The sequence below is a fragment of the Coregonus clupeaformis genome, chromosome 30 (genome assembly GCF_020615455.1).
Source record: "Coregonus clupeaformis isolate EN_2021a chromosome 30, ASM2061545v1, whole genome shotgun sequence".
Lineage (NCBI taxonomy): Eukaryota > Metazoa > Chordata > Actinopteri > Salmoniformes > Salmonidae > Coregonus > Coregonus clupeaformis.
The window spans coordinates 44,822,203-44,966,381 of record NC_059221.1 but is presented as its reverse complement, the minus strand read 5'-3'; the positions used below and the strand labels follow the sequence as shown (position 1 = coordinate 44,966,381).

Genomic DNA, 144,179 nt, shown 5'->3' with positions numbered 1-144,179 from the left:
AATTTTGGTGCGCGTTGAAAGGAGTCATGAGTGCATTCAGGTGCGTGTGCCACGGCAAATTTACTTCACAATAGGCATTCAGTTCAGAACAACCCAGGGTATGACGCCATGTTATCTTGTAACTGTAAATCAAACATAGTGATTATAAATGATGACACTATATGACATGAGTTTTATGATATGGAAATCAGTGGAGGCTCCTCAGAGGAGGAGGTGGAGGACGATCCTACTCCGTGAATTTCATAAAAATAAAAATGGTGAAACAGTTATCCTTTTTAGATAAAACTATCATAAATATATTAACATTACCAAACAACACACTGTTTTGGAATGAAGGTCTACAGTAGCCTCAACAGCACCCTCTAGGGTAGCACCATGGTGTAGCCGGAGGACAGCTATTTTCCATCCTCTGGGTACATTGACTTCAATACAAAATGTAGGCTCATGGTTCTCACCCCCTTCCATAGACTTACACAGTAATTATGACGACTTCCGGAGGACATCCTCCAACCTATCAGAGCTCTTGCAGCATGAACTGACAAGTACACCCAATCAAAGGATCAGATAATGAATCTAGTACTGAAAGCATAATCTGCAGCTAGCTAGCACTGCAGTGCATAAAATGTGGTGAGTAGTTGACTCAAAGAGAGAGAAAGACAATAGATGAACAGTTTTGAACAAATTCATTTCTTAAAAAATTAAGGAGAAGCAGCAGAGAGAGAGAGCTAGCTATAGGCTTATTTCGTTAAATGTTTTAAACTTTCTCATACTTAGCTAGCTAATGCAGCTAGCTAATTTAGCCTACTCAAACACCCGGCTCAAACAGAGATTAATGCTATTTATGTTAGCTAGCTGGCTAAGAATATCCAACACTGGAACTCTTCCAAGTCAAGGTAAGCTTTCGGTTTATAATTTATTGCCACTTGGGCCCGCCGGTGTAACTGCTAAACTGCTTGCTGTACACTGTACTGCGTGATTGTAGCAGGTTTACTAACACGTTAGTTCTAGTAGCTATGTTGACTATGATGTTAGCTAATATGGTGACAACGATGTAGGCTGTGTGTAGCGGTTAGCGGTTATGGTATAAAGGTTTGGCTTGGAGAGGTTTTTTCGCCTGGTTACATTTACATTTTAGTCATTTAGCAGACGCTCTTATCCAGAGCGACTTACAGTTAGTGAGTGCATACATTTTTCATACTGGTTACAGACAGCTGTTGTGTTGTGCACTGAAGTCCCCAAGCAAAGGGAAAAGGTGAGAGGAGGAGTGCCCGTAGATGCGAGAAGGAATTATACAACGAGCAAAATTATCATGCTGTTTGTATATGGCTTCTATGAAAGTGAACTGTGTTTGCGTGTGATCAGGGGTGTATTCATTCTGCCGATTCTGTTGCTTCTGTTTCTTATACGGAACGAAACGGGGATAGACCTACTTGAATTTGTACAATAGAAACTCTCGTTTTGGTTGCAAAACAGTTTGGACTTAACAACACTATAAACAAGGCATGTCCTACAGGCCCTAGTTTTGTCGCACCTGGACTACTGTTCAGTCGTGTGGTCAGGTGCCACAAAGAGGGACTTAGGAAAATGACAATTGGCTCAGAACAGGGCAGCACTGCTGGCCCTTAAACGTACACGGAGAGCTAACATTAATAGTATGCATATCAATCTCTCATGGCTCAAAGTGGAGGAGAGATTGACTTCATCACTACTTGTTTTTGTAAGACGTGTTGACAAACTGAATGCACCGAGCTGTCTGTTTAAACTACTAAACTACTACAAGACATGCCACCAGAGGTCTCTTCACAATCCACAAGTCCAGAACAGACTATGGGAGGTGCACAGTACTACATAGAGCCATGACTACATGGAACTGATGTAAGTGCCTTAATGTGTTTGGACCCCAGGAAGAGTAATGGCGATCGCTAATAAATACAAATACAAATTATTACACCCTAGATCAGCTAGATGCAGGCAAGAGTGTCCAAGACGGTATTGAATGTGTCATCTTGATTACTCCAATTTGTCTCTCAACCTGTGCACCTACGTTAGTACCAGTCAAAAGTTTGGACACACCTACTCATTCAAGGGTTTTTCATTATTTTTTACTATTTTCTACATTGTAGAATAATAGTGAAGACATCCAAACTATGAAATAACACATATGGAATCATCTAGTAACCAAAAAAGTGTTAAACAGATCAAAATATATTTTAGATTCTTCAAAGTAGCCACCCTTTGCCTTGATGACAGCTTTGCACACTCTTGGCATTCTCTCAACCAGCTTCATGATATTTGTGCAGGGTTGAAGATTGTGGACTCAAGAGAACTTCAATCATCAGGGTACGTTGATACTTTTGTTTCTAACCCATTCATTTCCAACCCTTAATGTTATCATTAACAATTCAAAATTAGTAACCATTATTTCTTATTTTACATAAAGGATTGTGACCAAAGGGACCCCTGTTGGTTACATCTTGGTAGTGCAGGCCATGTCCTAGTAGAGAAGGAGAAAGTGTCAGAACATAAGATAAGAATGAATTAATTGCCAGGTATGCCTAGAAACAATCATAAGAAAGCAGCTCATTTTGGAGGACAGTTCCAACACCATCCAAATGGCCTTGAGGGTCTGGTCTACTCACCAGAGCACACTCGTAGATGGTCCCTTGCAGCCGCAGGCTGTGTAGCACAGCGTCGTGGACCGTAGTGAACAGACGGCTCTTAGGGATGGACTCAGAGAAAAAGCCTGCTCTGGATAACTGCTCCACCACACATACTGGAGGAAAGACAAACCAGGTTACACAATACACACGTAAACCACACACACACACACACACAAAGACGACACAAGCTAAGGCCAGAGAGACCAGCATGAATTAGCACAGACACTCACCTTGGCATCCAGCTAAATAGATGTCAATGTCAATCTCTCTATAGTCTCGGAATATCTGCAATAAAGAGAGATATTGAGTGAGAGAGAAGGAAAGAGAGAGAGAGAGAGAAAGGTGAAAGGTCAAATAAGAAGGCTGTTTTTCTACGGGACTGTTTGTGCTGCACCAGTTTGGATTTATCTTGTTTTTCTGTTCTCTTTCTCTCCACCTCTCTCTCTCTCTCTCTCTCTCTCTCTCTCTCTCTCTCTCTCTCTCTCTCTCTCTCTCTCTCACTCTCACTCTCACTCTCACTCTCACTCTCACTCTCACTCTCACTCTCTCTCTTTCTCTCTCTCTCCACATCTCTATAAGTGCCTCTTCCCCAACATACAAAACAATCTAATTTAGGCCTGCCTACTCACAGAACACAAGACCTTTGTTTGTTTCAAGCACAAGGCCACTCAGGAGTACGACAGCGAACAATGTGACATAAGGAGACTGGATACAAAGAAACTACAAATAACACATTTCTGAAAACATCATTACCCTCTCCCTCCTTTTTTCTCCTTCTCGATCTCCCTTTCTCTCTCACTGTCTTCTCTCCATCCCCTCTGTGATCAACCCTCCCTCTCTGTCGTTCCTCCTTCCATCCCCATCCTTCAAAAACACACATACACTCCTCCCACACACACAAATACACACATACACTCCTCCCACACACACAAATACACACATACACTCCTCCCACACACACAAATACACACATACACTCCTCCCACACACACAAATACACACATACACTCCTCCCACACACAAATACACACATACACTCCTCCCTCACACACAAATACACACATACACTCCTCCCACACACACAAATACACACATACACTCCTCCCACACACACAAATACACACATACACTCCTCCCACACACACAAATACACACATACTCTCTTCCCACACACACAAATACACACACACACAAACATACGTTATTCAGCGTCATCACAGTGACGGTGTCTACAAAGCTGGCTGTGGAGAGATCCAGGATGATGGTATGTGTGTCGTTGTCGGAGCTCCTCCCCCTCTCCCCTTCTCCTCCGGTATTGGACATCTGGGTTATGGCATCATCGCCACGACTACCAGTCTCATAGCCCGGGTCCAACCCGGTCCCTTGCTGCTCGTAGGCCCAGTTCACCTTAGATTGACAGAGAGACAGTATGTTACTCTGCTCTGGTGTGAATGGAGGTTTTGCTGACTGTATGCTTTACTTGAGTCCAGAGTGTTTCGTGTAGTATTGTAGTACATCACGCTACAGACCTGTCCATTGGTGGGTCTGTCAGTCAGGGCGACGTCTGTCCTGTTTCCCTTCTCTACATCCACCTTGTCCTCTGGGTGGACTGTACCATTGTGTAGGTGTCCATTCACGCCTTTCTTGGAAGGGAAGGGGAGAGACATCCATTGAAATAAGGTCACTTGATAACATCTTAGTGTAAAACCATTTTTGTGTACAGTATGTGTGTGTGTGACGTACTGTATGTGAAGTGTGTGTGTGTGACGTACTGTATGTGAAGTGTGTGTGTGTGTGACGTACTGTATGTGACGTGGGTGTGTGTGACGTACTGTATGTGACGTGTGTGTGTGACGTACTGTATGTGACGTGTGTGTGTGACGTACTGTATGTGACGTGTGTGTGTGTGTGACGTACTGTATGTGAAGTGTGTGTGTGTGTGACGTACTGTATGTGACGTGGGTGTGTGTGACGTACTGTATGTGACGTGTGTGTGTGACGTACTGTATGTGACGTGTGTGTGTGTGTGACGTACTGTATGTGACGTGTGTGTGTGTGTGACGTACTGTATGTGACGTGTGTGTGTGTGACGTACTGTATGTGACGTGTGTGTGTGTGTGACGTACTGTATGTGACGTGTGTGTGGGAGTGGGCTCACTCACAGCCAAGGGAGTGGGCTCACTCACAATTTTGCCTAAGAACACAGCCATGAATAAAGAATGGTACCAACACATCCTCCGAGAGCAACTTCTCCCAACCATCCAAGAACAGTTTGGTGACGACCAATGCCTTTTCCAGCATGATGGAGCACCTTGCCATAAGGCAAAAGTGATAACTAAGTGGCTCGGGGAACAAAACATCGACATTTTGGGTCCATGGCCAGGAAACTCCCCAGACCTTAATCCCATTGAGAACTTGTGGTCGATCCTCAAGAGGCGGGTGGACAAACAAAAACCCACAAACTCCAAGCATTGATTATGCAAGAATGGGCTGCCATCAGTCAGGATATGGACCAGAAGTTAATTGACAGCATGTCAGGGGCGGATTGCAGAGGTCTTGAAAAAGATGTGATGTACTGTATGTGATGTGTGTGATGTACTGTATGTAACGTGTATGATGTACTGTATGTAACGTGTATGATGTACTGTATGTGATGTGTGTGATGTACTGAATGTAACGTGTATGATGTACTTACTGTATGTAACGTGTATGATGTACTGTATGCGACGTGTGTGATGTACTGTATGTAACGTGTATGATGTACTGTATGTGACGTGTGTGATGTACTGTATGTAACGTGTATGATGTACTGTATGTGACGTGTGTGATGTACTGTATGTAACGTGTATGATGTACTGTATGTGACGTGTATGATGTACTGTATGTAACGTGTATGATGTACTATATGTAACGTGTATGATGTACTGTATGTGATGTGTGTGATGTACTGAATGTAACGTGTATGATGTACTTACTGTATGTAACGTGTATGATGTACTGTATGTGACGTGTGTGATGTACTGTATGTAACGTGTATGATGTACTGTATGTGACGTGTGTGATGTACTGTATGTAACGTGTATGATGTACTGTATGTGACGTGTATGATGTACTGTATGTGACGTGTGTGATGTACTGTATGTAACGTGTATGATGTACTGTATGTGACGTGTATGATGTACTGTATGTAACGTGTATGATGTACTGTATGTGACGTGTGTGATGTACTGTATGTAACGTGTATGATGTACTGTATGTGACGTGTATGATGTACTGTATGTGACGTGTGTGATGTACTGTATGTAACGTGTATGATGTACTGTATGTAACGTGTATGATGTACTGTATGTGACGTGTGTGATGTACTGTATGTAACGTGTATGATGTACTGTATGTAACGTGTATGATGTACTGTATGTAACGTGTATGATGTACTGTATGTAACGTGTATGATGTACTGTATGTGACGTGTGTGATGTACTGTATGTAACGTGTATGATGTACTGTATGTAACGTGTATGATGTACTGTATGTGACGTGTGTGATGTACTGTATGTGTCGTGTGTCATACCTGTTTCTTTGCCTCCTTTTCAGCTTTCTTTTCTTCTTTATTTTCTTTCCTCTTTTGTTTAGCATCTCTTTTCTTATTTTGTGTCAGCAGCTTCCCAATGTCAATTCCTGTCTGTGTGGGGAAATGAAAGAGAGCGATTGAGAGAGTGAATAAGAGAGAGTGAACATTTCAGAGAAAAAGGGCAGATTGAGAGAAAGACACACACTACCTTCTCCTGCAGTGCGTCCAGGTATAACTCAGCGTTGGTATAGTACACCGTGGTGGAAGAACGGAAGATAGTGATACCTGGGATCTCTTTTGCCTGCGGGACAAACCAACACACAAACGAGGGGGGGGAGGGGTTCAATAGACAGTCATCTAAAAGCTGCTTTAAACCCCATTGTTCACTAACCCACTCCCCCCTTAGTACATATTGAGCTCCTCCATCTCACCTCTTCATATGTGTCTGTGTCCAGGTAGAGCTCAGTCCCAGGAACCTGCCCCAGGATAGAGTACCGTGGCCTGGGAGAGAAAGATAAAGGGATGTTATGCACTTTGAGAAGAAAGAGGGACACAGTACAGTAACTTTAGAAGGTAAATCTCTCTCCCTTCTACAACAAACACACACACACACACACACACACACACACAGACTCACAGCTGTGTTCTGAAGATGACAGTGAGCAGAGAGAAGGCGATGGATGCAGCCAGGCCCAGGTCCAGGTTCAGCAGGATGGTACACGCCAGCGTTACCAACCACACCAGCTAGGGGGCAACAGAGACACATGTGATCAATAGGGGTGAATACCCAGGAACCAGGGGCCTCATTTATAAACGGTGCTTTTGCACAAAATATGCCCCAACACATGCATGAGCCATTTTTCACGCAAAAGTTGACATTTATAAAAACTGAATTGACATGAGAATGTGCTTATCATCCCGCAAACTTCAGACCATGCGTAAGCACAGTTTCTAGTGGTTGAAGTATTACAAGAAGGCAAAAGTAGCCTAGTAGCCTTGTGAAAGTGGGGAATATACACGGAGTGTACAAAACATTAGGATATAATATTGAGTTGCACCCCCCACGCAGATATTTAGTGTTAAATTTACGCAAAAAGGTTATAAATGAGGCCCCAGGGGTCTCATGTTAGGATGCAGGTCTTAGGTTATAGATATGAAGTGTATAGATGTTATGTGTTGCTCTCACCAGGTCGACTTTGTTGCTCTTCCAGAGTGCAGGAATGTCTAGGTACTGCTTAAATATGCCTTTCAGGTTTACAAACACTATGCAGGACAGGACAGCCTATGGGACACACACACACACACACACACTCATCAGATCAGATCAGTGGCGTGGTGTTGTGTGTGTGTGTTTGGTGGTGGGGGGGAGATAGATACCTTGGGTAGCTCCTCAAACAGTGTCCCCAGTTGCAGAACGGTGATCAGCACAATCACTGAAGAAACCACCCCGGCAACCTGACACAATACACAAACACACATCAGTGAGTGTGTATTTAGTCCCGTGTAGCTCAGTTGGTAGAGCATGGCGCTTGCAAAGGCAGGGTTGTGGGTTCGATTCCCACGGGGGACCAGTATGAAAAAAGAAAAATGTATGCACTCTGGATAAGAGCGTCTTGCTAAATGACAAAAATGTAAATGTATGCCTGCAGAAATATTAGCAGGTGGACATACTGTGTGTGTGTGTTACCTGTGTTTTGCCCCCAGTGCTCTCCTGAATGAGGCTACGGGACATAGAAGAGGTGACAGAGTAGCATTGGAAGAATCCTCCCACTGTGTTACTGAGACCCAGAGCCACCAGCTCCTAGAGAGAGAGAGCGTGAGAGGGGGGAGATGAGAGGTATGCAGAAGCCAGAGAATGCACTAATGACCATCCTTTGACCACCACAAGTAAATAAGTCCTAGTGCATATTCAGACTATACTAAGTCACAACTGCTCCACAGCCCACTGTTGTATTGTTAACTGCTACTGGTGTAGTTCTCATCCATACAGATGTAGGATCTTAATTTGATCACTCTTTTGTTGATGAGAATTTTCGTGCACAACAGGAAATGCAAACTTGTAGTGTATTAAAGGTTTAAAAAGCTTCTAAAGTTTGTAATTTCCTATTTAAAATTTCAGACGTGATTTGCCCTAATGTAAAATGTATTAACTCCTACAAAAAATATCCATGAATTATACTCTGCATAATAATTCAAATGTCCTGTTGCTGCAGGATTATTTTCCTGCTGTAGCAAACTGGCTTAAACTAAGATCCTACATCTGTACTTGACTGAGCAGAGCGTGTCGGCCATTAAACATTCAGGACCAGAGAGCTGTCTCTCTCCTTCAGAGCAGAACAACCTCAAGCATGCACCTGCCTACCTGCATAACTGTGTGTGTCTGCATGTGTGTGTGTGTGTGTGTGTGTGTGTGTGCGCCTGCGTGTCCCACCTGGTTGCTGTCCACCTTGTAGCCGTGTTTGAGGCCAAAGGTTTTGCCCAGGGAGATGTTGATGGCATAACCCACTATGGCCACAGCAAACGCATCACCAACCACCGTACCCCACAGACTGACGTCAGGTAGACTGGGAGACTTCAGCCTAGGGATGGAGAGGAAGGGGGGAGGGGGGACGTAAAGGAGTGAGGAGTGGGAATACAGAGGGAGGAGACAGGAGAGGGAGGAGTCAGGAGAGAGGAGTGGGAGGACAGGGGGAGGAGACAGGAGAGAGAGGAGAGGAGGAGAGGGAGAGAGGAAAGAGGAGAGGAGGAGACAGGAGAGGGAGGAGAGAGGAAAGGAAGAGGGAGAGAGGAGAGGAGGAGAGGGAGAGAGGAGAGGAGGAGAGAGGAGGAGACAGGAGAGGGAGGAGAGAGGAGAGGAGGAGAGGGAGAGAGAGAGGAGAGGAGGAGAGAGGAGAGGAGGAGAGAGGAGGGGACAGGAGAGGGAGGAGAGGAGGAGAAAGAGGAGAGGAGGAGAGGGGGAGAGGGAGGAGACAGGAGGGAGAGGAGGAGAGGAGGAGAGGGAGGTGACAGGAGAGAGAGGAGAGGAGGAGAGGGAGGAGAGAGGAGGGAGGAGTGAGGATAGGGAGAGAGGAGAGGGAGAGAGGGGGAGAGGGAGGAGACAGGAGAGGGAGGAGAGAGGAGAGGAGAGAGAGGAGGAGAGAGGAGGAGACAGGAGAGGGAGGAGAGAGAAGAGGAGAGAGAGGAGAGGGGGAGAGGAGGAGACAAGAGAGGGAGGAGAGAGAAGAGGAGAGAGAGGAGAGGGGGAGAGGAGGAGACAGGAGAGGGAGGAGAGGAGGAGAGAGGAGAGGGGGAGAGGGGGAGAGAGAGGAGACAGGAGAGGGAGGAGACAGGAGAGAGAGGAGAGGAGGAGGGAGGAGAGAGGAGAGGGAAAGAGGAAGGAGGCAGGAGAGGGAGGAGAGAGGAGAGGGAGAGAGGAGAGAGGAGAGGGAGAGAGGGAGGAGACAGGAGAGGGAGGAGAGAGAGGAGAGGGAGGAGAGAGGAGAGGGGGGAGAAGAGGAGAGAGGGAGGAGAGAAGGAGAGAGGAGAGAGGGAGAGGGAGGAGAGGGTGAGAGGGAGGAGTAGGAGAGAGAGGAGAGGGAGGAGAGAGGAGAGGTGGAGAGAGGAGAGAGGAGAGGAGGAGACAGGAGGGGGAGAGAGGAAAGGAGGACAGGGAGAGAGGAGAGAGGAGGAGACAGGAGAGGGAGGAGAGGGAGAAGAGGGAGAGAGGAGAGGAGGAGACAGGAGAGGGAGGAGAGAGGAGAGGAGAGGGAGAGCGGAGAGAGGAGAGGAGGAGACAGGAGAGGGAGGAGAGAGGAGAGCAGAGGAGGAGAGGGAGAGGGGAGAGGCAGAGAGGAGAGGGGGGAGACAGGAGAGGGAGGAGAGAGGAGAGGAGAGAGAGTAGAGAGGAGTGGAGGAGAGAGGAGGAGACAGGAGAGAGGATGAGAGAGAGGAGAGCAGGAGAGGGGGAGAGAGGAGGAGACAGGAGAGGGAGGAGAGGAGGAGAGGGAGGAGAGGTGGAGAGGGAGGAGACAGGAGAGGGAGGAGACAGGAGAGAGAGGAGAGGGAGGAGACAGGAGAGAGGAGAGGGAGAGAGGAGAGGGAGAGAGGAGAGAGGAGAGGGAGAGGGGGGAGCGGGAAGGGGGAGCGGGAGGAGAGAGAGGAGAGGGAGGAGAGGAGGAGAGAGGAGAGAGGGAGAGGGAGGAGAGGGTAGAGGGAGGAGAGGGTGAGAGGGAGGAGTAGGAGAGAGAGGAGAGGGAGGAGATAGGAGAGGGGGAGAGAGGAGCGGGAGAGAGGAGCGGGAGAGAGGAGAGAGAGGAGAGGAGGAGAGAGGAGAGAGGGAGAGGGAGGAGAGGGTAGAGGGAGGAGAGGGTGAGAGGGAGGAGAGAGGAGAGGGGGAGAGTGTGGAGACAGGAGAGGGAGGAGAGAGGAGAGGGGGAGAGGGTGGAGAGAGGAGAGGGGGAGGGAGGAGAGAGGAGAGAGGAGAGGGGGAGGGAGGTATATAGGGGATTGATGTGGGTCAAGGACAGCGATGTTGTCAACACTGTAAAAATGTATCTCCTCCATTACTGCCACTGTCCAGACCCCTTCCTCCATCATCTCCAACAGATCCACTTGATTCCTGCCGCTGCTTGTCCGCTAGGTCCTTCAACAGTGGTAACAAGTGTCGTAACAAATGTACACAACCTCAATGACCCATATACATTTAATAATTTTCTAGAGTTAATCATTAAGATGCCAAGGACCAAATATTTGACATTAGAGGTCATACAGTACAGGTGCCTGGTCTTCCAAACACTGGCTGTGTAAACACTGACAAGGGTGCTGTGTAAACACTGACAAGGGTGCTGCCTTTTGAGGCAGGACGGTAAAAAGGTGCCTTCATTCGGGTGATTTTGAAGTCAGCATCTAAAGATTATGTATAGATAATTATTTGAGGGTATTTAATTCCATAACAATTCACAGGTAATGTGATAATGACTCAAATTAACCTAAATGATAGATGGTAAACCAAGTGATAAAGTACCTGTAGGCTACTTTATGTTTTGAAATGTGAAAGAATGAAATGATCAATTTAAAGTAAACCTGTGACAACTTGATCAAGCTTATGAATGAAGGTGACCTGCCTACAAAAGCTGCCCTGGAGCAATAGAAGAAACAGCTGCTTGGCTTTGGTCTTTGGCAGTCCAGCAGTCTGAAAACCATGCAAAATCAGCTAATACATGTCCAAGACTAACCAATAAAATGTCCCTAAGTGTCCCCAAAAGGCTAGGGTATGGATGTGGGTGGGTACACAGACCCATGAGCCACTGCGTCCCCTCATGATGAGTTCAGCCCCCATCCCCATCAAAGTTGCCCATCCCTGCTCTAGGATGACTCCTTCTCAAGGAGCTAAAGGACCTTCAGAAAGTATTCATACCCCTTGACTTATTTCACATTATGTTGTGCTACAGCATGAATTCAAAATGTATTAAATTGATTTTTTTTATCTCACCCATCTACACACAATACCCCATAATGACAAAGAGAAAACATGTTTTTAGAGATTTTAGAGTTTTTCCCCACAAAAGGGCTTTATTACAGACAGAAATACTCCTCATGAAACATGGCACCAACAATTTACATATTGCGTTTATATTTTTGTTAACTGTACATAAGTATTCACACACCTGAGTCAATACTTTGTAGAAGCACCTTTGGCATTGATTACAGCTGTGAGTAACATTTGCCCATTATTCTTAAAAAATTATTCAATGCTCTGTCAAATTGGTTGTTGATCATTGCTAGACAACCATTTTCAGGTCTTGCCATAGATTTTCAAGTAGATTTAAGTCAAAACTGTAACTCGGCATCTCACTGACCTTAGAAACCCCCTACACACACACACACACACACACACACACACACACACACACACACACACACACACACACACACACACACACACAAACAAACTGTACATTATGTTATCACCCTCTGATACATTCGGTCCTTGCCCCCCTTGCTTTGTTCTGGGTGTAACCTTGACCAGGAGAGCACTCTGCCTCAACAGACCAGGCCCCAGTCAACAACCTATGGCTACTGACTCACACACACACACACACACACATAAACACTCACCCTCTGGGGATCTCTCCAACCACAGCCACGTCGTATTGGCTGTTCAGGTTGCCGTAGTAGGAGATGAGTGTCGCTGCTATGATCTGTAACACACGCACACACACACACACACACACACACACACACACACACACACACACACACACACACACACACACACACACACACACACACACACACACACTATACACACACACACACACACACACACACGCACACACACACACACACATAGGTTACCATGCTCACAACAACAAAGCATCCACCGTTGTACACATGTGTAGGAACTTGTATGCATGTGTGTAATTGTGAGTAAATCATTATCGCAGACCCTGTGTGGGTTTGGAATTCAAGCGGAAAGACAGGCCAATCATTTAACAGAGCTCATCACTTGAGCACATTTTATTGGATGAATGAGAAACCAAGCACTACCATTAACTGGGGGCACACACACACACACTAACTGGGCAGAATATTAACCCTTTGAGATATACAAAGAGCTTCCAACTGATTCTAATTGATGAAAAACACAATAACACAAACAAAAACATCTGGATTGTTAAACTGAGAATAGAATTAACTTCCTCTCAAAATGTTTAACAGGTCCAGAAGACAGCAGCAGCTCTGGGTTACACTACGCTCCTTATAGATATCAGCCATGGTGACAGCCTGCCCTCTAGTGACATTCATTAGCACACATATGTTCAAGGGACCAAAACAGAGAGAGATAATTGAGAGGATGATGGAAAATACTTGTATATGTAATGTTGTCTCCACTTTTAATGATCTAATAAACTAAATCAATCAATCAATGATTGTGTGACTAATGAACAGACAGATACAGAGAGGGGTTAGGTATAAAGGACTTACCACTATGAGTTCTATGGGAATAGGCAGAGGTAGTTTCTTCTCATAACAGGAGTTGAGTTCTTTGACCACTATGAGGACCACCAAGGCCACGAGACTAACCACCAGGGCCCCAATGTTAGTCTCTGGCAGATGTCTACAGATGTCTATTAGGATCTAGAGAGAGAGATGAGAGAGAGAGATGAGAGAGCGAGATGAGAGAGAGAGAGATATGAGAGAGAGATATGAAAGAGAGATATGAGAGAGAGATATGAGAGAGAGAGAGAGAGAGAGAGAGAGAGAGAGAGAGAGAGAGATATATGAAAGAGAGATATGAAAGAGAGATATGAGAGAGAGAGAGAGATGAGAGAGAGAGAGAGAGAGAGAGAGAGAGAGAGAGAGAGAGAGAGAGAGAGAGAGAGAGAGAGAGAGATGGACAGTCAGACTGTTACTGCCTGCATGTGTCTGTGTGTCTTTGCGCATGAGTGTGTGGATGTGGATGTGTTGTGTGTACTCACATAGACCTGAGACAGTGGTCCAGAGAAGCGTGCAGGGTGGATACCAAAGATGTATTTGAGTTGTGAGACGACGACGTGTGTAGCTGCTCCTGTTGTGTAGCCACGTACCAGGGGCTCCGACAGGTACGTCACCACGAAACCAAACCGCACTATGCCCAGCAGGACCTGAAAGAGCCCACTTAGTACTGTGGTGCTGGCTGCTATCTGTACTCTGTAGGCGTCGCGGGCTGCCACATCTAGAACTGCTGTCCCGTTGGTTCCATTCAGGAACGTGAAGTCACTGTCTGGCGCCAGCTTCTCTGTCACACTGCCTATCATGATGCTGATCACAGCAAACGTGCCTGAGGAAAAACACACACACATCACACACACACACAACATCACCTTAGTGAAACTCATTATTCCTTTGACCTATGATATTAAAAACATTCATTCTCTAAAGTCTTTCCCCCTCCTCTCTCTGTCTCCCCCTCTCTCTCTGTCTCACACTCTCGCTCTGTCTCCCCCTCTCTTTCTGTCTCCCCCTCTCTCTCTGTCTCCCGCTCTCTCTCTGTCTCCTCCTCTCTCTCTGTCTCCCCCTCTCTCTGTCTCCCCCTCTCTCTCTGTCTCCCCCTCTCTCTCTGTCTCCTCCTCTCTCTCTGTCTCCCCCTCTCTCTCTGTCTCCCCCTCTCTCTCTGTCTCCTCCTCTCTCTCTGTCTCCCCCTCTCTCTCTGTCTCCCCCTCTCTCTCTGTCTCCTTCTTATCTCTCTGTCTCCTCCTCTCTCTCTGTCTCCCCCTCTCTCTCTGTCTCCCCCTCTCTCTCTGTCTCCTTCTTATCTCTCTGTCTCCTCCTCTCTCTCTGTCTCCCCCTCTCTCTCTGTCTCCTCCTCTCTCTCTGTCTCCCCCTCTCTCTCTGTCTCCCCCTCTCTCTGTGTCTCCTCCTCTCTCTCTGTCTCCTCCTCTCTCCACTCCGTCTTACCTATGGAGATGTGTCTGGAGGTGCCAAGAATGCAGTAGACCAGTACAGGGTAGAAGGAGGTGTAGAGACCATACACTGGAGGCACAGAGGCCAGGAGAGCATAGGCCATACCTATGCAAACGTTACAGGAAAGTCTTCACAGTCTTCACAAAATAGACAGCTATCATGTAACTTTTAGGAATTTAACAGCCCAAAGAGATTAAACATTGAGATCGATTTGTGTAAATCAGGCTTTTCCATACCTCAAGCATCGGCATCAATCAATCAAATGTATTTAGAAAGTCATTTTTACATCAGCAGGAGATTTGGGAGATTTGCATGTGAGTTACACGTGTTGCCGATTTCAAGTTAGGATCGGGCCCTGTGATCGGGCCTTGTGATTGGACCCTGTGATCGGGCCCTGTGATCGAACCCTGTTATCGAACCCTGTTATTGGACCCTGTGATTGGACCCTGTGATTGGGCCCTGTGATTGGACCCTGTGATTGGGCCCTGTGATTGGACCCTGTGATTGGACCCTGTGATTGGGCCCTGTGATTGGACCCTGTGATTGAACCCTGTGATTGGGCCCTGTATGTGTGTTTGGTCCAACAGTAGATGTGGTACAGACCCTGAGGCAGGTGCATGATGCCAACGCTGATGCCAGAGATGAGGTCTCCCAGGCCGTTGTCTCTCACTGAGTAACGGGGCAGCCATGACAGGACAGGCAGAGTGCTCAGCACAGAGCGCTTCAGCTTGGGCACGGAACACCTGACACCAGGAGGGGAGGGGTGGATCATGGAGAGGTGGAAAAAAGAGTAATACAATTTTGTTATCCATTTGTGACAACTGAAATGTGTCTGCTGAGTTTAGCAGTTGTGCTTCCACACAGTTGGTGGATAGGGCATGGGTAGGCAACTCTGCTCCTGGAGCGCCACAGTGTGTGCAGGGTCTTGTTCTAGCCCAGCTCTAACAGTCTTAAAGCTAGGCTGGAACAAAAACCTGCACACACCGTGGCCCTTCAGGACCGGGGCTTACAGAGAAACCAACTATCTGTACGGTCCTGTTTAGCCACCCAGTAAAAACAAAAGGGGTGTAATCTGTGTTTGGAGCGTTCATCTTTTTATTTTTTTATTTTTATTTCACCTTTATTTAACCAGGTAAGCCAGTTGAGAACAGGTTCTCATTTACAACTGCGACCTGGCAGATCTGGATTATGTAGCTAAAGCGTTCTTGGCTTTGTCTTGTATTTTTTATGAGGTTAGTATTTGGTGGCGGTGCTGTGTCATACTCTGTGATAGGTTTATATTTGGTGGCAGTGCAGTGTCTGTGATAGGTTAATATTTGGTGATAGTGATGTCATACTCTGTGATAGGTTTATATTTGGTGGCAGTGCAGTGTCTGTGATAGGTTAATATTTGGTGGTAGTGATGTCATACTCTGTGATAGGTTAATATTTGGTGGCAGTGCAGTGTCATACTCTGTGATAGTGTTCAGCATTGCCACCAAATATTCACCTATGTTTCAGTTTCAAGAGGCCATCAGGGCTCAGGTCCAGAGGAAGGTGAACTTTTCTCTTCAAGCCTGAATATGTCACACGGCCTGGACCAAACTGTCTGCCTTTTATAACCCAGATAAAAGACTACAGTTTACTATAGAATACTACAGTACTTACTATATAATGATATAGTATTCTGTTACTATAGAATTATATAGTATTCTGTAGTAAACTAGTATACTGTAGAATACTATACTGCACACTGTCATATCCCTTGATCGTGTAGTGCTAACTATATACTTGTGTAGTATACTGTAGAATACTATATTAAATACTACAGTATTTTCTGCAAAAAACACTGTAGTAAATACTACAGTAATGTCTGCAAAAACACAGTTTTTTTTTTTACTATAGTGAACTATAGCCACCCATGAGTGAGAAACCTACATATAAACCTATATAGACCATATATTGTGCTCCCCTATAGGTTATAGAAAAGAGAAGAAGTGTTTAACTATCTGTTTAGACTCCAGTTCTACCTTCCTTCAGTTTATGGAAAATTTGCTCTTAGTGTGTCTTCTATGTCAAAGATAATAAAACTAAAAACACTAGTAAATACTAGAGTAATATCCACAAAAACACTACAGTAATTACTATAGTATATGCTACAGTATTTATACTATAATAAACTGTACTACAGTATACTAGTCAGTGAACACTACATTAAAGTCTGCAAAAACACTACAGTGAATACTATAGTATACTACAGTCATGTCCTCAAAAACACTACAGTGAATACTATAGTATACTACAGTCATGTCCTCAAAAACACTACAGTGAATACTATAGTATACTACAGTCATGTCCTCAAAAACACTACAGTGAATACTACAGTATACTTCCGCAAAAACACTGAAGTGAATACTATAGTATATAAATATAGTAATACTACAGTATTTAGACCATAGTATACTGTAGTATTTTGTTCATATGGGCAGCTGTCCTGTCCTGCCTTCTCTCTCTCTGTCCCTCTATCTGTTCCCTTCTTTCTCTCTCTCTCTCTGACCGTCTATCTGTTCCCTTCTTTCTCTCTCTCTCTCTGACCCTCTATCTGTTCCCTTCTTTCTCTCTCTCTCTCTCTGTCCCTCTCATTAACCTTCTCTCTTATCCTCTATCTCTGTTTATTGTTTTCTCTCTAATATTCTCCTTCTCTGTCCGGCACAGACTGTCCCTCTCTCGCTCGTTCATGCTGCTCCTCTCTTCCCTCTCTTTCCTCTCCCTGCGTCAGTGGGATTGCATAATGAAAGATCATCCATTGCAACCATATAAAGAAGCATATCACACATTCAAACACACACACACTCACGCTCATCTACTGTGCCGTACTCAACTGTCCTCAAATAACCTGGGCAGTAAATTGTAAACTGACATAAACACAGACACAGATCCAAAATAGCTTTTGTCAATGCATGTTATTCATTTGCAGAATTAGTCAGCAAATAGTGAAACTGATGCATGTTTCTGCTCCCAACGTGCTCTATCCTCCACCCCCCCCTCTCCCTCCTCCTCTCCCTCCTCCTCTCCCCTCATCCTCCCCCTCCTCCTCTCCCCCCCCCCTCCTCTCCCCTCCCCTCCTCCTCCCCCCTCTCCCCTCCTCCCCCTCCCTCCTCCCCCTCTCCCATCCCTCCTGCTCTGCTCCCGCTCCTTCTCTTTTACCATATCTTACCTGATGGAATCTTTCACCCTCTCCTTCAGGGGAGGTCTGGTGGAGTGTGTCCGTCTTCGGGCCACCTGGTCAAGGCAAAGTTCATCCAAAACATCCCTCTCCACGTAAAACTTCCCAGCTCTCTGTTCCTCAACCCCCATGGCTGTCTGTCTGTCTGTCTTCCAACACTGACTGTCTTTGTGTTGATTGCTTTGTGTCTCTCTTCTCTCTCTGTCTTTTCTTTCTGTCTCTGTCTATCTGTCTGTCCTTCTAGACTGAAACACTGTGCAGGTCTCTCCAAAACATTTCTCACAAAAAACACTGTTGGTCCAAAAAGAGAAAAACCTCTTGGTCCAAAACAACAGATGTCTGCCAATTACCAACAACTGTCCAACACCCTGATGAGAGTTACAAAAGCATGAAACAAGAAGCTACTCTAAGTCCCACGCTCCTGGCTGTGTCTCAGTTTGTATCCAGTTTGTATCCAGTTTGGCAGAGTGTGGGAGTGATAGTCTTCTCCTGCCCTTATGAGGGAACACCTCACACCCCCACCCCACCCACTAGTGTGTGGTGTAACTTTACAATTCTTTGGGTTCCAAAAGTCCTCACAAGGATAGTAAAACAAGGACAATTCTGACAAGTGGTGACATTTCGCCGGCCCCCAAAAGGAAAAAGGCTATTTTAGGCTTAGTGGTTAGGGTTAGAATTAGGTTTGGGTTAGAATTAGGGTTAGGTGTTAGGTTTAGGGTTAGAATTAGGTTTGGGTTAGAATTAGGGTTAGGGGTTAGGTTTAGGGTTAGAATTAGGTTTGGGTTAGAATTAGGGTTAGGGGTTAGGTTTAGGGTTAGAATTAGGTTTGGGTTAGAATTAGGGTTAGGGGTTAGGTTTAGGGTTAGGAGTTAGGGTTAGGTTTAGTGTTAGGGTTAGGGGTTAAGGTTAGGGTTAAGGTTAGGTTTAGGTTAAGGGTTAGGGAAAATAGGACTTTGAATGGGAATAAATGTTTTGGTCCCCACTTGGATAGTAAAACCAAAGTGTCTGTGTGTATGTGTCTGTGTGTATGTGTCTGTGTGTATGTGTCTGTGTGTATGTGTCTGTGTGTATGTGTCTGTGTATGTGTATATATGTATGTTCGTCAGTGAAAGTACAGTGAAAGTGTTTACTCAGGCCAGTCACCCAGCTGTACTTTTTCCCTAGGTCAATCATCATGGGTTGAGTAGGCATCTCTTCCTCCTCATACACACATACACAAACTCACACACACACACACGTGTAATTCCAAGTGCCATCCTTCAAGGTTCTTTGTAGTTTTAAATTGTTTTTACTAAATAGTTATTAACTGTAAAAATTATTTTATCCATCAATCAATCAATCAAGTCTCTTCCCTCACACCCACAAAACACACTTGTAATCTAATTTAGTAGGAACAGTATTTGTATATTTGGATCCCCATTAGCTTTTGTAGAAGTGGCAGCTACTCTTCCTGGGGTCCACAAAAAACACAAACCATGACAAGTAACAAAACACTGATACACTGATAGACAAGGACAGTCACACACATTTGAAATACAACAATATACAAACAATTCAACAACAAAACATTACACAAACAATACAACTAAAAAATAATGTGTGTGTGTATCCCCTCACAGTCCCCAGTTTGTTTTTTAATACGTTTTTTTTAAAGGTAATTTTGCTGTTTGCTTGAGTAATTTGAGATGGAAGGGAGTTCTAAGTGATCATGGCTCTGTATAAAATGGTGCATTGCAGTGAATTCATTTTGGACTTAGCATTGCCATATACCATAGGTTTTATTGGTAGTGATTGTCTTGTTTTGCCTTAGACAGACTGAAGTCCAGATTAGAAGGAAGATGTTCTTCTGTGACTTCACACCTATTTCCAGAGAGTTTCCTATCCTACTGCGCAACACACGCATCATCCTAACTCACAACCTCTGATCAAAATAAATACAATTTTTTCGATCGGCTGTGAAATACCTCTCGGGTCAGTTTAAATATGTGTGTGTTCGTCGTTAATGTTTACAAAAGTAAGCTGGCAAACTCGTTGATACCACCTTATCAAGTACCCCTTCCAAACGTGCTATTGGAGTGTATTTGCATCTGGATTTGACCGGAATGCTTTGTTTGTTTAACCTCTATTGAACGTATAGACGGAAGTGTTCCTTTGAGGTCTTTGCTAGGGCATGTAGTCTGAGTGTTACTGAGTGTTTCTATGGGTAACAGAGGTTACCTTAGTGACGGATGGAAGAGTGGGAACACTCCTTGCCCAGATATGAATGAACTAGTTACAGCCAGTGGTGGAACAGCATTAGACCACCACTGCATGTTTTTCTTTCATCCTCCATTCTGCTTTATTCTATCCATAGACAGTTGTGTGCACACACACACACACACACATTTTAAATACTTTATTTGAATCCACCAATCAAATTTACAAAAAAAAGGATCCAAACATTTCAAAGGTCCCTGTATGCATGGCACTCAAGGGTACAGAAAGCACCTCCTCCCAACAGCTAGGCTGCCCACGACAGCTGAAACAGAGCAGTCCCTAGCCAATTGCTTTGCCCTACTTTTTGTTAGGCCCACAATCTGGAGGCCACGCACTGCAAGCCTGTGTACGTTGGCCGAGACTGACGAATATCAGCGCCACCAGCTTGCACCTCCACCCGAGGCTGTCCAAGCGTGCCACGAGGGGCTGGTATTTAAGCAGCTTCTCGGCAAAGGCCTGCTCCATGTAGCCATCAAATGAGCAACCCACTTCCAAAATGAGCACCTCCCCATGGCCTCCCCCACAACAACAATATCTGGCGTATTTGGCACACAGGAAAACACATCATCATCAACATCAAACCAGCTTCCCCTTACACAAGAATGTTTATGCATGTGTGCTGTTGGTGAGACTACTTGTCTCACCTCGCTGGCTATCAGGTCAACAAGGCGGTCATGTCTAGCAATGTACAAATCCTTGTATGAACAGCAGCCATTCACAACATGGGCAATGGACTCAATTACATTTGACTCATGTAGAATACAAAATGGGTCATGGTTTACAGGGTATTTTGTTGGTAGAACATGCAGCCTCGCCTTAACAGTAAAGGTGAGAATGTCCTCACCAACGGCAGTATTCTGGTACATGAAATGGGAGACTGTCACGGTTTCTGCCGAGGCTGCTCCTTCTCCTTGTTCGGGCAGGCTTCGGCGGTCGTCATCCCCGGAGTACTAGCTGCCACCGTTCGTTGTTTCTGTGTTTGTTTGGTTTGGTCTGTTTTGGTACACCTGTTTCTCATTTTGTCTTGATTATGTGTCCTTTAAGTTCTCGTTGTTTCTGTCTTGTGGTTGTGTGTAGTTGTTCCTGGTCAGCAGGTGCTTCCAGTCAGTTTGTGCTCTATTCTGTTTTAGATAGAGAGTCCGCACTTGTTGTGCGTGTTTTGCATTTATACGTTGTGTGCGTTATTTTTCTCGTGCCTCCGGCTCTTTTTGTAGCCGTTCATTCTGTGGACTTTACTAAAGTATTTTTGGACTAGCATCTGTGTCCTGCATCTGATTCCTACACCACTCTGACAGAGACAGAGTGGACAGCACAGTCCAGAGCAGAGAGTTTCCCCTGCAGCCTCAGGCCAGTCCAGTTTTGCAGTAGCTGCATCCGTCTGATACCAAGGAGTGTTGTCCTGGATGTAGGATGAGATGTTCCATCATGGGTGACAGAAGCCTCCACAACAACACCGCGATCTGCCACAACTACATCAGAGGCAGTCACTTACTCAGTTTGCATATCAGTCCGTGTCCACCTGAGCTCCACTCCAGTCCGGTTGCACAGGTCGTTGAGGTCTGGCCAGTCTGACCAGACTCCAAAGCCCACAGCAGGAGTGTCCAATTTTCCATTGGCCTTCCTCCTGAAGCCCAGGAAGTTGTCCTCAGTGTCCCTGGCCAGTGGAACCTTCCTCCTCCGTAGGTCCAGAAGAAGGGAGGCTCTGGCTAACTCCTTAACTGTCACATTGTCACTGTTGAGCATGTTCAACAGGTGAGTCAGACTGGTAGCAGTGTAAATCCACTCAATATTCGGGACACCTAAACCCCCTATTTCGCTCAGGAAGACAACGTCACGTGTGGTGTGTGTGTTTAAGCATAGCCACTTTCTCACCACTTGAACAATTTTGTTATTCATTTCCCTCAGAACCTTCTGTGGGATATGCACATTTTCAAACAGATGTTGAATCTTTGCTAGGGCCACCTCTCTCACAGCTTCTAGCTTCATGACCACAGGCAGAGGGGAAATGTCAATCATATCAAGCCTGGTTGAATACTCACAGACAAGCTTCTCAACTTGCTCCCCCCACTCACTAGCAACATTAAACTTATGTCCACGATAACTATATCTTTCGTGACGAGAGTAAACTCTGATTGGTTTATTCATTAGTGTAAATGTTGGGGGCTTGTCAGTGTTAGACTTGTACCAGCGGTTGCCTCCGCTGCGTCTTTCATAGAACACTGCACATTTTGTATCTTTCACTTCCAGCCCAGACCATTTCAAAAAGTAATCTGTGCGAGAGAGCATGTCTTTGATAACATGCTCCTCTCTGGAGTCATCAGCACACCCCTGTCCTGGGTTCGGTGACTGCACATGGGCTGGGGCACACTGGCATTGCCATTTCAGCCACTGGTTGATGGCTAGGATGAAGTTAACAGCACTCCATCGGCAGCCGGTTTTTATGCCAACCATGAGTGGGATTGGCTCAGTCAGCTGCTTCACACAAATAACTTTTGAGCCTTTGCACACATCAGAGCCTTTGCACACATCAGATATAATGTCCACATAAGGCTGAGGCAGTTGTATTTCCTCATGTCATTGATCATTACACCATGTGAGAAAGTACCAAAGGCATCTCTAAAGTCCAAAAACACAGTGTCACACACACACACACACACACACACTTGGTGTTCATCATGTATCGTTAGTCTTCAGGCTGACCTGACCTGACCCCTGGCCCTGCGTTGGGGCCTCAGTGTTCCTCAGTGCGTTGGCCTCACATTTCCACGTGTGTGTGTGTGCGTGTGTGTGTGACAATACGTTAATGTGTGCCAGCACATTTGGTTTCCAAATTAATCTGCCTCGAGTCATGTCCTTTCAGACCAAAGGTAGGTTTTCATTCTATCAGTGAATATATTAGCTAAATACTGTATCTACACTAGAATTAAAATGGAATTTTAACAGCCTACCACTTTGAAGATGCAAAATATTTTTTCTTGTGAAACAAACAAGAAATAAGACAAAAAAACAGAACTTGAGCGTGCTTATTTTTTTCTTTAAGCAATGGCTTTATTCTGGCCACTCTTCCGTAAAGCCCAGCTCTGTGGAGTGTACGGCTTAAAGTGGTCCTATGTACAGATACTCCAATCTCCGCTGTGGAGCTTTGCAGCTCCTTCAGGGTTATCTTTGGTCTCTTTGTTGTCTGTCTGATTAATGCCCTCCTTGCCTGGTCTGTGAGTTTTGGTGGGCAGCCCTCTCTTGGCAGGTTTGTTGTGGTGGCATATTCTTTCCATTTTTTAATAATGGATTTAATGGTGCTCCAACATTTAAATGTTTCCCCTTAAACCACTAGAGTGTTGCTTTAGCAGTATGCTTAGGGTCATTGTCCTGCTGGAAGGTGAACCTCCGTCCCAGTCTCACATCTCTGGAAGACTGAAACAGGTTTCCCTCAAGAATTTCCCTGTATTTAGTGCCCTCCATCATTCCTTCAATTCTGACCAGTTTCCCAGTCCCTGCCGATGAAAAACATCCCCACAGCATGATTGTAGTATCTGAACATGTATAGCTTTGGCTGAGGTTTTCATATTGTTGGTTAAATGAACTCTACTTTACTTTGCTGAAACATCTGGAAAGTATTACTATAGGGGCCCCCTAAGACAGAGGACATTGGGATATATGGAGGCCAGGGATTGGTCTATTCAAAACACGCCATCTTATGTTACATAGGATATATACCATGTTTGAACAAAGGGACGAGGAGAGTGATCATATTTGAGATTGGGTTTGTTGCTCTCCAGATTCTGCAGAAGTCTGTAAATTGATGCTGAAATCTTTTGATATAATAAACCTTTATAATCAAAGAACAGTGTCAGCGGATTCCTTGTCAACACAGCATCTCAGCATCGTTGTTCGGCCACCACATGATGCTGCCACCACCATGCTTCACTGTGGGGATGGTGTTCTTGGGGTGATTAGAGGTGTTGGGTTTGCGCCAGACATAGCGTTTTCCTTGATGGCCAAAAAGCTCAATTTTAGTCTCATCTGGCCAGAGTACCTTCTTCCATATGTTTGGGGAGTCTCCCACATGCCTTTTGGCGAACACCAAACTTGTTTGCTTATTTTTTTCTTTAAGCAATGGCTTTATTCTGGCCACTCTTCTGTAAAGCCCAGCTCTGTGGAGTGTACGGCTTAAAGTGGTCCTATGTACAGATACTCCAATCTCCGCTGTGGAGCTTTGCAGCTCCTTCAGGGTTATCTTTGGTCTCTTTGTTGTCTGTCTGATTAATGTCCTCCTTGCCTGGTCCGTGAGTTTTGGTGGGCGGCCCTCTCTTGGCAGGTTTGTTGTGGTGGCATATTCTTTCAATTTTTTAATAATGGATTTAATGGTGCTCCGTGGGATGTTCAAAGTTTCTGATATTTTTTTATAACCCAACCCTGATCTGTACTTCTCCACAACTTTGTCCCTGACCTGTTTGGAGAGCTCCTTGGTCTTCATGGTGCCGCTTGCTTGGTGGTGCCCCTTGCTTAGTGGTGTTGCAGACTCTGGGGCCTTTCCGAACAGGTGTATATATACTGAGATCATGTGACAGATCATGTGACACTTAGATTGCACACAGGTGGACTTTATTTAACTAAATATGTGACTTCTGAAGGTAATTGGTTGCACCAGATCTTATTTAGGGGCTTCATAGCAAAGGGGGTGAATACATATGCACACACCACTTTTCCGTTATTTATTTTTTGAAGCAAGTTTATTTTTTTCATTTCACTTCACCAGTTTGGACTATTTAAATTACAGGTTGTAATGCAACAAAATAGGAAAAACACCAAGGGGGATGAATACTTTTGCAAGGCACTGTATATCTAGGCACAAAATACAATTCAGCTGGTTCATGTCCATTCAAACGAAATGTGTGAATAATTGAATAGGGGTTAGAAAATAAGGGAAGCTCCACCTATGTGTGTTATCAAACCTATAGCTAGAGCCCAGAGTTGTTCCTAGTTTTTCCTGGTCACATGATCAAGAAACACTCTTGTCCCTAATCCAGTGGTTCCCAAACTGTGGGGTGCAGGGGGGGCGCAGAGACGTAGGGGGAGATGAACAAACACAAAACAAAAGGAACTCAGTCGGGCTTTCAACTTATTCTTGAAAGTTGTAATAGTAGAATGCAAAAGGTGCAATTTCGAAATTGAGTAGTGCATCAACAGTTTTCCTCTGGTTATGTCAGTCATTGCTTACCTATTTATTAGGTATTAGGTATTGATCAATAGCCCATGTCAGCTAACGTTTTTTAGCTAGGTTTTTTAGCCCATTGATTTTGTTGAGCTGTTATCACTAAGATATCACATGAACACACATATAAGCCATGGCTAAATGTGTAGAAATTAGCTTTAAAACTGCAACCTGAGTACCCCTGTTCAAGTACTGTATGAAGGTAAAAACATCAGCTACAATATGAACAAAGGACGTAAAGGATATAGGCTTGGGTATAACATTTTACACACACACACACACTCACACTCACACTCACACTCACACTCACACTCACACTCACACTCACACTCACACTCACACTCACACTCACACTCACACTCACACACTCACACTCACACTCACACTCACACACACACACACACACACACACACACACACACACACACACACACTCACACACACACTCACACACACACACACACACACACACACACACACACACACACACACACACTCACACACACACTCACACACACACTCACACAAACACACACACACAAACACACTCACACACACACACACACACTGCCATTCCCTCTGCGCTACTAGGGATGTACTGTAGTTGAGCGTAGGCAACTGTAAGTACCTACCATGCAAGTCGTTATTTGAGAATTTTTTAACATGTCCACTGATGTTTGTATTGTGGTGTCATCTGTACTGTCAGAAAGTTTGTCCCGTGGGATAACTATGTAAAAGCACATAAACACGGGTGTATGTTGGTATACATTTCACTGTACATTTAGCTTTTTCATGGTTTTCTAATACACAGATGGAGAGGGGCTGGTCTGAAAGCACCAATGAAAAACGTTTATTACAGAGCATGACTGAGTATGTAACGGTGCCTTGCAGACATTGTAGGGCAATCACAAATACAGCACAGTTATATACAATAAAATATACAGCACCCTATTCAGACAGCAATGCTTTTTCAACACTGTATTATGTAATACTCTCGGCTGAACACCAAGAACAAAATAACTGAACTTGACAACTGATTTACAAGGAACAATATCACTGAAGAAATGAGATGCATAAACTGAAATTACACTAAGACCGAAGCTCGTAAAATGCCATAAAGAGAATTAGGAATTTTCAGAAGTCATCTTTTTATTGTTTTGGCAGCTGATGCCAGCACAAAGGTTTATGGGGCTAGCAGTCATGTCACATCATGAAACATTGAAAACATCCTTATAAAACTGTCACATCTACTCCCACTCCTCCCCTCCGGCGTTCGACGTCACCGGTTTACTAACCAGCGGTCCTGGTAACCATCATTGCCGCACACCTGGACTCCATTACCTCACTCATTACCTCCCCTTTATCTGGCACTCCCTTAGGTTCTTTCTCCAGGCAGTATTGTTTCTGTGTTTCATGTCAAGACGCTCCTCCTATGTTGTATCGTTCCATGTTCTTTATTTTTTTATTTTTTTATTTTTTTTGGGGGGGGATGGATCAGCTTAATATTGCAGATAGATTGTATCTTCTATCAATGTAATTGTCTGCATCACTTCCAATCCCCCATGTTTTTTTTTGTTTTTTTTTAAATATATATACTCCCCTTTATTACTTTTCAACCCCAACATCCTTTCCCTACTTGGAGTAAATTAGTGAACAACAATGCCCAGGCCTCTACTTCCGGTCTATAATTACTATCTACACCTTATGGACAGAGTTAATTTTACAATAATTCTATTATATATAATGTATATATATATATTTTTTTATTTTTTTTTGCTCCTGAACTTCTTCTACTCTCAACGTCTCCGATCATTTTCATGATGTCCATCCGGTTTGCTTCTATATGCCATATCTTTCTAACTGTGCTCTTTCCCAAAAGCTCCCAACATACAACCTATATACTTATTATGGACACAGTATGCTTACATTATTAGATATCTTTGTTATTATTTGTTGTTATTTGTTATTAGTCCCATCCTTCAACTCTATTCAATACCTCCCATCTATCTCTTAACACCATCCATATAGGATTTCTATTTGCCATATATATTTCAACCGTACTGTGATGTTTTACAAAAGTTCTGAACCTTTCTATTCTCATTGCTTCTACAGATTGTGAATTAAAAATAAACATTTTTGCTAAAAGTATTATTATATTATTGATTGATTGACTATGACTTTTCAGATCACCCAGTAATGCTATCTGCAAGGTTAGTTCCAGGTAAATATCGTTCCATGTTCTTTGTTATATTAAACTTACCACCTGCACCTGCTTCTCGACTCCCAGTTACAGAATACTGCCTCACAAAATGGAAGCATCAGGTAATCAGAACATCTCCCAGAAGGTCGACGAGCAGGGATACCTACTTCGTCAACACCACGACCAGCTGGCGCAACTGGGGACGGCTATGGAAGAGGCTCTTCACAGTGTTCAACGTCTCAAACATACCCGAGAGGCGTTGCCTTCAACTAGCGAAGGATACTCTACCACCAGTTCATGGCTCTGTTCAGAGGTATCTTCCATCATCCACCGGAGGGCAGAGTGGGGGGTGAGCACCTACTCCAACTACGGCAGGAGGACCAGACTGCTGCCGAGTACTCGCTCACCTTCCAGACAGTAGCAGCATCCAGCGGATTGAATGAGCCGCCGCTTCATACGCTATTCAGAAGAGGACTGCGCGAGGAGGTCCAGATGGAACTGGCCTGTCCAGACGACAACCTCTCCTTGGATGCACTCATCGCGTTGGCCCTCCGTCTGGATAACCTTCTTGATGAGCATCGGCACTCTCATCGCTTCTCTCCCTCCCTCAGTGAACACTTTGGATCAGAGCCTGAACCCATGGAGGTAGGGGTCACATGTCTCCCCGCGGCAGAGCGACGCAGACGGAGACAGCTGGGGCTCTGTCTCTATTGTGGTCAAGGAGGGCACCAGCTCCAGCAGTGTCCGGTACGTCCCAACTCGGGATCCACGAGAGCAGAGGGACGGTCATGTGATCTTCCACCTCCTGGGGCAGGTGTGACTATCCCCTCTTCATCACTTTCTGTCAAACCCTTTTTGGTGTCGATCACACTAGTTGACTGTCCCTCATGTACTGTTTCTACAGTGTTAGTGGATTCTGGTGCCGCAGGGAACTTTATTGACCAGACCCTTGCCTCCTCTTTTAACATCACCTCATACCCGCTCTCCTCTCCTTTCCCGGTTTAAGCCCTCAATAATCGGCCATTAGGTTCCGGCACCATCACACACATCACCAAACACCTCACCCTCACCGTGGAGTCACTGCCAGGACCGGCAGGGAGAGTGGGCCTGATTCCTTCCATGGGCAGAGTACGCCCAGAATTTGTTACATCACTCCTCCACCGGGCTGACTCCCTTCCAGTGTGTTCTGAGTTTTCAGCCGGCCCTGGCTCCGTGGACCCCGGTCCAAAAACAGTCAAATGTGACGTGTAAGACACAGGGTTGTACGGAAGTCCAGAGAGGACATATGAATAAAAAAACGATTATCTTGTTATGTCGAGATCACAACTTATTTATCTCATGATCACGAGATAAACTCTATAAATAGGAGTGAACGTATTGATGATAGATTGATAGTATGGCTGAGGCGGCAGAGCCCACGGTGGATCAGCACATCCGCTTTTATTTTGATAAGTGATTAACCCAGGCAGAAATTGCATTACATCTGTCAGTTATAAATGGCTTCCAGTTTTGGCTCCAATGCCATCAAATTTGAAAGACATGTAAAAGTGTGGTTGCACTACTATTTTAAATGGATTGAATGTGGAATGTTCAGTGCAAGAAAAGTTAACATTGAGGTCTGTGGTTGCAGACTACCAATTAAAGTTTACCAGACTACCCATAAATATTTATTTTAATCTCTTTAATAGTTTTAACAGGGTGGTTGGCCTGTCAATAGCAGCAAAAACACAGTCACAAACAACAAGTAGTACAGAAAAATTTAACTGGTAAAACAGCTAAAGTGAATCACGTTGAGGTTTCTAAATACTACAACATTTCATGAAGGCTGCAGTCTATTTGTCATTAGGGCTAAATGTTGTGGTGCTGAAGGACAGCTCCGCCATTCATCCAGTTATAAAAAATAATCTCACTGACTAGACCAGCGTTTCCCAAACTCGGTCATGGGGACCCCAAGGGGTGCATGTTTTGGTTGTTTCCCTAGCACTACACAGCTGATGCAAATAATCATAAAGCTTGAATATGAGTTCATTATTTGAATAAGCTGTGTGGTACTAGGGCAAAAACCAAAACGTGCACCCCTTGGAGTCCCCAGGACCGAGTTTGGGAAACGCTGGACTAGACACATATAGTTTGTTTGGAATTTGCAATTCCTCAGTTTGCCATTGTCAGTTTGCCATTGTTTGCCTTTTATTGCTGGAGCTTTGATAAGAAGGCCCCGGCCTGTACACTAGCACATGGTTACTTAACAGATCTTACTGCCTCTGGTGCACTGTGACACTGCTGTCAATCTATCCTCAATACGGCCATTCCTGTGGGCGGCAGGTAGTAGGTCACTGGTTCGAATTCCTGAGCTGACTAGGTGAAAATAAAATCTGGCAATGTGCCCTTGAGCAAGGCACTTAACCTTAATTGCTCCTGTAAGTCGCTCTGGATAATAGCGTCTGCTAAATGACTAAAATGTATAGAGTTTATCTTGTGGGCTCGACGAAACAACTTTTGTTATGTCATGATCATGAGATAAATATGTTGTGATCTCGACATAACAAGGGAATAATTTTTTTATTAATATGTCCTCTATGGACTTCCGTAGGGTTGTGTCTCATGAAGATAAACATAATGTGAAATGCTACATCTTTTATGATCATACAGTAGTATGCCAATCTCCTTCAACTGTACACTATTTCATTCTGACCTATTTGGTTCCAATAACATTTCTTGTTTGTATGTCAAATAATACACCAAATTGGAGAAATGTTTCAAATGACATTTTAACAGTACCACTAAGTACTGTGAATACCAAATATTATCAAAACGTTTAGTATATTTCGATACTGGGTTGCGCCAGAGCCATAGAATGTTTGATTGTTGCAGTTTCTGTTGATTATGACCTAAACTTGTTTATTGAAACCAGGAAATCCCAGTAGATGATGCATCTAGTTTTCAAGGGAGGCAATCATATATTCAAATATTTTTTGGAATGTATTCAATGTATTCAATGTTGATTGAAACCAGGAAGTCCCATTTAGATCTCTTGGACTTCAGTGTAAACCATGCATCAGAGTCAATGGGAGAAGTGCACAGATCTTCAGTTAGCATTCAGCCCTGACTGAACTACAGCAGAGGCACATGGCTCCCTTGCACTGATCTATTTAAAACCTGTTTACACACACACATACACACACACATACACACATACAAACAGACATACAGCAACCAAACAGTATTAAGGACAGACACAGCGACGGCCATTGACAGAGGCACAACTCCATTCTCCATTAGTTAAGGATACAATGCGACTGACATGACTACAGTCCTGAAAGAGAAGCACCGAGCCCTGGAGAGGTTGTCCTGCAGACTGCTGGTACAGCAGCTCTTATCAGAGTAAACTAATGTCATGGTATTGCTACTCAATCTAACTCTACTGCTACAGCTCAATGTCTGCCGTGTGGGGCGTACAAGGAGCATGTCTGCCCCGGTGTAGTGTTACACACACCGTTGTGTCTATTTCTGATGTCCCCACTCTCTCTTCTCTCTCTCTCTCTCTCTCTCTCTCTCTTCTCTCTCTCTCTCTCTTTCTCTCCCCTCTCTCCAGGTTTAACAGAGCCATCTTGACCCTCCAGGGTGAGAGATGGACCCCCAGGTGATGGTGCCTGGTCAGGCTGAACATGGACTTCTTCTGCTGGGGCAGCTGGAGAGGATGTGGGGTGCCAGGGAACTAACTGACGTGGTTCTCCTGGCCGAGGGCATTCCCTTCCCCTGCCACCGGGTGGTGCTATCCGCCTTCAGCCCTTACTTCCAGGTAAGATAATTGTGCTTGTTTCAATGAACCCCAAATAAATATTTACAATTTTACCATGGTGTTTACCATACTTCTGTCATCCCGACCCTGTTGTCCCTCCAGGCCATGTTTACCTGTGGTCTGAGGGAGACCCGTGGAGGTGAGGTGCCTCTCAGGGACACTCCTGCCCAGAGCCTGGAGCTGCTCCTGGGGTACATGTACCGCGCCCAGCTGCCTCTCTCCCATGACAACACTCAGGGAGTGGCCGCTGCTGCCTTCCTGCTGCACATAGACGGGGCATTCAGGTGGGTTCAGGTGGCTACTGTTAGCCATGACACGACTAACACAATCACTACATTATGGTCACTATTACAGGTTGTGCCAGAGCTACATGTTGGACAGCATGGATACTTCCAACTGTGTAGGACTGTACCACTGGGCCAGAGACCTGGGGGCCGCTGACCTGGCAGATCTCGCCCTGAGATACTTGTGTCGTCACTTTGCCCAGGTAGGACCGTATCATTCAGTATAATCTAAGATTTCTGCCCAACCGCCACAGTCATGGCTATTTCCTCTTCTCACCACAACAGAGCAGTAGTTTCCTGCATCTGTCTACAGAGCTGTCTGACATATAAACATTTATTACACGTATTACCTCCACTCTCCCTCCTCTCTCTTACAACGTCATCTCTTTGTATCACCTCTCTTCTCTTTCTCTCTCTACCCTCCTCCCCTCTCCTTCTCTCTCCAGGTGTGTCAGGAAGAGGAGGTGTTGGAGTTGGATGCCCAGAGTCTGGGGGGTCTGCTGGGTTCAGACGACCTGAATGTGACCCAGGAGGAGAGCGTCCTGGAACTGGTGCTGCGCTGGGTGGAGAAGCGCAGGGGAGATGAGCAGAGTGAGGCCCAGGCCGTGGAGCTCCTCAGGCGGGTACGACTGGAGCTGATAGACCCCAACTTCCTCAGGAGGGCCAGGAGGAGAAACCCGGTGCGGATGGAAAGAGAAAGAGGAGAGGATGGAGAGAAGGAGATTTTAAAGCTACGTCCATCCTACTAATTGTAAGTCTATGGTTTCAGGTATTACTCCGGGATGCGGAATGCTTCGGGATGATCGACGCGGCTCTCCAGACTTCCTATCTCTCTGTGGCGGCTGCCCCCCCTCGCCCCACCCTGCGTTACGGGATGGAGACCACAGACCTGCTCCTCTGCCTGGGGGGGACTGATGAAGGGGGCGTCCCAGCCCGCCGCGGGGGTCAGGCTGACCTCAGCTTCTGCTTCGCCCCCCAGGCCAGAAGGACGTACTACATCCCCTCTCCAGTGAAGGGGACAGGGACGATCACGGCAGGGGCGGTGACACGGGACAACAGCATAGTGGTGGCTGTAGAAGAGGAGGACGAACACAGGACCAAGAGGCTGGGGATGTACAGGTGTGTGTGTGTGTGTGTGCGTGTGTGTGTGTGTGTGTGTGTGTGTGTGTGTGTGTGTGTGTGTATAATACATACCTGTCCTCTGTCGTCTGCCCAGGTATGATCAATCTTGTGAGGGCAGCTGGGAGGAGCTATGCTGGGTGGGGTACAGGGACATGTATGTCCTGGCGGTGCTTGGCGATGCCCTCTACCTGCTGGGGGGACAGATGAAGGTCAGGAACCATTACGTCATCACCAACAGTGTTGAGAGGTGGTCGCTGAGAAGGGGCGGGTCCTGGCTGAGCTTCGCCCCTCTGCCTCTCCCATTGGCCTGTCACTGTGTGGTCAGCCTCAAGGACCACCTTTACGTGCTGGGGGGCTGGACGCCACAGGTGAGCAGGGATGTCAGTCAATAAACCAATCAATCACATATAGGTTATGTGATGCTTTTACAAATGCAATTGTTACAAAGTGCAACTTGGGAAAAACTCTCATCCTCCTCCCTTCTCACCCTCAACCTCTCTCTCCCCCCACTCCAGTCGGACCGTCCAGACGATGAGCCAGACAGGCTGAGTCGCCGTGTGTTCCAGTTTGACCCAGGCAAGGACCGGTGGATAGAGTGTGAGAACATGAGGTACTCACGCTACCGCTGTGGGGTCGCTACACTCAATGGAGAGATCTACATCCTAGGTTAGACCAGTGTTTTGTCTTTCTTTTTCTCACTTCATCCAGATGGAGGCATGAGGGCCAAAACAGTTGGAACATATACTGAACCAAAATATAAACGCAACATACTGAGTTACAGTTCATATATGGAAATCAGTCAATTGAAATAAATAAATTAGGCCCTAAACTATGGACTTCACATGACTGGGAATACAGATATGCATCTGTTGGTCACAGATACCTTAAAAAAAAGTAGGGGAGTGGATCAGAAAACCAGTTAGTATCTGGTGTGACCACCATTTGCCTCATGCAGCGTGACACATCACCTTTACATAGAGTTGATCAGGCTGTTGATTGTGGCCTGTGGAATGTTGTCCCACTCCTCTTCAATGGCTGTCGTACATGTCAATCCAGAGCATCCCAAACATGCTCAATGGGTGACATGTCTGGTGAGTATGCAGGCCATGGAAGAAGCGGGACATTTTTATCTTCCAGTAGTTGTGTACAGATCCTTGCGACAATGGGCCGTGCATTATCATGCTGAAACATGAGGTGATTGCGGCGAATGAATGACACTACAATGGGCCTCAGGACCTTGTCACGGTATCTCTGTGCATTCAAATTGCCATCAATAAAATGCAATTGTGTTTGTTGTCTGTAGCTTATGCCTGCCCATACCATAACCCCACCGCTACCATATGGCACTCTGTTCACAACGTTGGCATCAACAAACCGCTCACCCACACAACACCATACATGTGGTCTGCGGTTGTGAGGCCGGTTGGACATAGTACCAAATTCTCTAAAACTGCACATTTTAGAGTGGCCTTTTATTGTCCCCAGCACAAGGTGCACCTGTGTAAGGATCAGGCTGTTTAATCAACTTCTTGATATGCCACACCTGTCAGGTGGATGTATTATCTTGGCAAAGGAGAAATGCTCACTAACAGAGATGTAAACAAATTTGTGGACAAAATTTGAGAGAAATAAGCTTTTTCTGCGTATGGATCAATGTCTGGGATCTTGTATTGCAGCTCATGAAACATGGGACCAACACTTTAGATGTTGCGTTTATATTTATTTTCAGTGTATATGTGTGTTCTCCAGGGGGTATAGGGTGTGAGGGGGAGGACCAGGGCCAATCTCGTCGCTGCCTGAGCTCAGTGGAGATCTACAACACAGAAGAAGATACCTGGAGATCAGGGCCAACCCTCCCCACCGCTCTCCTCTCTCTACGAACCAACGCCTCCAACATTGGGGAGGTGGAGGGCAAGCTGTACCTCTGTGGCTACTACAAGGGGGCAGGTGAGAACTGAACACATCTATACTGATCAATCAATAAATGAATCAATCAATTATCAATCATATTTTGACAGGTCGCCATGAGATCATCACCAAGGAGATCTTAGAGCTGGATCCCAAGGACAACGTGTGGACGGTGGTGGAGCGTCGAGCAGCCATGCATGACAGCTACGACGTCTGTCTGGTGGCCAACCTCAACCCCCGTGATCTCTCAACCCTGACCTCTGACCCTTGATGGATACAGGACAAAAATGGCCTATTCAGAGGACGAGAAAACACAGAGACAATATTGCACAAAGAGGGACTCATGTTGCTATAGGCCTACCCTATAACTTTGTTTCATCATCAAGACATGATAGCCTATTAACTTATAAGTACTGTATGTGGTATCCCTCAGAAGAAAGGATAAGGTATGGAAATCAATTGCTTTGTAAACTCACACTCTGTAAGGACAGCCTAAGCTACAGACCAGGGGTATTCAACTCTTACCCTATGAGGTCCGGAGACTGCTGGTTTTCTGTTCTACCTGATCATTCATTGGTGTCCCAGGTCTAAATCAGTCATTGATTAGAGAGGAACAATGAAAAAATGCAGTGGAACTGGCTTCCAGGTCCACAGTTGAGTTTGAGGGCTATAGACTACTAGCCTATCACGCAGACTCCACTGTCTGCATGTTGTTATGCCTTTACTAACATCTGAACTCTGTATTTCAATAAAATACGAATTAAGACATTCAGAACTTCCAAATATTTCATTTCTGGTCTGTAGGCCTATTTCTTTCCTTCCACAATACATCTTCACAGCTTAAACATTTGCTGGATCTTTAATTGATGTCCATCTCAAGCATTTATTTTTCTGTGCACACTCTCTGGGGAACGGAAAACAAACAAGTCTGATTGAACGCGTCATTCCTCAAGGATGTGTCCCGACCTACTAGAACGTTGTTTACGTGCCAAGCATTCCTTCTCCTTCTCCTACTGTTCGGCATTGTCAAAAATAGGTCGGCGTGTGACGCTGCTTGTTGCTATGACAGCTGGCATCGGTATGGGCTGGGGCGGATCCACCAACCCAATGGGACCATGTGGTTCTCACTGCTGATGCTGATTTGTTGTGTTTTGTTTTCAGATAGAGGCAGGAGGAGAGAGAGAGCGAGTATGAACAGCAGCATTAGAACGGGATGCGAGACCAATGGAATAGATGTTGAAGAAAGAATGGCTGGCACGTGCTGAAGTCTGCTGTTTCCCTAATAGCCTGAGGTCTGGGGTTATTAACCGAATACCCCTTTGAGATTTAATTTCCTGTAGCATAATGAATAATTGACAGTAGCCTGGTGTTTTGTTGCCTGGGCAATTTGAGGCGTCCTTTATTTTTTTATAGGCATAGAGAAAAATAACCAATCCCGCGTCAGTTTATAAAATCTTTCGGTAGCCAAGTAGGCAACTAGTTGCGACAGGTGCGCACTGCGCGAGACCAGGATGGGCAGGCGGGAAATTCGCGGAGACCACCATAGCAGCAGCAGCGTGATGAGCACTGAAGACCGGAGAGAGAACCTGCAGGACACTGTAGATACTGAAACCGGCGATGATGGCTCCGAGACCTCAAGTCTTGACAGCCGTCATCTCCTCAGCGGGGACAAGCTCCCCCGCCACACCGGGGATAGTGGCTCTATGGCCGCCCGGCATCAGCTGGCAGGCCTGGTGGAAGTGAAGAAGCACCAACATAAACACAACTTGAAGCACCGCTACGAGGTAATGGAGACGCTGGGGAAAGGCACCTACGGGAAAGTGAGGAGGGCGGTGGAGAGAACGACCAGGAAGACAGTAAGTGTTGTGTTTTTTTGTGTGAAATATGTCTCTGCCCATCTCGATTATATTCTGTCCTCACTTTCCATGTGTTAGCCTTTTATGTCGTATTATAACCTACATGTTCACTTTACAGACATTAGGCCAACTCATCATTGCAACCAACTGTTTCTGAATGTGTGCTGCCTTCTATGTTAGGGCCACCAAGGCAAAATATGGATCTGCTATTGACATTTTGTTTGTTCCCTGTATTGTGCGTTTTCTATATCAGTCGAACAAAGGGACCCCCAGATAATGTGTGTGTGTGGTATGTGTGTGTGCTCTTGACCTTGGCTGTGCCTGGAAGTCTCAGATAGCTGTCCTTCAGTTATGTTTTGGTTCTTATCAGAAATGTGTGTGTGTTATTAATTATTAATGTGTGATAGAGGACAGATTGGACAGGGAAGGTCTAATGAATATATGCATACTTGTGTGTGTGTGCCTGCCATCTGTAGTGGATGAGCTCATACCCGCTGCTATGCCAGGGATCAGGGGCCGCCTGGGGGCCTAGGCCACCTTCTAGGTATCTGACCCATTGCCCTTGATCCCTCACACACTTTCACTGGCATGCACCCACCCACACACAGACACCCAAAGACAGGAGGGCAAGCAGCCTAGTGGTTAAATTGTTGGGACAGTAACTGAAAGGTTGCTTGTTTGAATCCCTGAGCTGTCAAGGTGGAAAAATCTGCCATTCTGCCCTTGAGCAAGGTAGTTAACCCCCACAACTATTCCCCGGACTTCGATTAAGGCAGCCCCGTGTTAAATGTGGAAGACACATTTCGGTTGAATGCATTCAGTTGTGTAACTGACTAGGTTTTCCCATCCACACACAGACCAAATGTAACAGACATAGTTCCATTCTAGGTCTAATGTATGAAGGATTGGTTATTTTAAAGGGAATACAAACGATATGACATGCACACATTATTATTATTTGCAATATGGCTATTGGCTATCTATTACTGTACCTGAGAAAAAAGAATACATTATGCTGAGAGAGAGAGAAAGAGAGAGATTATGCTGAGCGAGAGAGAGAGAGAGCGAAAGAGAGTGAGAGAGAGGGTTTTGTGAGTAATGTTTACTGTACATTTTTATTGTTTATTTCACTTTTGTTTATTATCTATTTCACTTGCTTTGGCAATGTAAACATATGTTTCCCATGCCAATAAAGCCCCTTGAATTGAATAGATAGATAGATAGATAGATAGATAGATAGAGAGAGAGAGAGAGAGAGAGAGAGAGAGAGAGAGAGAGAGAGAGAGAGAGAGAGAGAGAGAGAGAGAGAGAGAGAGAGAGAGAGAGAGAGAGAGAGAGGGAGAGAGAGAGAGAGAGAGAGAGAGAGAGAGAGAGAGAGAGAGAGAGAGAGAGAGAGAGAGAGAGAGAGAGAGAGAGAGAGAGAGAGACTATTGTTTTGTTCTGTTTTGTTTTAATGGTTTTGTTGCCTGTAGGTCAGGACTTAATCATTCAGTCTACTGTGAGCTGAAGACAAAGAGATAGATACCCCTAACCCCTAACCCCTTTCTGATTTTTAGTAAACAAACATGGTATTATAGAGATAATCTGATTGAATATCAGATTAGGAGACTAGGACTATCCCAATCCTGTCACTGTCTGCTACTGTACTGTACTGTACTGTACTGTACAACCAGTCCCTCATTCCTACATTTACTGGAGAGAGGTAGATAGAGCATGAAAGAGAGAGAGATGAGAGGGAGAGAGAGAGGGAGTTGTAAACCACACTATCTACCAAGAGAGTTTTCATCTATATTCTTCGTAGCTGTCTATTTACCACCACAAATCGATGCTGGCACTAAGACTGCACTCAATGAACTGTATACGGCCATAAGCAAACAGGAAAACTCTCATCCAGAGGCTGCACTCCTAGTGGCCGGGGACTTTAATGAAGGGAAACTTAAATCAGTTTTACCTAATTTCTACCAGCATGTTAAATGTGCAACCAGAGGGAAAAAAACTCTAGACCACCTTTACTCTACACACAGAGATGCGTACAAAGCTCTCCCTCACCCTCCATTTGGAAAATCTGACCATAATTCTATCCTCCTGATTCCTGCTTACAAGCAAAAACTAAAGCAGGAAGCACCAGTGACTCAGTCAATAAAAAAGTGGTCAGATGAAGCAGATGCTAAGCTACAGGACTGTTTTGCTAGCACAGACTGGAATATGTTCCGGGATTCTTCCGATGGCATTGAGGAGTACACCACATCAGTCACTGGCTTCATCAATAAGTGCATTGATGACGTTGACCCCACAGTGACTGTACGTACATACCCCAACCAGAAGCCATGGATTACAGGCAACATCCGCACTGAGCTAAAGGATAGAGCTGCCGCTTTCAAGGAGCGGTACTCTAATCCGGAAGCTTATAAGAAATCCCGCTATGCCCTCCAACGAACCATCAAACAGGCAAAGCGTCAATACAGGACTAAGATCGTATTGTACTACACCGGCTCCGACGCTCGTCGGATGTGGCAGGGCTTGCAAACTATTACAGACTACAAAGGGAAGCATAGCCGTGAGCTGCCCAGTGACGCAAGCCTACCAGACGAGCTAAATTACTTCTATGCTCGCTACTGAGGGTAGTGTGTACGGCCCAGTACATCACTGGGGCCAAGCTTCCTGCCATCCAGGACCTCTATACCAGGCGGTGTCAGAGGAAGGCCCTAAAAATTGTCAAAGACTCCAGCCACCCTAATCATAGACTGTTCTCTCTGCTACCGCATGGCAAGCGGTACCGGAGCGCCAAGTCTAAGTCCAAGAGGCTTCTAAACAGCTTCTACCCCCAAGCCATAATCTTTAAAAAAAAAAAATTTATACTTTTTTTATCCAAAGCGACTTACAGTCATGTGTGCATACATTTTTACATATGGGTGGTCCCGGGGATCGAACCCACTACCCTGGCGTTACAAGCGCCATGCTCTACCAATTGAGCTACAGAGGACCATAAGACTCCTGAACAGCAAATCATGGCTACCCGGACTATTTGCATTGCCCCCCACCCCTCTTTTACGCTGCTGCTACTCTCTGTTTATTATCTATGCATAGTCACTTTAATAACTCTACCTACATGTACATATTATCCCAATTACCTCGACTAACCGGTGCCCCCGCACATTGACTCGGTACCGGTACCCCCTGTATATAGCCTCGCTATTGTTATTTTTACTGCTGCTCTTTAATTATTTGTTACTTTATTTCGTATAATTTTATATTGTATTGTTTTGTGATTTTTTTGTTGGTATACTTTCGTAAAACTGCATTGTTGGTTAAGGGCTTGTAAGTAAGCATTTCACTGTAAGGTCTACACCAGTTGTATTCGTCGCATGTGACAAATAAAATGTGATTTGATTTGATTTGAGATGGGGGTAGAATTCCTTGAGCCAGTGGCCAGTGCATACTGAGAATTCTTTGAGACAAACTGACCATCAGGAGCTGTTGTCTGAGTCTATGGAAAAGGAGGGAATATAGAGGGCCGGGGCATTGACTCCAGATTAGGGTCGGAACATTTTGGCATCCTTACAGACGGCCTGCTAATGGAGACAAGAGTCTGGGAGGGAGGGAGAGAGCGAGAGATGGAGGGAGGGAGGGAGGGAGGGAGGCTGGGGTATATCAGTACAGTAAGCTGTGCTGAAGGTCACTTTCACTGACTGAATGTGGGACTGAATGTGTACTAAATCCATCATTGGACAGATTATAAGAGGGCAGTGGAACTCCCTCTTATGTCAGATAAGCCTCTGCCACCCAGCAAGTACACTACTTTTATATTTGTACTATATGTACACTGTATGTATTCTTCCCACCTCGGCCCACTGCTCACATTCACTATGGAAAAGAACACCCACTTAACCCTGTGTTACAAGTGACCACTTACATTTCCTGTGCATAGAGTTAATATTGACATTGAGAATCAGTTCCAGCCACACCTCACTCACTCACTCACTCACTCACTCACTCACTCACTCACTCACTCACTCACTCACTCACTCACTCACCCACCCTAGTCATTGTCCTTTTAGGAATGCTGTGTGTTCCTGTAGGTGTCAAGAGAACAATATCCAGTGCTCCCAGTTCTCCTTCCGTTAACCCCATGCCCCACTCTCCCCCGCTCCCTCATGCTCACCCCATGCTCTCCACTGCCCCATCTCACACCCCTTTTCCGCCCTCAACCTCCAATACTCTTACCCTGTAAGCCTTCTCACCAAATGCTAGCCCTCCCTCCCCTCCTCCCTTCACCCCCTCCACTGCCCCCTTCTCCCCCACCATCCTTCACCCCCCTCCACTGCCCCTCCACTGCCCCTTTTCCCCCCACCATCCTTCACCCCCCTCCACTGCCCCCTTCTCCCCACCATCCTTCACTGCCCTTCACAGCCCCCTTCTCCCCCACCATTCTTCAACCGCTCCTCTGCCCCCTTTGCACCCACCACCCTTCACCCTTCTCCTCTGCCCCCTTCCCCCCCACCATCCTTCAACCCCCTCCTCTCTCCCCTTCTCCCCCCACCATCCTTCAACCCCCTCCTCTCTCCCCTTCTCCCCCACCATCCTTCAACCCCCCTCCTCTGCCCCCTTCTCCCCCACCATCCTTCAACCCCCTCCTCTCTCCCCTTCTCCCCCACCATCCTTCAACCCCCTCCTCTGCCTTTCTCCCCCACCATACTTCAACCCCCTCCACTGCCCCCTTCTCCCCCACCATCCTTTACCCCCTCCACTGCCCCCTTCTCCCCCGCCCCCCTTCTCCCCACCATCCTTTACCCCCTCCACTGCCCCCTTCTCCCCCGCCCCCTTCTCCCCACCATCCTTTACCCCCTCCACTGCCCCCTTCTCCCCCACCATCCTTCACCCCCTCCACTGCCCCCCTTCTCCCCCACCATCCTTCACCCCCTCCACTGCCCCCTTGTCCCCCACCATCCTTCACCCCCCTCCACTGCCCCCTTGTCCCCCACCATCCTTCACCCCCCCTTCACTGCCTCCTTCTCCCCCACCATCCTTCACCCCCCTCCACTGCCCCCTTCTCCCCCACCATCCTTCACTGCCCTCCACTGCCACCTTCTCCCTCACCATCCTTCACTGCCCTCCACAGCCCCCTTCTCCCCCACCAACCTTCACCCCATCCTCTGCCCCCTTCTCCCCCACCATCCTTCAACCCCATCCTCTGCCCCCTTCTCCCCCACTAGGTACAGTGCCTTGCAAAAGTATTCATCCCCCTTGGTGTTTTTCCTATTTTGTTGCATTACAACCTGTCATTTAAATGGAATTTGAATGGACATACACAGAATAATCCAAATTGGTGAAGTGAAATGAAAAAAATAACTTGTTTCAAATAAACAACGGAAAAGTGGTGCGTGCATATGTATTCACCCCCTTTGCTATGAAGCCCCTAAATAATATCTGGTGCAACCAATTACCTTCAGAAGTCACATAATTAGTTAAATAAAGTCCACCTGTGTGCAATCTAAGTGTCACATGATCTGTCACATGATCTGTATATATACGCCTGTTCTGAAAGGCCCCAGAGTCTGCAACACTACTAAGCAAGGGGCACCACCAAGCAAGCGGCACCATGAAGACCAAGGAGCTCTCCAAACAGGTCAGGGACAAAGTTGTGGAGAAGTACAGATCAGGGTTGGGTTATAAAAAAATATCAGAAACGTTGAACATCCCACGGGGCACCATTAAATCCATTATTAAAAAATGGAAAGAATATGGCACCACAACAAACCTGCCAAGAGAGGGCCGCCCACCAAAACTCACGGACCAGGCAAGGAGGGCATTAATCAGAGAGGCAACAAAGAGACCAAAGATAACCCTGAAGGAGCTGCAAAGCTCCAAGCGGAGATTGGAGTATCTGTCCATAGGACCACTTTAAGCCGTACACTCCACAGAGCTGGGCTTTACGGAAGAGTGGCCAGAAGTAATACCCGTTATTCATGCTCCTCCCGGATCAGCCTTTAGTATTTTACACAAACAAATGACTTAAATGATATGAACGATCCACATATTTTTAGAGGTCATTCAGATACTTGGACTAATAGTGCCATGAATACAGGCATGCTCACACACACAGACAATCCCCTGCATGATCAGATGAGACGTGGAGTCTGTAGGGAAGGTCAGTGGTGTGGTTACATCACTGTTCTCTCTAGTGGGACTTTACCCTGCTAGCACGTCCACACAGTTTACAAGACATGGATCTCTGGTGGCTGATCAAGCAAGCATGAGTATCTAAGTCAGGGAGTCCCAGGAGTGTGTGTGGATATGTGTGTGTTGTGTAAATGTGGTGGCCCAGAGAGCGTGTGAATACCATCTTCTGATGTCCCAGAGTTCTTTCCGGCAGCTGAGAATTCTAGAACTGTGACCCAACTGGAAGAACTGTGGTCCTCTGAGAGATAGAGCGCTAGCTTTGAGAACCCTAATGGTTGCTATAATGCCACAGGGTTGAATAACTCTTACGTATCAGGTTGAAGCCTCACACAAAACATTTTTGGGTGTGAGAGTAAGTGAACAGTGTGTGAACACTGCAGCTGCCTGCCTGCAGCCTCTGACTGCTCTCACCATCCATCCCTAAACCCCAAGTATCACCTCTTGTCACGATCGCTTATAGACGGGACGGACCAAGGCGCAGCGTGATATGCATACATGTTTATTTATATTGAATAAACACCACGACAAAACAACAAAATGAAACGTGAAGTCCAAGGCAGCACAACACAACATACCTTACACGGAACAAGATCCCACAACTAACAGGTGCCAAAAGGCTGCCTAAGTATGGTCCCCAATCAGAGACAACGAGCAACAGCTGCCTCTGATTGGGAACCACACAGGCCAACATAGATCTACACATTCTAGATCTTAAACATAGAACATCGACATAGCAAACACAACACAGAAAATACACACCCTGACTCAACAAATACAAGTCCTCAGAGTCAGGGCGTGACACCTCTACCCAGGGACTTTATGTGTGTGTGTGTGTGTTTGGAAACTCGTGAATTGTGTGATTGTCAGTGTTTGCCTGTCTTCCTTAACGAGGCGATTAAGCATGAGAGAGATAAGGGAGAGTGAATGAATTAAGTGTTGGCCCGGGTGGCTGGAGTGGTGAGGATTTAACTATTGAGGAATCTGTTGTTGCTGGGACCAAACCCTGGACGGACAAACAACAGGGACAAATAAAGCATCACCATAGTTACGCCTGGCTCATGGTAAGGCTGGAAATTTCCAGGGACCTCACGATACGATATAACGATACTTAGGTGCCGATACGATATGTATTGTGATTCTCACGATTCTATATGTATTGCGATTCGATACTGTGATTATAATATCCAGATATGTAACTGTATAGATTTGTTCACCCATCACTAGCTCACAGTACCTGATCTTTAGCCTACTCTATAGACCAGATAGAAGAAAGACTACTCTATAGACCAGAAGATACTGGACTTAGCTTGTGTTTTCCAGAGACAAGAGGGTGCCAACATTACCCAGTGACACTGTGTGCATTGATTTATAAGCATCATCATATTGACTATGGTTGACTATAAATGAACTTTGTTTGTGCAGATGTGCGTAACCTAGCAAGGCCCAGCATTGTATCGTTTGTGTGTGTGTGTGCCTGTGCCGTTAACATTCTTAGGTGTGTGTGGTGTGTTTTTAGCTCGGAGGTGTGTGTAATCGTAATGAAGTCTAACGCTGTGTGTGTGTCTGGTGTTGTGTGTTCTCAGGTGGCCATCAAGTCGATTCGTAAGGAGAGCATCACTGATGATACGGACAGAGTTCATATCCAGAGAGAGATAGAAATCACCTCAGCCCTCAAACACCCCAACATCATACGCTTTCACGAGGGTAAGAATACACACACACACACACACTGACAGGAAAACACACATATGTACACACACACACACACACACATTGTAACCCTTCTCTGTGCTCTCCCTGTCCCGTGTAGTGTTTGAGAGTCGTGATAAGATAGTGATAGTGATGGAATACGCCAGCAGAGGGGAGCTGTATGACTACGTCCATGAGAGGAGGAGACTGGTGGAGACAGAGGCCAGAGACATCTTCAGACAAATCACCTCCGCCGTGCACTACTGCCACAAGGTAAACACGCACACACATGCTTCACAGGCTCACACAGAAATGCATGAGCGTTCGCACACAATCATTGTATTTTAATGAGCATAATTATTTGCTAATGAATGTGATGAATCCTAGATCCTGCTGCCGTTTCTCTTTTCAGTAGTGATGGTGGGAAAACTTTATACAGTTACAGTGCCTTCAGAAAGTATTCACACCCCTTGACTTTTTCCACATTTTGTTGTTACAAAGTAGGATTAAAATGGATTTCACTGTCATTTTTTGTCAACGATCTACACAAAATACTCTGTAATGTCAAAGTCTAAGATTTTTGTTATTTTATTTTTTATAATGTAAAATAAAACACTAATACAGTTGAAGTCGGAAGTTTACATACGCCTTAGCCAAATACATTTAAACTCAGTTTTTCACAATGCCTGACATTTAATCCTAGTAAAAATTCCCTGTCTTAGGTCAGTTAGGATCACCACTTTATTTTAAGAATGTGAAATGTCAGAATAATAGTAGAGAGAATGATTTATTCCAGCTTTTATTTATTTCATCACATTCCCAGTGTGTCAGAAGTTTACATACACTCAATTAGTATTTGGTAGCATTGCCTTTAAATTGTTTAACTTAGGTCAAACGTTTCAGGTATCCTTCCACAAGCTCCCACAATAAGTTGGGTGAATTTTGCCCCATTCTTCCTGACAGAGCTGGTGTAACTGAGTCAGGTTTGTAGGCCTCCTTGCTCGCACACACTTTTTCAGTTCTGCCCACAAATTGTTCATAGCATTGAGGTCATGGCTTTGTGATGGCCTCTCCAATACCTTGACTTTGTTGTTCTTAAGCCATTTTGCCACAACTTTGGAAGTATGCTTGGGGTCATTGTCCATTTGGAAGACCCATTTGCGACCAAGCTTTAACTTCCTGACTGATGTCTTGGGATGTTGCTTCAATATAACCACATAATTTTCAATTTTTCCAAAATGCCATCTATTTTGTGAAGTGCACCAGTCCCTCCTGCAGCAAAGCACCCCCACAGCATGATGCTGCCACCCTCGTGCTTCACGGTTGGGATGGTGTTCTTCGGCTTGCAAGAACCCCCTTTTTCCTCCAAACTTAACTATGGCCAAACAGTTCTATTTTTGTTTCATCAGACCAGAGGACATTTCTCCAAAAGGTACAATATTTGTCCCCATGTGCAGTTGCAAACCGTAGTCTGGCTTTTTTATGCCGGTTTTGGAGCAGTGGCTTCTTCCTTGCTGAGCGGCCTTTCAGATTATGTCGATATAGGACTCGTTTTACTGTGGATATAGATACTTTTGTACCTGTTTCCTCCAGCATCTTCACAAGGTCCTTTGCTGTTGTTCTGGGATTGATTTGCGCTTTTCGCACCAAAGTACGTTCATCTCTAGGAGACAGAATGCGTCTCCTTCCTGAGTGGTATGACAGCTGCGTGGTCCCATGGTGTTTATACTTGTTTACTATTGTTTGTACAGATGAACGTGGTACCTTCAGGCATTTGGAAATTGCTCCCAAGGATGAACCAGACTTGTGGAGGTCTACAATTTTTTTACTGTGGTCTTGGCTGATTTCTTTTGATTTTCCCATAATGTCAAACAAAGAGGCACTGAGTGAAGGTAGGCCTTGAAATACATCCACAGGTACACCTCCAATTGACTCAAATTATGTCAATTAGCCTATCAGAAGCTTCTAAAGCCATGACATCATTTTCTGGAATTTTCCAAGCTGTTTATAGGCACAGTCAACTTAGTGTATGTAAACTTCTGACCCACTGGTATTGTGATACAGTGAAATAATCTGTCTGTCAACAATTGTTGGAAAAATTACTTGTGTCATGCACAAAGTAGATGTCCTAACCGACATGCCAAAACTATAGTTTGTTAACAAGAAATGTGTGGAGTGGTTGAAAAACGAGTTTTAATGACATCCGACTTCAACTGTATATCTTGATTAGCTAAGTATTCAACCCCCTGAGTCAATACATGTTAGAATCACCTTTCGCAGTGATAACAGCTGTTTCTTTCTGGGTAAGTCTCTAAGAGCTTTGCACACCTGGACTATTCTTTTTCAAATTCTTCAAGCTCTGTCAAGTTGGTTGTTAAGACAGCCATTTTCAAGTCTTGCCATAGACCTTCAAGACAATTTAAGTCAAAACTGTAACTAGGCCACTCAGGAACATTCAATGTCGTCTTGATAAGCAACTCCAGTGTATTTGGCCTTGTGTTTTAGGTTATTGTCCTGCTGAAAGGTGAATTTGTCTCCCAGTGTCTGTTGAAAAGCAGACTGAACCAGGTGTTCCTCTAGGATTTTGCCTGTGCATAGCTCTATTCCATTTCTTTTTATCCTAAAAAACTCCTTAGTCCTTGCCGATGACAAGCATACCTATAACATGATGCACCCACCACCATGCTTGAAAATATGAAGAGTGGTACTCAGTGATGTGTTGTGTCGGTTTTGCCCCAAACATAGCGCTTTCTAGTCAGGACAAAAAGTACATTATTTTCCATATATTTTGCAGTATTACTTCAGTGCCTTATTGCAAACAGAATGCATGTTTTGGAATATTTGTATTATGTACAGTGGGGAAAAAAAGTATTTAGTCAGCCACCAATTGTGCAAGTTCTCCCACTTAAAAAGATGAGAGAGGCCTGTAATTTTCATCATAGGTACACGTCAACTATGACAGACAAAATTAGAAGAAAAAAATCCAGAAAATCACATTGTAGGATTTTTTATGAATTGATTTGCAAATTATGGTGGAAAATAAGTATTTGGTCAATAACAAAAGTTTCTCAATACTTTGTTATATACCCTTTGTTGGCAATGACACAGATCAAACGTTTTCTGTAAGTCTTCACAAGGTTTTCACACACTGTTGCTGGTATTTTGGCCCATTCCTCCATGCAGATCTCCTCTAGAGCAGTGATGTTTTGGGGCTGTCGCTGGGCAACACGGACTTTCAACTCCCTCCAAAGATTTTCTATGGGGTTGAGATCTGGAGACTGGCTAGGCCACTCCAGGACCTTGAAATGCTTCTTACGAAGCCACTCCTTCGTTGCCCGGGCGGTGTGTTTGGGATTATTGTCATGCTGAAAGACCCAGCCACGTTTCATCTTCAATGCCCTTGCTGATGGAAGGAGGTTTTCACTCAAAATCTCACAATACATGGCCCTATTCATTCTTTCCTTTACACGGATCAGTCGTCCTGGTCCCTTTGCAGAAAAACAGCCCCAAAGCATGATGTTTCCAACCCAATGCTTCACAGTAGGTATGGTGTTCTTTGGATGCAACTCAGCATTCTTTGTCCTCCAAACACGACGAGTTGAGTTTTTACCAAAAAGTTATATTTTGGTTTCATCTGACCATATGACATTCTCCCAATCCTCTTCTGGATCATCCAAATGCACTCTAGCAAACTTCAGACGGGCCTGGATATGTACTGGCTTAAGCAGGGGGACACATCTGGCACTGCAGGATTTGAGTCCCTGGCGGCGTAGTGTGTTACTGATGGTAGGCTTTGTTACTAGCTCTCTGCAGGTCATTCACTAGGTCCCCCTGTGTGGTTCTGGGATTTTTGCTCACCGTTCTTGTGATCATTTTGACCCCACGGGGTGAGATCTTGCGTGGAGCCCCAGATCGAGGGAGATTATCAGTGGTCTTGTATGTCTTCCATTTCCTAATAATTGCTCCCACAGTTGATTTCTTCAAACCAAGCTGCTTACCTATTGCAGATTCAGTCTTCCCAGCCTGGTGCAGGTCTACAATTTTGTTTCTGGTGTCCTTTGACAGCTCTTTGGTCTTGGCCATAGTGGAGTTTGGAGTGTGACTGTTTGAGGTTGTGGACAGGTGTCTTTTATACTGATAACAAGTTCAAACAGGTGCCATTAATACAGGTAACGAGTGGAGGACAGAGGAGCCTCTTAAAGAAGAAGTTACAGGTCTGTGAGAGCCAGAAATCTTGCTTGTTTGTAGGTGACCAAATACTTATTTTCCACCATAATTTGCAAATAAATTCATTAAAAATCCTACAATGTGATTTTCTGGAAAAAAAATCTCAATTTGTCTGTCATAGTTGACGTGTACCTATGATGAAAATTACAGGCCTCTCTCATCTTTTTAAGTGGGAGAACTTGCTCAATTGGTGGCTGACTAAATACTTTTTTTCCCCACTGTACAGGCTTTCTTCTTTTCACTCTGTCATTTAGGTTATTAGTATTGTGGAGTAACTACAATGTTGTTGATCCATCCTCAGTTTTCTATCACAGCCATTGAACTCTGTAACTGTTTTAAAGTCACCATTGGCCTCATGGTGAAGTCCCTGAGTGCTTTACTTCCTCTCCGGCAACTTAGTTAGGAAGGACGGCAGTATCTATTATTTTGTGACTGGGTGTATTTATACACCATCCAAAGTGTAATTAATAACTTCCCCATGCTCAAAGGGATGTTGAATGTAGTGTCGTCACGATACCAACAGTTTACTAAAGATACGATACCAGGCCTAGTATCGCGATACCACAGGTAAAATGTGCCTCCGCTGCGCGTCGTGGCACACACCTTCCGCGTCATGCATGCATTATTTTCCAGAGAACACATAGCCCCTCGTTGATTAACCCTTACATAATGATTGACACGTCATTGTGGCAGTAAGCAGAACAATACTACATGAAACCATCTTTACTCTTCAGTGAATTTTTATTTAAATAAAATGCTTATTTTGTTGCGCAAATATACCAGAAATCTGACATCAAAGTCACCTTTGGGGGAGCAAATAAAAAGGCTTCCCTAAAAATGGGACAGAAAAGGGGGAAAACCACCCCAATCCCATAAGCAACAGTTCAGTACTCCGAGTTTACAGTCTTTAGACTCCCTCAATCATCTCTCTCTCTCACACACACACACACACACACACACACAGAATAAGTTCAGACTGTCACTTTGCTAGAGAGGGCCAGAAACATGCTAGAAAAGAGGAAGACCTCCCCAATCCCATGAACAACTGAATGAACAACAGTTCAGTCCTCTGATTCAACACAGACTGGTAAAGGCCAAGGTGTATAATTTGTGGAAGGTTTTTTGGCTAAAGACACCAGCTTATTCACACTTTGGGGAGATAGTCTAGAGCGTCTGGGACTGCAGATGATTCCGGAGGTACTGAACACCCACTCAGAAGCACAGCTGGATGCTGATATTCTCAGGAACTTCCTTGCACATTAAGACCGTAAAAGTCCCTGCATTTAGTTTCCACCAACTAAGTGGGTCTTGGTCGGCATCAATCTCCTCCATGGAGCTATACAAGGCAAGCTCCTTCTTGAGTCTCTTGTGGGCTGGCATGTCTGGGTGGGGTCTCACTGGTCTGGGCTCCTTTTTTCTCAGTTATAATGGTGGATAATAGCCCTGACATACAAGACTTCCCCCGTTTGCTTGGCGCGGGCACCTCTGCATTTTCCTCTGATGATCCACTGTTCCGTTCAGCTCTGTTGTGTTCAGTGTGTTCTGTCTGGCTTCTGGAGTGAGTTGGCTTGTTCTAGAAGTGCTTTCTCGACCTCTGGTTTCATTGAGACAAAGGTGTCCTTGAATCTTGGATCAGGGAAAGTGGCAACCTTAAGCGTGAAATGCAAGTCTCTGTCGTCAGCTCTCACTTTATCCTTCATCTCTGTAGCCAAGTTGCCATCTTTCTCAGCAACAGTAAGGCTTGAGTGGATTTTCACAGCAGTGGGAGAACTGAGGAGAGGGTGGTGTGTTTCTCCCTGCTGAGGGCATCTGTGAATCCTGTTAGTGGAGCCAGGACATCTTTCACTATCTCCAGTGTAGTGACATCAGTCGTCTTTGGCATAAGATGCACTTCTTTTTGTTATCAGAAAGGACTGCACAAACAGCTGGCTGCTGCTCAAGAAAGCGTTCTACCATCTCGTAGGCTGTGCCCTACCTTGTTGGTTCATCGTGGATGAGCTTGTGGTCTGGTAAGCCCAGGAGAGACTGTTTAGCTTTCAGCTGCCTATTCATAGGATCTGACCTTGTAAATCCTGACAATGTTTTCCGTAGCCTGGATAAGCTTGAGGGACATGGTCGATGTTCAGTACCTTGTTGATTGCAAGATCTAGGTTGTGCCCAAAACATGGGATCCAATTGTAATCTGAGAATGCCTTGCGGTTATTGGAAGCGTTGTCTGTGAGTAGCAAGCCCCAGTCCTCCTTCTGTGTCTCGTCCAGTGCTTCTCTTAGGCTCTCTGCTGTGTGGTCGCTGTTCAGACCAGAGCAGCCCAAGCACCATGATTTCATGTCCCAGGTATCTGAAACAAACTGAACAGTCACAACAATGTATCCATTCATTGCTCTGCTGGTCCAGAGATCAGTGGTGCATGAGTAGCAGTGGATGCCTTCAAATTGAGCCTTTAGGATTGCCCTGGTTTCGCTGTAGAGCTTTGGGATCGATGTGTTCATGAAGAAGTTCCAGTAGCACATATTTGGGGTTCAGCTTCCTCACCAGTTGTTTAAATTCCCACTTCTCTACTTTGTACACTGGCACATGGTCCACACAGCTTTTTGGCCTCTCTTGAATGTGGTTCATAATGCTTCAGGTAATCAAACAGCTTTGGGAGGGTCAGGGTGGGCTGGGTTTGTATTCATGTAGGCCTGCATTGATTCTGAAAGGAAAGAGGGAAAAAACTTCTCACTCTCACTCACAAAATAGCTGTATGTAAAAAGGCTCTTTCTGTCACTCACTCACAAAAACCTCTATTAAACTCACTCAAACGACCCAAATAAATATTCTGTTGCACAGGTGCCTTTACCTACAGATTATAATGGGATAGGCACTCAATATTCACTAAGTTAGAGGCCTAGTTGCAATGCATTTCGTTCCGGCACTGCAGCACCATCTGCTGCTCACGGAGAACGAACAGCCACTCCAAAAGTCAGGAGAGAAGTGTGTTTTCTTTTTTTTTACAGTTTGGAAGTACAGTCCTGGCGAATAAACTTAGTTACTGTATGCTAGGCCTAACTATCACACTAGCTAGCTAGCTACATCCATCACAGCTAGCTACTTCCATCACAGCTAGCAGTGCTAGCTACCTCCATCACAGCTAGCGCTGCTAGCTAACTTTAACAGACAACGTCAGCTCTAGCTGTAGTTTGTTTAACAGTAAACAGTAGTAGCTAACGTTACAGTAGCCGTCCTAACGTTAGCTAGCTAGCTAATTTTCGCACTGCTTTGCTTTATCTTGGTCAGGTCGCAGATGTAAATGAGAACTTGTTCTCAACTGGTTTACCTTGTTAAATAAAGGTGAAATAAAATAAAATAAAAAATTGACGTTGCAGTAGCTGACCTAACATTAGCTAACTAGCTAACCATAGCTAGCAACATTAGATAGCTAGCATATGCCATTTGCTATAATAAGTACAAAAACATAGCTAACTTTACATATCTCCTTTCTCTTCACTACAGTAGCCAGGTCGGGGTGTGTTGTCTGCAGGTGCGTTTCCCGCATTTTTTGCAGATAGGGCGTTCATCATCAACTACTTTTCTGTCTTTGTCTGAATGAAAACCAAAGTAGTTCCACATGTGACTACTCAAGTTGGGTTTCTTTATGTCAAGTAGTTGTTGGACAAACAAATTCGGTGTACCATATAAAACGGTACTACGGTATTCTAAAATGTTTGTTATCATAAGTATCATAACATTTTGGTAGCGTGATATTATTGTGGTACTGGTGGCGCAGTGGTCTAAGGCACTGCATCGCAGTGCTAGCTGTGCAACTAGAGATCCTGGTTCGAATTCTGTTGTAGCTGGCCGCGACCGGAAGACCCATGGGGTGGTGCACAATTGGCCCTGTGTCGTCCAGGGGCAGGGATGTAGCTCAGTTTGTAGAGCATGGTGTTTGCAACGCCAGGGTTGTGGGTTCAATTCCCATGGGGGGGCAGTATGAAAAAAATAATGTATGCACTCACTAACTGTAAGTCGGTCTGGATAAGAGCGTCTGCTAAAAATGAAATGTTTGCTTGTTTATATTTTTACCCATCTACCAATAGGTGCCCTTCTTTTCGAGGCATTGGAAAACCTCCCTGATCTTTGTGGTTGAATCTGTGCTTGAAATTCAGTGCTGGACTGAGAGACCTTACAGATAATTGTATGTGTGGGGTACAGAGATGGGGTAGTCATTCAATAATAATGTTAAACACTATTATTGCACACAAAGTGAGTCCATGCAACTTATTGTGTGACTTGTTAAGCAAATGTTTACTCCTGAACGTATTTAGGCTTGCCATAACAAAGGGGATGAATACTTATCTGCTGAAGATGTTTCAGCTTTTTATTTGTAATTTAATTTGTAAAAAATTCTAAAAACATAATTCCACTTTGACATTATGGGGTATCAGTGACACAAACGCTCAATTTAATCAATAAAAAATTCAGGCTGTAACACAACAAAATGTGGAAAAAATCAAGGGGTGTGTATACTTTCTGAAGGCACTGTAGTACTTAGGGCTGGGAATTTCCAGGGACCTCACGATACTATATTATCACGATACTTAATTAATAATATTAATATGCCATTTAGCAGACGCTTTTATCCAAAGCGACTTACAGTCATAGGTGCCGATACGAAATGTGTTGCGATTCTCACGATTCTATATGTATTGCGATTCAATACTGTGATTTTATTGCGATTCGATGTTCCAAACATATTGCTCACCATATGTCTGCTGCAGAGGGACAAGAGAGAGCCATGAGAAAAAAAAGTGCTGAAAACAAATCGTCTCCCTATTTAAAAATAAGATGGAGAACAAGCTATGAAGGAACAATACAGGAGTTTTGGTGCAGGTACAGCCAAATAGCGCAAAAATATATAGTCAAAATAATATCCCGATATGTAACTATCGATTTTCCCCCCATCACTTGTAGTACTGAACTATACTCCTCTCGAGTTCACTGTACAGTAGACTACAGTACAATAAAAGTACAAGAGGACATTATAGACATCTATGTTTGGGCCACATTAGAATATAATTTGTCATTTAACATACCTTGATTAGACTATAATTTAATGACAACAAAGATTATATTAACTCAGTCATGATTGGCTTGATGAAGTTACCAATTTTAGATGTAGACAGTTCAGGAATACTTTCTTTTCCCCTTTTGATAAGAAATTACCATACTGTATTAAGTTTTTATATAAATTGGAAATGAAAAGTAAGTATACCAACACAAGCTTTACATTTCCTAGTTGGTGCTGCAATTTTTATATACTGTAAAGGACAGAAGGAGACTTAGAAAATAGTGTTGCATTAATTCAGGTGATAAAATAGTTTTGGGGTAAAGCTCTTCAGTGGAATAAACCATATGCATGTGTGCACACTAGAGCTAGCTCATAGCTGACACTGCTAAACACCAGATGGCCAAATTATGTTGGTCATTTATTTGGAGTTCGCAAAGCATTTTTACCCCCCATCCATCCCCCAACCCACTACATTAGAATGAAGAACAAAAAACAACCCTCGCTATTTTAGCTTTGGAGCTCGATGCTGCATCCTCTAGTTGTGTCTGACCTCAAATAGTGTTCTAAAATAGACATGAATGTTTCAGAATGTGTGAATTATTCAGAATGCTTCTGAGGTATGCAGCTTTAGCAGGAAGTATTTAGGCTTCAGGGGGAAAGGAACGCTTTTAAAAGACACGGCACATAAACCAGTGATCTCTCTCTCTTTCCCTATCCATGTCTCAATCTGTCTCTCTCCCCCTCCCTGTTTCTTTATCTGATTCGCTCTCTCACATTCGCTCTTCGCCTGAATTGACCTCTGCTGTGCTATTCATATTTTCCTGTAGCAAAGTCTTATCCCCCCCCCCTCTTTCTCTCTCCCTAATATCGTTACGCTACATTTGTCACGTTCGTTGAGTACAGGATTGGACCAAGGTGCAGCGTGGTATGCGTACATGTTCGTTTATTAAATAAACACTGAACAAAACAACAAAAAGCAACGTAACGTGAAGTTCTAAAGGCTAACATCAAACAAGCCAAACACACAGAAACAAGATCCCACAACATAGGTAGGCAACATGGCTGCCTAAGTATGATCCCCAATCAGAGACAACGATCGACAGCTGCCTCTGATTGGGAACCACACCCAGCCAACATAGAACTAGATAAACTAGAATGTCAACATTCACATAGATATACACATCGATATTCACACCCTGACCAAACCAACGAGAAACAACAGGCATTAAAGGTCAGGGCGTGACAACATTAGAGATATAATCTGTCCATGTTGGGTTTGTTATAGAGCTGGATTGTTAATTGTGATAATACAATGAAAGAAGTAGAGATAACTGAACAATCTAAAAGAATGAAGGAGAGCTAATTGAAAGACAAACAGAAATACTCTAACTAAACAAAGCCCTGGCTAGGAATAGACTAACCAAACACAGAAAAGGTTTACACACACTCAGACTGTATATACTGTTGACCATTCACCAGTACTGTATGCTCTTGGATTAATCATTGAATCAAACAGACTCATATCATGAGAATGACCTTTCAATGTCAGTTGGACAATTACATTTTCATATCTCTCCTCTTTCAAGCTGTTCTTTTGTTCCCTCTTTTGTTCTCTTCATCTGCTCCCTCACTCTTTCTCTTGAATCTCTGTATACAGCAACTATGTTACAAAATTATTTATATCACACACACACACACACACTGGACCTCCACTTATGTGTTCAGGCCATGTTTGTGTAAATGTCATCTGCTCTCTAGTTCCTAAATCAACACAGCAGTTTCTTCCTAGAAAAACATCAAGGGGGTGAGGAATCTGTTTGTGTGTGAGGATCTGTGTGTAATAGTGGTACTTTACTTGAATGTCTCCTTCAGAATGGTGTCGTCCATCGAGATCTGAAGCTGGAGAACATTCTACTAGACCAGGACCTGAACGTCAAGGTGAGAAAAACACAAAACGTTAAAAAAAGAAAAAAGAAAGTAAAATCTGTTTAAATCGTACTTCTATTGGTCTATTGAAAATGTGAGTCTACTGATTTTATACTTGTGCCTGTCATCCAGTAAGTGTAAAGGGTAGGTATTTTTAAAAGACATACATGCATTGGCCGGGAATCGAACCCGGGCCTCCCGCGTGGCAGGCGAGAATTCTACCACTGAACCACCAATGCTAAGATGCACTGGCAATGTAACCCAGGGCTCAAATGACGGTGGTGGTGGTGTGAAGGACAAAGAGAAGGGAGGAGTGAAGCAGAAAGAGAAGGAGTGGAAAGTAGGAGATAAAGACTAGAAGGGGTTTAAGAGGCATATAGGACAAAAATGTAGAGTAGTTTGAATATAGGTTGATATAAAGCCCATGTGCTATGATTTATGTTTCTGGGTATTTTCAGCAGTTTAAATTCAAGTATGTAGCGAGATCCTTCTATACCCAAAAAGAGTCCATGCATTGGCTGGGAATCAACCCGGGCCTCCCAAATGGCAGACGATGAGTCTAGCACTGAACCACCAATGCTTTGATAGAGAAATACTCTGTGGCCGAGAGTTATATAACAGTCAGGGTGAAGTGAAAAATAAATTGAAACAAATGTTGAATTAGTATTTAACTATCCGGCTCGAAGGACCATTAAAAACAGGCGTAGTCTTTAATACGTTTGTATTTTTGCATGATAGACTAGCTATAGGCAGTATAATGTAATTAGAGTGTTATATAGTACTTAGCCTGTTTGCGACAAGGATTTGCAAATAAACGTATTTGTGATACCTGAGTGATCTAAAAGTAGGATTCTAGAGGTTTAGCCATAATTAACTTGAGTTGACAAATGCAATCCATAAGAAAAGTTTATCAGGAATCATGTAACAGTTGGAGGGACAAAAATGTACAGCACTTATTTCTGTGAGTTGATCTTACAACAAATGAGGAGCACATGGGTCTCCAAAAAACAGGCTGACAGCAAACAATACGAAATACTAACTCTGACTGGAAAAACACAATGACACAGGGAGAACACTTCTCGAGTACCTGTAACTCCGCCACGTGATCCGACACTGATACGTACTGCTTGACATCAAGGAACTAGCAGAGAAAACGGAGCCAGGGAACACAGGGAAGTGAGGGCATAAATACACAGGTGAATCAGATAGACACAGGTGACACCAATAGGCAGATAATTAGTCTTGACTGTGAGTGAGAAGGTGCCTATGGTTGTCAGATGATGACACCTAGTGGGTCGCTCCGGAACTGCGACCCACTCCTGTAACATTAAGGCATTTGTCAAAAACGTAAAGTAGTAGTTTTGAAAGGTGAGATTATGATTTGTGTCTGATTGTGGATATTTTGTTTTTTTCTAGTGTTTTTCTCTAATTTTCTTAATTCGTTTGTTTCGTGCATTACTACACACACCCAGGAAGAACTTTTGGAATACGAATCGCTGGGTACTCACCGTCTACCCGACCTCCCCAAATTCCCTGAGACAACAAAACAATGGACTAGCTTCTTCGGCGAGGAGCCGAGCTGCTTGAGAGTCCTACCGGAGAGTACGTGGCGGGGTCTTAGTGAGATTAAGACGCCAGGTGACCCGTCCTCCATTACTGAGCATACTACTCGACAATGTTCAATCATTAATAAACAAACTTGACTAACTCAGAGCGAGGATCTTTTTCCAGAGGGACATCAGATCCTGCAACGTACTCTGTTTTTCTGAGACTTGGCTTTCCTCTGACATCCAGATGAATTATATACAAAGAGCAAGGGTGGTGGGCTCTGCTTTATGACCATTAACTCCCAAGCAAGGGGAAACGTACAAGGAACTTTCTGCTCCGCCGACTTGGAATACTTGGGTCATAAAATGTCGTCCTTTTTACCTTCCGAGAGAGTTCACTGGGATTATTGCCATGGCAAGGTACATCCCGCCCCAAGCTTGACACCAAAAATGCTCTCAAAGATCTTCATTGGACCCTGAACAAACCCTGAGGCAGCGTTCATTGTTGCGGGTGACTTTAACAAAAGTAATTTGAGAACCGTGCTCCCAAATTATTACCAACACATCGACTGTCCAACTCGCGGAAATTCTACTCTTGACCACTGCTACACGCCTTTTCGATACGGGTATAAGGCCCTCTCCCGTCCTCCTTTCGGAAAATCCAACCATGACTCCATCTTGCTTCTCCCCGCCTACAAACAAAGACTCAAGAGGGAAGTTCCGGTGATCAGGTCTGTACAGCGTTGATCCGACCAATCAGAATTCACACTCCAAGACTGTTTTGATCACGTGGACTGGAATATGTTCCGGGTTGCCACTGGAGATAATGTCAATGAATACGCCGACTCAGTCACCGGATTCATACAAAAATGCATAGATGACGTGATACTGATATTATCTTTTAAAACGTACCTGAATCAAAAACCGTGGATTAATAGCATCCTTGTAGGAAAACTGAAAGAGAAAGATGCTGCTTATAAACAGGGCAAGGTGACCGGAGACAATACTTTGGTTAAACAGGACAAATATGACTTACGCCGATCGATCAAGATTGGGAAACACAAGTATAGAGACAAAGTGGAGGAGCAATTCAGCGGGTCGGACACAAGGAGTATGTGGCAGGGGCTCCTGACGATCATGGATTACAAAAAGAAAGCCAGCCACATCACGCTCACCAACGCCACCCTACCAGACGAGCTAAACACCTTTTTCTCAAGATTCGAGCACAATGACCCTGAGCTGCCGAGGAGAGCCCCCGATGACAACGTGGGCTACACACTCACAGTCTCCACTGAGGAGGTATGTAAGTCATTCAAACGTGTTAATCCTCGCAGGGCTGAGGCCCAGATGGCATCTCTAGCTGTGCCCTCAGAGCATATGCAGACCAGCTGGCTGTTGTGTTCTCTGACATTTTCAATCTCTCCCTAGCTCAGGCCTCTATACCCACATGCTAAGGGAAAGTAACTGAACTGAATGACAACCGACCAGTAGCACTCACTTCCATCATCTTGACGTGCTTCGAGAGGCTAGTCAAAGTAGTGCTGTCCCCGACAAAAAAAAACTTGGTCGACCGAAAGTCGTCTGTTCTTTTGACCAATCGATTGGTCTGAATTTTTTAAGTGAATTTTTCCATATATAGACACACCATATGTGTTTTCATAAAATCAACTATATGCATTGAGCTTGTCTGATGCTTTAAGCTTACTGTTTGATGAAATAAGACACAAGAGGGAGCCAGAGATCTAGATAACCAGAAGAACAAAAACGTAACCTGACCCAACCATTCTCCTCCCTCTCCTGCTGGCTTTCACAGATTCTGCCGTCACTCTCCTGAAGTTGCCGGTAAAAGGCTACACGAGGAGTAGGCAACCTTTCTCATGTGGAATGCCAATTTATCTTACCATTTCTACTGATCTGCCTGCCAGTTATGGTTTGCATATCCACATTTTCGTGGAACAGTTTCATTTCATTTATAAAAACGTCTTCATATCACAAAATTATTGTCATGTGGTTAATCAAAATTCTACCCAAATCTAAATGAAAAGGATACAAACCTAAAAAGTAACTTATATTGCCATTGCCAACTATGTAAAAATAGCCTATATAAAGCCAACAAATAAAAACTGAAGCCTGCAGGTAGAAAATATCCTGATAAAAAGAAATATACTATAAATCACATTGGCTACGCATGGCCTGTCTGCAACGAACTTGAAACATTGTATCAACTATTAATTTGGGTCCGGCCCAAAGCTTGTGCTAGCGAACTTGCAACATTGTACCTCGAAGTATCCAGCACCAGTGAGCTCGGGACAGACACAGCTGTATGCTCTTTGCGCAAGGGATAAGAAGCAGTGCTTGACTTGGGCAGGCACCTCAAATGTTCTACTGCTTGAGCTCCTGTTCCTCTTATGGAATATTAGCTCAAAAGTATTGTGGAGCTCCTGCACCTAAATATAAACAGTACCAGCACCCAAAATGAGTACCGGAACCTATTTTAGTCCAAGTCAAGCACTGATAAGAAGTAATCAGGTAGGCCTATTTTATGACGTTTCCACTGGGATCAGAGTATGACATTTTTCCCTTTCACGTTGAGTGGTTATCGAAAGGGAGAGAGATGGAAAGATTTTCCAAATATATTGAGGAACTACTGTCATTCTCAATGGATGTAAAAACAGACTTCATTTGCTCGCTGTTTGATGTGAAGAAAACATCACTTTGAGAAGCTCCACAGCTCATTAGTGGTGGTGCGTTAAGCCAATCAGAAATTCTATCAGATCCTCAAATGGGCACATTTTTTAATATGCCTACATTTGCTCGCAGGCCAGGTAGCCTATAGGCCTACTTCTACGCGTAATCAGGTGCTCACGTTCCAAACAAAAGACAATGACTAAATTTAATTGACAAAACTCGTAAATGGAATAAACCAAAACTTGTTTCTCACAAGTGTTGCATAGGTTGTGCGCTCTGCAAACAATGTGTCCACTCCAACAATGAGAACTGTCAGGGTGTCAAATGTGCAGCGGTAGGACGGAGTCAAGCGCAGGACACAGAACTGAGTACACGACGTACTTTACTCGGAAAAAACAAACACTAATTTCCATGCAGGGAAAACACACCAGCTCACAAAAGCGTATGACACAACGAACAAACATGCACAAAACCATGTGGGAACCAGAGGGTTAAATAGGGAATTAATCATCATAAAATGGGAACCAGGTGTGTACAAACAAGACAAAACAAATGGAAAACAGAAACGTAGATCGGTGGCAGCTAGAAAGCCGGTGACGACAACTACTGATAGCCGCCCGCACAAGGAGAGGCACCAACTTCGGCGGAAGTCGTGACAGTACCCCCCCCCCCGGTGAAATTCCGGACCGTACCCCTCCCACTCCACGAGGTACTAAAGGCCCCTCGCCCGACGTCTTGAGTCCATGATGGCTCGTACAGTATACGCCGGGGGCCCCTCGATGTCCAGAGGGGGCGGAGGAACCTCCCGCACCTCAGACTGCTGGAGCGGACCTGCTACCACCGGCCTGAGGAGAGACACATGGAACGAGGGGTTAATACGGTAATCAGGGGGGAGCTGTAACCTATAACATACCTCGTTCCGTCTCCTCAGGACTTTAAATGGCCCCACAAACCGCGGACCCAGCTTCCGGCAGGGCATGCGAAGGGGCAGGTTTCGGGTCAAGAGCCAGACCCGTTCCCCTCGGTGCATACACTGGGGCCTCACTGCGGTGGCGGTCAGCGCTCGCCTTCTGTCGCCTGATGGCCCGTTGCAGGCGCACATGGGCAGCGTCCCAGGTCTCCTCCGAGCGCCTAAACCATTCATCCACCGCAGGTGCCTCGATCTGGCTCTGATGCCACGGTGCCAGGACCGGCTGATAACCTAGTACACACTGAAACGGAGACATGTTAGTGGAGGAGTGGCGGAGGGAGTTTTGGGCCATCTCTGCCCAGGGGATGAAAGCCGCCCACTCCCTCGGCCGGTCCTGGCAGTAGGACTTCAGAAACCTACCCACATCCTGGTTAACTCTCTCCACCTGCCCATTACTCTTGGGGTGAAAACCTGAGGTCAGGCTGACCGAGACCCCCAGACGTTCCATGAACGCCCTCCAGACCCTCGATGTGAACTGGGGACCCCGATCAGACACTATATCCTCAGGCACCCCGTAGTGCCGGAAGACGTGGGTAAAAAGAGCCTCCGCAGTCTGTAGGGCCGTAGGGAGACCAGGCAAAGGAAGGAGACGGCAGGACTTAGAAAACCGATCCACAACGACCAGGATCGTGGTGTTACCTTGTGACGGAGGAAGATCCGTCACGAAGTCCACCGATAGGTGTGACCACGGCCGTTGTGGAACGGGTAGGGGTTGTAATTTCCCTCTAGGCAGGTGTCTAGGTGCCTTGCACTGGGCGCACACCGAGCAGGAGGAAACATAAACCCTTACGTCCTTAGCTAAAGTGGGCCACCAGTACTTCCCACTAAGACAGTGCACTGTCCGACCGATGCCAGGATGACCAGAGGAGGGTGACGTGTGGGCCCAACAGATCAATCAATCGCGGACATCAACCGGAACGTACAGACGCCCCACTGGACACTGGGTGGGAGTGGGCTCCGTACGTAACGCCCGCTCGATGTCCATGTCAACCTCCCATACCACCGGTGCCACCAGGCAAGAAGCCAGAAGTATGGGAGTGGGATCCGTGGACCGCTCCTCTGTGTCATACATCTGGGACAGTGTGTCTGCCTTAGCGTTCTGGGAACGTGGTCTGTAGGATAGGGTGAAAACAAAACGGGTGAAAAACATGGCCCACCTTGCCTGGCGAATGTTCAGTCTCCTCGCCGCCCGGATGTACTCCAGATTGCGGTGGTCAGTCCAAATGAGGAAAGGGTGTTTAGCCCCCTCAAGCCAATGCCGCCACGCCTTCAGAGCCCTGACAACAGCTAACAGCTCCCGGACCCCACATCATAGTTTCGCTACGCCGGGCTGAGCTTCTTCGAAAATAAACCACAGGGGCGGAGCTTTGTGGCGTACCCGAGCGCTCAGACAGCACAGCTCCTATCCCAGCCTCGGACGCGTCCACCTCTACTATGAATGCCAAGGAGGGATCAGGATGAGCCAGCACGGGAGCCGAGGTAAACAGAGCCTTCAGGTGACCAAAAGCCCTGTCCGCCCCAGCTGACTACTGCAGTCGCACCGGTCCCCCCTTCAGCAAGGAGGTAATGGGAACCGCTACCTGACCAAAGCCCCGGATAAACCTCCGGTAGTAGTTGGCAAACCCTAAGAACCGCGGCACCTCCTTTACCGTGGTTGGAGTGGGCCAATTACGCACGGCTGAAATGCGGTCATTCTCCATCTCCACCCCTGACGCGGACAGGCGGTACCCTAGGAAGGAGACGGACTGTTGGAAGAACAGACATTTCTCAGCCTTGACGTACAGGTCATGCTCCAACAGTCGACCAAGCACCTTGCGCACCAGGGACACATGCTCGGCGCGTGTAGCAGAGTATATTAGAATGTCATCTATATACACCACTACACCCTGCCCGTGCAGATCCCTGAAAATCTCGTCTACGAAGGATTTTAAGACTGATGGAGCATTCATCAACCCGTACGGCATGACGAGGTACTCATAGTGCCCAGAGGTGATACTAAATGCCGTCTTCCACTCATCCCCCTCCCGGATACGCACCAGGTTGTAAGTGCTCCTGAGATCCAATTTGGTGAAGAAGCGCGCCCCGTGCAATGACTCTGTCACACTGGCTATGAGAGGCAGTGGGTAACTGTACTTCACAGTGATCTGATTTAGCCCACAATAGTCAATGCACGGGCGTAACCCTCCATCCTTCTTCTTCACAAAAAAGAAACTTAAGGATGCAGGTGAAGTGAAAGGCCGAATGTATCCCTGTCCCAGAGATTCGGAGACATATGTTTCCATAGCCGCCGTCTCCTCCTGAGACAGAGGATACAAGTGACTCCTGGGAATTGCTGCGCCTACCTGGAGATTTATCGCACAATCCCCCTGTCGATGGGGTGGTAGTTCAGTCGCCTTCTTTTTACAGAATTGGCATATTCGGGGGGAATGTGCGTAGTGGAGACCTGGTTTGGACTCTCCACCATAGTTGCACCTATGGAAACACCTACACACCTCCCTGAGCACTGACGTGATCATCCCTTGAGAGCCCTCTGTTGCCACGAAATAGTGGGGTCATGAGAGGCCAACCAGGGAAGCCCCAACACCACAGGAAACGCAGGAGAATCGATCAGGAAGAGACTAATTCTCTCCTCATGACCCTCCTGCGTTTTCATCCATAGTGGAGCTGTGACCTCCCTAATCAGGCCCGACCCTAAAGGACGACTATCTAAGGCATGTACAGGGAAGGGCACATCAACAGGGACAATAGGGATCCCTAATCTACGTGCAAATGAACTGTCAATAAAGTTCCCAGCTGCGCCTGAATCGACTAGAACCTTATGCTGGGAATGCGGAGAAAACTCAGGAAATTCTATACAAACATGCATGTGCGCAACAGGGAGCTCTGGGTAAGTCAGGTGCCTACTCACCTGGGATGATCCACCAGTGCCCTGCCTGCTACCTCGACTCCCTGGGGAACCTCTCCAGCACCGACCAGCAGTGTGCCCTCTGCGGCCACACTTGGTGCAGGAACCGGCCCCTCCTCCGGTCACCCTAGGAGCAGCACCTCCGAGCTCCATAGGGGTAGGGTCGGAGGTGCTGGGGGATGGAATAGACGGACCCTGATCAGGACGTCCGCGGGTGGCCAACAGGTTATCCAGCCGTATAGATAGATCCACCAGCTGGTCGAGGGTTAGGGTGGTGTCCCTGCATGCCAGCTCCCGACGAACGTCCTCACATAGACTACACCGGTAATGGTCAATCAGGGCCCTCTCATTCCATCCCACACTGGCCGCCAAGGTCCGGAAGTCCAGTGTGAAGTCCTGTGCGCTCCTCTTCCCCTGTCTGAGGTGGAACAAGCGTTCAGGTGACGGAGGGGTGGACATCGGTGTGGACGAGATGGGTCCCATTATGCCTGGCGAAAACCAAACACTGCATTCCACAGTAAGAACATCATACCAAAGGTCAAGCATGGTGGTGGTGGTGTGATGGTTTGGGGATGCTTTGCTGCCTCAGGACCTGGACGACTTGCCTTAATAGAAGGAACCATGAATTCTGCTCTGTATCAGAGAATTCTACAGGAGAATGTCAGACCATCCGTCTGTGAGCTGAAGCTGAAGTGCAGCTGGGTCATGCAGCAAGACAATGATCCAAAACACACAATCAAGTCTACATGAAAATTGCTTAAAAGCAACAAATTTGAAGTTTTGGAATGGCCTAGTCAAAGTCCAGACCTAATCCCAATTGAGATGTTGTGGCAGGACTTGAAACGAGCAGTTCATGCTTGAAAACCCACACGTCACTGAGTTAAAGCAGTTCTGCATGGAAGAGCGGGCCAAAATTCCTCCACAGCGACATGAGAGACTGATCAACAACTACAGGAAGCATTTGGTTGGAGACATTGCAGCTAAAGGTGGCACAACCAGTTATTGAGTGTAAGGGGGCAATTACTTTTTCACACAGGGGAATTGGGTGTTGTATAACTTTGTTTATGAAATAAATTAAATAAATATGTAATTGTTGTGTTATTTGTTCACTTATGTTCCCTTTATCTAATATTAGGTTTTGGTTGAAGATCTGATAACATTCAGTATCACAAATATGCAAAAGTAGAGAAAATTAGAAAGTTGGCAAAGACTTTTTCATAGCACTGTATTCATCACTGCCACCGTTGTTATGATGTGTATAGTGCTATTTCTATTATATTGTTTTTAGTACCATTTTCATTATTTTATTTCACTAGTCCTGCATGTTGAAGTTCGAAGACTAAGATTTTCACTGTACCCTGAAATCACTCCTGCAACCCTGTACATGTGAGTATTAAACAATCTGAATCTGAATCAGCAAAGGGGGGACCAACTCCATATTAATGGCCATGATTTTGTAATGAGATGTTCAACGAGCAGGTGTCCACATACGTTTGACCATGTAGTATATGTAAAGAAATACATGGTACTTATTTATATATTAGAAGACGGTTGGACTGAAATTTCCAGCACTTACTTCTGTAAGTAGATCCCAAAATGCCCCAAAAAAGAAATTGATGCATTGGCCGGGAATCGAACCCGGGCCTCCCGCGCGGGAGCCGAGGATTCTTTGGCTAAAGTGCCCTAAAGCGTTTCCCATTCATTCCCTATGGTAGTGCTAAACCACTACGGATGCAATATATGTATGGCCACGTATGCCCTCCGAGGCGCTGTGGCAGGTTTTACGCAAGAGGTGGCGAAGATAATAGCCGAATTACAACGAACCACAACAAACACCCGGGAACAACTCATCTGAGCCTTATTTACTTTTTCTGATTAGGAATTTCTTTTACATTTCAGCATTTGATCCGAGCATTTTACGTTTTGTTACATTAGCGGTTTTAGCTACGTCAGACACACAACAGCTTCTAATTCGTAAGGACTGCCAAAGGTAAGTCGTGTTTTTACATACAAAATATGAGTTCTTTATCATCGATTGTCTTTTTTTTTATTTGTCTTCGGATCTTTTAATAATGCAATAATAGTAAATACAGCGGATATTCAGAGTAATTTTGTTAGAACGTAATCTGAATGAAACGTGGACTTGTGGAAACTATACGTTTCTCATATATATTTGTAAGTATTATAGTATTATAGCGCGATCTAAATAAACAAGTATTCTATGTTTTCACGAATTATACAATGTGAATGCGTTCATAATAAGTCACTTAAATGATGTAGCTATTTCTGTATAGATATTACAGAATAGTCTGAAAGCTAAAGTTCATAATAAAGTTAATTACAAGATTGTTAATTGTTAATTACTATTGCAAGTGTTGTCCAGTGTATATGTGGGGAGGGGTATTGGTTTGTCCAGATGAGGTTGTGTATATTTGGGGATTGGTTATAGATCTGTATAGTTGAAGGTTGTGTGTGTATATTATACATTGTACTGTATAATTAGTACATTAGCCTGAAAGGTATCATTAAAAATAATTAAATAATTAATTTTGTTTACTCTTTGCTTCATCATTTAGATTAACATGTCACACAGGCCTTCGGTGTTTTTCCCTGGCAAGGTCCAAGTTACCTTTCGAGAGGCGCGTTAGGTTACCTTCTACAAGTCCCCTCTGATGCCGCCAAGAAGATCAAAGACAACCCTTCTATGCAGGACAAGTCTGCTCCTCTGAAGGAAGAGGTTGTCAGGAAGAATGCCATCAGCGTTGTCTTACAAAGAGGGGGGGATGTGTCAGATAAAGCTGAGGTGTTGGGGGAGTACATACTACAGTTTGGGAAGTACAGAGGCAAGTCCTTCAGGTGGCTGCTGGAAAATGATGTTGGATACACTATGTACCTCATCAAAAATTTGGAAAAAGAAAAAGAGGCAGGCCATTTCAGTACAGAGGGGAGCAGCAAAATCAGTTTGCAGTCCTTTTTGGAATATGCCATGAGCTTCAAAGATATTGAGGAGCTTTCAAAGTTTGAGTCTCACAAAACGAATTCTCCCGCTGTGACCTCAGATTGTGACACTCTGGTTGGCTTTGTGTAATCGGGCCAAAAGTACATGGGGAGAAATATGGGAGAGCAGAGCTGCTGGGTAGGCTTTCTTCATTATGTCAAGGAAATGTGGTACAGGTTCAAAAATGCACAAACTGCAGCAGTACCTGCTAATGAAAAAAGAGTCATTGCCATCAACCGTTACATCACCAGCCTCTACTGCAACTCCTTACTCCCAAGGTATGTCAAAAGTAAACACAAATCATCTGAAAAATATTGCTTGTGGCATCATATATCTTTTTGGTTTTCATTATGTTTTATTGCATAGCAATGGATGAATGAAGTTTTCCTGGAGAAAGCTATACTGAGTATTTCACCTTCCAAAATCCAGACCATGCTCTGAGTTAAACATGTTTTCTATGTATTTTTAAACACATAACCATTTTACTGAGTTTCCATTTGAGTTAGGAATGTAAGGATTATTCAACAAATAGTTGTGCTACATTTGTGAGGAATTATTGTCACTTATTTTCTAGCTATTTTGACAACTACATTAACTATTGTGTATCGTTGCTACTTTAGGCAAATTACTTCAAATCTACTCATTGTAAACTGTAATGTAACTGCTTGTAACCAAGATCATGTGTGTGTATGTTAAACTTTATTTCAGATTCACCAGCATCAGCAGCTGTAGGAGCACCATCTGTGTCTACTGGCAGAGGTTTTTCTCCATCAGTTTGGCAGGACTATTCACTGAATTATTCTGCCTAACAATATACCTTGGTTATTATTTTGGCCTTGTTCTGGCTTTGTTCTGGCTATGTTCTGGCCATGTTCCTAATTGTTATTTTGCTTGTGTTCTACTAACAAAATCAAAAGGACATGTTCATGACAACATGTCCATCAAAACCTCCGTCTCCATGAGGGTAAGTGTTCATTTGAGTTCCCTTTTTGCATGTCCTCTGAATTTCTGTGCATGTGCATGTATGATATATTTAGTCTACAAGGTCATTCAATTGTGTATTTGTGAAATAAGTGTACTATAAGTAAGTAATCACTGTAGTCTACATGTTGATTTTTTTACCTTTTGGTATTTGTGATTCCAGCACCAACACACCCTGCACGTCAGCCTGGGCCGCCAGCACCAACACGCCCTGCATCTCAGCCTGTGCCACCAGCATCAACACGCCCTGCATCTCAGCCTGTGCCACCAGCATCAACACGCCCTGCATCTCAGCCTGTGCCACCAGCATCAACACGCCCTGCATCTCAGCCTGTGCCACCAGCATCAACACGCCCTGCATCTCAGCCTGTGCCACCAGCATCAACACGCCCTGCATCTCAGCCTGTGCCGCCAGCATCAACACGCCCTGGATTTCCACCCTCACTTCCACTGCCCAGATATGACCAAGAAATGATTCACTGGAACTGCTCTCAACAGCAAAAGGTATGGATGAAGATGGAGCTGGAAGCCATGGGACTGTGGCCGGGAAGTCCACCTGTGAGGCACCTTACTAACTCTGTCTCTTTGTGGCGTCTACCACCTCAGCCTGAGCTCATTGAGACTGCCTGTGGGCTTCCATCCCCCAAATATTTCCAGCTACATCCATTCTTCATCTGGAAACCAGAGAATGACAGCATCATGGGAAGGCTGAGAAACAATTATGTTCTCCCATGTCTTCACAGTTGTTCTCGACCACAGATAACTTCATCAGGTGTAGGAAGGCCTCGAGTGGTTGTTGGCATTGTCAATCAATATTACTTGTTTGCATCTCGGCTTTGCTGCAAAGCATGCAAAAGGAATTGGTTTGCTGACAATCCTCTGTGGCTGGCAAAGCTCCCTAAAAGGTATACCAACATGTTGCCAGCCCTCCTTACCTACAAGAAAGCGATCTGTAAATCTGTGGTAGATGAATTAAGACGCACTGGCCAATCAGCTGATGGAGATGATGCACCTAAAGTATGAAAGAGCAAACCTGGCCTACCTGCTAAGTGTGCAGAACATCAAGGATGCTGAGGCAGGGTTGTATGGTCAGAGCACCATCAGCAAATACCTGAGGAGGGACAGTACACCTGCTGCATTTGGGGGGTATGAAGACACAGACGGCTGGTGTGGAATGTCTGTGTCGTCATATTACCTTACAGACTGTCTTCTGCAGGAGTTTCAGAGGCAGGAGCCATCAATCACGCAGCTCTTACAGGGCACATTTGGACAGGTGTTGAGATCCGACCACACCCGGAAGATTGCCAGGAAAGTCACTCTTACATCAGGCACAATGTCATCTTATGCTGTGATGAACGAGAACTGGATGATCATCTCTTGGGTGATGGTGCAGTCCGAGAGTGAAAGGTCTTTGGAGCCCATGTATGAAGGTCTGGCCACACGCTACACTGCTGCTGGAATTGAAAAGGCCAATTACCATTGGGTGGACAGGTATTTATTATATAATTTGTTTAACAATTGTATAAGCCTTTTCAGCTTACATATGTTATTTAATGATATTAATAATTTCATTTAAATCTCAAATAGGGAAGAAAATTAATTATATATTTAATCATGTAACTTTTTTTTAATCCTCTTCTATTTCTGGACATTGTTATGTTTCTTTGTACATAGGGACTGCTGTGCAGCCTTCAGGGTCCAGAATTCTCATCCAGCTGAGCACCTTTTGAGGGAAGCCTGGAGGACTACAGAGGCTACTGTTGCAGAGGTGACATCCGGGGACTTGACCAACATCTGTGCTTCGAGGTCAAAGTTTAATGAGTTCATCTCTGTAAAGCTGGACTTGTTCCACTGTATGAGACGATTCTGCCGGGAGTGTGTCTCAGAGCATCATTCCTTATACAGCTCTTTCTGTCAGTTCCTCTCGGCTGCCTTCACAATTGTGGATCAGCAGGATCTGAAGAGACTGAAGGAGGCCTATGTCTTCTGTGGGATCGTGCCAGCAAATCCAACAAAGCAGCATATCCGGGAGCACTGCAGGACAAAGATCCCTCAGCCACGAGAGCTTGTGAAGAGAGTGGAAGAAGTTCTCCTTCACTTCCACCTGTTAAAAGATGTAAATGACATCCCTCTCTTCAAACCGTCCATGCTGAAAGCCTGGAGGATCCAGCGAGTCCACATGCTGAGGGGCTGTCTCAGTGACCCAGAACGGGAGGATGGGATTCTGTACAGATACGGTGGCACGCTGCAACTCAACCATGTCCAGGGTGAAGGGGCATCTGTGCCCGTGTGGATTCCAATCAGAGGCACTTCACAGCAAGAGGGCTACCACTTCCACCAGGCTCAGTGGGTGACTGGGAACAAAGTCTCCCCAGAGTTATTTCAGGCCCAGGGTATGACTGGTGTGGCACGCTGGAATTTCCAGAGATTGGTGGATCTCAAACAGCCGGGTGTGGTTTTGCCTGCAGTGTTTGACCCACTACTGATCACAGACTTGAACATGGCCTCTGTGAATGTGACGGGGAGCGCCAAATATCCAGCACTACAAGTCTCCAACAGGGACACGGGAGAGAGGTTTGGACTCGAGTACGTTGAGCAAGGGTGCCGTGCTGTTCCTCTCGACTGGGAAAAGCACAGATCTCAGAAGAGGACAGACATGTCCGTATTCCTGACCCCTCTCCCTGTTGAGAAATGTCAACCCTCAGCAACACAGCTGCCGCCGACTGTCAGATTTCCTGATTCTGCAGCTCCTGCTACTGAGGCTTTAAAGAGAGAAAGCACTGAGGAGCCCCAGATGGACATAGGTAATTCAGAATAATACCACAAACATAGGCATATCTCTCTCACACTAACTCAGTCACACGCACCTAAATATGCTTGCAGACACATGCATTCTGCATAATTACTTTCACTGAAGAACTGTTCCTCTCTTTCAGATCTGCCCTGCACACCTCCACTGCCTATGACCGCCTCACCAAGAAGTGCACGCACGGGGCCTATCAAGACTGGTGGCCGGGTCTTTGTGTTGGACCACAATCGGTGGCCTGGCCCAATGAGGGTGGCTATTGATGGTCTGCTTGCCAGGCATCATGGACAGAAGGACATGCTGAAACTGGTGGACTTTGTCTATGCTTCCATGGTGCAAAGTTCATGTGCAGACCCCAACAGCCTGCTTCACCCAACCACCAAACACCACATTGGAAGGTATATTAAACACCTGGCCAAATTAAAAAACACCAGTTCCTCCCTTAACACCAGTCCTGAAAAGCTCTTGGAGACCCAACAACTGTGGCAGCACTTAACCATGGGTAGTGACACAACCTGTGTCCCTGTAACAGCACTCCCACCTGCAGTTGTGAACCCACCCGCACTGCCCACACAAAATGCTCCTCTTACTGAAGCTGCCATAGAGAAAATTGTTTTGGGACTGATGGAAAAGCAGCAACAGTCAGAGCAACAACAGCAGCAAAAGAAAAAAATGACAAAAACCTGCCTTTCATGTGGCCAACCCAAGTCCCGTTACATGAATGATGGCTCCTCAATTCATTATTTTTATCAGAGTGGGCATGTTAGGTACTTCTACTGCTCCACAAAAGTATTTAAAACATATGGAGCAGAGGGCCTCACAAACCCCAAAATGTCTTTTGAGGATTTCATGTCAACACCCTTCTTTCAACAAGAACTTGAATCCATAAAACAGAAAGTGGAACAACAGAAGGACAAACAAAAGAGGAAGTCAGCAGATGTGGTACCCTCTGGCCGTTTGTGCAGGTTCTGCCATTTGGAACTAAAACAGGGCCCTAATAGTCCTCACATTCACACAGGGTTCCCCGGAGTGGCAGGGAAATATATTTATTGTCCTGCCAAGATGTTCTCCCTCTACCAGGCCAAGGGTATGGAGAAAGAAATGACCTGGAAGGAGTTCCAGGCATCTGCTTTTTATCATGATGAAAAGAAAAGATGGATGGATGAAAAGAGGAAATGTTGATTTACACACACACACACGCATCCACACACACACACACACAAACAAACAAAATGGCCATAATCTTTTAATAAAACAATTTTGAAGTTCAATACAATTCTCTTGCCTTTAATTCATGTTTACATATTGAACATACTGTACATGAAGTCAGACAGGGTTGCTTATAATTACATTGTGGCACAAGGTACATGAAAAATCAACTGACAGAAAAGTTTGGTTTGTGTAACCCTAAATCTAAGTTAAGATTGGCAAGGAGGTCAAAGGCTGGTCTGTGCATTCAAGTCGACTGCAGGGCTGAAGAAGGTTTTTACCAGGTCATCGGATGAAGTACTTTTGTTTCCTCAACAGGTAGGGCTGATAAGTAAGAATAATCCACTGCAATCTTTAACTGAAGAGGAAAATCTTATGGTAGAATATGTGCAGTACATAAATGTGTTAATTATTTTGAAAGGTGTTATCTTTAAATTAATTTCACATCAGCATAAATGAATGAAGTAATTTGGTCTTTAAAATAACACTTTCACAAAAGCAGAAAATCCCATTACAAAATACTATTATTTTAATACACTGGATATAAACTAGTACACCTGAAATAAGATGGGGAATGTATAATATTTTGAATACATTTGGAGTATATTATCAATGTTCTGAAATATTATTCATCAATCATATGTTATCAGTATACAAAAATAGCAAGTAAAAGTGGGTCTATATTAAAACACTGAATTATACTTATACTAAATAGTATAGTAAATATAACTATTTAGTGTACAAAGGTACAATATAAACGTTCCAAGTAATACACTTCAAGTACACTGTGTTTTGGGCTTGGGAAAATACACTGCATGATCAAATAAAACCAATAGTGACAAAATCTAATTATAATCTATCATTCAATTCCCCAATACATGGGGAAAAAATATCAGAATACAGTTTCCTTGTTTAGAATTGAACCCCCAATAAAAGCGTTTCAAGAAAAAGGCAGCCTGAAAAAAATAAAAAGAGCCCTAAAGCGTTTCCCATTCATTCTCTATGGTAGTCCTAAACCACTACGGATGTAATATATTTTCGGCCACACACTGATTCAGTGGCGCTGTTTCGACAAAACGGCTGTTACAGCTATACGCGACTGGCCCCCGCGTGGCAGGCGAGAATTCTACCACTGAACCACCAATGCCTTAGTGTTGTAATAATCTAGGCCTCTGACTTTGAACGGAGCATGCGTTTTGCTCTGTCATGGAGTGATTTGTGTCTGTTTATTTCACTTTTGTTTATTATCTATTTCACTTGCTTTGGCAATGTAAACATATGTTTCCCATGTCAATAAAGCTCTTTTAATTGAATTGCGTGAAAGAGAGAAAGAGAGGGAGGGGGGAGAAGGGGGAAACATATGTTTACTTGGAATGGATGATCGGAAGAGAGTTAGTCAGACACTGAATTCCAATTCCCTAGACCACTTTCTGAACCATTGAAGATGAGTGAGGAAATGCAGTTGCAAGGCATATAGTGATGTCGGTTTATCCTTCCTAATCCTTCCTGTTAATATACATAAAATCTAATGTTATTTGTCACATACACGTATTTAGCAGATGTTATAGCGGGTGTAGCGAAATGCTTGTGCTTCTAGCTCCGACAGTTTTTTATTTATTTTGTATTTATTTCACCTTTATTTAACCAGGTAAACCAGTTGAGAACAAGTTCTCATTTACAACTGCGACCTGGCCAAGATAAAGCAAAGCAGTGCGATAAAAACAACAACACAGAGTTACATATGGGGTAAAACAAAACAAAGTCAAAAATACAACAGAAATACATATATATACAGTGTGTGCAAATGTAGCAAGTTATGGAGGTAAGGCAATAAATAGGCCATAGTGCAAAATAATTACAATTAGTATTAACACTGGAATGATAGATGTGCAAGAGATGATGTGCAAATAGAGATACTGGGGTACAAATGAGCAAAATAAATAACAATATAGGGATGAGGTAGTTGGGCGGGCTAATTTCAGATGGGCTGTGTACAGGTGCAGTGATCGGTAAGGTGCTCTGACAACTGATGCTTAAAGTTAGTGAGGGAGATAAGTGTCTCCAGCTTCAGAGATTTTTGCAATTTGTTCCAGTCATAGTAATATCTAACAAGTAATATCTAACAATTTCAGAACATATACCTAATACACACAAAACTATTAAGGAATGGAATTTAAGAAAATATACATATATGGACAAGCAATGACAAGCAATGACAGAGCGGCATGGACTAAGATACAGTAGAATATTATAGAATATAATGCAGTATATACATATGAGATGAGTAGTGCAAGATATGTCAACATTATTAAAGTGACTGTAAACATGATTCATTATGTAAACAAGCATACATGACTGTTCCATGCGCAAAACCCTCTCACAGACATTGTCATCTGCTCTTAACATAGCATACTTAATTGCCTGCTGATCGGACATAAACTGTAGATGGGCTTCCCAATTTATTCAAACTGTTTGGGTAGGTTTTAGACTCCAAGAACATTCACACCTCGCCTAATGGGTAACCAGTTGACTGGACTTCACAGCGATATGGATGGTAACAAAAAAGTCAACACAGTTGCAATGTATTTTTTTTATTGCGACTGGGTTAAACAGTATGTAGGCTACAGTAAAGAGTTTCCTATATTCCAATATGATATCGATATCAAATGGAAAAATGCAGCTGATATTGACATGGACTTTCCATATTAATGTTTGAGACAAATACTTATTGGTCATTGATTTGACAAGGACCATGTTCTTTATATGCTGCACCAGAGTTTTCATTGTTAGTTTTAACTGTCAAGCTGGAAAACACAATAAAATAACTCTGTGTTGACTGAAAGCCAAAGCTGTGAAATGTGTTGCATTGTGAAGGCATGCGCTAAGAACCAGCCTTAAAGACATGGTGTCAGTTCCTATAACCCAGCCCTGAAGTCATTCCATTCCTTTTATGGCAGTTCCTCCCCTTATATGGGTGCACGGCTCTGGGGAATGCACGGAATCTGCAAATCTTGGTAAGCGGACTGTTTTAATAAAAGTCACACACACACTGTCTAAGAGTTAAAGAAAACACAGACTATGTACTTTTCTCTCAGCAGCTTCCATACTTCTTCACCACAGTGGGTATTATTCAGACCAATGCGGGAAATGCCATTCTGTATGGTATGCATGAGATAGACAGGGGAGGAAGTTGCCCTTAGATACTGATTCAAGGCCAGTTTTGCATATTCTCCTCTAATGGTTGAAGCTGGAATCCTTAATTGGTGAAACTGCCATTCCTTTTGGGATATTACAACAACAAAGAAGTTACTGCAAACAGTTTTTTTCCCACGTACAATAGGACAGCAGAATATGCACTGCACATTTTTTCCCCATGCTGTAGAATGCTCCTTTCATCTGTTTTCATCAACAAAACCAAAGGCGCTGGGGCGAACAGTGGCGCTGTTTCCCCTAATGCAAATTCTAACATTAAGGGCGGGATTCAGGGAGGGTTAGCTGATCTGAATGAGAGCGCCACTTGGTAAGAGGCGGACCCATAGAGTTCCCGGTGCAAGGTGAAAGGAACAACTGCCCTAGGTCCCCGGTTAGACGGAGATGGCTCAGTAGGAGACAGGGGTGAAGAACACAGGTTTATGGTCAGCCTCGACACACCGCCATTACAGGAGAAACAGGAGATTGATAGTGATAGTGTGGAAATGTAGTATCAACAAGAGAAGAGAGGATGGGAATGTATTACACAGAGGTATAGCTATAAAGATGTAGCAACATAATGTCAACAGTACTAGCAGGACAAGGATGTACTAATAGCAATTACAATAGTGCAACAGTGGCAGGATAATAGCTAAGGAATAGCAGTGTAAAAACATAGGCTATAAATGAAATCAAATTTTATTTGTCACATACACGTTTAGTAGATGTTATAGCGGGTGTAGCGAAATGCTTGTGCTTCTAGCTCCGACAGTGCAGTAATATCTAACAAGTAATATCTAACAATTTCACAACATATACCTAATACACACAAAACTAGTAAGGAATGGAATTTAAGAAAATATACATATATGGACAAGCAATGACAGAGCAGCATGGACTAAGAATATTATAGAATAGAATGCAGTATATACATATGAGATAAGTAGTGAAAGATATGTCAATATTATTAAAGTGACTGTAAACATTATTAAAGTGACTAGCGTTCCATTTCTTAAAGTGGCCAGTGATTTCAATAGGCAGCAGCAGCCTCTAATGTGCTAGTGATGGCTATTTAACAGTCTGATGGCCTTGAGATAGAAGCTGTTTTTCATTCTCTCGGTCCCAGCTTTGATGCACCTGTACTGACCTCGCCTTCTGGATGATAGCGGGGTGAACAGGCAGTGGCTCGGGTGGTTGATGTCCATTATCTTTTTGGCCTTCCTGTGACATCGGGTGCTGTATGTGTCTTGGAGGGCGGGTAGTTTGCCCCCGATAATGCGTTCGGCAGACTGCACCACCCTCTGGAGAGCCCTGCAGTTGCGGGCGGTGCAGTTGCCGTACCAGGTGGTGATACAGCCCAACAGGATGCTCTCAATTGTGCATCTGTAAACGTTTGTGAGGGTTTTAGGTGCCAAGACAATTTCTTCAGCCTCCTGAGGTTGAAGAGGCTCTGTTGCGCCTTCTTCACCACACTGTCTGCGTGGGTGGACCATTTCAGTTTGTCGGTGATGTGTACGCCAAGGAACTTGAAGCTTTCCACCTTCTCCACTGTGGTCCCGTCAATGTGGATAGGGGGGTGCACCCTCTGCTGTTTCCTGAAAATAAGATGTACTTTATTTTCCATTACCTTACAGATTGGAAATGTGTGTTTATACTCATAACCCAATGCCCGAGAGACACACACACACCACGAGGGGCTGAAAGCAATGGGTCAGCCACCGTGCAGCGCCCCCTGGAGCAAATGTAGGGGGTTAAGTGCCTTGCTCAAGGGCACAACGGCAGGGGCCGGTATCTAGGATGATGCCAGCAACCATCCGGTTGTCGGCTCACTCTGCACCAGTTTTCCCAGTCTGAGCTGGGATTCGACCAGCTTCTCTAATTATAGCTAGGCTACCTGCTATAATGGTTAAGGCTAATGGTCTAGACAACAATAGCAGTGTAATACCATCAATGGTAATAATAGACCAGAAGTAATGCTATACAGGTTAATACACTGTAATAATAGGATTAATAGCAGCAAGGCTAACAGCATAGCAGCAATGGGCGAAATGCACTGCACATAGGCAATGACTTAAGAAGCTCAACATAATAGCAGCTAATTATTAGCAACCGGCTAATAGAGAATACAGTACACACAATAAAGCTACTAGCACACATTAACAGCTAGACTAAGGAAAGGTTAAGCATTATAGCTGAAAGGCTAATAAGCTAATAGGAAAAGGATATAAGCTAACACCATAAGCTAACACAACATAAGAGTAAAACCATACATAGGCAAGCATAAGTTAGCATTGAATGTTAGCATTCCAGTCAGCATGCTAAGTGGCTAATTATGAAACTATACGGCTATGGGGGCCGCCATCTTGGAATGGTCACATGACAATAATAACAACCGGAAACAGCGGCCATATTTGATATGTTAATTAACTCGCTGCTTGCAGCCATCTTAGGCCTATAGGTTTCAATAGCAAATAGTGTGACTTGTGAGAAACAACAGCAAAGTACTCATAAATGGATAAAACAGGCTATGTAACATGGCATAGTACTAGGAGGTAAAATACTAACATACTGTAGTTACGGAATACCAGTTGGATAAAAGTTGAATAGTTTGTAAGCAGGTAACAAGCGATTGTTACATAGGAATACAACAGCTGCATAAACTAATACACAAAGGCACTCTGGCTCCACAAAGTCCACTTACTTTGGGCAGTGACGCTCACACACTAAAGGAGTCCAGGGGAAATGTGTCCACAGGTGGTAATCAAGAGAGAACCATTGCACACTCCCAGAATCTTGGCTGGTGTGTAAAACCCGCAAATTCAGACAAACAAAAAGGTGTAATTGCAACCAATCAGGGGTCAGTTGGCCAAGGTCAGGGAAGTGAGAGAGTTCAACAGCCAGACACCTCTGCACCGGAAGAAGGAGAGATGTCAGAGTGAGCTGCAAAAACGTATACGATTCTGATCAGACCCTACACCCAAAAGAGGGCACTACTTTCATCCACCTCTGGCCTGCTAGACATTTACATTTTACTCATTTAGCAGACGCTCTTATCCAGAGCAACTTACATACATTATTTGATTTTTTTTTTTTTCACCCCCCCGTGGGAATCGAACCCACAACCCTGGCGTTGCAAACGCCATGCTCTACCAACTGAGCTACATCCCCTGCCGGCCATTCCCTCCCCTACCCTAGACGATGCTGGGCCAATTGTGCGCCGCCCCATGGGTCTCCCGGTCGCAGCCAGCTACGACAGAGCCTGGATTCGAACCAGGATCTCTAGTGGCACAGCTAGCACTGCGACGCAGTGCCTTAGACCACTGAGCCTACTGAGCTCCCCTACCTCTACGGAAGCACAGTTCCCGCTCAGCCCAGTCAAAGCTATTCGCTGCTCTGGCACCCCAATGGTGGAACAAGCTCCCCCACGACGCCAGGACAGCGGAGTCACTGACCACCTTCCGGAGACACTTGAAACCCTACCTCTTTAAGGAATACCTGGAATAGTATAAAGTAATCCTTCTTCCCCCAACTCCCATAAAAAAAAAAAATGTGATTGTCCCACTGGCTATCATAAGTTGAATGCACCAATTTGTAAGTCGCTCTGGATAAGATGATGTAAATGTAAAGATTAGGGGAGCCAGAGAGGTTTTCCACATGATTCTAGATCTATGCCTAAGGGCAACCTTGACCCAGAGCCATGGGGTACTGGGTGTAAAATACTAAAAGCTTATCTGGGAGGACCATGACTAACGGAGATTACTAGAGAGCTACATGTGCCAGTGGATACTGTTCAGCCACCACAGGTCTGTCTGGCAAGAACAAGTCCAAGATATCTTCAGACAGGTTCATTACTGATCTAAGGGTTCACCACACCACACTTATTGTCATGATTTAACTGGATAGAACCCAAATGCAGACAAGTACACCAAGCCAGAGAAGGTTTAACAGGTTTATTTACAATGTTCAAAAAGGTCCAGGTTCCCAATAATAGGGGAAGAGCAAGTCCAGGTTACAGGGAGGGTAACAGATCCAGGTCAGGGCAGGTGTGGTACCGTAATGTCCTAGTGTCCGTGGTGAGTCCAAAAGGGAGGTCCGGTAGTGGGGAGCAGGATGGTGGTGGCAGGAGTGAAGCGGAGGCAGAAGTCAGGTTCCCATAATCTGTGGCACAGGAGAAAAGTAAATAGAACAGGCCAAAAACACAAAGAGCGAAAACAAACAGGTTGAGTCGGCAGCGAGACTAACATGGTCGTCTTGACTATGATCTGACGATGAGTGGAAAGTTTGACCGGGTCTTAAAGGCTGAGGTGATTATGGTGAATGAGCTGCAGCTGGAACCCTGACTCCCGCACACCAGACTTCACTCCTGCAATCAAGGACAGACAGAGGGGAGGGGGAGAGCAGAGAGAGAGCTACCTAGCAGCAGTAGGCCTAACACTTATCTTATAGACAGTAAACATGGTAAGTGGTTCTATGGAAATGTCAAAATAGGCTATATATAATGTACATCCACATACTGCAAACTGTAGGAATATACCGGGTAGGATACAGTAATAACATAATATCTATGCATTGCCATGAACACTATAATGACCGGACAGTAAAAGCAGTTATATGACTGAATACAACAATGTAGCATACAGGTAAATAACGCACCAAATGAGAATTACCACTGATAAGCATAGGCAGTTCTACACCAATAGAGCCTTTTCCAATACGACACACTAACGTTACGCACATATGCGCGCGACTCGTGTCTGCAGTAAGAAAGCCATCGCCATCTGCGCCCATACAACATAACCTAGATTTACGTTTTTATTACTTCTAAACAACATAACTTTTGGGGGGTTCTCATACGCTTACAATGATGTTTTGATTCTTGCTTGAACAGTCGTTAAGATTATATTTGGTTGTGATCTTTGCAAAATAACTATTTTGGATGCAGCAGTTGATAGCTAGAATGCTAAGCTAACGCTCATTGATATAGGCTGTAGGAAAAGCTAGCCAAAGAGCAAATTTACTGGTTGAAGTGTTTTTTAAGTATAATGTAGTTAGTTGATTTGCGATGATGACAAACATTATATTAAGCAGGACATCTAGCAGGGCAGAAATTTTACGAACTGACTTGTTGGAAAGGTGGCATCCTATGATGGTGCCACCTCTTCAGTAAGACCATTCTACTGCCAATGTTTGTCTATGGAGATTGCATGGATGTGTGCTCAATTTTATATACCTGCTAAAATGACAACAGCAACAAAATAATATATATATATATATATATATATATATATATACACCTGTCAGCAACGGGTGTGGCTGAAATAGCCGAATCCACTAATTTGAAGGGCTGTCCACATGCTTTTGTATATACAGTATAGTGTACCTTTCATAATATTTCCCCTAATGTTATTAGCCTACGTCCTCTTTCTCTCTCTTTGCTTCATTCCTTCCTCCCTTTCAATAGTTAAATGAAATACGTTTTGTTGTCCTTATCTTCATCGTTCTAATGACATCCTTGAATAATATAGGACTAGAATTACATGCAGAAGGCTTTCACTTCTCTTCATGAAGATTGAATGGTTATGGGTCTGAATAAATAACTGCTATAGCCAACCGCCATCGCGCATTCGCTCTTCTTTCAAACTACCCTTGAGTTCTATTGGCTGCTGTATTTAATATTCAGCAAACAAGAGCTTGCGTCCCTCTTCAAAATAGTCTATTGGTATAAGAAATAAAAATAAAAAAATGTCCAGCAAGCTATTCTAGACTAGTGAGGCCAGCGGAGCACAGGTGTGTGCATTTGCGCAAGAGACAGAGGCTATAAGCCAATCAGCACTCACGGCTCGAACTACATGATTACAAATCTCATTATAAACTGGGTGGTTCGAGCCTGTGGTATACCACAGGTATGACAAAGTATTTATTTGTACTGCTCTAATTACGTTGGTAACCAGTTTATAATAGCAATAAGGCACCTCAGGGGTTTGTGGTATATGGCCAATATACCACGGCTAAGGGCTGTATCCAGGCACTCCGCGTTGCGTCGTTCAAAGAACAGCCCTTAGCCGTGGTATATTGGCCATATACCACACCTCCTCGTGCCTTATTGCTTAATTATACAACAAGTGGGTCTAATCCTGAATGCTGATTGGTTAAAAGATACATCTAGATATTATCTCACATTTCTTTTAGACTAACATTTCATTTTCAACAGCGGAGATTTGTATAAACCTTGCTGTCTGTCTCTCCGACATTTGCAGCATTGTTTCAATATTCAAATTCGATCTCCAGCTGTCCCATAGTAATGAATGTGAAGGGGGCAGGAGTCTGGACGAGACAGACAGGCAGGCAGCGTTTCTCAGCCAGTCGAAATCATGAATCAGCTGGCATAATTTTTATGGATATATACAAATAAATGTCAATTGAAAAAAGGTCAAACGAAGTACAGCTAGTTTGCAGTCTTTCCTGCTTCAGTTTGAAGTGATAGTGTTAGCTTTGTTGTTGGCTAGCTCCTCTGAACAACAGTGTCCTTGACGAGTGAGCACATTTTCTATGCCACGCGAAATCGCGCCCCATTAGCTCATTGTTATCGACGTATCCAAATACATGTAACTAGAAAACACCTTAAACAAATGCAAATGCAGCTACTGTTGTTATTCTGGCTGCACTATTTGACGTGACTGTAAATTAGCCGTAGTTGGCTAGCTAGCAAGCAAGGGATAAGAATGTTGCCAGCCAGTATGGCAATGGAACATTTAGAACGAACGACTGGGTCCATAGATACAGAACAAAAAGACTGAACGACTGGGTCGCGTCTCAACCGAACGGATAGAACGAACGACCAGCCGGCCTTGGTAGTAACACTAGATTTGTGTCGGGACTATATCTTGTGGAAGGATGAAATGGTATGAACAAATTCTGCTTCGTCTCGGGCCTAACAACACCCGTGCCAATATATCCATTATCACTTAATTGGCCAACATTTGCATATCATTTTCATATTGTTATTTGAAGTGTCAAATAGTGTTATTTGAAGAGACAAATAGTCTTATTTGACGTGTATCTTTCTTGACACGCAAAGACCCAAACGGCGTTCCATAGTCAGGGAACAATTGTTCTTGTAAAAACATTAGCATTAGTTTTGACCATTTTGATTGACTTTATTTAATTTCACCATTCCAACCAGATACTTTTTTGGGTAGGTAAAGTGAACATTTCTGGAAATGTAGCTTCACCTTGATGTTATGTTCTATCCCTCCGCTGATGGCATGACAACCTGGTTACAACAGGTTGTAAAACGTGTAAAATATTTAGAGAATTCTTTCCATCTAAAGATAGTACCTGCCTGGTAGATGATTTTGGTTGGGCCTAATATTATTATGATACTGTTTTGACAAACTGTAAGCACCTATAATAGTCAGTGATGGAAAAAGTACCCAATTGTCATACTTGAGTAAAAGTAAAAGATACCTCAATAGAAAATGACTCAAGTAAAAGTGAGCCACTCAGTAAAATACTACTTGAGTAAAAGTCTAAAAGTATTTACTTTTAAATATACTTAAGTATCAAAAGTAAATGTAATTGCAAAAATATACTTAAGTATCAAAAGTAAAAATAAAAGTATAAATAATTTCAAATTACTTCTATTAGGCAATCCAAACAGCAGTTTTCTTGTTTTTTAAATTACGGATAGTCAAGGGCACACTGCAACACTCAGATATAATTTACAAATGAAGCATTTTTGTTTAGTGAGTCCGCCACGTCAGAGGCAGTAGGGATGACCATGGATGTTCTTTAGATAAGTGTGTGAATTGAACCATTTTCCTGTCCTGTTAAGCATTCAAAATATAACGAGTACTTTTGGGTGTCAGGGAAAATACAGTGGGGAAAAAAAGTATTTAGTCAGCCACCAATTGTGCAAGTTCTCCCACTTAAAAAGATGAGAGAGGCCTGTAATTTTCATCATAGGTATACGTCAACTATGACAGACAAATTGAGAAAAAATTATCCAGAAAATCACATTGTAGGATTTTTAATGAATTTATTTGCAAATTATGGTGGAAAATAAGTATTTGGTCAATAACAAAAGTTTCTCAATACTTTGTTATATACCCTTTGTTGGCAATGACACAGGTCAAACGTTTTCTGTAAGTCTTCACAAGGTTTTCACACACTGTTGCTGGTATTTTGGCCCATTCCTCCATGCAGATCTCCTCTAGAGCAGTGATGTTTTGGGGCTGTTGCTGGGCAACACGGACTTTCAACTCCCTCCAAAGATTTTCTATGGGGTTGAGATCTGGAGACTGGCTAGGCCACTCCAGGACCTTGAAATGCTTCTTACGAAGCCACTCCTTCGTTGCCCGGGCGGTGTGTTTGGGATTATTGTCATGCTGAAAGACCCAGCCACGTTTCATCTTCAATGCCCTTGCTGATGGAAGGAGGTTTTCACTCAAAATCTCACGATACATGGCCCCATTCATTCTTTCCTTTACACGGATCAGTCGTCCTGGTCCCTTTGCAGAAAAACAGCCCCAAAGCATGATGTTTCCACCCCCATGCTTCACAGTAGGTATGGTGTTCTTTGGATGCAACTCAGCATTCTTTGTCCTCCAAACACGACGAGTTGAGTTTTTACCAAAAAGTTATATTTTGGTTTCATCTGACCATATGACATTCTCCCAATCCTCTTCTGGATCATCCAAATGCACTCTAGCAAACTTCAGACTGGCCTGGACATGTACTGGCTTAAGCAGGGGGACACGTCTGGTACTGCAGGATTTGAGTCTCTGGCGGCGTAGTGTGTTACTGATGGTAGGCTTTGTTACTTTGGTCCCAGCTCTCTGCAGGTCATTCACTAGGTCCCCCCGTGTGGTTCTGGGATTTTTGCTCACCGTTCTTGTGATCATTTTGACCCCACGGGGTGAGATCTTGCGTGGAGCCCCAGATCGAGAGAGATTATCAGTGGTCTTGTATGTCTTCCATTTCCTAATAATTGCTCCCACAGTTGATTTCTTCAAACCAAGCTGCTTACCTATTGCAGATTCAGTCTTCCCAGCCTGGTGCAGGTCTACAATTTTGTTTCTGGTGTCCTTTGACAGCTCTTTGGTCTTGGCCATAGTGGAGTTTGGAGTGTGACTGTTTGAGGTTGTGGACAGGTGTCTTTTATACTGATAACAAGTTCAAACAGGTGCCATTAATACAGGTAACGAGTGGAGGACAGAGGAGCCTCTTAAAGAAGAAGTTACAGGTCTGTGAGAGACAGAAATCTTGCTTGTTTGTAGGTGACCAAATACTTATTTTCCACCATAATTTGCAAATAAATTCATTAAAAATCCTACAATGTGATTTTCTGGATATTTTTTTCTCAATTTGTCTGTCATAGTTGACGTGTACCTATGATGAAAATTACAGGCCTCTCATCTTTTTAAGTGGGAGAACTTGCACAATTGGTGGCTGACTAAATACGTTTTTTCCCCACTGTATATGGTGTAAAAAGTACATTATTTTCTTTAGGAATGTAGTGGAGTAGAAGTAAAAGTTGTAAAAAATATATAAATAGTAAAGTAAAGTACAGATACCCAAAAGCACTTTAAAGTATTTTTACTTAAGTATTTTACACATTACTGATAATAGTTTTCCACTGACCCAGTTTCTCTATAGTGATAGGCGTATGAGGGGAGAGACAGTAGGTAGCTTGCATACCTTCCAAGCCTCTGATAATAGTTCAGCTAATCCTCAGGCACGTGTGGGCAGAGGAGATATGGAGAGAGGCGGTGTGTGTGTATGTGTGTGTGTGTGTGTGTGTCAGGGCAAAATAATGCCTCTTCTAAGAACTAGAGGAACGAAATGAGAGCAGGAATGGCACGCAGGCTTAACTCTGTCCAGCTGACTGGTGCTGGAGCCAGGTAGAATTTACAATGCACACACACTTCCCCAATTATGATATAAATGAACTATAATATATTTTGAAACACACACATACAAAGATGTAGGATCTTAAGTTGATCAGGAAAAATAGATGAGCTTCATGATTGACATAAAAAATTCACTGAAAACAAACACTAACACACGGTTATATTAACAGTATTGCACTTTTCATGTAGCCTAATTTTGGCCAGCTAATAGCCTAACCACTGATCAAGCAACATTATGGACTAAATGTTCAAATCCTGTTGCTGCAGGATTATTTTGCTGGGACAACACTGGTCAAATTAAGATCCTACATCTGTACAGTACACACACGCGCGTGCGTATGCACACACACACACACACACACACACACACACACAACAGAAGGTGCAGAGGAGGTAATTGTGTGTAAGGTCAAGGGTAATTTTGATCTAGGATAGGCAATAGGTCTTTCTATTGTCAGTGCCACTAGGGCACGTGCGTGTTAATATTCACTCAGATAGCAATGACGACCTTGGTCCTCAGGCTACAGTCTGGCATTCCTGGGCCCTCACACTTCTGAGGTCCTGATACATTAGTGTTTGTTGGATGCTGTTCTTGGCCCTCTCCTCTATCATCTGCCTTGCGTTGGCAAAACCTGACCGCACGTCTATTTCTGGCCCTTTTAAAATAACTGAATGGAGTGTTGTGGTGGGTTGTTGTGTTCTACCTCAAGGTTAATATGGGGAAAGCACAGTCACCGGGATGGAATTTGTAACGTGCGTGTGTGTGTTACTTTCTCACTGACTAATTAGCCCATTACATCATCATTACGTGTGCTTCTTGACTCCACATAACAGCTGACAGCAGTCTGGCCTGGGGTCTACAGTACAACATGTCCCTGATGTTATCTCATGACATTAAGGATACATTCACTATATTGTATGTCACTTCAGTCACTGGTGCTCAGCTGTCAAAAACTATTTTATAGAAATATGAAAATTAGATTTCCTTTGGTCAATAGCTAACCTAAAATGCCTCTCTCTCTCTCTCTCTCTCTCTCTCTCTCTCTCTCTCTCTCTCTCTCTCTCTCTCTCTCTCTCCCCCTCTCTATCCTCTCCCCCCTCTCTATCCCCCTCTCTACCCCCCCCCCTCTCTCTCTCTCTCTCCCCCTCTCATCCCCCCCTCTCTCTCTCTCTCTCTCTCTCTCTCTCTCTCTCTCTCTCTCTTTCTCCCTCTCTCTCTGTGTGTAGCTGGCTGACTTTGGCCTGTCCAACCACTTTAAGAAGGACAATTTGCTCCAGACGTACTGTGGGAGTCCTCTCTACGCCTCCCCAGAGATAGTCAAGGGACTGCCCTATCACGGCCCAGAGGTGAGAGGACAACACACACACACACACACACACACACACACACACACCCTCTTACTTACAATGTTTCCCTGTGTTTCTCCTGGGCGTGTGTGTGTCAGGTGGATTGCTGGGCCATGGGAGTCTTGCTGTATGCGTTGGTGTACGGCAGTATGCCGTTTGACGGGGCCAGCTACAGAGTGCTCACAGAGCAGATCAGCCAGGGACGGTACAGCAGACCAATCCCTCCCTCAGGTAAGCCTACACATCACCTGCAGCCTCACAATGAACTGTAAACCTGTTAGTCCATGACTGTCCTGTAAACCCTGGTGTTTGTACTGACGCCCTGTCTGTGTCTGTACCCTGCACACAGATGCCTGTGCCCTGATTGACTGGCTACTGACAGTGCGTGTAGAGGAGAGGGCCACGGTGGAGGACATAGCCAAGCACTGGTGGGTCAACTGGGGCTACGAGGACAGTGTGTGTGACTGCCCCTCATCCCCCCACCAGGACTGCCCCTCCCCGCTGCTCGCCCGCTACATCGACTGGCAGAACCGGGTTGCCACGGCAACCAGTTGCCCGAACTCTGACCCTTCTCCTCACCCTCACCCGTTCTACTTCAGCTTTCCCCTGAAGGGTGATCGCGGGGGAGGGAGGAGGTCGAGGGGGGAGAGGTCAAGTTTAAGGAAGTCGCGTAAGGAGAATGCTATCCCCCAGAGTGCACTGGGAGCATGTAGTCCAGTTTGCACTATAACTGCCATCAACACCACCACTGCCGCCTCCATTTCCTCTTCCTCCATAGGCCAGGTCGAGAGGAAGAAACCAAAGGGGATTCTGAAACCCCAGCGGAGCTTTGATTCAGCCTTCCTGCCCCCTCCTAGGGTGATGGGGGAGAACTCCTCATCCTCCCAGCCATGCAACCTGCCTCCCCAGCCCCACAGAGCTCACACACACACTCACTCTCACACACACTCACACAGTGATGATCTGTCCACAAGCCTGCCTGCCCCCTCTACGTTCTCCCATTCCTCCTCCAAGATGCCCAAAAAGGGGATCCTAAAGAACCTGTACGGGGGGGAGTCAGGGTACTGCTCATCCCCAGAGAGAGGGATGTCTGGAGCGGGCACAGGAGTAGGAGGTAGAGGGGTTGATGGAGATATGTGCTGCTCTTACGAGCCCCACTCCCGCCCCCCCAGCTCAGAGGACAGTCCAACGATGCGGACGGAAGCAGTGCGGAGGAGGAAAGGCATCCTAAAGCGCAACGGCAAGTTCTCACGCAGCCTGGACCTCCCTGACACCCTTCATCCCTCCTTATCCTCAGCTCTGGCTCATTTCCCTGAGGCCCTGCAGCAGCTCCACCAGGCCTCCGGGGGCAGTAGGCCCCCCAGCGTGGTGAGCGAGGACAGCCTCCTCTCCTCCGATTCTTTCGACCTGCTGGACCTCAGCGCCCAATCACGTCGCAGGATCTTCTCCCGGGGCGCCCAACGCAGTGCCTGCAGCTCAGAGGAGGAACTTGAGGACCCGGTAGCAGGGGCAGCAGACGGGATTGGATTAGGAAGAGGACGGGGGCGGGGCAGAGAGGAGGAAGATGAGATGTCATTGGAGGAGAGACGGGAGATGCTAAGATAAGATAAAGGTTGCGTTCCCCTGCTCAACCAATGGTTGCGTGCCACGTCATCAACTATGCCATCGGGAACCAGATTGCTATAAAATATGATGTGGTTAGCTGGTACATAAAATACCTTTCCAGGCGTTGTAAGATCTGGCATGCGTCAGCAACGCCTGGGCAAAGGAACACGTCCACAATATGATAAGCCCAAGATATGACTGGACGCTTGTAATATCAGTTACTGGTGCTGTCTGATAGGCCCGAATTACTGACTGACTTTGTCTTTTTTAACCAAATGACAAGTAACGATAAAGAAGTCGTCGGAAGCACCTAGTCATACAACCTACAGTGATCGTACGTTGAAGGAAAGTAATCAACAAATTGTGCATTTCATCAAGATCAGTTACTGATTGGAATGGATTGAGACTGCTGTCCTAGTGATGGGATTTTAAAAACCTTGGACTCTTTAACTGTGAATGAAGCCATCACTGACTTTAAGGACTCCTATGCACTGTACAGGAGACCACATGGCATTCCCAATCTGGCCCTCATACCATCACGGCCACCTAATCATCCCCTGCTTCCAGTTGGATCAATCATCCCCCCTTCTCTCCCCTGTAACTATTCCCCAGGTTGTTGTTCCCCAGAGAATGTGTTCTCAGTCAACTTACCTGGTAAAATAAGGGTAAAATAAAAATAAATTAAATGTCTATGGACTCCTGTGGACACGAAGCTAATGTGCAATTATAAGACATAGTTAAAATTGTTATGTTAATTCAAGCATGCTGTTTGCAGCACCAGACTTGAGGGTTTGATTCCTGCATGGGCCAAATATACTGTAGAATATACTGATATTATGTGTTCATTCTAAATCACTTTAGATTAAAAACATTTGCTGAATGTCTATACAGTGAATGGCTTTGACTGGGGCAACCAAATGGCGTAAATGTGGATTTGTTATATCTGTGCCACAAGACATGTAATATTACTGTTATTACAAATGTTTCATCTGATTTTACCGACAGCACGTGCCTTCATATATATCTATATTTATTATCTCTGAAGTCACAAGAGACTATGGGTGATGTCATGTTATCTTACCATGGAATGTGATCTTATGGTCAAACAGACTGGGAGATGAGCCTTGAGGATTTTAAATCTGGGATCTGTACGCTGGAAAAGTGTAAGGGTATGTGATTAACATTTGACTGGGAGGCAAGAAGGTAGTTACATCAAGTATTATTGCATTGGTTTTGCATTGGTTCATCTGTTTTGGTACTGTGAAAGAAAAAAATAATAAATGGAATGATGAAAATGAATACTTTTTTCTGGAAATAGGCCTAATGCTTTCTGCTGTCTCACTTCATCCAGAATGTGCAATGACCAAAACACACATTCATTTCTTATCATAAATTGCAGGAAATGTTTGAGGTATTAACTTGACTGATTTGTGTTCCTTGCACTTTCACACAGACGTCTGGAGGTCTAAAAATAAGATGGTGAGAAAACATGGTGAGCCTGTGGAGATGACAGATTAAACAAGCATATTCTGGAGACAAAAATAGGAGCTTTTTAAAATACAATATATTATAAAGCGCCTATCTAATACTGAACAGAACAGCCATTTTTAGACAACACTTCTTCTCTGTTCGCTGCAGTCGAGAGGCATTTTCCCTGGGTTGACCAGAAGTAGGGGAACATTAGGGAGAACAGAGCGTTGTGTTTATAATGTGCCAGTAGTGGTTGTTTTTGATCGATAGCAGAGACCCCATTCTGTCCCTCTACACAAAGACATATTTACTCTAAAGTACATTTCCATGTTCTGTTCATTTACTATGATTAGAAAACATCTGAAGTAGTGCACTCTACCGACTGGAGTCACAAACACAAAATGACTGATGCCTTGCCACTCTGTTGCAAATGCAGTCCATACCACAATCCCCTCTATGGGACGAATCTAGGTCATAGTCAGGCCAAACTTTCACCATGCCACCTCATGCCGTCAGCAGGACTGACCCAAAGGCAGCCGCTCTAGCCACTGTAATCTCAGGTTGATTCTAAAGTGTTTTTTATCCTCATCAGAAAAGGATGGTGTTGCTTAAATGGCTGATCCTATTCTTTTCAGGGAGACTTAATGATGTCAAGGCTCAGGCAACACTAAACTAACATTTACCCAAATACGGTGGTAAGAATAACATTCAGCTAAGCAACACAGAACATCTGAATAATGGATTGTATGCAGTGAGAGTAATTTGTCCCACTCTTTAGTTAGTATCATCTTCAAGAATCTTTTCCATTAACTTTGGAGCAGTGTGTTTATCTACTTGATACATACATCGGGGGAGGGTGAAGAGAGGGAAGGAAAAATTGAAGAGTTATGGGAATGATATTCAATATTAATACATTCCCTTACCGGAAACACACACACACAAACACACACACACACACAATACCTCACCAACAATGTTCAGTCCCTGGAAATGCTCGATACTATACACTCAAAGTGCTCTTTGACCGACAAAGAGAGCAAAGAATGAATTGATGGTGATGGAAAGAGAGAATGGGAGTATAGATTGTTTCTCTCTCGGTGTGGCCCTCACAGAAGGACTGTGGGACATTATAAGGTTTTCTCAGTCCTATAATAAGGCCAGTTCAGGGAGATGAGGAGGCCGTGTGATTGCTACATCACAACAGCAGCTGCATCATAGGCCTACTGTCTGACAGTGGAGGTGAAAACACACAGTGGGATTAGATTCAGTGTGTGTGTATCCAGTTTCAAGTTTTTTATTAATCGTATGTATAGGCTAAGCATGGTATACATCATCCAATGAAATGCTTACTTGCAGGTTCCTTCACGACAATGCAACACAATTAGAAATAATAAAATATAAGAATACGAACATAAAAGAAATGGCTCAGTAGAATAGATTAAATATTTTTGCATAAGTGTAATACAGGAAGGTACAATTTATAGTCCAATAGTTACACGTGTATTGGGAAAGGGGGGAATGGGGGGCAAGTGTTTAAATTGAGCGGTATAACAAGAGTCTGGTAGGAGCAGTTGTGATGTGTGTGAAGCATGAATGTGTGTGTCTGTGTGTGTGTACGTCTGTGTGGGTGTGTGCAAGGGGTGGAGAATCAGAGCTGGTGGTCAGTCCAGTTCAAGTGTTCAGCAGTCTGATGGTTTGTAGATAGAAACTGTCTCTGAGCCTGTTGGTATCAGACCTCATGCTCCGATACCCTCTGCCCGACGGTAAGGGAGAGAACAGCTCATGGCTGGGGTGTGTGTGGTCCTTGATGGGTTCCTTGTGTATGTGTGTATGTGTGTATGTGTGTATGTGCAAATGCGTGGGTGTGTACAAACCACTTTCATTGCCATCTTTTTTTGCATGCGCATTGTTTCAACTGTCAATCTAAGCACCAGTTTGTTTTCAGAGTTGTGTTGTATAGCTTTCTCTGACCCCTCTCTTTGGGTGATACTGTGAGGAAACACATTATGTGTGATGCAGGTACACTGGACAATTTTTTGATTAAACAGAACACCAACATCCTTCATTAAACACATCAGTGACATGTTAGGGGATGTCAGTTGACGGAGTAGACTTCCACTCACAAACACTGCAAGCTGAGTTTGAGTTGCGTGTCCAACGTGAATACATAACTCAACCTCAGCTTTCAGTGTTTGTGAGTGGAAGTCTACTCTGTCAACTGACATGTTTAATGAAGGATAGAGTCCAGGGTTGTAGGTTGTTGTTGACAACCTTTCAAAACAGCTCTTGACTTCACACCAGGACAGAGCCATAACGTTACGTAACATCCCCCTTTAAAATGTTGAGTTAATGTTCAGCTGACAGCTACAGTGAGAAGTGGCATCAACAGCCATTGACCACGGAACTCTAACTACGCAATGGTCCTTCAATGTTCCAGTCTCCAGGGCCATATTTCCAATACACCTCATTATTGTGGAAAACCTTTGGCCCCAAAACAAAACTTAGAAGCATAGCTACAGTTTGTCCTTTCCAAACATGAAAAATGATTCAAACTACTTAATTTGAGAAATTAGGCAATGAAAAAACGTTAATAATTCAGGAATATACACAGGAACATAAAGAGATTGTCTAATTTCCAGGGGCAGGCCTATTCATGTCTGAACTGGCTTTTCAAGCTGAGTGACAAATGCCAGATTTTGCACCATTTCACAGTTTCTGACCAAAGTCCTAAAACTGGCAACTTTGACAGTGTATGGAGTCAGGGTAAATAGTTTAAACTGTTTCATCTTCAATGATTGCAAAGTCTTGAGGTCAGATCATTGTTTTGGACTGATGTGCTACTGTTAGGTTAGTGTTAGGACACAGACAAATACACTATCCAGGATACACTTCCACACTCCATTCCCCCAGGGGGCAGCAGCAACCTTGTCCAATTGCTGAGCCTGGTTGATAAGCATGTCATGTGTAGCCAATTAGGGTGATGGTCAGTCAGTGTCCCAGCTGGTAAGCTGTAAGAATGCAGGTTTTGTTTGGTGGCCATGAGACCTTTTTGTTTGGTTTTGAGTCTTTAGTTTGGGACATGCCTGTTTGTAGTTTTCTGTTTTGTAGGTTTATTTTCGTCACCATCTGAACAAAAAATACTCTGCTTGGACTGGAGCTGGCCCTGAAGTTGCTGTCTCCCTGGGCACCTGTACATTCAACACCTAGGCGCCTACGCTGATTTCTCACATAAACGCACACATTAATTCAAGTTATAGACCAGTTAACTAGACCTAAGACCCCTAGACATAACGAGTCAGGTACCAGACCAGTTAACTAGACCTAAGACCCCTAGACATAACGAGTCAGGTTCCAGACCCGTTATCTACAGCTAAGACCCATAGACATAAGGAGCGCAGCAAAATCAGTAGGCTAGTTATGGGTTATCAGTAGGCTAGTGATGGGTTTCGTAACACAATCTGGCAACCATGGTGTGAGGTAGATGTGGGTTTCTAGGCCTGAGGAGATCATAATTGTGGAAGCCTGACTCTGTTTGTGTTGCTCTGCGACTGGAATGTCACACGATCTTATCCTTTTAGTTTATTAATCAGTCAATCCGTTTGTCCATTTTTCATAGGTGTTTAAGGTATGAGCATCAGCTAAATGCCTTTCACACAAATGTGATAAAGACTAACAGCCCAAGTAATATGTAACAGAACGTGCCAAGTAACAACACGTGTCAATCTGATACCACTGACACAGATCACAAACTCCAGTAGGCCACTGAAACACTACCACTCAAACAACACAACGGGAATGGGCTTGGTCAGACCTACCATACCATGGACATGACATTGGCCACGGTAGGTAGTGTCGTTTTGGTTAGATCACTTGTCAGTAAGCCGCTTATGATCTCAATAATATGATTAGGTGTTATAAGGCAATCATGTGCCATAAACAAAGACCTGTCTTTTTGAGTCTAGACAGAATAAGTTGTGCATGGGGCCGGGCCTCCTGTCAGTCAAAATATTACCCTGTTATCTTTAGATGCTAAGGAGACTTTAGCTAAATACGCTAAAGACACAGACATACTATATGCCATTGCTAATGCTAGCTAATGTTAAATACATTTCTTTGAGTATTTGTGAATGGAGAGGATAACACACAAACACATATTGGGTTATTTTCCCCAGTATGTATGTTTTTGCCCCAGTATGTTCATGTCATAAGTTCAGCCACTGTTTATCTGTAATAATACATTAGTTATTTATTAATGAGTAATAACAGTAATAATAAGTAATAATAAATTAGTTAAATTAGTTAACAATAAATGAATAAATTACCTCAGATCAGAGAGGAATATCACAAAGTTTGTATAGGGGTAAAGGTTAGCCTTTAAAGCCCTCCCGTTGGCCGACAGGCTATCCTCTATGGCCAGTGCTGAGCCCTGGCGTTTGGTCCTATGTGTGGCCTCCTAAGCTATGCCTCTCCTGTGTTCTATGTCATGCTTGCCTCTTTTTCACTCTCAGAAAATATTTTGTAGATTTTCTAAAGTACAGTACCAGTCAAAAGTTTGGACACACCTACTCATTCAAGGGTTTTTCTTATTTTTTACTATTTTCTACATTGTAGAATAATAGCGAAGACATCAAAACTATGAAAAAACACATATGGAATCATGTAGTAACCCCAAAAATGTTAAACAAATCCAAATATATTTTATGTTTTAGATTCTTCGAAGTAGCCACCCTTTGCCTTGATGACAGCTTTGCACACGCTTGGCATTCTCTCAACCAGCTTCACCTGGAATGCTTTTCCACCAGTCTTGAAGGAGTTCCCACATATGCTCAGCACTTGTTGGCTGCTTTTCCTTCACTCTGCGGTCCAACTCATCCCAAACCTTCTCAATTGGGTTTAGGTCGGGTGATTGTGGAGGCCAGGTCATCTGATGCAGCACTTCATCACTCGCCTTCTTGGTCAAATATCCCTTACACAGCCTGGAGGTGTGTTGGGTAATTGTCCTGTTGAAAAACAAAGGATAGTCCCACTAAGCGCAAACCAGATGGGATGGCGTTTCGCTGCAGAATGCTGGTTAAGTGTGCCTTGCATTCGAAATAAATCACAGACAGTGTCACCAGCAAAGCAACCCCACACCATCACACCTCCTCCTCCATGCTTTACGGTGGGAACCACACATGCAGAGATCATCCGTTTACCTACTCTGCGTCTCACAAAGACACGGCAGTTGGAACCAAACATCTCAAATTTGGACTCATCAGACCAAAGGACAGATTTCCACCGGTCTAATGTCCATTGCTTTTGTTTCTTTGACCGAGCAAGTCTCTTCTTCTTCTTCTTTGCAGCAATTCGACCATGAAGGCCTGAGTCACACAGTCTCCTCTGAACAGTTGATTTTGAGATGTGTCTGTTACTTAAACTCTGTGAAGCATTTATTTGGACTGCAATCTCAGGTGCAGTTAAGTCTAATGAACGTATCCTCTGCAGCAGAGGTAACTGCTCCTGAGTGGCGCAGTGGTCTAAGGCACTGCATCGCAGTGCTAACTGTGCCACTAGAGATCCTGGTTCGAATCCAGGCTCTGTCGCAGCCGGCCGCGACCGGGAGACTCATGGGCGGCGCACAATTTGTCCAGGGTAGGGGAGGGAATGGCCGGCAGGGATGTAGCTCAGTTGATAGAGCATGGCGTTTGCAACGCCAGGGTTGTGGGTTCGATTCCCACGGGGGGCCAGTATAAAAAAATATGTATTCACTAACTGTAAGTCGCTCTGGATAAGAGCGTCTGCTAAATGACGTAAATGTAATGTAAATGTAACTCTTGGTCTTCCTTTCCTGTGGCGGTCCTCATGAGAGCCAGTTTCATCATTGCGCTTGATGGTTTTTGCGACTGCACTTCAAGAAACTTTCAAAGTTCTTGAAATGTTCCGTATTGCCTGACCTTCATGTCTTAAAGTAATGATGAACTGTCATTTCTCTTTGCTTATTTGAGCTGTTATTGCCATAATATGGACTTGGTCTTTTACCAAATAGGGCTATCTTCTGTATACCACCCCTACCATGTCACAACACAACTGATTGGCTCAAATGCATTAAATTCCACAAATTAACTTTTAACAAGGCACACCTGTTAATTGAAATGCATTCCAGGTGACTACCTCATGAAGCTGGTTAAGAGAATGCCAAGAGTGTGCAAAGCTGTCATCAAGGCAAAGGGTGGCCACTTTGAAGAATCTCAAATATAAAATATAATTTGATTTGTTTAACACTTTTTTGGTTAATACATGATTCCATATGTGTTATTTCATAGTTTTGATGTCTTCACTATTATTCTACAATGTAGAAAATAGTAAAAATAAAGAAAAACCCTTGAATGAGTAGGCGTGTCCAAACTTTTGACTGGTACTGTAAATAAATCATGAAGTATTATAAGTCTTTGTATTCAGAACACAACAAGCTATCACAGTCAAATTTCATAAAGAAACTTAAATCATGTTTGTATTGCCACAAAGACAAAAAAGCAAATGTGTGTGTGTGTGTGTGTGCGTGTGTGCGTGGGTGCATACCTAAAGGGCATTCGGAAAGTATTCAGACCACTTGACTTTTTCCACATTTTGTTACGTTACAGCCTTATTCTAAAATGGATTACATTTGTATTTTTCCTTATCAGTCTACACACAATACCCCATAACGACTAAGCGAAAACAGGTTTTTCGACATATATGAACATTTATCAAAACTGAAAAACAGAAATACCTTATTAACATAAGTATTCAGACCCTTTGCTATGAGTTTCGAAATTGAGCTCAGGTGCATCCTGTTTCCATTGATCATCCTTGAAATGTTTCTACAACTTGAGTCCACCTGTGGTAAATTCAATTGATTGGACATAATTTGGAAAGGCACACACCTGTCTATATAAGGTCCCACAATTATCAGTGCATATCAGAGCAAAAACCAAGCCATGTGGTTGAAGGAATTGTCTGTAGAGCCCCGAGACAGCATTGTGTCGAGTCACAGATCTAGGGAAGGGTACTAAAACATTTCTGCAGCATTGAAGGTCCCTAAGAACACAGTGGCCTCCTTCATTCTTAAATGGAAGAAGTTTGGAACCACCAAGACTCTTCCTAGAGCTGGCCGCCCGGCAAAACTGAGCAATCGGGGGAGAATGGCAATGGTCAGGGAGGTGACCAAGAACCCGATGGTCACTCTTACAGAGCTCCAGAGTTCTTCTGTGGAGATGGTAGAACCTTCCAGAAGGACAACCATCTCTGCAGCACTCCTTCAATCAGGCCTTTATGGTAGAGTGGCCAGATGGAAGCCACTCCTCAGTAAAAGGTACATGACAGCCCGCTTGGAGTTTGCCAAAAGGCACCTAAAGGACTCTCACACCATGAGAAACAAGATTCTCTGGTCTGATGAAACCAAGATTGAACTATTTTGGCCTGAATGCCAAGCGTCACGTCTGGAGGAAACCTGCCACAATCCCTACGGTGAAGCATGGTGGTGGCAGCATCATGCTGTGGGGATGTTTTTCAGCGGCAGGGACTGGGAGACTGGTCAGGCTTGAGGGACAGATGAACGGAGCAAAGTACAGAGAGATCCTTGATGAAAACCTGTTCCAGAGCACTGAAGACCTCAGACTGGGGCGAAGGTTCATCTTCCAACAGCACAACGACCCTAAGCACACAGCCAAGACAATGCAGAAGTGGCTTCGGGACAAGTCTCTAAATGTCCTTGAGTGGCCCAGACAGAGCCCAGACTTGAACCCAATCGAACATCTCTGGAGAGACCTGAAAATAGCTGTGCAGCAACGCTCCCCATCTTACCTGACAGAGCTTGTGAAGATAATAATAATATAATAATAATATGCCATTTAGCAGACGCTTTTATCCAAAGCAACTTACAGTCATATTGTGCATACATTTTTACGTATGGGTGGTCCTGGGGATCGAACCCACTACCCTGGCGTTACAAGCGCCATGCTCTACCAATTGAGCTACAGAAGACCACAGATCTGCAGAGAAGAATGGGAGAAACTCCCCAAATACAGGTGTGCCAAGCTTGTAGCATCATACCCAAGAAGACTCGAGGCTGTAATTGCTGCCAAAGGTGCTTCAACAAAGTACTGAGTAAAGGGTCTGAATACTTATGTAAATGTGATATTTCTGTTTTCTATTTTTATAAATTTGCTAAAATGTATTAAAACCAGTTTTTGCTTTGTCATTATGGGGTATTGTGTGTAGATTGATGAGGGGGGAAAACAATTTAATCCATTTTAGAATTAGGCTGTAACGAAAAAGTCAAGGGGTCTGAATACTATCCGAATGCACTGTATGTCTTAGCCTATCCACTGGCAGCTCAAGTTGTTGGGACATTCCCCAGTCATTCGTCATTAATTATTCTTTCTGCAATAATGGGGGATTTGATTTGGGCAAATCGTAAAATTATGTGCTTTGTTGCCATACCTTTCAGATATTTTGGAAAACTCACTATAATGACCACAGTGCAGTCTCACCTCACTCTCTCTTATTCAAGTCCAGTCAGTCTTTTAAAATGAATAATTCATAGATTGATGTAAAAAAAAAAAAAAAACTCTTAGGGCTACCACCACAAGGGGAAAGCATCATGCTACAAGCTCCTATTTGAGCTTTGGGCCTCCTTTGGACAAATTATGGTTTAGTTTGGTTCAGAAAAATCATGTAAGTCCATCAGCCTTCTAGCCTGGTCCATGATCCAAAGAAATCTGCTTTAGCCAGCTCCTCTGGCTGTCATTGCCTTAACATAGCCTTCATATTAGAGAAGATGGCTAAAGATCTGGGAGCACTGACTAAACTTATTTTCTTATACCCTAGCTAGCCAACATTATCTTCTCTATGGACCAGTCCACTGGTCATAAAAGAGAATAAATGTTTCTCTCTACTGGTGAAATACACTCATTACAACTCTAAAAGACTACAGTGGACTGCTGAGCTGGGGCACAGAATAGAAGATAATATTGTGTAATCACGCATAAATCTAATATATTGTATTTTGTTAACGAACTACAATAATTTTGCTCCAGTCCAGTCAAATGTTCCAGTCCACATTTGTTGCCGGTGTTTTCAGGGACAGGCAGGCGTGCATGAAGACAGCCGCCCAGATTATTTTTGACCAATGACGTCCTGTAGACAAGCCTCATTACTATTACAAAGAGAAAAAAACGGAGATTCTCTCTGTGAATCACTTCCGGATTTGATCAACGCAATGACATGACAGAATTATTATTGTACACAATTTATATTTTCATAGAGTAAACGTTACATACTTTTTAAAAGTCAAATCTCCTTCCAAATGGCCATTAGCGAATAAGACACATTTGTTGTCAATGTCCGCATGGCATGCATACAGTAGTAACATGGGACTGTCAAATAACTTTGCATCTTCGTCTCTGTATACAATCTTTGATCGCTCCTCCCTCCTTCACGTCAGTCAGCCCAGTAAAAAAAAAGGGAACTCATTTCTTAGACAATTTACATGAACGCTCCATAGTTTGAAAATAGTTCGCGCGGAAGGAAGTCCCGAGTACTGGCTCTATTTTGTTACCGGCACTGTTCTATCACCGATCGTTATGGATACTCGAAAGCGTCCCAGAGAAGATTTGCCGAATACTAGTACTGGTGACCAGTTCAAAACCCCGGAGAAGCGGGTTTCTGCAGTGGCTCTGCAGGATTTCACGAAGTGGGGTGTGGAAGAAACTTGTAGATACCTGCGTCAGGAAGGTCTCGGGGAATGGGAGGAGAAATTCAGAGGTTCGGTTGTTGTGATCACATTATATTTGATTGAACAAGCCAATGTGGCTTGTAGCAAGCTTGAAACTAAATTGTGATCTGTGAAAGTGAGGGGGTCTGGAGCACCCAGAACGTTACCCTAGCTAGATTAGCACGTTCTTATCACTTTAACTATGCTCACACGGTTCTGGTTTTATGCCATGCAATTTACCTGTGACATTTTGTTCTCATTGTGCATATTTACAGTGTTCATGAGAACACACAGGAAAGATTACCTGTTTTTGTTTTGTTTGTCCCCACACAGAGCAAAAGATAACAGGAGTGGGGTTACCATACCTCACAGAGACACATCTGGACAATATGGGTATAGGGTAAGTGCACAGGAGGTTGGTGGCACCTTAATTGGGGAGGACAGGCTCCTGGTAATGACTGGAGCAGAATGGGTGGAATGGTATCAAATATGTCAAACACATGGTTTCCAGGTGTTTGATGCCATTGCATTTGCTCTGTTCGGCCATTATTATGAGCCATTCTCCCCTCAGCAGCTTCATGTGGGGGGATGGTTTTGGTATGAAAATCTTCAGTGGCATGCCAATCAAATGTGCACCTTGGTTTATTTGTTGTGACAGATGTTTTTCAGTCAATGCCGTGAGGGTTGTGTTCTTGATTGTGCTTTTATGATTATGAACTTACACACACACACGCTCTTTCACTTTCTCTTTTCTCTCTCTATTCTCTCAGGTCTCTAGGCCCCCGGCTGGAGATTCTGCACTGCATGAGGAAGCTGTGGCAGATAGAAGAAGAGACCATCAAGGTAACACAGACAGCTGACCTAACCCCTGTTCCCTCTTCAAAGGCTAGAGAGAGTGAATGAAATACAAAATGAAGGAGAGGAAGCGGATGAGGAAAGTACTTTATTGTTCTTCTTGCCCTGCTGGGTACTTTGAGCCCTCATGGAGAGACTAGGCATACAACGATTGACGGACAGGGTGAGGTAGAGATGGAGAAAAAAGGTGGGAAGTGCACAAATCACCACAACCACATTGCAGTAAAAAAATAATAATAAATTACAGAAGTGAAACTCCCTGATTAACAGCTGTTTTTCTTTTCTAATCATGTCAAATCATTACATTTTACATTTTAGTCATTTAGCAGATGCTGTTATCCAGAGCGACTTACAGTTTGTGAGTGCATACATTTTTTTTCTTCATACGGGCCCCCTGTGGGAAACGAACCCACAACCCTGGCGTTGCAAGCGCCATGCTCTACCAACTGAGCTACACGGGTCCTCTATTCTGTTTTTGATTATGTTCCCGTAAGTGTAATGGCCCCACCTCACCCACATAATTAGAGACGCACCCTCATTTATTCCCGAGAGAGAAAAAGAGGAAGACTAGTAGTAGAGTCAGTATGAGTATCAGCGATAAGGTGTATTATTGTCTCCTTTAGGTGTTTAATGACCCCATCCATGGCCATGTAGAGATGCATCCTCTGCTGGTCCGTATCATCGACACGCCTCAGTTCCAGAGGCTCCGCCACATCAAGCAGCTGGGAGGAGCATACTTCGTCTTTCCTGGGGCCTCCCACAACCGCTTCGAACACTCCATAGGGTATGATTGTGGGTGCTTGAGCACTCCATAGGGTACGAGTGTGTGTGTGTGTGTGTGTGTGCTTGAGTACTCCATAGGGCAGGGGTGGACAATAATTTTGTCTCGAGGGCGACATTGGGCCACACAGATATTCTTTCGGACTTATTTCTTTGTCAAAAGCAATTTGCGGGCCATAAAAAATACTTTATCTGGTTTTAGATGTTCAAGAGTGGCCTGGAGGTTTTGTTTTTTAACCCAAAAACCTTTGCCACACTTTTAGCAGTTTTACTTTAGTGCCTTATTGCAAACAGGATGCTTTGTAATATTTTTATTCAGGCTTTCTTCTTTTTACTCTGTCAATTTGGTTAGTATTGTGGAGTAACTACAATGTTGTTGATCCATCCTCGGTTTTCTCCTATCACAGCCATTAGTCTCTGTAACTGTTTTAGTTTGTCTGTTGTGGAAATTCTAATCAAATGAGAGAGACTTGGTCATTTCTTCAAACAATCAATCTTTATTTGATATCGATTAATTATTGCAATAATGGAGCTGGTCAACGAACCCCCCCCGTAGGTGATTCGTTGAGAGCCCAACAAATAGGAAATGCTGACATCTTATATAGTGGACTTAAATATGCTTAGTCATGGCTGGTTCCACCCCTCCCTGGCAGCTCAGGGCATCATAAGATACCTTGTTTTCTTCTTGTGGCTATGTGTATTGGGTCATAGAGCATAAACAAGGGATAACGTTAGTTCCGTTACTCTTCTGTTCAAGCCAGCCTCTGTTCACCTCATATCTCCACACAGCTGTGCCCTTGACAGATATGAGAAGAAACAGGATTGGCTGAGACACTGTGCTCACTCTCAGAGGGTCTTTGTCTTGACCGTGTGACTAAATTGAACAGAGGCAGAGTGGGAAAAATACCAGCTCCTTCTTACAAGACCTTCAAACAGACAGTTGGAAATGTACATGTTTAAGGCTCATACAGCGCATGTGCATAACAAAAGTTGTAATTTTGCCACGACAAGTCCTGGAGCGCTTTCCTTCATCTCCGGTAACTGAGTTAGGAAGGACGCCTGTATCTTTGTAGTGACTGGGTGTATTGATACACCATCCAAAGTGTAATTAATAATTTCACAATGCTCAAAGGGATATTCAATGCCTGCATTTTAAATGTTTTACTAATCTACCAATAGGTGCCCTTCTTTGCGAGGCATTGGAAAACCTCCCTGGTCTTTGTGGTTGAATCTGTGCATTCAGAAAGTATTCAGACCCTTTGACTTTTCCCACATTTTGTTTTACATTATAGCCTTATTCTAAAATGAATACAATTATTTTTATCCCCCTCATCCATCTACTCATAATACCCCATAATGAGAAAGCGAAAACAGGTTTGTAGAAATGTTTGCAAATGTATTAAAAATGAAAAAACGGATGCCTTAAGTATTCAGACCCTTTGCGATGAGACTCGAAATTGAGCTCAGGTGCATCCTGTTTCCATTGATCATCCTTGATGTTTCTACAACTTGATTGGAGTCCACCTGTGGTAAATTCAATAGATTGGACATGATTTGGAAAGGCACACACCTGTCTATATATGGTCCCACAGTTGACAGTGCATGTCAGAGCAAAAACCAAGCCATGAGGTCGAAGGAATTGTCTGTAGAGCTCCGAGACAGGATTGTGTCGAGGCACAGATCTGGGGAAGGGTACCAAAAAATGTCTGCAGCATTGAAGGTCCCCAAGAACACAGTGGCTTAAATCATTCTTAAATGGAAGAAGTTTGGAACCACCAAGACTCTTCCTAGAGCTGGCCGCCCGGCCAAACTGAGCAATCGGGGGAGAAGGGCCTTGGTCAGGGAGGTGACCAAAACCCGATGGTCACTCTGACAGAGCTCCAGAGTTCCTCTGTGGTGATGGGAGAACCTTCCAGAAGGACAACCATCTCTGCAGCACTCCACCAATCAGGCCTTTATGGTAGAGTGGCCAGACGGAAGCCACTCCTCAGTAAAATACACATGACAGCCAGCTTTGAGTTTGGTCTGATGAAATCGAGATTGAACTCTTTGGCCTGAATGCCAAGCGTCACGTCTGGAGGAAACCTGGCACCATCCCTACGGTGAAGTATGGTGATGGCAGCATCACGCTGTGGGGATGTTTTTCAGCGGCAGGGACTAGGAGACTAGTCAGGATCGAGGGAAAGATGAACGGAGATCCTTGATAAAAACCTGCTCAGGACCTCAGACTGGGGCACACAGCCAAGACAACGCAGGAGTGGCTTCGGGACAAGTCTCTGAATGTCCTTGAGTGGCCCGGACTTGAACTCGATCGAACATCTCTAGAGACCTGAAAATAGCTGTGCAGCGACGCTCCCCATCCAATCTGACAGAGCTTGAGAGGATCTGCAGAGAAGAATGGGAGAAACTTCCCCAAATACAGGTGTGCCAAGCTTGTAGCGTCATACCCAAGAAGACTTGAGGCTGTAATCGCTGCCAAAGGTACTTCAGCAAAGTACTGTAAATGTGGTATTCAAGTTTTTTTGTATAAATTAGCAAAAATGTCTAGAAACATGTTTTTGCTTCGTCATTATGGGGTATTATGTGTAGATTGATGAGGGGGAAAGAAACGATTTAATCCATTTTAGAATAAGGCTGTAACACAATGTGGAAAAAGTCAAGGGGTGTGAATACTTTCTGAAGGCACTGTGTACAGTGAGGGGGAAAAGGTATTTGATCCCCTGCTGATTTTGTACGTTTGCCCACTGACAAAGAAATGATCAGTCTATAATTTTAATGGTAGGTTTATTTGAACAGTGAGAGACAGAATAACAACAAAAACATCCAGAAAAATGCATGTCAAAAATGTTATAAATTGATTTGCATTTTAATGAGGGAAATAAGTATTTGACCCCCTCTCAATCAGAAAGATTTCTGGCTCCCAGGTGTCTTTTTATACAGGTAACGAGCTGAGATTAGGAGCACACTCTTAAAGGGAGTGCTCCTAAACTCAGCTTGTTACCTGTATAAAAGACACCTGTCCACAGAAGCAATCAATCAATCAGATTCCAAACTCTCCACCATGGCCAAGACCAAAGAGCTCTCCAAGGATGTCAGGGACAAGATTGTAGACCTACACAAGGCTGGAATGGGCTACAAGACCATCGCCAAGCAGCTTGGTGAGAAGGTGACAACAGTTGGTGTGATTATTTGCAAATGGAAGAAACACAAAATAACTGTCCATCTCCCTCGGCCTGGGGCTCCATGCAAGATCTCACCTTGTGGAGTTGCAATGATCATGAGAACGGTGAGGAATCAGCCCAGAACTACACGGGAGGATCTTGTCAATGATCTCAAGGCAGCTGGGACTATAGTCACCAGGAAAACAATTGGTAACACACTACGCCGTGAAGGACTGAAATCCTGCAGCGCCCGCAAGGTCCCCCTGCTCAAGAAAGCACATATACAGGCCCGTCTGAAGTTTGCCAATGAACATCTGAATGATTCAGAGGAGAACTGGGTGAAAGTGTTGTGGTCAGATGAGACCAAAATCGAGCTCTTTGGCATCAACTCAACTCGCCGTGTTTGGAGGAGGAGGAATGCTGCCTATGACCCCAAGAACACCATCCCCACCGTCAAACATGGAAGTGGAAACATTATGCTTTGGGGGTGTTTTTCTGCTAAGGGGACAGGACAACTTCACCGCATCAAAGGGACAATGGACGGGGCCATGTACCGTCAAATCTTGGGTGAGAACCTCCTTCCCTCAGCCAGGGCATTGAAAATGGGTCGTGGATGGGTATTCCAGCATGACAATGACCCAAAACACACGGCCAAGGCAACAAAGGAGTGTCTCAAGAAGAAGCACATTAAGGTCCTGGAGTGGCCTAGCCAGTCTCCAGACCTTAATCCCTTAGAAAATATGTGGAGGGAGCTGAAGGTTCGAGTTGCCAAACGTCAGCCTCGAAACCTTAATGACTTGGAGAAGATCTGCACAGAGGAGTGGGACAAAATCCCTCCTGAGATGTGTGTAAACCTGGTGGCCAACTACAAGAAACGTCTGACCTCTGATTGTCAACAAGGGTTTTGCCACCAAGTACTAAGTCGTGTTTTGCAAAGGAAAAGGTGAGAGGAGGAGAGTGCGTAGATGCGAGAAGGAATTATACAATGAGCAGATCATGCTGTTTGTATGTGGCTGCTATGAAAGTGAACTGTGTATTCATTCCGCCGATTCTGTTGAAAAACGTTTCTTAAACAGAAGCAAACTGAACAAAATGGGAATAAACATACCTGAATTTGGCCAATAGGAACTCTCGTTTGCAACTGTTGGATTTATGATTACACCCTAGATCAGCTAGATGCAGGCAAGAGTGTGCAAGGTGGGATTGAATGTGTCACTGTCTGTCACCTTGATCACTCTTGACCTGTGCATCTACGATGTAAACTTTAATTCATAGGCTAGGTTGTAGCAACCTCATGATGGGTATAGGGAAAATTTGAGTATTGTAGTAGCCTAAACCTATCGATGTTACATTCAGCTGGGTGAATGGAATATGGATGACAGTCATCCAATATGCTGTAATAGAAATAAGGCAATGCTCCTAAAAAATATTGCGTCCTCCCTCATCTTAAACGGCACCGACCACCACTGGAGTACTTATATAGCCATTTTTGGCTAATTCTATTTACTTTAAGGGAAGCTTAGGTTCCACCCTTCTCTCAGAGTGTACAGCCAATGCTTACACCAATTCTATGCTTTTAAATCCACGATGGAAAGTGTGCAAGTGCACACTTCTGGAAAAGGGTGGAGAATTGGGATTCAGCCTATGTGGTTTCAGAGGCCCTACCCTGCATTTTAAAAGGCACAACATAAACTGGCCTAGTTCCTTTTCAGACCCTAGCCCCTTCCCTAAGCTCCCACCCTTGTGGTTGCCTGGCAGGTGTAATGGGTTGTACAATGGTTATTCATTGGTTGTGTTGTGGTCATGTGTTTCAGGGTGTGCTACCTAGCAGGTCAGCTGGTCCAGGAGTTGAATAAGAGACAACCAGAGCTCTTCATCTCCCGTAGAGACATCCTGTGTGTCCAGATCGCTGGGCTCTGTCACGACTTGGGTGAGTTTCTCACGCACACGCACACACACACACACACACACACACTCCCTCTTTTCCAATCTTATTCTCTGTTGAATGTGATCTCTCTCCAGGTCATGGTCCTTTCTCCCATATGTTTGATAGGATGTTCATCCCCAAAATCCGTCCAACGTCCCAGTGGAAGGTAAGACTACAGTCTGAATAACCTCCTCTTTCTTGTCATACCCTTCTCTCCTCATCTTCCTGTGTGGGCGCGAGAACGTATGTGTCACGTGTGTGTTGCAGCATGAGGAGGCGTCCCTGGCGATGTTTGACCACCTGGTGTCTGTGAACGCCTTGGAGCAGGTGATGAAGGATCATGGCCTGGTCCTACCTGAAGACCTGGTCTTCATCAAGGAGCAGATCGCTGGACCACAGAACACTGGCCCTCTCAGCCAGGGGGTGAGTCAGTCAGCCATTCAATCAGCCATTCAGCAAACCAGTCAGCAAGCCAGTCAGCTAGCCAGCCAGTCAGCTAGCTAGCTAGTCAGTCAACCAGTCAATCAACCTCAATCAATTAAGCATTTAAGCATCATTAAACATCAATCAACATTTTATAAAGTACTTTATTAATATGATTGATTGATGGCTACTAGCAGTGTATTGTCTACGGGTTAAATTCAAACTCTTAAAGGGATAATGCGAGATTCTGGCATTTAAGCCCTTGTTCAGATAAACTTGTGGATACGCTAGTTAGCATTGTGCTCGCTAAACTACCGCTAACCTACTTCATACTGCACACAGAGACATGGAAATGGTATCCACAAGTTCATCTGACTCTGGTTAAGTATCCTGCAGTATTCCTTGAACTAATTTGGAGTTACTGTACATGCTCGGATCTCAAAGGATTCGTCTAATTCTGAGTCTGTTGTTGTCTTTCCACAGTGGCCTTATGAGGGCCGTCCGGAGGAGAAGTCCTTCCTCTATGAGATTGTGGCCAACAAAATGAACGGCATCGATGTGGACAAGTGGGACTACTTCGCCAGGTGAGTCCCCGAGTTGGAGTTGATCTCTTTTAGAAACCATCATCAGTTACTGGAGTAAGCTACATTCACACACACTGTATATATATTTTCTGTTGTATATTTGACTTTATGTTTTGTTTACCCCATATGTAACTCTGTGTTGTTGTTTTTATCGCACTGCTTTGCTTTATCTTGGCCAGGTCGCAGTTGTAAATGAGAACTTGTTCTCAACTGGCTTACCTGGTTAAATAAAGGTGAAATAAAATTTAAAATAAATAAATATGGAGTACCACAGTATCTGTCATAATACCCATAAAACCTAGCGGTCTAACAGGGAAATGGTTCCAGTTGTTTTTCCACCATACATTTTTCCCATAGTGGATTTTAGAAACACTTAAAATAAGTGCTGTGTTTCGTTTTGATAACTGTGTAAATCTCTCTAGGACAGGGTGACTTTTATCAATATATTCGCCTGTATTTACTCCCCAAAAATGCTAATGTGACTATCATAAAGAACAACAAATGCCATGATTTTCGAATCTGAGAGTAAATAGAGCCGAATATATTGATAAAAGTCACCTTGTCCAAGAGAGATTTACACGGTTATCAAAACGTCACGCCAGGGTAAGCCTACAAAAAACACAGACCTTATTTTAAGTTTTTCTAAAATCCCCTATGGGAAAAATGATTTGAACCAGTTCCCTGTTTGACCGCTAGGTTTTATGGGTATTATGACACCTCCACTGTGGGGCTCTATTACAGATCTAACTATACATAGGACAACTGGTGTATATTTAAGCAATAAGGCCCGAGGGGCTGTGGTATATTGGCAATATACCACAAACCCCCAAGGTGCCTTATTGCTATTATAAACTGGTTACCAACGTAATTAGAGCAGTAAAAATACATGTTTTGTCATACCTGTGGTATACGGTCTGATATATCACGGCTGTCAGCCAATCAGCATTCAGGGCTCCAACCACCCAGTTTTATAATCGGGAAAGAGTGCACTTTGGGCAACTTTCCATCAATAATCTCTCTCCCTCTCTTTCTGTTTCAAATATGTTTTATTGTAGAGCAGAGGAAAAGCATACAAATGTACATTTTGTTTAGTGACAACAGGAACATACAAACAATTACGCCAGGAGTATTACGGCAGGATAGCAGTTTAAACGCATTTAAACAAAATGTAAACATAAACAGTATTAAAGAAAAGGAAAACCCAGACTCAAGACCAAAACAACACACTCTCTCTTTCTCTCCCCATAGGGACTGCTACCACCTGGGCATCCAGAATAACTTTGACTACCACCGCTTCCTCAAGTTTGCCCGTGTGTGTGAGGTAGACGGGAAGAAGCGCATCTGCACCCGAGAAAAGGTAAAGGCTTGGTCCTAGATTTCACCTCCCATTAATTCCCTTCATTGTTATGTTTTCATTCACCTTTTCATTCAACTTGGTAAAATAATGAGGTATTAGCCTAGTTTAGTGGTAATATAGACTAGGTCCTGCTATAGACTAGTGTCCTGTCTAGGGGGTGTACTTGTACATCAAGCTGCCTCATGCTACAGAATCAGGAGATTCAGGTTCCTGCCCTATGGGCCGCTCTGGCTCGGACAAGGCCACTTACTTTAGCGGTGATATCCGTGTGTGTTGTCTGCATACAGGAAGTGGGTAATCTGTACGACATGTTCCACACACGCAACTGCCTCCACAGAAGAGCCTACCAGCACAAAGTGGGACACATAATAGAGACCATGTAAGTGCTCTCACCTCAACAGGTATTATACTGTTCAATATCTAGCTGACTTACTATCTCTTATACAGTCATACATACAGGTTCTCAGACATTCAGGTGTTTTTCTGCTGTATGTTATGTGTTGGAAATGTGATGTTTGATTTAAGTGTGTGTGTGCCTGTGTCTCTGTCTTGTTTCAGGATCACAGAGGCCTTGGTCAAGGCAGACCCCCACATCCAGATTCTAGGTTCTGAGGGAAATATGTTCACCATCTCCACGGCGATCGATGACATGGAGGCCTACACTAAACTCACTGGTCAGTTCAACCCCATAGAAATAGAATTTGTAGAATGGCTCTGGTCTCGTCTACACACTCTCATTCTATGGTTCAAACTTCTTTGGTTGTCAGGGTTTTGTTCCAGGTGTCATGGCTGCCCTAACTGGCTGGGTTTGACAGACCGGTTCTCTGTCACTTTGTGGCACATTCATGTCCATAATCACTGCCTGGGTTTGGTTTGCATGATTGACCTCTCCTCTTCCCACACTCCTTGTCTCTCTCCCTCTCCCCTGTCTCTCCTCCTTCTCTCCCCCTCCCTCCCCATGTAGACCATGTGTTTGAGCAGATCCTTTACTCGTCGTCATCTGAGCTGGCCGATGCCAGAAAGATCCTCCAGAACATCACCTGCAGAATCCTCTACAAGTATGTGGGACAGACCCAGGCCAAGAAATATGTGGAGGTCTCACAGGTGTGTGTCTGAGGGATGGAGGGTGAATATCCTCCCATGGCTTACTAGGTAAGTTTTTTTAGAAGATCCATATTATGTGCCTCTCATCCTCCTCTTCTCTCCCCCAGGAAAAGCTCCTGAACTGGGCAAGCAGCGTGGCGAAGTGCAGGCCTGTTAGCGACCTCCAGGGCGTCACTCTAGAGCCAGCAGACTTTGTAGTCAACGTGAGTGTTCAGTCTTTTCACCTCAATCAGGGAACTGATTGAAGACACATAACATATCACAGAACATCCCTCCCCCTGTCTATAGATAACCCTTTATTACCATTTGCTTTATTGAAAATATGTCAATCAATAAAATGTATTTTATAAAGCCCTTTTTACGTCAGCAGTTGTCACAAAGTGTTTTACAGATACCCAGCCTAAAACCCAAAAGAGCAAGCAATGCAGATGTAGAAGCACAGTGGCTAGGAAAAACTCCCTAGAAAGGCAGGAACCTAGGAAGAAACCTAGAGGAGCCAGTCCTCTTCTGACTGTACCGGGTGGAGATTTAAGAGTGCATGTGGCCATGAAGGCCAGATTAACCGACATCTGTTTTGGGGGGGTTATTAAATGACCGATGTTGGTTTAATTACTTGAATTCCATTTAGTTCTAGGTTTTTTGTAAGCCCAATGTGCCGTTTCTCTAGAGAGAAATCAAATCATTCACAATTTAAAAGCAAAAAAATAATTGTAATGTCATTATTTCATAATGCATTTAATGTTTTACAAAAATAATCGAAACCGAAATTGAAAACCGTGATTATTTTTTTATAACCGAAACGACCTAGAAAAGCACTAATCGCTCAGCACTACTCTCTTTGCCTCTTCATCTCTCTCCCACCCTATCTCTTTCTGTCCCTCTTCCATTCTCTTCATTAGATCATCAACATGGACTGGGGTATGAAGGAGAAGAACCCCATCAACAATGTGGGTTTCTACTGCAAGAATACCCCAACCAAAGCCAACCGGATCTTCAAGAACCAGGTCAATACTGCAATGCACTCAAATCTTTTTAAAAATAGTTAATTATTTTGGATCTTGAAAACATTATTTGACGTGATTGTTCTCCCCTGTAGGTGTCTCAGATGCTGCCAGAGCGGTTTGCTGAGCAGCTGATCAGGGTCTACTGTAAGAAGAGAGATGAGAAGACTGTGGAGGCAGCTAAGAAGAACTTTGTCCAGTGGTGCATGGACAACAACTTCTCCAAGCCTCAGGTCAGGAGGCCTCTATCTCTTTCATTTGCTGTATGGATCTCTTTATCTCAAACTCTTAGCGTTGTGTAAGGAAGATGACATTCGAGTGCAAGGAGAAGCCACCTAGCTATGACTAGCTTACCTGCACCACACGTACTGTACTTTCTCCAAGTTTAAAATGGACCCTGGTATCTGTGTGTGTTTGTGACCACGTTTGTTTAGGACGGCGATTCGATTGCACCGGAGCTCACCCCTCTGAAGCCAAGCTGGGCCAACAATGACGGTGAGAACAATGATGAAGCAGATAGCCAGGGAAGAAGAAGCTGGGCTGCAGACAACCGTGGACAACAGAAGGCAAAAGTCAGACTCTTTGACCAACTAAACTAACTTTCAAAATACAGAAATACAGCTGGTATGATGCAAAACACAGCATCATATGATGCAAAATGCATCATACCGGCTATATTTCTGTATTTTGAAAATTATCCTTTAAGGTGTGGCTCTCCCATAGACATCAATGGGATAGCAGCTGTGTCTGGTCTGCTTAGTTCATTGGCTTTATATGAACCAGAAAAAAGTAGTTGGATTTCTCGGTGGTGACCACCACCTCAAGAAAATGTGAGTCAAGCCCATTGGTTGAAAAGGTGTGTAATGCATTCTTTAACCGCCTTCTAGTGATGATGAATGTTACATGGCAGGGAGCAGAAGGTGTGAGTAGAAGTTTACCTTTAACACAGTTTTACGATCACACACCAAATTCTCACCTGAACCATCGGGGGAAATGCAGAACTGACCTCAGATCAGTATCTAGGGGCAATGACCAGAAGAAGTCCCTTTACTCGGGTTCTGTTCACTCTGATTCAGTTCTGTCAGGGATTATATCATATAGTCATTATTTTATTAGCTTTTTATCTCATTTTATTTTAAGCATATGTTTTAGGTTTAAGTGTGGTTATTTAGCCTTATGCCAGTATCATTATGGTATTACATTGTAAGAAAAGTGTGGGAGCATGTGTGTGTCAATATACTTGCGCCACGTTCCTCACTTTCCCCCTCTTTTCCCCGCTATGCATCTTGATGTGCCACTATAAGACAGGCATATTTCAGATAGCCTAGCAACAACTGCTACATATTTATCCATCCTGGTGAAAGTTACACTCAACCCTTTTTGGACAATCATGCTTCTTTTACATTGTAGCTGTATTTATTTCATGTTATTGTATCGACATACAAACATGCAGGCAACCATTGTTTGTCTTTCAGGACATTGTCGTTCTTATAAGCATGGTTTCTATGTGGGTTTGAGTTTATTATTGCCACCCACCGTAGTTAGCCTGGTCGTTGACGTACGTACAGTATGTAGGCTGAAGTAGGGGTTGACTTGGAGCATAAAGATCAGAGATCTGGCGTATAGCTTAATTATTTTCCAAAAAGTTGGCCACTTTAACTGACCAACAGAGATGGGCCACAGTGTGGGTAGTGTACATGGAAGAATACAATGCATGCAGTGTGGGATTTGAGAGCGTGGGATTTGAGAGCTGAAGCTTCTGTTTTGATTTTGACATTTGGTTTTGATTCTCTGACATTGGTTTCGGTTTTGAAACGGGTCAGTTTGTGATTAGTGTGGTGTTTTTCTAAGTGTTGTGTTATCATATTTATTGTGTTTTCATCCATGTACCCTACTGATTGTTTCCTACCTACCTGCCTGTCTCTGACTACAGTTTGGTATAATTTGTGAGTCTGGTTATGTTATCTTCATTTAAACAATGTAAACGCAACTTTTACTCTACAGTCTGCCTCGAGATAGCCCACTGCTGTTGGTCATAGATGGTATGTTTGTTGATTTAATTATGTACTTTGTGTAAAAAAAAAAAAAGAATATAATTTGGAATTAAAGACTAATCGTAGAGATACAGTCTCACCGTTTGAAGGATTTTATGATACAGAGTGTAACTGTCAACAGCTGCAAAATACAACTATTTTCTCTGCCTGGCTATCTGAGTTCTGTTTTCTTAGAGCTCTGTGTAGATGTCTGTAGGCACAGGCCTGGGATCAGCATTTCCTCACTACAGGCAAGTAGCTTAATGGTTAAGAGCGTTGTGCCAGTAACCGAAAGGTCGCTGGTTCTAATCCCCGAGCCGACTAGGTGAAAAATCTGTCTGTGCCCTTGAGCAAGGCACTTAACCCTAATTGCTCCTGTAAGTCGCTCTGGATAAGAACTTCTGCTAAATGATTAAAATGTAAATGTAATCCTCAATTTAACCATTTGAGGGGTGAACTTCATCTGGTGTTTCACATCTTTCTCCACTAGAGGGCGATAAGACACCATTTCCATAGAGGGGATTTTCTGTAATGCAGAAATGGCTCTGGCAACAACCACATATCTGAGTAGGCAAACAATACATGGCTCACTGACAAATGGATACACACACACACACAGTCAGTAATACCAGTTAGTCTAAGTAAGGATTTTGCAGGAAGGGATTGCATGAATGCTTGCTAACTGTCCTGGCCCGAGTCTGCTGTGGAAATGACTATTCTATTCCTGGTTGAAGTCACAGAGGAATAAACTTCTGTTGTTTGGACAGGAAAGTTATATTACAGGAAGTGGATGTAAAATACCACCCTGCCACACACACACACACACACACACACACTCTTCCATTGCACATCCTGTGGCACTGATTCTCAGAGCCAGCGGAGGAATATCCACCCCTCCCTCACACCACCACAAGGCCAACTGCCTGTTATAGTATTTTTATAATCTTCATCCTCCCTGACCTGTAGCTCCCCTCCTGGCGCCAGTGGTCTCAGCCCCCCCCGCCCCCCCCGTATCACCCTGTCTCACACACACACTCAGCCCCCCGTACCCCCTGTCTCACACACACACACACCCACACTCCCCACCCCCCCAGCCCCTTCATGGATAATTGAGACCAGCTGTTGCAAGGTGCCTTCCCTCCTCCTCCTCTACCCCTCCGTCACCCTCCTGCTGCACTTGCCTCTCTGGCAGATTGGGTTGTTATTTGTAGACCCCTCCCTGCTTTTCCAACACACACACACACACAAACACAATCCTCCCATTCCATAGGCCTCTAACTGTGCTTGTCAATACCCATCAATTGTTATGATTGACAGATGTGTGTAATTTTTTTAACCCTTTGGATTACCTGCATACTTGTGTGATAGGCTGATTTCTATGTTTTTGTCACTGATCCCCTATACATTCTGAAACTCACATAAACCAATATTAGACATTATGACTCACAAACACACACTGGGGCTGAAGGTATGGGGGAGCTGATCTCCTCAAGCCCTGACACAAATGGGCCAGTGGTGGCAAAACGCTGGCCCAGCCGACACACTCTGGAAGGAATGCAGCGTGAGGGGGAGTGAGGGGGGGAGGGAGATGTATTCCTGCAAATGACTCTATCCCAGCTGGTCCTGAGGGGTCAGCCCTGTGTGTGTGTGTGTGTGTGTGTCATGGCCTCTCATTGGGGGGTGAGACGTTGCGGCTCCAGACCCCCATGGTAGGATTGCTCAGTGAGTCTGCAGGGATCCTGCTACTTTGATGCCCCCACCCCCTGCCAGGAGGTTAATGAGGTGCTGTGGAGGATCTGACTGGAGCAGTGATGGTGTAGAAAGAGAGAAAGAGAAATAGCTTGTGGAGAATAATATATAGATAGAAAAAGAATAGAAGAATAACTCTACAAAGCACAGTCCTTACCTGGCTAAACACCTGATCCCCATCTGTCAGCCTATGTCTCAGGGTAAAGTGCAATTGATTTGGATACGAGACCAAATTGACTTTTGGAACTGAATTCCGATTTAGGAATGAAAAAAATTACAAATGATTGGAAAATAAATTACACTTTTTGGAATATTTTCAATTGAATTAATAGACATTGAAATGGAATTGACCCCAATGCTGCAGTAGCTAGGTTGGTAGAGCATGGCGCTTGCATCGCCAGGATTGTGGGTTTGATTCCCACGGGGGACCAGTGAGTATGCACTCACTACTGTAAGTCACTCTGGATAAGAGTGTCTGCTATATGACTAAAATGGAAAAATAGAAGCTGAGAGACTGACGGTGTATGTGTGGGGGAGGTTTTTCTGTTTGCAGTGCAAGTCCAGGCCAGCATGTATGGCAGAGGCCTAGGACTCAAAACAGGTCCTCTCTTTCTTTTCATCTTACTATTTTTTCACTCATTCTCTCCATTTCTTCTCTCTCCACACCTGCTGAGGTGTGAGGGCTTTTGCTGGGAGAGAGGGGCGGAGGGGAAAGACGGGGAGGGAGGATTGGGAGCGAGGGCGGAGGCTGAGCTAGGAGGGGGAGGGAGGATGGTGAGGGAGGGGGGGTAATGTCTTTGTTAGTACTTTCTTTACCTCCCTCCTTATTCCCTCTTTCCCTTGATGTGAGGTGTCAATCCTAGGTTGATTAGCTATTTGTTGCTCATTTAGCGCTCCAGTGATAGAGGCAGGAGGGAAGGAGAGAGGGAGTGAAAGGGGGAGAGGAGTGAAAGGGGGAGAGGAGTGAAAGGGGGAGAGGAGTGAAAGGGGGAGAGGAGTGAAAGACTGTTAATAGAGTGGCTGTTAGTGATAGTGAGAAAGGCTTAAGTAACCTCTCTGTTTAAAGAGAAGATAAATGAAAGATGAGTTGGCTAAATGTCCCAATATGCTAAAGTGGTGGTTTCCTGGCTTGCTAGCTTCCTTTCCTGTCCTGTGTCCTCCAATCTGAAAGAGCAACTCCACCGTGCCTTGTGTATCAATTAATCTAATCAATTAATCATGGAGCAACACTAATGCATTTGATGCAAACAGCAACCACAAGAGCAACCCAAACCCCTCCAAACTCTCAAGAGAGCAAGCCAAGGGGAGAGTTGCTAGGAAGAAAATCCAACATGTACAGTGTATCTCCAAGGATGATGGGGCCTAAAAATAGGAAAGGTGGAGGTGGGCCACTTTAGACAATTTGAACATAGACTTGTTGTATAATCTGAGTGACTGATCCAGGCTCCAGATCTCCAAGACCGAGGGGGTAGTGGGGTGGTCTATCCCCCTGAGGGAGCACCTTATTGGGCCTGCCGTCAGTGTGACGTGGGTCCAGATTTACACAGCTGTTTGGGATAAGTGGGGGAGAACCTTGTCTGTCGCTGCGGGGGGAGACGAGAGAGAGAGAGAGAGAGAGGGAGATCCAGTAATAAATTACTTTTAGAGTTGTGTATTGAGGATTGGGAGTTTGACAGTAAATTTAACAGAGAAACGGGATGCTTACCCCTCCCTCCCTCTGGCCTGTGTCTGATGATCCTCTGGTAATCATGTCCCATTTGGCTGGCATTTATGACATCCTGTCTTCAGTGTGTGTGTGTGTGTGTGTGTGTGTGTGTGTGTGTGTGTGTGTGTGTGTATGTTTGTCCTTGGTGGCATCTCTTTCTAATAGAACGGATGAGGGCCAGAGTATGTGAGCGTAGTTGAGCGGTTGGAAATCCCACTCCACCGCTCCACGTCCTTTCCAACCGCTTTGCTAAAAACCGCTCCACGTCCTTTCCAACCGCTTTGCTAAAAACCGCTCCACGTCCTTTCCAACCGCTTTGCTAAAAACCGCTCCACGTCCTTTCCAACCGCTTTGCTAAAAACCGCTCCACGTCCTTTCCAACAACTTTGCTAAAAAACGCTCCATGCTCACAGGAAGAAAAAAACTCCATTCATTAAAATCCCAATTTAACCAACACCCATCTATTTTTGTGACTACCTAGACCGACCATTTGGTTTCAAACCAAACCATATGGATTTGAATTAAAAGTATTTGAATAAACATGAAAAGGTGAATGTAAGAAGCGCTCATCATTTCAAATAGGCTACATGTCATATTAAACAGCATATAAACACTCTAAATAGGTCAGGAGCCAGACAGGGAGCCTAAGAAGCAATGGAAATGAATTATTTAGGCTATAATATTTCAAGGCTATAGCCTACAAAGAAATACGTTGTGAAGCATTTTCCAGTGCAACACAATAGTCTGGTAGGGACATAAAGGGCTCAGCATCTAAACAACATTTTGTTGTATTAAATCATTATAGTCTATAAATTGCGCATATAGGCTGTGACTTACTTACAATTAAATACAAATTAAACATAAAATTACTTATTAGTGCCTTTGAATTCCTTTTTAGAATACATTTTTAGAAACACGAGTTTGGCGAGTCTGTGGCTTCAGGCTCATGCGATGGTGCCTGGAGAGCAGGAGAGCCGGCCAGCAGCGTAGAATATTCCCTCCACCCCTCCAGAGCCACTGGGGATGCTAAACACCCTTTTGGCCACTCTTGCCAGGCTGGGCAGAGATGCAGAGTTGTTAAAAATATATATCTATAGGTAGGCCTAAAGGTTTTTAGGCAAAATAACCCAATCAAAACAGAACGCTCCTTGAACATGGGAATATGCCAGGCCTATTGGGCCAAAATCAATTATTCTATAGATAATAGAACAAAAATGAACGAAAAGTTTGAGATCTGATTTTTTGTTTATAAATACTTTGCTACAGTGACACACTTAGTTATCTATCCACCTCACTCCTTTCTTTTAGCATGTGCAGGTAGTAAGTACACCACATGAGGTCGGTGGCTATTTAATTGGGGAGAATGGGCTCTTGGTAATGACTGGGGTGGTATCAGTTGAACGGTATCATATACATCAAACACATGGTGATGCCATTCCATTTGCTCGGTTCCGGCCATTATTATGAGCCGTTCTCCCCTCAGCAGCCTCCGCTCCACGCTCCGCTCCACGCTCCGCTCCAGCTCCGCTCCACGCTCCGCTCCTCTCACATACTCTGATGAGGGCACATCTGGAAAAGCTTTTGTACAGAGCCGAAGGGTTTGGTTGGTGTGTGTGTATGTGTGTGTGTCTGCGGGGGGTCGGTGGCACCATGCCGAGGCAGTCATGTGGGAATCCTCTCAGCACTGTGCTCGGGGGGGTTGTTTTCCTTTGGGTTCAAGAAAACAACCTGTCAAGTAATGACTTCAACGTCTGAGGGAGAAGAGGGGGAGTGAGGGGAGGAGAGGATGAAGGGGGGGTAGGTATACCTGCAAATGACTCGCTCTATCCCAGCTGGTCCTGAGGAGTCAGAACTATGGTGTGTGTGTGTGATGAACTCATTTCATCCTATTTAAATCTGAAATATAAGCTATATAATTATGTAAAAGGTATAGGTATTCAAAATAGGACACCATAGAACTAAAATGACCATAGCTCCCCATATTAATTTATCACACTTGCAATTCTTTATTTTACAAAAAATATAGCCATCGTGGAAATCTGAGGGGGCACAAACTATTTGAGGATGGCTGGGGGGTGGTCTGTACCCTTCCAGAAGTTGAAGAATGTAGCATTTTTCAAACACCTAAAACGTTTTCCTGCAATCTAGAGACATAATCATTATGCTTAATTCTATGTCAAAAATATGTTTATTTTTCTGCATATCTAAGCATACCATTTGAGCTGTCTGTATCGTCCTGACTGGTGGTTATTTTTTTTAAGAAACTAAATATGCTTCTCTGCATCTCTGAAAAATCTGGGTATAAGATTGAATGGAATGTGTGTCTTATTCAGTATAATTATTAATTGCTTGCTACCAACCTTGCCAGCAGGCATGCCAGCTAAGATAGTTAGACAAGCTATATATATATATTTTAACGGGACAAATCTGAGGGGGCACATGCCCCTATGCCCCCTATGAGCATGACGCCTCTGCCAAGGCGTTTGCAACAGGACAGGACAACCTTTTCAATGTAAGCACCGGACAAATCACAGTGTTAAATTTTTTTGCAACAAAATTAGTTTTTGTACAGTATTAGGATCTCACGCTCAACCCTGCAGGCCAGACCCCACCTTTACTTGCTAATTGATTTCACCTGATTCTAGACTCATCTCTCCATTTTCTTTTCGTTTCCACAAACGTACGTCTCTTGACTGTAAGTCGCTTTGGATAAAAGCGTCTGCTAAATGGCATATTATTATATTATTTATTATTATTATTTTCACACAAGAATAGTACTTTTCATTACTATGTTAATCAATGCCATACTTACAGGTCGTAGACAACAAACATCTTTCCGAGCTAGGGAATTAGCTTATGTGACTATTAGCTAGCTAGTCATTTTAGGTAACTTGGCCTATACTTACAGTGCCGTCAGAAAGTATTCACACCCCTTGACTTTTTTCATATTTTGTTGTGTTAAAGCCGGATTTTAAAATGGATTAAATTAAGATTTTATGTCACTGGCCTACACACAATACCCCATAATGTGAAAGTAGAATTATGTTTTTCGAAATGTTTACAAATTAATTAGAAAGGAAAAGCTTAAATGTCTTGAATTAATAAATATTCAAGCCCTTTGTTATGGCAAGCTTAAATAAGTTCAGGAGTAAAAATGTGCTTAACAAGTCACATAATAAGTTGCATGGACTCACTCTGTGTGCAATAATAGTGTTTAACATGATTTCTGAATGACTACCTCATCTCTGAATCCCACACATACAATTATCTGTAGGGTCCCTCAGTCGAGCAGTGAAAGTCAAACACAGACTCAACCACAAAGACCAGAGAGGTTATCCAATGCTTCGCAAAGAAGGGCACCTAATGGTAGATGGGTAAACATTTAAAAAAGCAGACATTGAATGTCCCTTTGAGCAAGGTGAAGTTATTAATTACCTTTGGATGGTGTATCAATACACCCAATCACTACAAAGACACAGGCATCCTTCCCAACTCAATTGCCGGAGAGGAAAGAAACCGCTCAGTGATTTCACCATGAGACCAATGGTGACTTTAAATCAGTTACAGAGTTTAATGGCTGTGATAGGAGAAAACTGAGGATGGACCAACAACATTCTAGTTACTTCACAATACTAACCTAATTAACAGAGTGAAAAGAAGGAAGCCTGTACAGAAAAAAAATATTCCAAAACATGCATCCTAATTGCAACAAGGCACTAAAGTAATACTGCAAAAACTTTGGCAAGGCAATTCACTTTTTGTCCTGAATACAAAGTGTTATGTTTGGAGCAAATCCAATACAACACATTACTGGGTACCGCTCTCCATATTTTCAAGAATAGTGGTGGCTGCATCATGTTATGAGTATGCTTGTAATCTTTAAGGACTGTGGAGTCTTTTTCTGGATAAAAAATAAACAGAATGGAGCTAAGCACAGGCAAGATCCTAGAGTAAAACCTGGTTCAGTATGCTTTCCACCAGACATTGGGAGATGAATTCACCTTTCAGCAGGACAATAACATAAAACAGGCCAAATGTATGCTGGAGTTGCGTACCAAAACAACATTGTTCCTGAGTGGCCTGGTTACAGTTTTGACTTAAATCGTCTTGAAAATCTATGGCAAGACTTGGCTGTCTAGAAATGATCAACAACCAACTTGACAGAGCTTGAAGAATTTTTGTAAGAATAATGTGCAAATATTATACAATCCAGGTGTGCAAAGCTCTTAGAGGCGTACCCAGAAAGAGTCGCAGCTTTAATCGCTGCCAAAGGTGATTATAACATGTATTGACTCAAGGGTGTGAATACTTACGTAAATGAGATTTCTGGATTTCATTTTCAATACATTTGCAAACATTTCTAAAAACAGGTTTTCACTGTCATTATCGGGTATTGTGTGTAGATGGGTTAGAAAATCCATGTTGAATTCAGACTGTAACACAACAAAATGTGGAATAAGTCAAGGGGTATGAATACTTTCTGAAGGATCTTCTTTTGCCAAAAGTATTCTCCTGCTTACATTGCTCTCGTGGAATGCCATTCATTGAGTGCTGGAGACATCAATTGCTAATTCAAGTCATGCTTCTGGCAATATTGTTCCATTGTTTGCGTTTTTGTAACCTGGGTACCAGCCTAACGGTGCTATCATGCCAACTCCTTGTCACTCATTCTCATTCCAAAAATGTTTAGCTTTACAACGAGCAGTGGCTCACTCATGTCACTCATGGCTCCTCTCACCCATTGATTGATGTGATTGTCTTTATTGCCTTGACTGCCAGTGGAGAGTGGTTTAGTATTGTGGTGGATAGAGATGAGCCTTCTTAAATGTCACAGAGTTGGAGAAAGCAGATGGAGACAGGGTTGTGTTCAGTCCGTCACAGCCCACTGACCAGCCCACTGTGTGTGTGTGTGTGTGTGTGTGTGTGTGTGTGTGTGTGTGTGTGTGTGTGTGTGTGTTTGTGCATGCGTGTGTTTGTGTGTGTGTGAGACACAGGTCTCTGCACAGACAGAGGGGACAGGTGTTAGGGACAGGAGGTGCCGTGTGGCCTGGGGGCGTGGTCAAGTGGTGACACACCTGTCCCTACTCGCACAGGAGACTCCTGTTACATAGGAACACACACACCTGCGTCTTCCCTGCCATTTGCTCTGACATGCAAATGCCAAGAGTAGCTTTCGTTCAGGCAGTGTATATCACTTACCCCATGAAAATCCAGTCCGTCTTTCTCAGTAACCCTAGCCAAGGAAAACATGCCAGTGTTAACTCTATATGCCTTTCATACTATCATCACGTTGGAGACTGAGAGAAGCATGACATGAGAACAATAATGTTACGTATAATCCTTGGTGTGTGAAAGAGAAAAGAGAGAGAAGGAATGAGAGAGAGGAGGAAGGACGGGCTCTTGGTCTGATTTAGTGAAGGTCTTCATGTACCACGAGGTACATTTACATTTTAGTCATTTAAGATCTTCCCTGGTCAGTAAGGATATTGTTACGTCTGATGCTGTGCTATAGGGAGGAAAAGGAATGCCTCATATGTAGCCAACTGAAGAAGGCTTGAACAATTAAAGTGTAATTGAAGGGAAGTGGAAGACTGTGAAGGGGGCTGAAGATTCCAATTGTTTTATTCAGTGTGAGAATGTGATGAAGAGGGATTAGACGGTGATGTCATAAATCTCAACATTCCTCAGGAAGTATGTGAATTGAATAAAACAGGGCTATGTGCTCACTACGAACCAAATTTATCTCCAACGGAACTCTTCATCTATACCGTCAATCCTAACCTGTGTGTGTGTGTGTGTGTGTGTGTGTGTGTGTGTGTGTGTGTGTGTGTAAGGGGACACCAGTGTGTGTGGCTGTAAGATGCTGTAAGAACTTGGAGATGGTTGGATAAGCGTCTGGCCTGGAGGTTTTGTATTACAGGCAGGTGCATTTGTGTGCCCTTCGGCTGCCCAAGGGACAGGACGAGACGGGGCAGGAGAGGAGGAGGTTGGGGGAGGTGGGGGATGCAATCTGTGCTCACTCACAGACAGTCATTCAAGCTCACACTCACTCACTCACTCAGACAGATCCCACTGGGCACAAACTGGTTGAATCAACGTTGTTTTAACGTAATTTGCTGACGTATTGTGATGTGGAATCTATGTGGAAAATACATTAAATTTGAAAAAAGTTATCAACGCATACTGTTGTTTTGAGGGTGAAATTTGAAACACAGGATTATATCATCATTGTAACCAATTTTCTAAATAGAAAAACCTTGTTTAAAATATGTTGAGTTTGTACCTTTGAAACAACACCAGATCTTCAACTTTATATCCACTATCAGAAATAAAACAATAGGCTGGGCAAAACCTCCTACTGGAGAGTTGATCTACAGCTATTCATTTGGTCTCCCATCCAAGGTTTTAACCAAGCCCAGCTCTGCTTAGCTTTTATATTTGTCACTGACTGTGCTATTGTGAGAATGATTATTGAGAACTCTCTTACTAACTAAATATATTCACTGTTGCTATCGAAGTCATTCGAAAGGGCAGATTTAACAGAGCAAATTAAATGTAACCATACTTTATAAGTAATATATTATCAATGATGCCATTTAGGCCTATATAGCATTTGCAAAAGTCATCAACAACTATTGTTTCAATTCAACCCAGGGTTCAACTAAAAATAGATAAAACATATTGGCCTAGGGTTTCAAGCTGTGGTTGATTAAAAATGTCATCTTCAAGTTAATCATTAATACCAAATATATACAAAAGTATGTGGACACCCCTTCAAATGAGTGGATTTGGCTATTTCAGCCACACCCGTTGCTGACAGGTGTATAAAATCGAGCACACAGGCATGCAATCACCATAGACAAACAGTGGCAGTAGAATGGCCTTACTGAAGAGCTCAGTGACTTACAACGTGGCACCATCATAAGATGCCACCTTTCCAACAAGTCAGTTCTTCAAATTTCTGCCCTGCTAGAGCTGCCCTGGTCAACTGTAAGTGCTGTTATTGTGAAGTGGAATTGTCTAGGAGCAACAATGGCTCAGCCCTGAAGTGGTAGGCCACACAAGATCACAGAACGGGACCGCCGATTGCTGAAGCGCATAGCGCGTAGAAATCGTCTCACTACTGAATTCCACACTGCCTCTGGAAGCAACTTCAGCGCAATAACTGTTAGTCAGGAGCTTCATGAAATGGGTTTCCATGGCCGAGCAGCCGCACACAAGCCTAAGATCACCATGCACAATGCCAAGCTTCGGCTGGAGTGGTGTAAAGCTCGCCGCCATTGGACTCTGGAGCAGTGGAAACACGTTCTCTGGAGTGATGAATCACGCTTCCCCATCTGGCAGTCCAACGGACAAATCTGGGTTTGGCGGATGCCCGGAGAACGCTACATGCCGAATGCATAGTGCCAACTGTAAAGTTTGGTGGAGGAGGAATAATGGTCTGGGGCTGTGTTTCATTGTTTGGGCTAGGCCCCTTAGTTCTAGTGAAGGGAAATCTTAACGCTACAGCATACATTGACATTCTAGACGATTCTGTGCTTCCAGCTTTGTGGCAACAGTTTGGGGAAGGCACTTTCCTGTTTCAGCATGACAATGCCCCGGTGTACAAAGCAAGGTCCATACAAAAATGTTTTGTCGAGAGCCCTGACCTCAACCCCATCAAACACCTTTGGGATGAATTGGAATGCCGACTGCGAGCCAGGCCTAATCACCCAACATCAGTGCCCGACCTCACTAATGCTCTTGTGGATGAATGGAAGCAAGTCCCCGCAGCAATGTTCCAACATCTAGTGGAAAGCCTTCCCAGAAGAGTGGAGAATATTATAGCACTCCATATTAATGCCCATGATTTTGGAATTAGATTTTCGACGAGCAGGTGTCCACATACTTTTGTTAATGTAGTGTATGTTGGATTCATGTCTCCATCTCAACCAATAATCAAAGTTAAAGAATAGGACTAAATCAAATCAAACTGCATTTAAAGTTAGAATTTATTTTATTTAGACCTATTCTTTCATTTAGATTTTTGGATGAGATGGAGATGTGAATCCAACATATCAATTAATAATTTGTAGATCAACTGGATATTGAATTGTGTTTGGTTGTCAACGCAACCAAATATCAACATTTGAAGGCGATCTTCTGCTTGCATAGTTCCATCTGTGCCACTGACTTAGTCTAGCTTTAATGCCAGTTGGTCTACAAATTAATAATTTATATGTTGGATTCACGTCTCCATCTCAACCAAAAATAACAGTTAAAGAATAGGATTAAGCCAGGGGCTCAGATGGAACTATCCAAACATAATTCAATAATACTTTTGTAATACAGTAAATAGCCGAAAGTTAAGGCTAAAGTATTTATTCAACCTTAAAATGAGTAACACATTCATGGCCACATTTTGTGGTAAGCCTACTGTAACTATAAATGTCTTATGTAATCATAGAAAGTGTGCATGTGTCACGTTCGTTCATGAACTGGTCAGACCAAGGCGCAGCGTGATATACGTACATGTTTATTTAAATGAATAAACAACCGACAAAACAATAAACAAACGAAACATGACGTCCAAGACAGCACAACATACCTTACACGGAACAAGAACCCACTAGTGCCAATAGGCTGCCTAAGTATGGTTCCCAATCAGAGACAACGAGCGATAGCTGCCTCTGATTGGGAACCACACCGGCCAACATAGATCTAGACATACTAGAACTACAACATAGAAATACACAACATAGAAACTACACACCCTGACTCAACATATACGAGTCCCCTGAGTCAGGGCGTGACAGCATGTTCAAGATAGCAAGCAAAGGTCGCAGGTCTGTGGAGATCTTCACAATTGCTGTAATAACCTGTGTAGAATTTGAACAGCATTGATCACTTGCACCATGTACATTTAATGTAATCTCAACTGTAATCCAGGCCATTTGGTTGTGCTATTAGATGAAGCACAGGGATAACATATTAAGTTGTTGTATAAATACAAAATATCTGACATTGTATTCCTATTTGAACTTTGTCGTGCTTTTAAATGGTTGAAAGCGCAGTGATAACACATGTAGACAACAACTAAACCAAAAATCTTTTTTTATATTACATTTTTAATTGAATTTTAAAACAATCTACTTGCAGTGAAGCCGCTCAACATTACAATACATTCAGTCATCCAGCAGACACTCCCATCCAGAGCGACCCACAGGAGCAACCAGGGTCAAGCGCCCCGCCCAAGGGCACAAGGACAGATCCCTCACCCAGTTGAATCTGGGACCCAAACCAGCGTCCTCTCGGGCACCGGGCCAGGCCACCAACCATCCAAGATCCCCCCACAGTTTCCCTCAAAAGCTGCCCCTCAACCATCCAAGACCCCTTAAATGGGAGTGTGTGTATGCATGTGTATGCACGTACAACTACAAGCGCTTGCGAGGCGTCAGACTCAGGCAAACAGGCATTGGCTGTAACAACGTTCCTTTTTAGTGTCAGTTAGACGTCTCTTTTTACTTTTATCTTTGACCGTCATTCTACCCCCTGCCCAGCAACTTCACTCCCACTTGTCTCCAGTTCCACATCCCAGCCATCAGTTTCCTTCAGCCCATCTCTGCTGGCCACCCTCTTCGGATTTCTACCAGCCATATATCTTTCAAATATGCTGTGATGTTTGACATACAATTTGAATCTATCTAATCGAATAGAATCCACAGATTGCGAGTTGAAGATAAATACTTTTACTAAGAGTATTAGTATATTAGTAATTGACTGACCAGGTCTCTCCAAATCTCCCAACAATGCTATTTAAAGGGTCATTTTTAAAATATGTTTTTTTATCTGACATTGTTTTTCCATTGGAATTTGGTTGTGCTTTTAGATGGTTGAAAGCATAGTGATAACACATCGGGAATTCAACAAACTTCTGGATGTCTTTTTGAGCGGGTGAATAAATGTTGAAATCTCATGGATCAACATCTTAACCAAATAATACCCCAAAATCCACGTTGAAATGACGTACGTGGTGTGCCCAGTGGGATACACACGCACGCACGCACACACACACACACGTCACCCAACTCAACTCACCCCAACATCAACCCTCTTATCCCCCAACCCACAGGCCCCAGCCTCCCACCTACCCACCTCAGCCACCTCCACCCGGCCCAATCCCTCATGGAGAGGAATGTTGGAACAATAGAATTGTCCTGGCCCCTCCCTGCCCCAGGCCCAAGCAGGTCCTGACAGGAGAACAAAAGTGCACCTTGCACCTCTCAGCACAACCACTGGCACCCCTGGGACACATACCTCAATACCTGTGGCGGAGAGGGAGAGGGAGAGAGAAGGGAAGGGAAGAGAGAATCTGCTCTATACACTAAATGTTTTGTCTATGATAGTACTGCTTTTATCCACCTGACTTACATTGTTTTCTCCCAAATATCTCCAAATTATTTTCTCACATTCTCCTTCACCATCTCTCTCTTTCTCTCCTCTCCATCTCTCTCTCTCACTTTCTTTCCCCCTCATGTCATGACATGCTGCAGCCTTGGCCTATGTGTTTGTTTGGTAGTTTGACACCTCCTTCAGAGCACAGTGTTGGTTCCCCTCTAGCTCTCCCTTGCTCTCCTCAGTCCTACACAGTGTTGGTTCCCCTCTAGCTCCTCTCCCCTGCTCTCCTCGGTCCTACACAGTGTTGGTTCCCCTCTAGCTCCTCTCCCCTGCTCTCCTCGGTCCTACACAGTGTTGGTTCCCCTCTAGCTCTCCCCTGCTCTCCTCGGTCCTACACAGTGTTGGTTCCCCTCTAGCTCTCCCCTGCTCTCCTCGGTCCTACACAGTGTTGGTTCCCCTCTAGCTTTCCCCTGCTCTCCTCGGTCCTACACAGTGTTGGTTCCCCTCTAGCTCTCCCCTGCTCTCCTCGGTCCTACACAGTGTTGGTTCCCCTCTAGCTTTCCCCTGCTCTCCTCAGTCCTACACAGTGTTGGTTCCACTCTAGCTCTCCCCTGCTCTCCTCGGTCCTACACAGTGTTGGTTCCCCTCTAGCTCTCCCCTGCTCTCCTCGGTCCTACACAGTGTTGGTTCCCCTCTAGCTCTCCCCTGCTCTCCTCAGTCCTACACAGTGTTGGTTCCCCTCTAGCTCTCCCCTGCTCTCCTCTGTCCTACACAGTGTTGGTTCCCCTCTAGCTTTCCCCTGCTCTCCTCTGTCCTACACTTGGGGTGAGCACTGTCTGTTTTCAGTAGCGTGACCACTCTATTCATTCCCTTTCTATGGCTGGAGGTTTCTTTCGAGGTGGCTGTTTGTTAGATTAGGGCAATGGGTCACTGATAGTCCATTTATCAATGTATTAGTCTATTAATCATTTCTCCCTGTCTATCCCTTTATTTATACTTGTCCATTCACTCCTTCAACAGGGAACAGCGGACAGAGAGGGTCTGTACTTGGGAAGACTGACACAACACCACCCTCATGTCTCATTGGAGAGGTGGGCAGGAAATGGTGTGTACCCCCTCAATGGGGCCATATCCTGTCCTTGGGTAGAGCAGCATGTATTTGTCCTGAGATGTGAAGCTGTGTGTGTGTGTGTGTTGATGCGTGTGCGTGTGCGTGTGTGTGAGTGTGAGTGTGAGTGTGAGTGTGAGTGTGAGTGTGAGTGTGAGTGTGAGTGTGTGTGTGTGTGTGTGTGTGTGTGTGTGTGTGTGTGTGTGTGTGTGTGTGTGTGTGTGTGTGTGTGTGTGTGTGTGTGTGTGTGTGTGTGTGTTTGTGTGTGTGTGTGTGTGTGTGTGTGGGTGGGTGTGTGGGTGGGTGTGTGGGTGTGTGTGTGTGTGTGGTGTCACAGACAGATTAGGGGCTGAAGGAGAATGAAAGATAGACAGTAGTGTGTCCTCTTTCTCTACTTGGCACAGACACAGCTGCAGCAGCCCATGCCATTGATCAGAACTGCATCACAACGTGTTCTATTCCTCAATCTAAATAAAAGACACAACCAATACAACAAATCTTTTGACATCCTGCTCCCTTCACCCCGCCCCCTCGCTCGCCCTGACAAACCTTAACCCCGCCCCCTCGCTCGCCCTGACAAACCTTAACCCCGCCCCCTCGCTTTCCCTGACAAACCTTAACACCGTCCCCTCGCTCGCCCTGACAAACCTTAACCCCGCCCCCTCGCTCGCCCTGACAAACCTTAACCCCGCCCCTCGCTCGCTCGCCCTGACAAACCTTAACCCCGCCCCCTCGCTCGCCCTGACAAACCTTAACCCCGCCCCCTCGCACGCCCTGACAAACCTTAACCCTGCCCCCTCGCTCGCCCTGACAAACCTTAACCCCGCCCCCTCGCTCGCCCTGACAAACCTTAACCCCGCCCCCTCGCTCGCCCTGACAAACTTTAACCCCGCCCCCTCGCGCACCCTGACAAACCTTAACCCTGCCCCCTCGCTCGCCCTGACAAACCTTAACCCCGCCCCCTCGCTCGCCCTGACAAACCTTGACCATTTCATCATCTATTTGTTTCATCATTCCTCTCTTTCTCTCTCTATGTCCCCCCTTCTCTCTCTCTCTATCTCTCCCCCTTTCTTTCTCATTCCTCCTCTCCCTCTTTCCCTTTCTCCCTTTTTCCCTCACTCCATAATGAGAAATGTTTCTAAAGCTGTTGGGTTTGCACTAAAGTCCAGTAAAACTCCATTGTGTGTGGGTATGGTGTGTATTGTGCTTGTAACTATGTTAGTAGTAACTCTAACCCAGTGACAAAGCCCTCCTGGCTGGAACCTGATCCCCAGTGACTCAGTCAGTCCTAGCTAGTTCTAACACACTGGTCTTTTTAGACCTACGCTGCACTCTGCAGTGACTTATTGATATGTAGTGGTATACCCCCCACCTCCCACACACACACACACACACACACACACACACACACACACACACACACATACACATACACACAGGTGTACACACACAGGCATGCACACAAACACACACACACTGTTGTGTGACCCCGCCCAGATGCTTTTTATCAGCGCTGCCGGATGGGTGCTGTTTATGCAAGCCTGACAGCTCACTTCCTGTGTCCTAAACAGAGAGAGCGAGAGGGCGAGAGAGAGAGAGAGAGAGAGAGAGAGAGAGAGAGAGAGAGAGAGAGAGAGAGAGAGAGAGAGAGAGAGAGAGAGACAGAGAGACAGAGAGAGATAGAGAGAGAGAGAGAGAGAGAGAGAGAGACCACTGCAGTAGAGGAGAGTTAAAAAAGCCATCCCCCTCTCTGTGTAATGTAGGTCAGCAGAACATGCAGCATTATCTAACCTGAACTGAACTGAATCTATCTCAATGAGCAGTTTCTCTCTTCTTCCTGGTTCTGTTCCTCTCCCTCTCGCCATCCTTCTCTCTCTCCCTCTGACTGACACACACACATACACACACACACAGTGTGTTTCAGAAGGGAAGGCCGTATTGTGTGTCTGTCACTAATGGTTCAGGAATGTCACATTAGTCAGGGGCTGCATGTGTGACTCGGACATAAAAACACACACCGACATCGCAAACATGATCTCACACACACTTAGAAACACACCAGCATCTCCAGTGATCTCACTGCCCCAGAGCAACAGGGTAACAGGGTGCCTCCTACACAGACACAGACAATAGCCCAAATATGCCCCCCTGGCTGGCTGGCACAGCTTAGGTTTCATCGATGGAGAAAATAAAGCTGTTTTTCACAAAAATGAATAGAAAACTTGAGTCAGTACTTGCACAATTATGTGCATGCGTGCGCGCACGTGCTCGCACGCACGCGCGCGTGTGTGCTCGCTGCGTGCGTATGTGTGTGCGTTTGTGTGTGAGTGTGACAGACACACTATACTGTTGTGTGATTATGTTTTTGCCACCAGACACTCAGCCCAGTGGGGGTCCATTCTATTCTATTACCTCTGACTCTTGAGTGAAATGTTTAGTTAGAGTCGTGTTAGGCCTACTGCAAAATTGGTTGGCATGACAAGTGTCATTTTCAATATGACTGAAAATAAATTGTGAAGTGAACTCCATTACATCATCCTCTACCACTCAACCAAACATGCAGGCCCACATGCGCACACACACAAAAGTTCCATCCATCCAACCTACCCACCCACGCTCGTCTCTCTGCCCAGCTAACCTGACACCGTCGGGGGATCAAGCAGAGTTCAGTCCCCCCTGCCCTGGCTCTCTCTCGCTCTGACTCACCGTCTGTGTAGACCCACTACATCAAACTCCCCCAAACTCACACTCATACATGCCCAATAACCCTATAAAACACTGAAAAAATGTTTCATGCACACACACGCACACACACACACACCATATATCCAGTCCACCAGACTTTGGGCTCCTTTTCCAAGGTTGGGTGGCTCTATTTACATTACACACAAATGAGGGAACCTGAGCCCCTTCTGGCCCTGTTGTGGCCCATAAGTCCCCCCCCCCTCCTCGCCCCCCAACACACACACACCCCATTGCCAGTACCCGCTATGTATGGGAGGAAACACATGGTTACCTCAGAAAGACAGCTTGTATGGTTCAGGGTCTGTATGGGTCAGGAGGGCAGGGCACACTGCACACATACCCTGCCCATGTGTGGGGGGTTAGTTAAGGGTTAACAGGCGTAGGCTGAGGGATAGTCAAGCAGGGGCTTAGCTAGGATGTAGTTTGAAAGGCTGGAGGCAGAGAAGGGGGTCTAACGGGCCATATATGTGTGCGTACCAAGACCAGAGGATAGCTGGGGTTAGACCCTATAACTGGGGTTAGACCCTATAGCTGGGGTTAGACCCTATAACTGGGGTTATACCCTATAACTGGGGTTAGACCCTATAGCTGGGGTTAGACCCTATAGCTGGGGTTAGACCCTATAGCTGGGGTTAGACCCTGTAGCTGGGGTTAGACCGTATAACTGGGGTTATACCCTATAACTGGGGTTAGACCCTATAGCTGGGGTTAGACCCTATAACTGGGGTTATACCCTATAACTGGGGTTAGACCCTATAGCTGGGGTTAGACCCTATAACTGGGGTTAGACCCTATAACTGGGTTTAGACCCTATAACTGGGGTTAGACCTTATAGCTGGGGTTAGACCTTATAACTGGGGTTAGACCCTATAACTGGGGTTAGACCCTATAGCTGGGGTTAGACCCTATAGCTGGGGTTAGACCCTATAACTGGGGTTAGACCCTATAGCTGGGTTTAGACCCTATAACTGGGGTTAGACCCTATAGCTGGGTTTAGACCCTATAGCTGGGGTTAGACCCTTTAGCTGGGGTTAGACCCTATAACTGTCATGAGCCTCTCACTCCACCGGGTTACCACCTTAATTTTCTTCCACTCTGCTCACCACTCTCTCTACTCAGCCTAACTAGCTCCACCTGTCCCTGCTCTGCTCGGCTCTAATTACTCTGCCAGCTGCGCTGCATTACCCACTAACCTCTCCCAGTATTTATAGCCCTGTCTTTCAGCTCTCCTTTGTCAGATCGTCTGCAAAGCTCACACCCGGAACCTGTTTGCTCGCGCTTCTGGCTCACCCTGGTTTTGTGACCCCGGACCTGCCTGTTTTTTGGATACTCTTCTGCCTCAGGAGATCCAGACCTGCTTCTGCCATTACGACTCCTGACTACTCTTCTATCCCGGTAACTCTGACCAGCCTTCTGCCTTGCTACTACGTATTTTGGATTTCCCTTGAACTGTACTGCTGCCTGGTTTCATTCCGCCCTGTTGTGTCTGTGTCTCCCCCCCCCCAGGACTTCTGGACCACCCACCACCGGCTTCATAGGACGCATCGCTGCCACTGGGGGGGGCACAGACCCAGCGCATTGGACGGGATCCCTGTTACCCCTGGAGCCTTCATTCACTCCCTACTTCCCTTTTCCCTTAAGTTTAATAAACTTTCTGGTGTGACGCAATTGTGGTCCTCTGGTCGTCTGTCTGAACCGTGACAGTACGATCTGAACATCATGGACTCAGCGCACACTTCCCCCGACATGGAAACCGAAGAACCTGAGCAACCCACCGCCATGCTACGCCTGGAACACACTGAGAGAGAGCTAGGCCGCATGAGCGGCGACATCACCTCTCTGCTTCAGGTCGGCCACCAACAGCATCAGCAGTTCCAGCAGCACCAGCAGCAGTCCCAGCAGCAGCAACAACAACTCGCCATGATCATTCAACTCCTCACCAACCTGACCCCAGCCAGTCTGCCCACCAGCCCTGCCCCCGAGTTACCTGCCCCGGTCATTGCAGCCGCTGCTCCGAACCCAAGATTGGAAACCCCGAGCGGTTCAACGGCGATTCAACCCAGGTCCGGCCATTCCTGACTAGCTGCCGACTTCAGTTCTCCTTGCAGCCAAGGACCTTCGCCACGGAGGGGGCTAGAGTTGGGTATGCCATCACTCACCTGACGGGCCGAGCTCGACTCTGGGGAACAGCAGAGTTCGAACGTCAAACCCCCGCATGTGCAACCTTCGACCGGTTTGCCGAGGAGATGCTGAAGGTGTTTGACCTGGATTCACCAACCGCAGAGGCGTCTCGTGAACTGTTCAGTATTCGACAAGGCAGACGTACAGTCGCAGACCATTCCATCGACTTCCGAACCCTGGCTAGACGAAGTTCTTGGAACACACCATCGTTGGTGGACGCGTTCTTCCATAGTTTGGCTGACTATATCAAGGACGAGTTGGTCTCCCATGAACTGCCTTCCACTCTTGATGAAGCCATCGCACTGACTGTCAGGATCGACAGAAGGATACAGACCCGTCGTCGTGAGAGGGGGCGCCAAGGTCCACCTACTACCGGCATTCGGAGAGATCCGACTGGGCTCCTGTCATCTACTGCCACTCACCCAGTTCAGCTTGATCAGTCTGAGCCTATGGAGATTGGGCGAGCCTCTCTCACTCCTGCAGAGCGCCAGCGACGCTTCACCTCAAACCTCTGCCTCTATTGTGGAGGTGATGGACATCGTGTGGTAACCTGCCCTTTAAAGGGCCGAAGCTCACCGGGCATAGGGGGAGTCCGGTTGAGTTCAATGACCATCCAGTCCTCCGACCGCAAACCCCTGCTGCAAGTTCACCTCCGCCTCCCTGACTCAACTCACACCCTGGCTGCTCTGGTGGATTCTGGCGCCCGAAGCCAACATAATGGACATCAAGCTGGCACGCCAACTGGGACTGGAGAACCTCCGTTTGACACCTCCTATTCCTGCCCGGGCACTGGACGGACACTTACTCGGATCGGTCACTCATGTCACGGCCCCGGTCTCGATGGGTCTGTCCGGAAACCATCAAGAAACTATCCAGTTTCACCTGCTCCCCTCTCCAGGCCAACCCCTCATCCTGGGTTACCCATGGCTCCGCCCGGCACAACCCTCAGCTCGACTGGGTGACCGGGGTGATCAGGGAGTGGGGAGAGGACTGCCACCGAACCTGCCTGCTTGCCGCCGCACTACCCCCTCGGCCAGTACCTACTAACTCCGCTCCTGACCCCTCCAAGGACCCTGTGTCGATTCTGCCAAGTCCCTGCATCGTTGCAGCTCTGACCTGGGCTGTTGAGGAACAGGTGCTGGAGGCTCTCCGTAACCAGCCAGGTCCCAGCACTTGCCCAGCTGACCGCCTTTTTGTCCCCGAAGACCTGAGGTCCCAGGTCGTTCAGTGGGGACATGACTCCCGCCTAGCTTGTCACCCTGGCTCCACCCGCACTTACAACCTGCTCGCCCAGAGGTTCTGGTGGCCCTCTCTGAGGAAGGATGTACGGGAGTTCGTCCAAGCCTGCCCCATCTGCAACCAACACAAGTCGTCCTGCCAGCCCCCAGCCGGATTGCTGCAGCCCCTGCCTGTGCCCAGGAGTCCGCTGGTCCCTGCTGCGCCTTGTCCTCCTCCTCCACGGCTCGTCGATGGTGGTCTGGTTTACACCGTCCGCCGCCTGCTTCGGTCCAGACGGAGGGGTAGGGGTCTCCAGTACCTCATTGACTGGGAGGGCTATGGACCTGAGGAAAGGACCTGGGTGCCAGCTAGTCGGATTGTGGATAGGACTCTCATCACCGCTTTCCACCAACGGCATCCTGATCAACCTGCAATCCGTAGGGGCCGCCCCAGAGGGGTCTCTAACCGTCCTGCCCGCTCGGCTTCCTGTCCTGTGCCTGATCCGGTCTCGGGACCTGTCCCATCTCCCGACCACGGCCCTCCGGCTTCCTCCGAGGATGAGGACGTTCACTGGGACCGTTCGGAGGAGTTCTAGCCCTCCTCCGGCTCCCCTCCTCCCGCCCGGCGTGGTGTTGCTCTTGGGACTTCTGGGGCCGTCCCTTGGGGGGTTCTGTCATGAGCCTCTCACTCCACCGGGTTACCACCTTAATTTTCTTCCACTCTGCTCACCACTCTCTCTACTCAGCCTAACTAGCTCCACCTGTCCCTGCTCTGCTCGGCTCTAATTACTCTGCCAGCTGCGCTGCATTACCCACTAACCTCTCCCAGTATTTATAGCCCTGTCTTTCAGCTCTCCTTTGTCAGATCGTCTGCAAAGCTCACACCCGGAACCTGTTTGCTCGCGCTTCTGGCTCACCCTGGTTTTGTGACCCCGGACCTGCCTGTTTTTTGGATACTCTTCTGCCTCAGGAGATCCAGACCTGCTTCTGCCATTACGACTCCTGACTACTCTTCTATCCCGGTAACTCTGACCAGCCTTCTGCCTTGCTACTACGTATTTTGGATTTCCCTTGAACTGTACTGCTGCCTGGTTTCATTCCGCCCTGTTGTGTCTGTGTCTCCCCCCCCCCAGGACTTCTGGACCACCCACCACCGGCTTCATAGGACGCATCGCTGCCACTGGGGGGGGCACAGACCCAGCGCATTGGACGGGATCCCTGTTACCCCTGGAGCCTTCATTCACTCCCTACTTCCCTTTTCCCTTAAGTTTAATAAACTTTCTGGTGTGACGCAATTGTGGTCCTCTGGTCGTCTGTCTGAACCGTGACAATAACTGGGGTTAGACCCTATAACTGGGGTTAGACCTTATAGCTGGGGTTAGACCCTATAGCTGGGGTTAGACCATATAACTGGGGTTAGACCCTATAACTGGGGTTAGACCCTATAACTGGGTTTAGACCCTATAGCTGGGGTTAGACCCTATAGCTGGGGTTAGACCCTATAACTTGGGTAAGACCCTATAGCTGGGGTTAGACCCTATAACTGGGGTAAGACCCTATAGCTGGGGTTAGACCCTATAGCCGGGTTTAGACCCTACAGCTGGGGTTAGACCCTTTAGCTGGGGTTAGACCCTATAACTGGGGTTAGACCCTATAACTGGGGTTAGACCTTATAGCTGGGGTTAGACCCTATAGCTGGGGTTAGACCCTATAACTGGGGTTAGACCCTATAACTGGGGTTAGACCTTATAGCTGGGGTTAGACCCTATAGCTGGGGTTAGACCCTATAACTGGGGTTAGACCTTATAGCTGGGGTTAGACCCTACAGCTGGGGTTAGACCCTTTAGCTGGGGTTAGACCCTATAACTGGGGTTAGACCCTATAACTGGGGTTAGACCCTATAGCTGGGGTTAGACCCTATAGCTGGGGTTAGACCCTATAACTGGGGTTAGACCTTATAGCTGGGGTTAGACCCTATAGCTGGGGTTAGACCCTATAACTGGGGTTAGATTTCTAGCTGGGGTTAGACCCTATAACTGGGGTTAGACCCTATGGCTGGGGTTAGACCCTATAGCTGGGGTTAGACCCTATAACTGGGGTTAGACCTTATAGCTGGGGTTAGACCCTATAACTGGGGTTAGACCCTATAACTGGGTTTAGACCCTATAACTGGGGTTAGACCCTATAACTGGGTTTAGACCCTATAACTGGGGTTAGACCTTATAGCTGGGGTTAGACCCTATAACTGAGGTTAGACCCTATAACTGGGTTTAGACCCTATAGCTGGGGTTAGACCCTATAGCTGGGGTTAGACCCTATAACTGGGGTTAGACCTTATAGCTAGGGTTAGACCCTATAGCTGGGGTTAGACCCTATAACTGGGGTTAGACTTCTAGCTGGGGTTAGACCCTATAACTGGGGTTAGACCCTATGGCTGGGGTTAGACCCTGTAGCTGGGGTTAGACCCTATAACTGGGGTTAGACCTTATAGCTGGGGTTAGACCCTATAACTGGGGTTAGACCCTATAACTGGGTTTAGACCCTATAACTGGGGTTAGACCCTATAACTGGGTTTAGACCCTATAACTGGGGTTAGACCTTATAGCTGGGGTTAGACCCTATAACTGAGGTTAGACCCTATAACTGGGTTTAGACCCTATAGCTGGGGTTAGACCCTATAGCTGGGGTTAGACCCTATAACTGGGGTTAGACCTTATAGCTGGGGTTAGACCCTATAGCTGGGGTTAGACCATATAACTGGGATTAGACCCTATGACTGGGGTTAGACCTTATAGCTGGGGTTAGACCATATAGCTGGGGTTAGACCTTCTAGCTGGGGTTAGACCCTATAACTGGGGTTAGACCCTATAACTGGGATTAGACCTTCTAGCTGGGGTTAGACCCTATAACTGGGGTTAGACCCTATAGCTGGGGTTAGACCCTATAACTGGGGTTAAACCCTATAACTGCGGTTCAAATCAAATTGTATTTGTCACATGTGCCGAATACAACAGGTATTACTTACTTACTTACAAGCCCTTAACCAACAATGCAGATCAAGAAATAGAGTTAAGAAAATATTTACTCAATAAAATAAAGTACAAAATAAAACAAAAAGCAACACAATAAAATAACAATAACGAGGCTATTTACAGTGGGTACCGGTACATACAGGTTAGTCAAGGTAATTTGTACATGTAGGTAGGGGTAAAGTGACTATGCATAGATAATAAACAGTGAGTAGCAGCAGGGCGGGGGGTCAATGTAAATAGTCTGGGTGGCCATTTGATTAATTGTTTAGCAGTCTTATGGCTTGGGGGTAGAAGCTGTTAAGGAGCCTTTTGGACATAGACTTGGCGCTCCGTTACCGCTTGCCGTGCGGAAGCAGAGAGAACAGTCTATGACTTGGGTGACTGGAGTCTTTGACAATTTCTTGGGCCTTCCTCTGACACCGCCTAGTATGTAGGTCCTGGTTGGCAGGAAGCTTGGCCCCAGTGATGTACTGGGCCGTGCACACTACCCTCTGTAGCGCATTATGGTCGAATGCCGAGCAGTTACCATACCAGGCGGTGATGCAACTGGTCAGGATGCTCTCGATGATGCAGCTGTATAACTTTTTGAGGATCTGGGGACACATGCCAAATCTTTTCAGTCTCCTGAGGGCAAAAAGGTGTTGTCGTGCTCTCTTCACGAGTGTCTTGGTGTGTTTGGACATCATAGTTTGTTGGTGATGTGGACACCAAGGAACTTGAAAATCTCCACCTGCTCCACTACAGCCTTGTCGATGTTAATGGGGGCCTGTTCGGCCCTCCTTTTCCTGTAGTCCACGATCAGCTCCTTTGTCTTGCTCACATTGAGGGAGAGGTTGTTGTCCTGGCACCACACTGCCAGGTCTCTGACCTCCTCCCTATAGGCTGTCTCATCGTTGCCTGTGATCAGGCCTACCGCTGTTGTGTCGTCAGCAAACTTAATGATGGTGTTGGAGTCATGCTTGGCCACGCAATCGTGGGTGAACAGGGAGGACAGGAGGGGACTAAGAACGCACCCCTGAGGGGCGCCAGTGTTGAGGATCAACGTGGCAGATGTGTAGTTGCCTATCCTTACCACCTGGGAGCAGCCCGTCAGGAAGTCCAGGATCCAGTTGCAGAGGGAGGTGTTTAGTCCCAGGGTCCTTAGCTTTGTGGGCACTATGGTGTTGAACGCTGAGCTGTAGTCAATGAACAGCATTCTCACATAGGTGTTCCTTTTGTCCAGGTGGGAAAGGGCAGTGTGGAGTGCGATTGAGATTGCATCATCTGTGGATCTGTTGGGGCGATATGCAAATTAGAGTGGGTCTAGTGTTTCCGGGATAATGGTGTTGATGTGAGCCATGACCAGCCTTTCAAAGCACTTCATGGCTACCGACGTGAGTGCTACCGGGCGGTAGTCATTTAGGCAGGTTACCTTCGCTTTCTTGGGCACAGGGACTATGGTGGTCTGCTTGAAACATGTAGGTATTACAGCCTGGGTCAGGGAGAGGTTGAAAATGTCAGTGTAGACACTTGCCAGTTGGTCCGCACATGCTCTGAGTACACGTTCTGGTAGTCTGTCTGGCCCCGCGGCCTTGTGAATGTTGACCTATTTAAAGGTCTTGCTCACATCGGCTATGGAGAGCGTGATCACACAGTCATCCGTAACAGCTGGTGCTCTCATGCATGCTTCTGTGTTGCTTGACTTGAAGTGAGCATAAAAGGCATTTAGATCATCTGGTAGGCTCGCGTCACTGGGCAGTTCACGGCTGGGTTTCCCTTTGTAGTCCGTAATAGTTTGCAAGCCCTGCCACATCCGATGAGCATTAGAGCCAGTGTAGTAGGATTCAATCTTAGTCCTATATTGACGCTTTGCCTGTTTGATGGTTTGTCTGAGGGCATAGCGGGATTTCTTATAAGTGTCCGGATTAGTGTCCCGCTCTTTGAAAGCGGCAGCTCTAGCCTTTAGCTCGGTGCGGATGTTGCCTGTAATCCATGGCTTCTGGTTGGGATATGTACGCATGGTCACTGTGGGGACGACGTCGTCGATGCACTTATTGATGAAGCCGGTGACTGAGGTGGTATACTCCTCAATGCCATTGGATGAATTCCGGAACACTTTCCAGTCTGTGCTAGCAAAACAGTCCTGTGGCGTAGCATGCACGTCATCTGACCACTTCCGTATTGAGCGAGTCACTTGTACTTCCTGCTAGTTTTTGCTTGTAAGCAGGAATCCGGAAGGATAGAATTATGGTCAGATTTGCCAAATGGAGAGCGAGGGAGAGCTTTGTATGCGTCTCTGTGTTTGGAGTAAAGGTGGTCTAGAGTTTTTTTTCTCCTCTGGTTGCACATGACATGCTGGTAGTAATGAGTTAAAACAGATTTTCCTGCATTAAAGTCCCCGGCCACTAGGAGCGGCGCTTCTGGATGTGCAATTTCTTGTTCGCTTATGGCCTTATACAGCTCATTGAGTGTGGTCTTAGTGCCAGCATCGGTTTGTGGTGGTAAATGGTCCCCTGTAGCTCAGTTAGTAGAGCATGGCGCTTGCAACGCCAGGGTTGTGGGATCGTTTCCCACGGGGGGCCAGTATGAAAAATGTATGCACTCACTAACTGTAAGTCACTCTGGATAAGAGCGTCTGCTACATGACTAAAATGTAAAATGTAAATAGACGGCTATGAATAATATAGATGAAAACTCTCTTGTTAGATAGTGTGGTCTACATCTTATCATGAGGTACTATACCTCAGGCGAGCAATACCTCGAGACTTCTTTAATATTAGAGATCGAGCACCAGCTGTTATTGACAAATAGACACACACCCCCACCCCTCGTCTTACCAGACGTAGCTGTTCTGTCCTGCCGATGCACGGAAAACCCAGCCAGCTCTATATTATCTGTGTCGTTGTTCAGCCACGTCTCGGTGAAACATTAGATATTACAGTTTTTTACAGTCCTGTTGGTAGGATAATCTTGAACAGAGATTTTTATTGAACCTTTATTTAACTAGGCAAGTCAGTTAAGAACAAATTCTTATTTACAATGACGGCCTACACTGGCCAAACCCGGACGACGCTGGGCCAATTGTGCACCGCCCTATGGAACTCCCAATCATGGCCGGTTGTGATACAGCCTGGAATCGAACCAGGGGGTCTGTAGTGACGCCTCATGCACTGAGATGCAGTGCCTTAGACCGCTGCACCACTCGGGAGATCATCGAGTTTATTTTCCAGTGATTGCACATTGGCCAATAGAACGGATTGTATAGGCGGGTTACCCACTCGCCAACGAATTCTCACAAGGCACCCTGATCTCCACCCCCTATATTTCCGTATTTTTTTCACGCGATTGAAGGGAATTCGGGTCTCGGGGAAGCAGTGTATCCTTCGCATTGGACTCATTAAAGAAAAAATCTTCGTCCAGTTCGAGGTGAGTAATCACTGTTCTGATATCCAGAAGCTTATTTCGGTCATAAGAGACAGTAGCAGCAACATTATGTACAAAATAAGTTACAAGCAATGCGAAAAAACAAACAAAATAGCACAGTTGGTTAGGAGCCTATAACTGGGGTTAGACCCTATAGCTGGGGTTAGACCCTATAGCTGGGGTTAGACCCTATAACTGGGGTTAGACCCTATAGCTAGTGTTAGACCCTATGACTGGGATTAGACCCTATAACTGGGGTTAGACCCTATAGCTGGGGTTAGACCCTATAACTGGGGTTAGACCCTATAGCTGGGGTTAGACCCTATGACTGGGGTTAGACCCTATAACTGGGGTTAGACCCTATAGCTGGGGTTAGACCCTATAACTGGGGTTAGACCCTATAGCTGGGGTTCAAACAGGGTCTAGCTTACTATGTCTAGGGGCAGTGATGGCAGAGCAGAATGCAGACACACTGTGGCTCTAACGGCCAGGACCAGACACTACCTGGCTTATCCTACAGCCTGCAGCCTGAGTTGAGCTGGGGGTTAATGCTCTGCTGGGGTTTAGCCTAGCTGTGTCCAGCTGTATCCAGGCCTGCAGCAGTACAGTGCAGTATGTGTGTCAGCAGGGTTCTCATACTCTGCTGATTTCACACTTGCAATCTCCTGGAGAGCTACCTCCTGCCTGGGGGCCAACTATCTCTCAGATGGAGGCAGGCACAGGTTTTCACAAGATCATTATTTCTCTCTTTGCTGGTCTCTCGCTTTTGCTCTCACTCTTTAATCTCCCACCCTAATAGCTCAGACACACCTGTAGGATTATCAAACATTTGCCTGACGACAGTACTTAGCACATTTGAACAGAGTGTCAGGGTCAATCTCTTTTGTGTTCACAGAGCAAAGACCTTGAAGTCGTCAGCCACTCAGCCTTGTTAAAATACTCCAAACCAGAAGGTGGCAATAGCGTTGTTTGGCAATGCATGTCTGTGTGTTTGGCTTAGTTTATGGTATAGATTCCAATGTTAGCTAGTTAGCTGCACTAGCGTTGCTATTTTGTAGAAACCCCTTGTTGATACTACCAAGATGGCCACAGCTGTATAACTACCTAGCAAGATGACGAAGAAACAATTTCATTCACTCTCCACAGTCCCATACTGCCAGTGCCAGCCCATAGCCAAATGTTTAGCTAGCTAGCTAACGTTAGCATATTCACTAGCTAGCACAATGTAGATAGCTAGCTAAGGACACTGCACTAACTCGGCAGCTAACACAGGCAGCTGTTTCATGGAAATTAATCCATTGTGATTTAATTATAATGTCAATAGTAGCTACAGTAGTAAGATAGCTTTGAGGAAAAGTTTAGTGTTGTGTGCATTGCGTCTGTGTACTTAGCTAGCTAACATCCCATAGCCTACATTGCATATGATGTGTGACTGGCTCATGACATTTAACCATGGATGTACGGAGGAAATGCCCTCTTTTTTTCCTTTTGTTGTCACTCCTGTTGGCTTCCCCAAGTGGGGTTTGTGCTCTCTGATTGGCTCAACGTCAAGTTGTTGGTCACTGACGAGCGTTGCGATTCTACAAGTAGAAACGGCAGGTTCGTCACTACCGGGTCGGCACGCAGCAGGTACCGCTTTTGTTATAGCAAAAGTACCTATCGGCAGTGAGATTCTCGGCGTGTTTCATGCTTAACCTCTCACTCTTTCTCCTTGTTCTCCCTCATCCAAACTGCCCTCTCTCTAGTCTCTATATCCACCTGCAGTCAGTCCATTCATGCACCCCTCCAGAACATGTGTTGTCGCCTCAGCAGCCACACACATGCGTATGTGCGCAAACACACAGTGCCCTGTGTAATCTGTGCTGAAAGCCTGGCAGGTGTTTCATACATCCCTCAACACCAGGGACACAAACCTGTCTGCACGCTCACACAGACATAGACACACTGACACTGACACAGACACAGAGCAACACACTGACACAGAGCAACATACAATGACTGACTAAAGTAATATATCAACATCTATTACCCCTACCTACATTTAGGCATTTAGCAGACGCTCTTATCCAGAGGGATTTACAGTTAGCGAGTGCATTTTTTTTCTTCCAGACTGGCCCCCCGTGGGAATCGAACCCACAACCCTGCCGTTGCAAGCACCATGCTCTACCAACTGAGCTACACGGGGCCCATGTACAAATTACCTCGACAAACCTGTACCCCCTCACATTGACTTGGTACCGGTACCCCCTGTATATAGCTTCATTAGTGTTATTTTATAGTGTTACTTTTTTAAATTATTTTTTATTTAGTAAATATTTTCTTAAAACTGCATTGTTGGTTAAGGGCTTGTAAGTAAGCATTTCACAGTAAGGTTGTATTCGGCGAATGTGACAAATACATTTGATTTGTCTGCATGTTAAATGATGTGGTTATTGTGTGGTAACAACAGTACAATACATGTGTAGTAATAGTGGCAAAATAATGTAATAAGCTACCAGCCACCAAAAACCAGCGGAAGCTGCTGAGGGGAAGACGGCTCAAAATAAAGTCTGTAACAGAGCGAGCTAACATCCTTTAGCCTACATTGCATATGAAGTGTGACTAATTCTGCTCCAGCCATTACCACGAGCCCATCCTCCCCAACTAAGGTGCCACCAACTTCCTGTGCCAAGAACAGACCAAGAACAGATTTAAGACAAAAGCTTTATTTACATATGGCAAGCAGTGGAAAGGCACATCTCTGCTGGTTTAGGAATCATATCAAAATATCTCATGATGAAGTTCTTTGTAGTGGAAATACAGCATCATATTCTTGACAAAATGTCAAAGATGGCACATACAAACTCTCTTTATAAACAATCAGTATAAAATCTAGCACAAAATTATTTGAGGCATTTATAAAATCTTGATTTGAAAATGTTAAAGGACAGACGGTTCAAATGGCTTTGGTTCAGTTACCTATTGGATATAGGACTTAGACTGCCTTTGGTCATTCTTATATGGTCCACTGACTTGTGACCAAACCACACAAATCCCAATGGTTTGGTTCTGGCAAATGTTATGTGGGTGAGGAGTGTGGTGGGGAGGGGTAAAGGGGAAAAAGGTGCAGAGTGAGGATTAGAGGGGTGAGGAAAAAATATTGAGAACTTGGGGGGTAAGGAGGTGGTCAGGGATAAGTGGATAGGGTGTGGAAGAGATGGGCAAGGAGGTGTGAGTGAGGAGAAGGAGGTAAAGAGAGAGGGGTGAGAAGGTTGTGAGTGAGGAGATAAGAGTGAAGGGGTGAGGTGGCAGAAGAGGTGAGGGTCACCAGTTGAGGTCAGAGCTAACACATCTTTCAGCACCCTGCCTCCACAGAACACCATACAGACAGCTGTCCACACACACACCTGTTCCAATACATGTATGCTGTGTATGTGGAATATAATGAGAGACAACATTCACTTTCTACACACACGCCAGCAGCTGCACCATGGTCACAGTCCCGGACCAGCCGGCACTGAGGGGTATACTGGGAATTAACTGCATGTCCAGCTGCTCCCTCCACACACATATACATTTGATTGACCTCACAGCCAACATCAAGTCTCTATGCATAACAACAATATGAAAAACATTTGCTTTGGTTTTCAATTTTCAATTAATATTTTTTAAAAATGTAAGGCACTTCGGAATTCAAAAGAGTTCACATATAGGCAACATCCTCCCATCCCTGTCCTTCAGGCCATGTGGTTGCTCAATGGAGTGCATAATACCTCTCCAAATTGATGGATGACAGTGTTTGGGGATCCATCCCCATCTAAACATTGTCTGAGTGGTCCTGGGTCTTTCAACCCACTGCAGTCGGTTCCTACTTTCACCCAGAGCAACTTACAGTCTGTATCGCATTAAACATCCCTTATGGGTAATTGAAGAACCGTGGCATCTTCAGCCAAATGTTCTAAGCCGCTGAGCCACTGGGTCAGTGTGTGTCTAGGAGGCAGGGCAGCAGCCGGAGGCAGTGTGTTTGTGTAGCAGGGACATGCGGCTGAAGGTGCGAGAGCAGGAACCACACTGGTACTTTTTCACCTCAGAGTGGGTCTGCATGTGGGCACGCAGGTTGGAGCGGTCTGCAAATGCACGGTTACAGTGTTGGCAGGAGAACGGGCGCTCACCTGAAAGGGAGAGAGACAGATGTTAGGAGACTTGTCTTGATAAAGATTGTGTAACCGAAACATCAACAATGTGCAATCCCCTTTGCTGACTCAGTCCTTTGATTGACTTTTTCCCCTCGCATAAACACAGAGATAAGATAGTGTCACAGGGAGCAATAACATTAATGAATATCAATGCCTGGCCAATCCCTAAGCATCAACCAGTTTGAACTGGAAATGTCAACCTAGCAGGCCCCCACAGAAAAATCTGTTTATTAGTCACATGCACAGGGTCACATATGTAATTGCAGGGTACAGTGAAATTCTTAAGCTCCAACAGTGCAGGTCCAAGAGAAGTGAGTGAAACAATAATAACAATTATA

General features: G+C 44.9%; 6 protein-coding genes and 1 non-coding gene across 10 annotated transcripts in view; 4 read left to right on the top strand and 3 right to left on the bottom strand.

The window, feature by feature from the left end:
* Positions 1-2,223: 2,223 nt before the first annotated feature.
* Positions 2,224-18,312, bottom strand: LOC121546800 (solute carrier family 26 member 6). The gene is made up of 19 exons (XM_041858037.2): positions 17,852-18,312; positions 15,259-15,398; positions 14,650-14,760; positions 13,692-14,032; positions 13,198-13,350; positions 12,328-12,410; positions 8,663-8,810; positions 7,919-8,032; positions 7,609-7,686; positions 7,418-7,513; positions 6,869-6,975; positions 6,663-6,732; positions 6,440-6,532; positions 6,232-6,342; positions 4,190-4,303; positions 3,861-4,067; positions 2,891-2,945; positions 2,640-2,773; positions 2,224-2,494 (listed from the first exon to the last, which is right to left on the bottom strand). Exons 1-19 carry the CDS (start codon positions 17,989-17,991, stop codon positions 2,468-2,470), a joined length of 2,322 nt encoding a protein of 773 aa, XP_041713971.1. The 5' UTR covers positions 17,992-18,312; the 3' UTR covers positions 2,224-2,467.
* A 12,394-nt stretch (positions 18,313-30,706) lies between these two features.
* Positions 30,707-35,219, top strand: LOC121546801 (kelch repeat and BTB domain-containing protein 12). Of its 2 annotated transcripts, none has more exons than XM_041858038.2 (10): positions 30,707-30,889; positions 31,121-31,327; positions 31,430-31,611; positions 31,682-31,814; positions 32,058-32,291; positions 32,381-32,730; positions 32,828-33,101; positions 33,249-33,399; positions 34,483-34,680; positions 34,752-35,219. In XM_041858038.2, exons 2-10 carry the CDS (start codon positions 31,157-31,159, stop codon positions 34,910-34,912), a joined length of 1,854 nt encoding a protein of 617 aa, XP_041713972.2. In that variant the 5' UTR covers positions 30,707-30,889; positions 31,121-31,156; the 3' UTR covers positions 34,913-35,219. The 2 variants fall into 2 exon arrangements, with proteins under 2 accessions (XP_041713972.2, XP_041713973.2); XM_041858039.2 differs by having other exon boundaries at positions 30,707-30,925.
* Positions 35,220-35,796: 577 nt separating this feature from the next.
* On the top strand, positions 35,797-89,021 carry LOC121546098 (NUAK family SNF1-like kinase 1). Its single transcript, XM_041857118.2, has 7 exons — positions 35,797-36,497; positions 44,261-44,381; positions 44,488-44,639; positions 55,513-55,578; positions 85,998-86,117; positions 86,216-86,348; positions 86,467-89,021. Exons 1-7 carry the CDS (start codon positions 36,153-36,155, stop codon positions 87,720-87,722), a joined length of 2,193 nt encoding a protein of 730 aa, XP_041713052.2. The 5' UTR covers positions 35,797-36,152; the 3' UTR covers positions 87,723-89,021.
* trnag-gcc lies at positions 55,735-55,805 on the bottom strand. The gene has a single exon. It is a non-coding gene; the product is annotated as a tRNA-Gly (tRNA).
* Positions 66,767-72,780, top strand: LOC121577567. 2 transcript variants are annotated; one of them, XM_041891290.2, is made up of 6 exons: positions 66,767-66,952; positions 67,383-67,433; positions 67,592-67,638; positions 67,819-69,146; positions 69,330-70,459; positions 70,592-72,780. In XM_041891290.2, the coding sequence occupies exons 4-6, from the start codon at positions 68,653-68,655 to the stop codon at positions 71,641-71,643; spliced, it is 2,676 nt and encodes an 891-aa protein (XP_041747224.2). In that variant the 5' UTR covers positions 66,767-66,952; positions 67,383-67,433; positions 67,592-67,638; positions 67,819-68,652; the 3' UTR covers positions 71,644-72,780. The 2 variants fall into 2 exon arrangements, with proteins under 2 accessions (XP_041747224.2, XP_041747214.2); XM_041891280.2 differs by having other exon boundaries at positions 67,383-67,638.
* A 9,653-nt stretch (positions 89,022-98,674) lies between the features above and the next one.
* LOC121546099 (deoxynucleoside triphosphate triphosphohydrolase SAMHD1) lies at positions 98,675-112,395 on the top strand. The gene is made up of 16 exons (XM_041857119.2): positions 98,675-98,975; positions 99,259-99,325; positions 99,696-99,768; positions 100,404-100,564; positions 105,536-105,651; positions 105,744-105,814; positions 105,916-106,071; positions 106,555-106,655; positions 107,904-108,012; positions 108,300-108,391; positions 108,571-108,686; positions 108,977-109,116; positions 109,224-109,319; positions 110,016-110,120; positions 110,213-110,350; positions 110,552-112,395. The coding sequence occupies exons 1-16, from the start codon at positions 98,795-98,797 to the stop codon at positions 110,714-110,716; spliced, it is 1,887 nt and encodes a 628-aa protein (XP_041713053.2). The 5' UTR covers positions 98,675-98,794; the 3' UTR covers positions 110,717-112,395.
* Positions 112,396-142,374: 29,979 nt separating this feature from the next.
* The window catches only part of snai1b (snail family zinc finger 1b), a 4,043-nt gene continuing 2,238 nt past the window's right edge, over positions 142,375-144,179 (bottom strand). For both annotated transcript variants that reach the window (XM_041858040.2, XM_041858041.2), the window contains exon 3: positions 142,375-143,817. In XM_041858040.2, the coding sequence (XP_041713974.1) occupies positions 143,636-143,817 (182 nt within the window). In that variant the 3' untranslated portion in view covers positions 142,375-143,635. The remainder of the gene's footprint in view (positions 143,818-144,179) is intronic.

Bases quoted from the DNA above. Each gene is read 5' to 3' on its own strand.
- LOC121577567 (XM_041891290.2), top strand. From the start codon at position 68,653: ATGGAGATGATGCACCTAAAGTATGAAAGAGCAAACCTGGCCTACCTG. The intron at 69,147-69,329 runs GTATTTATTATA...CTTTGTACATAG, and splicing joins AATTACCATTGGGTGGACAG to GGACTGCTGTGCAGCCTTCA. The intron at 70,460-70,591 runs GTAATTCAGAAT...CCTCTCTTTCAG, and splicing joins GGAGCCCCAGATGGACATAG to ATCTGCCCTGCACACCTCCA.
- LOC121546099 (XM_041857119.2), top strand. From the start codon at position 98,795: ATGGATACTCGAAAGCGTCCCAGAGAAGATTTGCCGAATACTAGTACT. The intron at 100,565-105,535 runs GTATGATTGTGG...CATGTGTTTCAG, and splicing joins CGCTTCGAACACTCCATAGG to GGTGTGCTACCTAGCAGGTC. The intron at 105,815-105,915 runs GTAAGACTACAG...TGTGTGTTGCAG, and splicing joins GTCCAACGTCCCAGTGGAAG to CATGAGGAGGCGTCCCTGGC.
- LOC121546800 (XM_041858037.2), bottom strand. From the start codon at position 17,991: ATGGGGGTTGAGGAACAGAGAGCTGGGAAGTTTTACGTGGAGAGGGAT. The intron at 8,811-12,327 runs GTGAGTGTTTAT...CTCCATCCCTAG, and splicing joins GTTGGAGAGATCCCCAGAGG to GCTGAAGTCTCCCAGTCTAC. The intron at 7,687-7,918 runs GTAACACACACA...GTATTGTGTCAG, and splicing joins GCACTGGGGGCAAAACACAG to GTTGCCGGGGTGGTTTCTTC.
- LOC121546801 (XM_041858038.2), top strand. From the start codon at position 31,157: ATGGACCCCCAGGTGATGGTGCCTGGTCAGGCTGAACATGGACTTCTT. The intron at 31,328-31,429 runs GTAAGATAATTG...TTGTCCCTCCAG, and splicing joins CCTTCAGCCCTTACTTCCAG to GCCATGTTTACCTGTGGTCT. The intron at 32,731-32,827 runs GTGTGTGTGTGT...TCGTCTGCCCAG, and splicing joins AAGAGGCTGGGGATGTACAG to GTATGATCAATCTTGTGAGG.
- LOC121546098 (XM_041857118.2), top strand. From the start codon at position 36,153: ATGGGCAGGCGGGAAATTCGCGGAGACCACCATAGCAGCAGCAGCGTG. The intron at 86,118-86,215 runs GTGAGAGGACAA...TGTGTGTGTCAG, and splicing joins TGCCCTATCACGGCCCAGAG to GTGGATTGCTGGGCCATGGG. The intron at 86,349-86,466 runs GTAAGCCTACAC...CCCTGCACACAG, and splicing joins CAGACCAATCCCTCCCTCAG to ATGCCTGTGCCCTGATTGAC.